Raw genomic sequence first — 144,179 nt, forward strand, 5'->3', positions numbered from 1 at the left:
CAAAAAATATAAAAAACAAATGTCTTCCTCAGTTTAGGCCAATATGTATTCTTCTACATATTTTTGGTAAAAAAAAAAAAATCGCAAATCTACAAAATAGGGGATAGATTTATGGCATTTTTATTATTTATTTATTTTTTTTACACGTAATGGCGGCTATCTGTGATTTTTAGCGGGACTTCAACATTTTGGCGGGCAGATTGGACACTTTTGACACTTTTTTGGGACCAGTGACATTTATACAGAGATCGGTGCAATAAAATTGCGTTGATTACTGTATAAATATCACTGGCAGGGAAGGGGTTAACACCAGGTGCGATCAAAGGGTTAAATGTGCTCCCTGGGAGGTGTTTCTAACTGTATGGGGGCTGGGCTGACTGGAGGAGGAGCAGGCGATCACTAAGAACAGGCGATCACTAGGAACAGGCGATCACTCTCAGCTCCCCTGTTGGAACAGGGATCCGCCGTGTTTACACTGGCAGATCCCTGTTCTGCCTGTGTGTGGAGCGATCGCGGGTGGCCAGCGGATATCGCATTCGCCGGGCACGTGCTCCGGGCCGCACCATGGGTGGGCGCACCTGCTACATCCATCACACGAAGCAACGTACAATGACGGCGGTTCGCATAATAGAGCCAACGTGCTGCAGTACAACTGCGGCGGCTGGTCTTTAAGTGGTTAAAGTGCTATTAAAGTCTTTTTTTAAAAATAATAAATATGTCATACTTACCTGCTCTGTGCAGTGCTTTTGCACAGAGCAGTCCCGATCCTCCTCTTCTTGGGTCCTCTGCCAGCGCTCCTGGTCCCTCCCCCCGCCTAGTGCCCCCAGATCAAACAGCTTGCAATGGGGGCAGCCGAGCTGGCTTGCTCCTGAGCCACAGCTCTACGTGTCCATTCACACATGGCGGCCCTGCCCCCTCTCTCTCTTCATTGGCTCACTGGCCGTGATTGACAGTGGTGGGAGCCAATGGCTCCCTTTGCTGTCTTACCCAAAGAGAAGATAGAGTCCTTTGAGAGCTGAGGCTCTTGTGCACATCACTGGAGGAATATCAGGCTCAGGTAAGGTGGGGGTGGGGGGGTGGCTGTTTCACAGAGAAAGTTTTTTCCTTCATACATAAAAGTAAACAACCTCCAACCTTTACAACCACTTTAAGAGGCTGATGCCATATAAAATTCAGGTACTTACACTGCTTTCATTTGAAATCTACTTCATCTTTCTGCTAGCAATCACACAGGGGTAGGTAGCAATGTTTTCATGCTTTAAAGCGGAATTCAGGGCATGTATAAAAGACTCAAATTAAAACAGCTTGGTATGCATTAATGCACCATCCAATTTTTTTTTTAATGCAATGTAAGCACCTGAGTTTGACTTCAAATCAGCCTCTTTGTGCTGACAAAGAGCATGCTGATAGGATGAGAGAGCATAGTGACAGAGAGATCAGCTCATCAGTTTGTTGCTTCTTCTTCTTCACTGTCCAGTCAGAGGCTGGGGTGAGGGAGACTACCTAGAAATGTTACATAAAGGGTATCCAAATACAAGAACAAAAACGTGATATGTTTCAGCTTCCTAGTCCATAGAGGGGTGGCTGCATTACATTTCTTTTTCTAGATTTTTATTTTACCTTTAGTCAATTAGTAAAAAGTTGTAGAAATTAGTAGGTCGATGAACTAGCATTTTCAGAAGCAGGTCCTTATATACATATACACAACTGTGCAAACGTTTCAGGTAGATGTGAAAAAAATGCTGTAAATGAAGAATGCTTTCAAAAATAGAAGTGTTAATAGTTTAGTTTTATCAACTAATGCCGTGTACACACGGCCGGACTTTTCGACCAAACTTATCCGACGGAACAAATCCATCAGACAATTCGACCGTGTGTGGGCCTCATCGGACCTTCAGCAGACCTTTTCTGTCGCAAATCAGACAGACTTTAGATTTAGAACATGTTTCAAATCTTTCCGATGGACTCGAGTCCGGTCGAAAAATCCGCTCGTCTGTATGTTAGTCCAACGGCTGAAAACCGACGCAAGGGCAGCTATTGGCTACTGGCTATGAACTTCCTTATTCTAGACCCTTCGTACGTCATCACGGTCAAATCCATCGGACTTTGGTGTGATTGTGTGTAGACAAGTCCGATTCAATGGAAGTCCGTTGAAAAGTCTGTCGAAAGTCTGTTGAAAAGTCCGACGTGATTCAGTCTGTCGAAAGTCCGGTTGTGTGTACACAGCATAACAAAACAAAAATGGACAGAAGAGAAATTTAAATCAAATTAATAACTGGTGTGTCCATCCTTTGCCTTCAAAACAGCATCAATTCTTTAATTCTTCTAGGTACACTTCCACAGTTTTTGAAGGAACTCTGCAGGTAGGTTGTTCAAAACTAATCACAGATCTTCTGTGGATGTAGGCTGCCTCAAATCCTTCTGTCTCTTAATTTAATCCCAGACAGACTCAATATTGTTGAGATCGGGGGGAGGGGGGGAACAAACCATCATTCCATCACTTCCTGTTCTTCTTTATGCTTAAGATAGTTTTTTGTGACATTATCTGTATGTTTGGAGTTGTTGTCCTGCTGTGGAATAAATTTGGGGCCAATTACCAGCCTCCCTGATGGTATGGCATGATGGATAATTATCTGCCTGCATTTCCCAGCATTGAGGACAACATTGATCCTGATCAAATCTCCAAATCCATTTGCAGAAACGCAGCCCCAAACTTGCAAGGGACCTCCACCGTGCTTCACTGTTGCCTGCGGACACTCATTATTATACCGCTCTCCAGCCCTTCGGCAAACTGCCTCCTGCTAAAGCCAAATATTTCAAATTTTGACTCATTGGTCCAGAACACCCACTGCCGTTTTTCTGCAACCCTGTTCCTACGTTTTCATGCATAGTTGAGTCACTTAGCCTTGTTTTCAAGTCAGAGGTATGGCTTTTTAGCCACAATTCTTCCATGAAGACCACTTCTGGCCAGACTTAAACAGTAGATGGGTGTACCTGGGTCCCTCTGGTTTCTGCCAGTTCTATGTTGATGACAGTGCTGAACATCTTCTGATAAGGGAAGTAAGCATGATGTGACTTTCATCTGGTGCACTAAGTTTCTTTGGCCGAACACTGTGTCTAATTTAATATGTTAATATTGTCTGATCAATGGTGTCCTCAGTGCTGAGAAATACAGGCAGATACTGTACTTATCCATCATTGCATACAATCAGGGAGGCGTGTGATTGGCCCCAAATTTATATTGCAACAGGGGAACAACCACAAATATACAGCCACAGTCATTAAGAATTATCTTCAGTGTAAAAAAACAACAAGAAGTCCTGGAAATGATGGTTTGGCCCCTACAGAGCCCTGACTTCATTGAGCCTGTTTGGGATTACATGAAGAGACAGAAGGATTTGAGGCAGCCTACATACTAGATATGTGCGCCGTCAATAAATTTGTTTTGTTTCGTTCCCTTCCGTTTCGTATTAGAATTAATTCAAATTTCGTAATCCATGTCCGAAATTCAATTTGGATTCGTATGAAGAACGAATTTTCGCTAGGTTCGTTAACTTTTTGTAACAATTACTAATGTTCGTTATGATGAATTTATCATTATGAGGGGCTCCACCATCCCTGTGCTGACTTCCTGGGGTTTTTAACTTCATCATAACGGGTAATCATAATTAACGAACATTCTTATTTTGTCCGATTCTGTTGTAACGGAATTAGGATCCAAAGTTCGTAAACCAAATTTCGTATTTCGTACAAAATTTGTATGCATAAAAATTTGTGTTTCAGATCCTCACGAATGTACGAATTTCCTGAAATTTGTACGAAACTAATCGCACATGTCTACTACATACACAGAAGATTTGTGGTTAGTTCTCCAAGATATAGAAATCAAAGTAAATCTGTGCTAGAACAAAAAAGTAATGACAAAATAAGCAGCCACTCAACAAGCTAAGATACTAGCTGTAAACAATATAAAATCAAATTAATATGTGCAGTGTAACAACCTTATACCATGCACGCAGAAACTGTTGCTGTGTGATTATCACAAATCAATTGTGCAATAAAAGTGGACCAGACAGTGAATCGCCTGAATTCACAAAATATGAAACCATCAAAAATACAATGTGATTATTGAAAAGCAAAAAAGTCCTTTCAAAGGTGAATAAAAGTGTCTATAGAATGAAAAAGGGTGTAGATAAATTTGACTGACATACTCCGTCACCGACCACCAACACTTAGCATATGCCTCTTACCAGATTGCGTGGACCACAAATGATAATGGTCATATAGGCACATGTTAAGCCGGCATCTATAGTGGGCGATGGTTGCTCAGCTGCAGCTCCAAATGGATCAGGAAAAAAAAAGAATAAGCAGGCATAGTAAAGCCTGTATGGATGTGAATCCCTAGTTCTCAAAGATGTTCGGAGCAACCTACCTGCCGATTTCCTTCAAAAACTGTGTGCAAGTATACCTAGAAGAATTGATGCTGATCTGAAGCCTAAGGGTGGTCACACCAAATATTGATTTGATTTAGATTTTTCTTCAATTCAAATATGTATATATGTGAAGGCATTCTTACTTTACAGCATTTCTTCTCACCTGCCTAAAACCTTTGCACAGTACTGGTACTGTGTGTGTGTGTACAGTATTATATATTCTTTTCATGTGACAACACTGAAGAAATGACACCTTGCTACAATGTAAAGTAGTGAGTGTATGGCAACAATTCTTTTTTTCAGATCCTCAGAGAGTTCTTTGCTATGAGGTGTCATGTTGAACATCCAGTGACCAGTATGAGAGAGTGAGAGCAATAACACCAAATTGAACACACCTGCTCCCTATTCACACCTGAGACATTCTAACACTAACGAGTCCCATGACACTGGGGAGGGAAAATGGCTAATTGGGCCCAATTTGGACATTTTCACTTAGGGGTGTACTCACTTTTGTTGCCAGCGGTTTAGACATTAATGGCTGTGTGTTGAGTTATTTTGAGCAAATTTATACTGTTATACAAGCTGTACACTCACTACTTTACATTGTAGCAAAGTGTCATTTCTTCAGTGTTGTCACATGAAAAGATAATAATAAAATAATAAAAAAAAATATATATATATATATATATATATATATATATATATATATATATATATATACTGTATATAGTAGGTCTAACTATATCTATTTATAAAAATGTTCTCGTCCCCTCCCCCTACCTTTCCTGCCTAAACTAGAAAAATCTGTATATTAACTTATCCGCTCTGGTATGGTCACGTGATCCTGCAGCTCTGGCTCCCCTGTGTCACTGAGCGGCTGCAGGGGAGAAGAGGGAGTACGGACAATGGCTAGGCTATGGGCGCCTATGGGTGACATTACAACTCACAGAATTCCCAGTCTTTGTCGGGCACTCCCTGACACAGGGCTACAGAATAGGTAGGAGAAAGGAGGATGGAACATTTTTAAGATAAATTATAGTAGTACATCAATGATGGATTAAGAATTAAAGCTGATAACTTATGAAACAAAAAAAATAAAATAATCAAAGCTGATAGGTAAAGAGGTACATGAAAGTAGTATAAATACCTACATTTGACTTGATATCAGTCTCTTATAATCCCCTGTACAGCAACACTCAGACTGGAAGAGGGAAGGAAAGCACTTGGGGACAATCACATAGCTCCCAACTGTCCCTGATTCCGGGGGACTGTCCGTGATTTGGAACAATGTCCCTCTGTCCCTCTTTCCTCCTCATTTGTCCCTCATTTTGGCCTGATCTATATAGTTGTATAGAAAATGCACTATTTATCTATACGAAAGTGTTTTACAGTGCCCAACTTTTCCTCCAATTTCTAAATTGCTGCATTTGTAAAATTCAAAAGCAAATATTAAGCAATAGTAGTGGTAAAAAAAAGCACTTATGAGTTTAATCAATCATTTTTTGTATAATTCTCCTTTTAAAGGGGGGCGTGGCAGGGGGTGTGTCTTATGCCTACATACTTTTGCGAACAGGTGTCCCTCATTCCCATCTCAGAAAGTTGGGAGGTATGCAATCGGGTCTCCTGCAGTCACATGTGGTGACATGGAACATGCTGACAGGAGGAGGGAGCAGAAAGATGACCTTATTAGTTTATTATTGCTCCTTTATTCTCCAATCACCTGGGTGGCAGAGCCGTGTAAATCTGAGAGCTTGCTGAACAGAAATACAAATCCTTTGGCCTGTAAAACAGCTACCATATTCCTTCAGTTTCCAAGATGTTTGTGGCTTTCCCTACACAAATTCCTCTTTTTAAACCCCACCATGGCATTTCAATGGAATACAAATCAAGGATTTCACTAGGGCAGTCCATAACCCTCCATTTTTTTTTTTCTGTGAGCCACTCCTTGGTGAATTCATGCTTCAGCTCACATATTTCAATATGTATATGTGTTTTAACCTTGTATTTCATTGTTTGTCTGCGGTTTAGCCTTAGGTGGAAAAATAATGTCAAAGAAAAGGTCAGAGAATTGTATGCAATGGAGCCTTATTTTTTGTGGGGTTTTTTTGCTTATATATATTCTGAAGTACCCATACTGTCTTCAAAAGGAAAAAAAAAATATGGAAATCATTCCTATAGGGCCATCACAAGGAATAAAAGGAGATCAACCTTGATAGTGATATGTTGTGTTAAAGCATATTATCAGCAGTGTTATCTTGTGTTCTTTCCTGTAGATAGATTGTACTATGCCGCTGACTCTGGCAGTAATCCACAATAAATAGTTCCGACATTCGCCCCTTTGCCATTTAAAGCCAAAAACGGCGGGCTTGCATCATTCATGGCGACTAACAAACCTGGATTGCTTCTCCTGCACAGCAAAGACAGTTGGAGACAAATCTTTTTCACAGACATATCTGCATATTAGACCAGTCCTGGGAGATTCCTACAAACTTATATTTCATTAGCTGTGCCAGGATTTACTTATCAGTGGAACATGAATCAAGATTGTCCCTTAGGAACAGATTGTGACTTGAAAATGCAAGAGTCTATAAAGATATAGTCTGTCAGGGATTAGAGAAAATAAGGACGGCTACCCCATTAATCCTCCTGTTCCGGGGATTTGTTTAAAAAAAAAAAATATGTTTTTCATGATTTGTGGATGATCTTTTAAGTGAGCGCTGTCTACTTATAACTTATAATCACGCAAGCACACAGACTCACACACAAAGGCTGTCTGCTTTTGCAACACATTAGAGAGTAGGAAGAATAAAATTGCAGCGATTGTTTATATAGCACATTGTCAGGAGCTATATAAAAGCACTGTGTCTCCTCTAGGTTTGGAGCTGATGACAATAGCTGCCTCTGGCTTTGCGGAGAAACAAAGGTGCTAAAAGTCATCTGAAAAATGGCTTCACCTTCCAGAGGACACATTACTGGAAATTTGTGACCAGTGGCTGCTTTACAAATGGCCACTAAATCTAAAAGCAAACAACAAGCATGAAATGTAGACACCTTCAAACTTTATCCTGCTGTCAGGCTGAAAATGTCAGGGGCTGCTCTCCATTTCAGCACCGGAGGGATTACACCGTCCTGGCAGGAGGCACATGGCGCACAGCACTTCCTTCCTGCAGGGTCCGATATTAGAAGGCAATCATAAATCCTTAAATTGTCAGCAAAAAATGGAGGTTGTTTGGATGCAATATTATTAAGCACCTGCCATATCAGTTTTTTTTTTTTTTTTAAATAAAAAAATCTGCAATGGATTAACTAAATGTAGGTTGCTGTTCTACAGGTACAGAATTCAATGTACAATTTGCACTGTAAAGGTTTGTTGGACATTAGCCTATCTGTATTTTACTACATTTTACCCCAATGGATTCACTATATGCATAAGCAGTTGGCTGATGGGCGAATATTGTTTTTTTTTTTTTTATGCGATTGACGCATCTTGTTTGCAATTGGAATCATTGGGGAGAATTAACAGAAATGGTGCAAGCACAATCTTGCACAACTCTTCTAAACATAAAAAATGGAGCAGATGCTGATCCTAATTAACAAAAGAGGTACAAGCCCCTTTGTGAATTAGCAGTGACCAGTTCTCTATTTTGCCATGTCTGTGACAGGCAGCACAGGGCGCATAAGAGCTGGAGATGCATCTCTCTGCACCCCCAGCTCAACTCTGAGCTAGAAGAAGCAGGAGGCTCTGCTCGTGTAGTGTATTTACTGAACAAGCAGAGAGAGGGTAGTTAACTTAGTAGGCTCTGCTCGTGTAGTATATTTACTAAATAAGCAGAGACAGGGTTGTTAACTTAGTAGGCTCTGCTCGTGTAGTATATTTACTGAACAAGCAGAGAGAGGGTTGTTAACTTAATAGGCTCTGCTCGTTTAGTATATTTACTGAACAAGCAGAGAGAGGGTTGTTAACTTAGTAGGCTCTGCTTGTGTAGTGTATTTACTGCAGAGAGAGGGGTGTAAGCTGTCTGCTCACAGCTCATATCCCCTATCACAGGTCACACCTGGTGGGAATCTATTTGGAAAACTGTCGCATTCCCTCTGATAATTAGGGGCACTAGTTTCTGTTTCACTTTGAAAAAACACACAGGCATGGGTGGCACAGATAGACCTGAAACTGTTTTATCTGCTTGGTTAAAGCAGAACTTCACTCTCTCAATTAGCATTGATTATTTTTAATATGAGCATTGTAAAAAGATAGGAAAGTATATCATATATCCTTGTTTTAAACTTTTTTCTTCAGTTACTTCCTGGTTTCCACTCCTAAGCTAGTGATATCATACATCCCTGAAGTCTTCAGAAGGTGAAGGAGGGGAGAAAGGTCTTTCTTAGCTAAGCACACTCTCCTGCCTGCATGCCTGGGCTAAGAGCAGATGGATTCCAGGAAGTAAATGCTAGCTGCCATAACCCTGGTATCCTCTTTTTCGTCCGGCGGTCTCTATGGCGGATTTGCTGCGTAATCACTTTTATCAGCGGTGGGAGAGGACCTCCCTCCCGTCGCGCTCCAGTGCCCTCCGCCGCTTACCGGAGCCATCGGCAGCGGCGGAGGTGATCGGATGTTGCCCCTTGCTGGGTATGGAGACGAGTGAGGGGAAGATGGCCCCCACCCGTCTCCATACCATTGCAGGGTGGAAACTACGTCAAAACGTTACTTCCGCCCATAACTCTTAAAGGGCCATTTATTTTTTATTTGTTCTTTAAATTACAACATTTATTTATTTATTTTTTATTGCATTTTAGTGTAAATATGAGATCTGAGGTCTTTTTGACCCCAGATCTCATATTTAAGAGGTCCTGTCATGCTTTTTTTCTATTACAAGGGATGTTTACATTCCTTGTAATAGGAATAAAAGTGACACATTTTTTTTTTAAAAAAAGGTAAAATAAATAAGAAAAAAAAAATTTTTTAAACACGCCCCACTCCACTAAGCTCACGCGCAGAAGCGAATGCATACGTGAGGAGGCCTTATTAGGACGAAACGTCGGGACGAGCTCTGCTGATGCCACTGCGTTGCTTTGATTTTATCCAAACGCTTTTAATGTCTTCTCAAATGTGAGTGACCATTTTAGCATTTTCAATAAATGTTTTACATCTAAACGAAATTACACTTTGTGGCCCAATTTTTTCACCTTTTGCCATATGTCACACTGAGAGGAACTGCTCATGAATTCCGGTCGCTATTCATATGGTGGATACTCACCGATGTCACAATCGTCACGGAACCACATCCAATTCGGTCTAGATTGGAAGTCGTGGTTGCTGTACCTCCTTGGGTGTGTTACACCAAAAGCTTGGTTGACTCATCAGGCCTACGCCTTGTTGGGTTCAACCTGTCTGGTAAGCCTTTTTTCCTTACGGTGGTAGATTATCTACAGACAACCAGTTCACATTCATTTATAATCACCATTTTTATGTCATACATGGACTATATGCACTTTATATACACTATCACTGTTGATCTACACTTCAACAATATTGTGGTTTAATAATATTATTGTATTTGCACTTATATACACTATACTATTTTATTTGCCATACATGAGTAGCGCCTGCATATGAAAACGGTGTTCAAAACACACATGTGAGTTATCGCTGCGATCGGTAGAGCGAGAGCAATAATTCTAGCCCTAGACCTCCTCTGTAACTCAAAACATGCAACCTGCTGAATTTTTTAAACGTCACCTATGGAGATTTTTAAGAGTAAAATTTGTCGCCATTCCACGAGCGGGCGCAATTTTGAAGCGTGACACGTTGGGTATCAATTTACTCGGCAGAACATTATCTTTCACAATATAAAAAATTGGGCTAACTGTACTGTTGTCTTATTTTTTAATTCAAAAATGTGTATTTTTTCCAAAAAAAAGTGCGCTTATAAGACCGCTGTGCAAATACGATGTGACAGAAAGTATTGCAACGACCGCCATTTTATTCTCTAGGGTGATAGGAAAAAAAAGGTATGTAAACAACAAATCTCAAAAAGAGGCTCGGTCCTTAAGTGGGTAAAAATTAATTAAACAGCATTTTTGATTTGTGGTGCTCAGATGTAGTATACTTCTGCTTTAATGTGGGGCACACCACTCCTGACAGTTTCTCGCCCCAATATACTGGTACAGGAAGCTTACTTTGTTACCCAGATTGTGTTGTATGGTGATATTGATAGGGAAATCTTATTTGAATTCAAATGCGACCAGTGAATCTTGTTTGCAACTGGAAGCTCTCTATTTTGTCTTATGCTGATTGGCGTATTTTGTTTGAATTTAAATATGACCAGCATTATATCATAGAGCAATCAGAGCAAGAGAATGTGACCAGGATCTGGTCACCAGGATCTCCAGTGAAAGTCCAAAGCTTTATTTAGCAATCATATCATTACAGCAGATTGAAATGTTTCGGAGCCACGCAGGACCCCTTCATTCATGCCTGATCTGCTGTAGCGATGTGATTGCTAAATAAAGCTTTGGACTTGTACTGGAGATCCTTGGTGTGCTGGTGATATTCTCTTGCAGCATTATATCATGACTCAGAATAGTTAGAAACCCCAAACCAAATCTTTTAAGTATTCTAAAATACCGTACTTATCATCATCAGCAGGAGTAATTTATATGAAGGAAAGGTGCCATCAAGAATATCAGTTTTCTTAATATTTGCTTGAAATAATGTGCAGCTTGTTTTCTGAGACTGCAGAGAAAATATGTCACAAGGTAAAATGATTGATCGTTGCTTGCTGGTGTATATATATATATAGATGTGTGCTAATAATTTTGTTTTCATGCTTATATACACATACATCAATTAGTCTCTAAGCAACTACCACCTACTTAAAGAATTACAATTGTAAGCTTTAAAAAATAGATCCTGTATTTGTTGATATTTGCCTTGATCTCTTGTAATAATACTTAAAGCGGTGTTCCAGCCGCAATTTTTTTTTTAAAGTCAGCAGCTACAAACACTCTAGCTGCTGACTTTTAATAAGGACACCTAAATGTCCAGAGAGCCCGCAATGTCGCCCCCCCCCCCCCCCCAGGCCGATCCATCCATCGGATTGGGTCCAGGAGCCACCATTCCAACTAAGGGAAACCAGCAGTGGAGCCTTCAGGCTTCACCGCCAGTTTCCTACTGCGCATGAGCGAGTCGCGCGGCACTTCCTGAATGGCCCCATTGTCTTCTGGGGGACACACAGGTCCCAGAAGGCATCGGGGGAGAAGAGGACGTGACGCACTGGGCCGCGGCGAGGCTGGGACAAAAGTACACAAGGTACTTCATAAAAGGTAACTAAGAAAAAAAATATCCAAAATCAAGTGGTGGAGGGGTTGTCTTTCCTTTAAGACAAAGTTGTAAAAGTGGGTGAAACTCCGCTTTAAATAAAAATAAAACTATATAATGCCATTAGAATTGTTTTACCAATGGACAGGTAGAATGAGACCTTGCCATTTTTCTAGCACCCATCCCCATCCACTACCTTTCAGACTATAGATACTATAGATAACTGTATCTATAGTCTGAAAGTGGATGGGGATGGGTGCTAGAAAAATGACAAGGTCTCATTCTACCTGTCCATTGGTAAAAAAGTAACAATAGGAATTGCAGAGCCAAAGAAAGCCATAGGCTCCTCTTTAGCTCTCACCTGTCATAGCCAAGGGGAAACCTAAGAGGACTTCCCTCACTCTGCCAGGTGTCATTGCATCTGATCTGTGAGTAAATTTCAGGAAGAAGAGGGAGAGGAGGAATATGTGCAGGGAGCAATTTTAGCTTAGGGGAGATGCACTTTGTGTTACACATTACGCCCCTTAGCATTCTGCATTACTTACTTACAACCTCTGTACTCTGTACACGCTACAGACCCCTGACCTCTGTGTTACTTATTCTAAACGTATTATTCGGTTACTTACTCTGACCTCTGAACTCTGCATTACACACTACAGACCCCTGCCACATGTGTTACTTATTCCTGACCTCTGAACTTTGCATTGTCCTCAGGGCTGGCACCAGAAGAGGGACCAAGGGGATGTGAGAGTGTCCCAAAACATGTACCCCTCATCCTTTCCTCCTGCACACGAGGAGGAACACAGAACAGTTAATCGGTGTTGAGACGCTACATAGTAGCAGGCTTTACCAACATCTCCCTTGTTCCAGAGGTGGGACTCCATCTGGCCAGCAGTGGTTCTGCTCATTGATCCACAGCTGGGACTGGTTCTCATCTTATGACATGCTCTTCCTGTGGGAGCTTTTTATTACTCTCTGTTATATACATTTAATGAAAGGTTTACTACAGTATATGGTCTCTTGGTTCCCTGCCCCCCCTTTAATTGTTCAGAGCTTGGTTCCCCATGCTTGGAAGTGGAGGCAGCCAATTGATCAGCCAGCTGTAGTTGCCTGTGTATAGTTTCAGCTATACCTCTGGCAGTTTTGTTTTGACAATTTTTTTTTTGTTTTTGGTGTATTGATACATTGTTATGTTCAGCCTTTCTTCCACTGCTACTTAAAGTGGTTGTAACCCTTAAAAAAAAAAAAAAATGATCCTGTTCCTTTGAAACCTGTTATACAGCATAATGCTTGTGCGGCGTCATTTGTCCCTTGCTATGCTGTAAAAAACCTGCTTAATCCTGCCTGTTCCTGTATCCCCCTGTCTGTGCTGACCACGGTAATCATGGCTGCTGAGTCATGATACCGTGGAAAGTTTACGTGCCTCTGTCAGCCCACAGTCTCTCCCTCTCCTCCTCTCCCCCTCCCTCCCTGCCTGTCATCTCCGGAGTCTGTGCTGATCTCCTCCCGCCCTTCCCCTCCTGCTGTTATTCTAAATGTAAAATGACTCTGTGTAATTAGTAGAACCCCCTTTGTTATATGCAGCTGCAGTATATTGCTCAAAATTTTATAAAAATGATGCAGCACAATACCTTATTGCAGTGCTCCGCTGTGATCGCCCGTCGCTCTCCTCCTCCCCTCCCGGCTGACGTTACGGGGGAATCTCAGGCTCAGCCCCTCCCATTGTTGTCCTCAGAACAGGGAAGGAGAGCGCCGGGACTTCACGTGACCGTACAGCAGTACTGTAAATTAAGGTATTGCGCTGCATAATTTTTGTAAAACAAAGGCAATATGCAACATAGCTGCATATAACAAAGGGGATTCTACTAATTACACAGAGTTACTTTACAATCACTTTAATTTCTTTTTGTATCCACTCAGTTATTGCGTGCTTATTCAATAGTGTTAGTTGGTCACATAACATCGTTCTCTAATAAAAGTTTTCACGCTACACACCTCACCTGCCCCTCACATGCCAGCTGACCATAGCCAGCCAGCGGGGAATGCTTTACTCCACCCCCTTATTACACATTGCCATTTAGTGGCAGTTCAGCATAGCTCAAATTTGCAATGCTGTGTGACGTAGCCGGCTGTAGACAGTGAGGGGATGTGGGGAATAAATAAACCTGCCTCCGTTCAGAAGCAGTTTGAATAAAACATATAATGCAGCATTATGTCCTTTATGCTGTACCCCATCACATAATGGGCTCAACGTGATGTGAAGGAGGTTTCACGTAGTGCGCCTGCCAGTAGCTAATGAGGGACGTGGGGAATGGATATCCCCACCCCGGATGACACATAACTGCAGGCCCAGAGTCATTTTGTCAATCGCCATATACCTGTCCTGGCTACCGAGCAAAAAGCTTAGTGCCATAAATTTTCTTCAAATTAATGAAATCTAAATGAATGACTATTTTTAGTGTTTTATTAAATTGTTTGCAGTTCAAACAAATAAACTAAAACCAGCCTAAACACTTTATGAAGCCCTCAGTTACACATTCATAAATACATTTAAAAAATGTGTTAATTTTTTTTTCGTGATGTGTGAATCAATGTACGAACATGGGCAATAGGGATGGTCAGAGCGGAGGACAAAGGATTGCATTCTGGAGGGAAGGGGGGTAGTGGAAGGATATTGGAGAGAGGGACAGAAAAATGACAGACAAAAATCTTGCACTGACCCTGATTGTCTTACTACTGTCCCCTGTACTCTACTTACTATTAACCCCTACACTCTGCATTACATATTATTGACCTCTGCACTATGCGTTACTTACTACTACTGATCCGTTCACTCTGCATTTCCTACTCAGAGTCCTGACCCTTGCACTCTGAATTACAAACTACTGATCACTGCACTTATCGCTACTTACTATTGACCCCTGCACTCTGCCTTACTTACTACCGACCACTGAACTCTGCATTATATACAACTGATTCTTGCATTTTGCACTACTTACACCTGTCCCCTGTGTAGCCAGGTGCTAGGCTACAGCAATACGGATAAGGAGTCTTTTATTCTTCTATCGTTCTACTGAGATACTGATGTTTTGCATATCTAGTCAGTCTAGGACTAGCATCACTGCCATAAATGTGCTCTGGCAGCATAGTTTACTGCTGCTCACTGCTGCACTTGAGGTTGCTTTGCTACTGTTTATGCTGATCAGGATGCCAAATGCCATCTTATACATGTGTTATTACCATTGTTAATCCATTTATGCACCAACCATATACTGTAGGGTGACAATATATTAGGTTTGCCTTTACTACCTGGTTTGGTGCCTGTTTTCTTTGATATAGCTCTACTATTGAGTACTAAGTATTATTTTTAGTGATTTCCTGTGATGTGTCAGAGGGGCTGAGGTTCTTGAGAAGGTTTAATAAAAAGAACCAAGGACCCATCCTATCAGAGGCTCCTACAGGGGTAGCGCTGCACTGGCACTCCGAGTTACATGCTATTAACCTCAGAACCCTGTGTTACTCCTGATCCCTGCACTCTGTTACTTACTACTAACCTCCAAACTCTGTATTACCTTCTACTAACTACCTACTACTACTTACCTGCTACTAACTACTGCACCCTGGTGATATTCGCTCTCTTTCATGTTGTTCAAGTAGGTCTCCACCTCTCAGCAGCCATGATTACTGTGGTCAGCACAGACAGGGGGATACACTGTATTACCTTCTACTAACTACCTACTACTACTTACCTGCTACTAACTACTGCACCCTGGTGATATTCGCTCTCTTTCATGTTGTTCAAGTAGGTCTCCACCTCTCCAAGGTTGCCAACTTCTGATTTAAACATTTGTGGTTAAGATAGTAGTAGACTCTCAGAGTTTTTTAGCTTACCACTTTGAGCACAATAAAATAAACAATCTTTCGAAAACTATTAGTTGAAATTCTTACCCCATCACTTGCAGTTTACAACTTTCAATACTTCTGGCTCCTACTCTCTCAGTGCTGCTTCTATGAACTTCTGGGCTTCACAGGAAAGGGTCAACAGTGGACAAACTGTTGGTTCGTAGAAGGGATCAGCAGGGGAGTGCCTTGCTATCCTGGGCTATGGATCTGTGTGTTTCTTTTGAAGAATATACCATAGGGAAACATAGCTCTAGTCCTTGCATTCAATGGTGGCTTCATAGAATGCTGCAAGATAAAGGAGCCACCTTGAAATAGGAAACCAGCGGCAGGAGCCATGGCACCAGTTTAAACTGAAACAGATACATATTGTTTTACCTTGTAAAACTTAATAAAAACATATTTGACTCTAAACTGAAACAGATGCAAGTACTAAAAAATAAAGAAGCTTCATAAGTGATCAAATCAGCTGCTGAAAGTCCTTAAAAAACTAAAGGTTTAATGTCACTTTAAGGATAGAGAACATTATGTTATTATCATTTTTTTTCCAGTTTGTCCATCTATTCTCAGTTTTCAAAGGACTATCACTGTTGCTTACTTGTATAACATTAAAATAATTATGTACACTACTATTGTTAAATCATGCTTGAAAAATGCTAGTTGCCTGTTTTTCTCTGTTCTCAATATTTTCTACAAGTCACAGACCTGGAACAAGTATGCAGCCAGCAAAGTCATAGCACATCACTTTCTCAAACTCAACCTATCCAAAACCGAGCTCATGATATTTCCTCCCTCAGGTGCCACTTCCCCTGATCTCCCTGTCAAGATCAACGGCTCAACTATCAACCCATCTCCCCACGCCAAGGTCCTAGGTGTAATCCTGGACTCTGAACTAACCTTTCGACCCCACATTCTATCACTATCCAAAGCTTGCCGCCTCTGTCTTCGCAACATCTCCAAGATACGCCCCTTCCTAACCAATGACACCACAAAGCTTCTAATCCACTCCCTGGTCATCTCCCGCCTTGACTACTGCAACTCCCTCCTCATTGGTTTACCTCTAAATAGGCTATCCCCACTTCAGTCCATCATGAACGCTGCGGCCAGGCTCATCCACCACACAAACCGCTCAGCGTCTGCTACACCCCTCTGCCAATCCCTCCATTGGCTGCCACTCAGTCACCGAATTAAATTCAAGATACTAACTATAACTTACAAAGCCATCCACAACCTGGCCCCTAGCTACATCTCTAACCTAGTCACAAAATACCAACCTAATCGTTCTCTTCGCTCCTCCCAAGACCTCCTGCTCTCAAACTCCCTTGTCACCTCATCCCATGCTCGCCTTCAGGACTTCTCCAGAGCCTCCCCCATCCTCTGGAATGCTCTTCCCCAATCCGTCCGATTTTCTCCTACCTTATCCACTTTCAGACGATCCCTGAAAACTCATCTCTTCAGAGAAGCCTATCTGGCCCCCACCTAACAACTGTACATTTATCTTCTCAATCAGCACATCACCCACAGCTATTACCTCTTGTATCTCTTAACCTTCCCTCTTAGATTGTAAGCTCTAAGTGAGCAGGGCCCTCTGATTCCTACTGTATCAAATTGTATTGTATTTGTACTGTCTACCCTCAAGTTGTAAAGCGCTACGTAAACTGTTGGCGCTATATAAATATTGTATAATAATAATAATATAATAATAGTCAAAACTTCAGATCTGCAGTCAGGTCTCAGAAGATATTGAAGCCATTTGACAAATATGATAGTCAATTAACTTGCACTTTTAGAAGTAGAGGTAAGCAGCAATGGCGACTTACATATTTCTTTTTACAGGTTTGCCTTAAATGTATGCTAAGTAGTCAAATTTACAATCATATAGTATCAATATCAATAGTATGTTACTAATTTAAGATCACATTATTGTTCGATCAAAATTAAATTGTCTTTTCTCCCCAGAGGAACAGCATCATCTTTGTTTATTCATCATCCAGGTTCAAACTCTACTGAGACAGAAGAAGCAAAGGGTGAAGCTAAGGATATATTGCCAGACCACTGCATGTAAAAAGACTCAACAGCCACCTAAAAGAGGACCTAATATACCCCAATTAGCCATAACATTATGATGACCCACTTAATATTGAGTAGTTCACCCTTTTACTGCCAAAACAGCCCCTTTTTGCACTAAAGCTCTGGAAGGTATGCTATAGCACCTGGCACCAAGCCGTCGGTAGCAGAATCCTTAAGTCCTGTTGTAAGTTGCCAGGTGGGGCCTCCATGGATCAGACTTGTTTTTCCAGCACATCTGACAGATGCTCAATGGATTCAGATCTGAAGAATTTGGAGGCCAAGTCAACACCTGAAACCCGTTGTTGTGTTCCTCAAACCATTCTTGACTTATTTTTTCAGTGTGGCAAGGCACATTATTCTGTTGAAAGAGGTCACTGCTTCATTGAACTTCTGGGCTTCATCAGGGAACACCGTTTCCATGAGGGGGTGTACTTGATCAGCAACAATGTTTAGGTAGGTGGTACTTGTCAAAGTAACATCCACATGAATGGGAGAACCCAAGTTTGCCCAAAGCATCACTGCCTCTGCTGGCTTGCCATCCTGCATCCTGGTGCCAAGTGATGCACATACACCTGTCATTCACATGATGTAAAAAGAAAACGTGATCAAACCAGGCCACCGTCTTCCATTGATCCTCCATTCTCAGTAGGCGACAGTTTTGTGGAAATATGTCCGATCAGAGAATCCTTGTAGCACCATTCAACTGGTTAGACGAATGACATTGTCACCAGAATACATTTTTCATGCTTGAATTTTCTGCCTTATTGTAAGTGTAACCTTTACAAGCATTTTCAATAAATTTATGCAGTTTTACACTATGAGGAATTTTCATACCTTATATATGATTTCATAAATCTTGGAATTCCATCCACATTTAAAAGGACGCAAAAGTTAATATATCATTGCACCTGAGAAGTTCATACTGGCTAATTGCTGTGATGTGGATGAGCTGAACGCCTATGCAAGTGGGTTAGTTGCTTTATCTTTGAATAACCTGAGTTTAATCTCTGGAGGTGTTTGGCTGTGAGAGAACCGAGGAGAGTGAAATCCACATAGGCGGTCATATTTCACAAGCAAGTCTGATCTCTGTAACAGGGATCCATCACATCTGGTAAGAGGCAAACTTTACTTTATGAAACATCATATTTCAAAGCATTGGAAATTACTCACAAGTCGAATCCATTAAGACTGTTACTTATGCCCTTATTTATTTAATATTAGTCTAGAGGGATTGAGGCTATTTAATTCACACAATGTTGTGTATATACTAGTCATTTTTAGTTTGTTCAACTTTTTGTGTCATACACTTTAACACAGGGAATAGCGCACCATTTATATTATTGCTTATTTTGATTCCTTCCTGGTCTTGAGTAGCTGCTGTTCCATCCTTTTCAGACCAGTGCAGACTTTTATATTTATACATACCTTCTTCCATTGCTTTGGGGTCCAGTTATGATGTTCACGTTCCCATTGTAGACCCTTTTGGCTGTGAACATGGGTCAGCATGGGCACATTGGCCAGTCTGTGACTACTCAGCCCCATACACAACAAACTGCGATGCCCATTTTTTATGCTTTCAACACATCAGCTTTAGGGACAACATGTTTGCTTGCTGCCTAATATATCACATATATATTTTCAGATGCCATTGTAAACATGATAATCAATGTTATTCACTTTAGCTGTCAGTGATCTTAATGTTATGGCTGAATGGTGTATACTGTATATACTGTGGATACACACACACATTGTTTTTATAAAGCATTCTAGTGACATCTCAAAACAAGATTTTATAGAGGAAAATTTTCAGTTTTGTTTGGCCAGAGTTAGTACAAATCTGCAGTCATAAGACATTGATGGACGACCCCTAAAGTGCACATTCATCTTTAATTAAACACTAGTATTTCTAAGGCAATGAACTGATCTTATAGAGATAAGTCAGAGGCCAAAACATCTGTCAGCATTTCTGGGAGAGTGATTACTCTGACTTCTATCTCCAAATGAGGTTATTAAATAGTGTGCATGTATTGAAAATCTGCACCCCATCATTCTGTGGCATGCTGACCCCAGCTGGCAGTGTGTTTTAAAGCTGCATTGTCACCAAGCAAGAAATGTGTATGAACGTATATATGCTGAACTTTATTTGTATATAGTTCTGTGAACTGGATTCCCTAAGGAACACCATAATGAATTTAAAATACATTCAGACAAAACACAACATTCAGGAGCATACATAAAAAATAAATGGATCTCTCTTCCTTTTGCATTTTGGATATACTATACAGAAGAAAAAATAATGATCTGTAAGGTTGTAGGATTGTAGCAAAAAATTAAGCCCACGGCATGTTCGTACTCCTGGGTCATTGGTTATTAAATGTAATTCAGTTCAATTCATTAGTGAATGTCTCCCTATACACCCCTACGTGCAAATCTCTGTAATTAGCACTCAGGAAGCTTTTGGGTCAGGTATTGTTGCATCTCACAATAAAAGAAAAAGAAACAGCAGGTGTGGTTAACCTGATTTGTTTGTCATTTTTTAATTTTTTTTATAGAGAGTAAAAAACATCCTCCCCACTATTAAGCAATAGCAAATACATAGTAACAAATAAGGATGAGCTACGGCATGTTCGCAAGTTGCACGTGCCGAGGCCGCCAGGAAGTCGGCAATGCGCTGCGCTAATCACAGGCAGTGAGACATTTCCCGATCTCTGCAGCTGCACATCGGGAAATGTCTCACTGCTTGGGATTAGTTCCTGGTGGGCAGCTTGCGAACATGCCGGAGCTCATCCTTAGTGACAAACATTAGAGTCCAATTGCAGCTTGGGACAATAACATACAAATGGATTCTCCAATTCCTCTTAGAAATAAAAAAGGCAGCTCTGCTTCCTATAATAACCCTATCTATTATGCTGTCCCCTGCAGACTCATCCCCTTATTGAACCATGGCTATTCCTCTTTCTGATTGAATGACGTAGGTGGGTTGATTTAGCAAAAATGGAAATGGAAGTGTCACACCACTAAGAGGTCCAGATAGAATTTTCCAAAAAGTAGCCAATGCTCCCTTCATGGGAATGCAGAAGTGCCACACCACTGCTAAGCTGCTAAGAGATCCAGATACAACTTGATTCAATAAAAGTCAGTGGAACAATCTAAAAATTAGCCAAAGCATTTTGGGGGTCCAAGAAACACAATAGAAAATGAGAGGAAATCTCACTAAAGTGAGTAGAGTTCCTCACTTAGTTGTCTGTAGAACGTTTTCCCCCATTAGATTTCCCTTCACCTCTTGCTTTGCTGAGAACCCTAAGATTTGGATCTCCCCTCACTCTCTGTTTGGGAGATTTTTACCAAGACAAAAAAAATGGTCATGCACCCCAGTGGTAACACAAACTGTACAAAAATGCTAATTTCAACATCTTTCAGAGAACCTGAAAAAACTTTATAGATTTGTTTTCTTGCCTCCTCCTAAAGCCTAACCCCATGTTAGTGAACATCAAATAATTTGATTGGACCAAGATGGTCCAAACAAATTTATTCTTTCATTAACAAGTGCAGTGACTGTGTTACCTGAGTCAGGCTGAGTGCTTTTCTACCCTTCACAGGAAACCTTGTATTTTATGAATGAATGCAAGACTTCCTCTGTTTGGCTGAGGTGGAGAGGTGGGCAGGAGATGTCACAATCTCCACCTCAGCCAATCAAAGGAAGCCTGGTATTCATTCATAGAGTACAAAGTCTTTGCTCTGCCCAACTCAAATTTGTTAAAGGAATGGCATGGGAAGTTCACATCCTGGTGCCAGAACACAGCGCTGTATACTGTATGTAGCTGATGCACTGACAGCCGTTGCATCTGAAAGTTAATTTAGACCAGTGTGGTCAAATATACTATTTAAACTTCACTATCTAAAGCCTAGAGTAATGCCGTGTACACCTGGGCGGACTTTTCGACCAGACTGGTCCGACGGGACGAATCCGTCAGACAATCTGACCGTGCGTGGGCTTCATCGGACCTACAGCGCACTTTTTCAGTCGAAAATCAGACGGACTTTAGATTTGGAACATGTTTCAAATCTTTCCGACGGACTCGAGTCCGGTTGAAAAATCAGCTCGTCTGTATGCCAGTCCAACGGACGAAAACCGACGCTAGGGCAGCTATTGGCTACTGGCTATCAACTTGCTTATTTTAGTCCGGTCGTACGTCATCGCGTACAAATCCGTCGGACTTTGGTGTGATCGTGTTTAGGCAAGTCCGTTCGTTCGAAAGTCCGTCGGAAGTCCCTCAAAAGTCTGTCGAAAGTCCGTCGGAAAGACCGTCGGACCTTTAATGTTGAAAAGTCCGCCTGTGTGTACATGGCATTAGACTTAAACCTCCAAATGCTGGCTGTTCATGTACTCTATATGTGGCAGCACAAACTGGGACTTATGCAGTGCAGTCACTTAAATGCATACCTGTATTTGTATTGAGAATACACTGAATTGTGTGCTCCCATTACAGTTACCGAGCTGTCACCAAGAGCTCCTGGTTGCAAAGTAACAATCGGAAGCCATTAGGAGGATCATACAATCACTGTTATTGCCATATACAGGGATCACATTTTTAGGAAGCATCCCCTGTACTCTTATGGCTCTTTCTCACTGAGCCATTTTTTGGAAGCCTCCCCTGTACCCTTATGGCTCTTTCACATGGAGCCAGTCTGCTCCAGTCAGCAGGGGATCGTTTACATCAGGCTACCTCTGATCCATCAGGTTTAGGTCTGGAAAAATGGAAAAGGACCTGGACAGGCCCAAAGGTAGATGGGTGTAAATGGACACAAGTCCATTTACATTCACCTGTCTACAGAGCTGCATAGAGCTTCCGATCAGGTCCTCCTGAAAAACTGACAGGCAGCCCTAATCGGAAATGCCTGTGTAAAAGAGCCCTTTCTCCACAGAATGTCCATGAGGAAAAAAGAGATACATTGTATCTTTGTGGAGGCTAGTTGAAAAAAGTAAATACAGTAGTAAAAATAAATAAATACATAAACATAAAAAGGGGGTCACTGCTAAAGAAAAGAAAAGAAATCGGCAGATTAAAAAAGGTAAATAAATATACAGCACCCAAACAAACCAACAAAGCAAAGAATGCAGGGCCTCCAAATATAGAATATTACAAGCTTAAAGCATGTGCCATCAAATATAGGATGAAAAGTGTGCTTATGGCACATGCTTTAAAGCGGAGTTCCACCCAAAAGTGGAACTTCCGCTTTAAGCACTCCTCGCCCCCTCACATGCCACATTTGGCATGTCATTTTTTTGGGGGGGGGGAGTGGGTGCTTAGTTTTGAGTGGGACTTCCTGTCCCACTTCCTGCTTCTGCCTAAGGGCCACCTACGCAATTCCTCCTCTTTCCCTAGGCGGCCCCTCCCTCTCGGCAATCTTCTGGGACATGTGACATGTCCCAGAAGATTGCCTGTCCACTGGGAGAGCGCAGCGAGACTCACGCATGCACAGTGCGCGCCCGGCCATGAAGCCACAAGCTGTCACGGCAGAGTGCCCACAGTTTCAATGGAGGCGTTAAAGAGAGTAGGGGGAAAGGAGCGAGGCTCCGTACGGCCACATTGCTGGACCGTGGGAAAGGTAAGTGTCTGTTTATCTGGTTGCCGAGCAGCCGCCACAGTTTTACTGCTGCAGAATGGCACGGCAGGGCGACACAGCGTTACCTGGTGTCACTTTGCCTTTTGACCACTAGGGGCGCACACAATATCGCAGTCCTGATAAAAATAGCAGATCGCCGCCATTACTAGTAAAAACAAAATAATAATAAGACTGCCATAAATCTATCCCATATTTTGTAGATGCTATAACTTTTGCTCAAACCAATCAATATACACTTGTTGCGATTTTTTTTTTTTTTCTTTACCAAAAATATGTAGAAGAATACATATCGGCCCAAACTGAGGAAAAATTGGGATTTTTTTATAGCAAAAAGTAAAAGATATTGTGTTTTTTTTTTTTTCAAAATTGTCGCTCTTCTTTATTTTATAGCGCAAAAAATAAAAACCGCAGAGGTGATCAAATGCCACCAAAAGAAAGCTCTGTTTGTGGGGAAAAAAGGACGCTAATTTTTTTTGGGTACAGCGTCGCACAACCACGCAATTGTCAGTTAAATCAATGCAGTGCCGTACTGCAAAAAATGGCCTGGTCATTGAGCAGCCAAATCTTGCTTGCTGAAGTGGTTATTAAAAGTCAGCAGCTAAACTTTTTGCAGCTGCTGGCTTTTAATAAACAAAAAAAACCTGGAACTCCGCTTTAAGCTTGTGTAATATTCTATATTTGGAGGTGCTGCATTATTTTCTTTGTTGATAAATAAAAAAATAAAATAACAAAGACAAATTACATTGATCAGCTGGATCAGAGTCAGGGGCGTGCCTACAGAGGTCGCAGGGGTCGCAATTGTGACACAGCCCCATGCTGCAGGGGGTCCATGTGGAGGAGGAGGAGCTGTGGGAGTGGCTGCATAAAGAGGAATTGATCTCTCCATTTTCCTCATGCAGCCTCTGAGGAGGAGAAGCAGGCATTCAGCAGTCTCTGTGATTCCTCCTATCCAGCTTCCTTCTGATGCCCCTCTTGTGCTCTCCAGGCCCCCTGTGCTCTTTCCCTGCTCCCCCTCCTCATCCCCCGCAGCTCTGCTGGGTTCCCCTCCCTCCCCTCCCTTCGGCTGCTGCGGGGGATATTTCAGGATGGAGAGAAGGGAAGGACCAGTACATGTGTAATTTACTGGCCCCTTCCTTTTCTGAATGGAAAGTCAGTGATCTGTACTGATCACTGACTCTGTCCATTCATAACTGAGGCATAGTAAACTGCTTCAGTTTGTGAATGAATGGGAAGCTCTGTACAGGGCTATTTCTGACTATTCATTCTGTGCAGTTGAGGCTGCAAAGAAGGAGATTGAGAGCTGCGTCTTCAATCTCTATTCTCTGTCTCAAAGGCGGAACATCAGAGGTCTGTTTTGACTTGGTTAAATCGATGATAGGCAACTCCTATCCTCATATTGATTAGTGGTTCCAAATTAATAATAACTACTGCAGTAGGGAACAGACACAAAATATACGCTCAGCATCTTTCCAAATAACTGTTCTGCTTTATTATGATGCAATTGAAGGTTTTTATACACATGATTACGTAGGTATCACATTAATATTACAATTGTAGGTTTATGGTAACAAGGGGCGTTACATAGGCAGGCTAATTCTAATCAGGACTCGAAAGAATGTAAACATGTACTGAAAACATTATTAGTGCTGTGTGCACAATGAGGGCAGAGTGCAATACATACAAAATACAATACAATTATATACAGAACTTACAAATTTCCATTACAGTTTGGACCCCTGATATCTCACCGAAGCCCCCCAGCAGGGCTCCTAAAAAATTGTAAAAAAAATATATTTTTTTAAATTGTAAAAAGAAAATGGTCAATAATAATAAAAGGAAAGGGTCCCGGATGGACGTCAGGGAGTCCCTTCATGGTTTCTTGCACAGGGGCCCTGAAGGTTCTATTATTGCCACTGATCAGAGTATGATCTAGGTTAGTGTTAGTGTCAGTGGGCTCAATTCACTAAAGAATATCTCATGAGATAATTAAATCACGTGACACATTAAGTGTCAAATCATTATCACCTTATGAGGTGATACCTCTTAAAAGAGCGTTAAAGCCAATTCACTAAAGGTAATAAATAAATGCATGAGTTAAATAAGTAGTGGTCCAGGCATGAGGTACAGAATTTAAGAAATGGAAAAATATAATAGCCAATTTAGAGGAGCCTCTACCTTTTTGGATCAGTTTCTCAACCAAAATGTATAGAAACCTAAATATGAAAAAACAGAATTATTGGGTTTGAGTTACTTAAAATATAACTAAAGGCAAAACTTTTTTAGTTATGGATAGAGTGGAGAGGGATTAGAACCCCTGTCAGGTTTTTATTGCTGTCTGTTCTGATTCACCCTCTCGCTTTGTCCTGTTTACTGTTATCATTGAAAGTGAAAGTAAGGCTGGCCATAGACCATTCCAGTTTTGGCCAGCTCAGCAGGATCCAAACTATGTATGGGCAGGCTGAATGTACCAAAGTTGATCGATCAACTTGGGTACAACCAGTCTACCAGATTTTGCATGCGATTATCACTAGCGACTGGAATAGCTGCTAGCAATAATCACTGTCTTCTCCCATGGATGGATTCCCCCTGCTGGGAGAATACAATGGCCCTGCGGGAGGGAGGGAGGGATTCCCCTGTCAACACTGTCTGTACTGATGGGGCAATCGAGGTGGTTTCAGGAAAGAAATTTGCTCCGCATATGGCCTGCCTAAAATAAAAGTCCCAAATTTTGTGTTGTCCCCAGAAAAGTAATAGAAAACTCTTCTTAATGGGGACACTAGTTCAAGTGACCTGGGGATCTCCAATGGATGTGCGGTTGTGCGACGCTGTACCCAAATAAAATTGATGTCCTTTTTTTCCCACAAATAGGGGGCATTTTGGGGGCATTGGAGCACCTCTGCAGTTTTTATTCTTTGAGCTATAAACAAAAAAAAAAGACGGACAATTTTGAATAAAACAATATTTTTTTACTTTCTGCCATAAAACATATCCAATAAAAAAATGTAAAAAATCTACTGTAATTTCTTTAAACACAATGTGTTTAGACACAATGTGTATTTGTTAAAAAAAATTCCAATAAGCGTATATTGATTGATTTGTGCAAACGTTTTAGCATCTACAAACTATGTGATATATTTAAGGAATTTTTATTTATTTATTTTACTAGTAATGGCGGCAATCAGCGACTTATAGGGATTGCAATATTGGGGCGGACAAATCAGACACTAACAGACACTTTTGACATTTTTTTGGGGACCAGTGACACTAATACAGTGATCAGTAGATGTGTGCATTCGTTTTCGTCCGAATGCTTTTTAGTCTGAATTTCGGGGATTTTCGTGTTCATTTTAACAAAACGATAGCGAACGTGCAGAATGCGAAATCCGAAAGATCGGAAATCAAAAAATGCTTTATTTTCGTATCGTTGCGACAACAGTTCGATATAGATGGATAGAAGATTCGACATGACGGTGACAATAGTGATCTGTGTCTATCGAACCTGCGGTCGAATGTGCCTAACCTAACTCTATTAGTCCAGGATTATTTGGCATAGAGAGAAAAGATTTAACATTATAGAGTCATGAAGATTCGACGAAGCAGCTAAAAACATACGATCTCTTCGAGCGGACTCCGGTCAAATGCTCCGCTCATAGGCTATAGAAGAATTCTTATGTTGTTTGACTAGTAATAATAATTAATAATTATAATTATTACTAGTCAAACAACATTAGAATTCTATTATAGCTTATGGGCAGAGCATTCGACCGGAAATGTACGATGGCGGCGTCGTACAGTTTAGCTGCTTTGTCTAATCTTCTTAGAACATCTGACAGACACCATAAGCCTTCAATTGACAAATTCGACCTTAATTCATTTGGATTTTCGTACAAATGCATTTTTTAACGAAACAAAATAAATAAAAACGAATTTCGGGAGTAACTAAATAAATGTATTTTTCGAACGAAACCAAAATTCAGAAACAAAATATTTCAGTGTGCACATGTCTAGTGATCAGTGCTAAAAATATGCACTGTCACTGTACTAATGACACTGGCTGGGAAGGGGTTAACATCAGGGGCGATCAAAGGGTTAACTGTGTGCCTAGCCAGTGCTTGTGTACTGTGTGGGAGGTGCTGTTACTAGGGAAAGTCATTGATCCATGTTCCTGCTTTGCAGGAACACAGGATCAATGCATTCCCTACTGTCAGAACGGCAATCTACCTTGTTCACATAGGCGGATCGCTATTATGGCTCTCTGCCTAATGATCGGCGGGTGCCGATCATTAGGCAGATTGAGTTGGGTCGCTCATGTATGCCCCAGACCCAGAAGTGCAGGATCACATACTAGGTACTATTATGGGACTGTTTTCCATTTATAATCAAAAATAATGTCTCCTGGCTAGTGTGAGTCGACATGATTAAGGCTCATTCCACACGAAACGAGAAACGAAAAACTGACAGGCGAACCCAATTGGACCCTCCATTCTCTTCTATCTCTTCTGAGTCAGTGGATCTCACCATCTCCTTTGCCTTCTACATAGACTCATCCCCATTCATTCCAGAAGAGGACAAAGCAGTAGTAGTTGGAACAATCATTTCCCGGCTCGACTACGCAAACTCCCTCTAAATACCAGATTGCACGCCTACAAGTCATCCAAAACACTTCAGCAAGACTAGTAACAGGGAAAAAAACCCTGGGAATCCATCTCCCCATCCCTGAGGAGCCTACATTGGCTAACCGTAAAGGAACGGATCACTTTCAAGACACTCTGCCTCACCCATAAATACACTCAAGGAAATGCTCCACAATACCTATGCGAGAAAATAAAACACTACACACCTAAGCGCAGTCTTCAATCAACCAACCAAAACCTCCTTCTCATTCCCAAGTCCCGTTACAAATCAAAGGGAGAACGAAGATTCGCAGTCCAAGGACCACGGTTATGGAACGCTCTACCCGCCAACATCCGCATGGAAGAAACTCATCGGGCCCATCTCTTCTAAGAAACAGGACTAACAGCATGGATCAAGCGCCTTGAGGAGATTCAGTTCGCATTTTCAGCGCTATACAAATCTTTCATTCATTCCTTCATTCATTCTATGGAATGGCAGGTGGAAACGGACATTTACACCCACTGACATCCAATCCACTAAAGGCCCCTTCCAGAAGGGACGGGTTCCATTAGAAGTCTGCTTGGTCAGCGGGGGATCTGTCCGCTGATCCTCGCTGAGCAGGCGAATGGCTGGTACGTGTCCACTGCACTTATCCAGAGTGGGCACAGACACAGCCCATTTTCTTCTGTGGGCGGTCGGTTGTAAACCGTCTGTCCATTTACACTTGACTTCCATCTGATCCGCTAGACAGAAGAGGAACAGATCCCCATGTCTCTTTTTTGATCAAATTGGGTGCTGGTAGGTGTAAATGGACACATGTCTGTTTACACCCGCTACTCCATAGACGAGAATGGAGGGTCTAAACAGGTCTGCCTGAAAAACTGAGAGGCAGATCTGATCGGTTCGCTTATGTGAAAGGAGCCAAAAACAGACTGATGGGGATCCCTTCCCCTTCTGTCTAGCGCATCACATCAGATGGCAGTCAGGTGTCAATGGACAGGTGATCTGTTTACATCTGACATAGAGAAGAGCGGGATGTGTCTGTGTTCACAGACCAGCCATCCTCTTGCTCAGCAGGCATCATCCATTTTGTGAAATGTATTTTATTTTTTGTAAATAAGCAAATATAAGTAAGGGGTACTATGTACCTCTTTTTTATGTAGGGGGGGAAGTATCTGGGGTCCTCCTTATTGTTAAAGGGAGCTTCCAAAATCTGACCCCTTGTACACAGACCCCAACAGCCACTATTTTTTTTCATAATTCAAGATTAACTCTAAACTGATAACCTGGCTTTTAAAGCTTCACCATGGACAGTTTAAAGCATTTGTTACCCTGGAATTTCATATTCCTGATATGTGTCTGCTGTACCATGTAATTGTATGAAAAAGTATTAGACGTGCGGTTCATTTTGTTTCGACTTGAAATTTGGGCGAATTTTATTTTTTCGGAAATCCGAATTTCTGAATTACAATAGTACCGAATTTAAACGAATCCGAAAGAACAAAAAAATTCGGATGAAATTCGAATTTGAATCGTTTTCGAATACTTTTCGAATACTTTTTGAGTTTGAATAGTTTTCCAGTTTCCAAAGAGAATAAAATAGAATAGAAAATAAAGGAATAGAATAGAAAAAAAATATAATAGAAAAGAAAAGAATATAACAAAAAATAAAAGGATAGAATATAATAGAGTAAAACAGAACAAAATAGAATAGAAAATAAAAGAACAGAATAGACTAGAATATAATAGAAATTATATTTATTCTATTCTGTTGTTTTTTTCTATATTCTGTTATGTTCTATTCTATTCTACTCTATTCTTTTCTATTCTATTCAAATTGGAATTGATTCTATTTAAATCTTGGAAAATTGTTATACTATTTCTATTCTATTGTTTTTTTTTAACTCTATTATTTTCTATTCTATTCGAAGTTCAGAAGATGGTTATAATCTTTCCATTTAATTATATTCTTTATATATTTTTTTTTTTTATCGTATTTTATTCCTTTCTCTTCTATTCTGTTTCATTCTATTCTGTTCTTGTATTTTCTATCCTATTTTGTTCTGTTTTACTATATTTTATTCTTTTATTTTGTGTTATATTCTTTTCTATTCTATAATATTTTTTCTATTCTATTTCTTTATTTTCTATTCTATTTTATTCTCTTTGGAAATTGAAGAACTACTCAAATTCGAAAACAATTTATGATATTAACGATTCAAATTGATTCGAAAACATTTTGAATTGATCCAAATTTGAATTTGAAAATTAGAATAGATTTGAATACGAATAAACAAAATGAATTCCGGAGACGAATTAAATGGATTCAATTTAATGAAACAATTTTATGTAAATAACGAAGAGAAACGAAACTAAACACATTTTTGGGTTCTGCACATGTCTAAAAAGTATCCTGTATGCTTTGTATTGCTTTCTTTGTGTGAAATCTCTGATGTTCCTGCCAGTGTCTCTGCTTTCCTATTAATAACTGACCAAACTAAGTAGGGAAACACAACATGATCAGTTCTCAATCTCTAGCTGTACTGAGAACTCAGCCTGCTCTCCTCCAATGATCAGACTTGTCCCAACACGCCCGCCCCTGCCATTCACTGGGAAGCTCAGAGTATTATTGCTTCTCCTTCACCCAGCTCTTATGCAACTGAGAACAGAGGGAGCAGAGGGAATGTGATCACTTATAGATAGGGGAAAAAAGGTATTTATAATGTTTTTTTTATATTTATACATAAATGGTTTGCCTTTTGTTTCAATTTTAAACTGAATGTGCTGTTTTACAAGGTGATCATTTACAATCACTTTAAGGTACTGTAGTTTGTCACCATTTCACGGGTGTGCCCAAATATTCCGATTTTAAAAGAGAAGTACGAAAAACATTTTTTCATACTTACCTAGGTGGATCGGTCAGTTCTCCAGCTCCGTGAGCAGAGAGCTAGTGATTGTCAATCATCGCTCTCTGCTATGCCCCCCCCACGCTCACAGGAGCGCTGGACTGTGGAGGGGGCGGGAGCAGCCACCTCAGGCTCTCAGCGGCTCAGTGAGAGGCTAAGCTGGGTGCCATCAGCTGACAGCGGGCTGTGTCTGCTGAAAACGAGTCACAGGAGTGCAGAACAAACAAGCTTTAGCTGTACTTATCCTTTAACATGTATGTGAAAAATTTGAAAACTGCCCTGGACAACTAGTGGTTAAATAATGTGGTTGTTTTTTGGTACAACCCAAATTCCAAAGAAATTGTGACCCTGTGTAAAACTGGGCACCAGGTCTAGGGTTCCGTTGAGTTTACCTCCGGACGATACAAGAACCAACACTCGAGTACGTTTTCAGTGCTTTATTGAACAATTAACGAATGAAGTAGCAGGAAAGAGGCAGAAGGGAAACTGCAGGGAAAGCTCAAATACCTTTCTGTAGGATTCTTGACAAATGTCCTTTAGAGTTGAATATTATAGTAGAATGCGCTCCCCTTGTGGGACACACTCTTTGCTCGCCTGGATAGGCCTCTCTCACTTGCCTAGTAGCCAGTACGTAGCACGAACAAAAGTCTCTGCCACAGACTTGCTTGGGATGAACTCGTACGATCCTCTGCCACAGGACTATGCTGTAAAGTTACTTTAGGATACGTCTTCCAACCGAGTCACCAGGCCCCTCTCCAGACCAACACTCTGCATGATCCTTCCATGATGGGTCCTCCCCGGGATCTCCTCGGTTGTCCAACTTCTTCACTCTGGATAGACAGCTCAGGACCATTCCTCGGCTGCTGTGGTAGGCCCCAGACAAGCTTCTGGGCCCACCCATGCGCCGCAGCGACGCGGGCCTCCGGAACGGAGGACCACGAGGTAGCACTCTAACGCATACCTGTCGGCCAGGAAGGCCAGCAGGCGGCTGTAAAACGACCCTAAAACATGGCGTCTGTCCCATAAATACCCTCTCCCAGAATCCCACTCGGAGGACCACCTCCACAGAGTTGTCTCCGGGACAGAAGAGCATCCATACGCTTCGACACGTTGCCTTTCCAACACCAGCCAGTAGTGACAACGACACCCACCGGCCCAGTATGGAAACACATGCAACGTCAGCAAAGCTGGAACAGAGGCAAATCTAACTTCCCCTAAGGAGCAATTTACTAAATTTACCTATCAGGTGGTAGATCGCAAATCTACCAGCGCTACATACTCCCCCCACTACAGTAGATGTTGTCCCCATGTTCTGTCAAAAAACAATGACAGTAACTCCCACGCCTGGGAGTAGGTATTTGAGCTTTTAAAATAACTTGGATAGTTAGAGAAGAAAGAAAGACAGTGGAAAGACATTATAAGACTTACATCTACAAACATTATGTTCACGTCCGTAAACAAACCTATCCTATGACTGTACATAACCTCACTATCTATCTAGCTGAAAAGCTCCCAGCTTGATAGGAGATCCAATATTTCCTGAAAAGGAAAACATATTAAACACACACATATACTGTACAATATCAGGAGCAAAGCCTCATCTCTTTTTTTTTTTTTTAAATGAGCCTCTCTTCCTTTTTACCTATATCAAAATAATCTTAAGGAGTCCATCCCTGTATAATAATTTCTTTAAATGGAGGAAATCCGGCTAGCAAAAAAGAAGTCCTTGGATTTGAAACACTGAACAGAATATGCAGATCTTGACCACGAAGATCTCTTTATACTGACACTAACTAACTATCTAACTTCAAAGTTCTTTTGTCCATAATCACCAATAAAACCGGGGATCTGGCAAGGTCAGTGTCTTTCCCGTTTTATCCACTGTGGTAATGAAATAGACAACGTCATCTTTTCCGGGCCTGCAGATGACCACTTTGTCAGCATAGATGTGCCGACCGAAGTTCCAGTGCATAAAACATCCACTAAAATGTTCATCCATTTTAACAGAACATCCAGTCTTTCGGAAAAGCTTAGGCACATAAAAATAGTCCCAAACAGCTTCACTGTACCAAAGTTCCCGGTTAAGTTCAATCACTTGCATTATGTCCTGGGGCACATAGGGGAATTCCAAACCATACTCTGCAGCCACACGCTTGTTTAGCATTCTCTGCAAACGTGCAAGTTTGGGCAAAGATCTGTCTTTCCCTATACCAGGAGGCACACATTAATCCAATGATTTGCTCACCATAGACCCAGCCGGTGTCTGTAGTGAACTAGTAACTTCCGGTAGAGTCTCGGTAACAGTACTGTGCGGCTCCACACAGGGTGACGTCTTCCCAGAACTCAGGGCTATCCATTCAGGGAAAGTCATAGCAGAGGCAACGTCTTCACCTTGTGACCACAACAGCTCTTGTGACATAGTCTCAAATAAGTCATCATCACCGCAAAAATCCGACATGGATTCTATTTCCGAATCTCCCAACTCTTCCGCTGGCAGATACTTATTTACAGTCCCAGATGCATTCCCCATCAGCAGGTTACCCGTTCCTGACGTGGACTTTGATAGCTCCGGTTCAGGTAACCTCTGAGGTAGGCCTCGACCACGGCCGCAGGAAGCCTTCACAAATCCCACCTTCCTCTGAAGTAGGAGTAGGTGTAGTGGATGCAGAAATCACAGTAATGTCCCCTGATGAGACGGCAATAGCAGTGTCTCTTTCCGGAACATTGTCAGTAACAACAGGCAAAGTGGTGGCCTGCCGTTCTCTCTCTGTAACAGTAGCAGCTTCTACTGTGGCGATACCTGTTGCCCAATCTATCCGATAAGCACGGGGCGACGTGGTAGGTTGCTCCACCACAAACAAGTACTCTCCACATTGCAAACATCGGCCAAACGGACGAAGATGCACGGCCAGTCCTTCACATCGATGACAGATCATGCCCAGTCCCTCAATATCTCCTGAGCTATACAGAACAAACCTCCCCTGCGGCTTCAAACGAACTCCAGTATCCGTAAGCAGGGTTCCGGTCAGCACAGTATTCAACACGGTGTTTGTAGGGAACATTCTCGGTCCCATAATTGGCTGCATCGCCGGAAAAGACATAACCACACTCTGATCTTCTCAGCACGAGGCTTCTCTTTTCCTCTGGCGCCAAACACATACACACGTCCCACGCGGTATCAAGTAGGGTAGGCTCCTCCCACTTGTTCCTCTGATCACGTAGCTCCCAGACTTTCACTGGCGCCCGCCGCCTATGCACTCAGGAATAAAGTCCTGCAGTTTTAACCCCTTCTCTTCCTGCAAAATTTTGACAAAGTCCAGCTCTCACCGTAAACTCACAGTGAAACACTTCTCTGGGTTGCGAGAATTGATGGTCAACAAATCCCCGACGACACGCCCACATGTAGCAATAACTCCCGGCGGAGCTGCTGGTTTAAAGCGGGCTTGTTACCTTCACTCTCCTTCCCTCTGTTTCACCGGCACCGGGTCTAGGGTTCCGTTGAGTTTAGCTCCGGACGATACAAGCACCAACACTTGAGTACGTTTTCAATGCTTTATTGAACAATTAACGAATGAAGTAGCAGGAAAGAGGCAGAAGGGAAACTGCAGGGAAAGCTCAAATACCTTTCTGTAGGATTCTTGACAAATGTCCTTTAGAGTTGAATATTATAGTAGAATGCGCTCCCCTCGTGGGACACACTCTTTGCTCGCCTGGATAGGCCTCTCTCACTTGCCTAGCAGCCAGTACGTAGCACGAACAAAAGTCTCTGCCACAGACTTGCTTGGGATGAACCTGTACGATCCTCTGCCACGGGATGTATTGGTTTTGTGGTGAAAGTCAGTCACAGTGCTTGAACCTTTAAGCCAAACCCGGCAACACTATGCTGTAAAGTTACTTTAGGATACGTCCTCCAACCGAGTCACCAGGCCCCTCTCCAGACCAGCACTCTGCATGATCCTTCCATGATGGGTCCTCCCCTGGGATCTCCGCGGTTGTCCAGCTTCTTCACTCTGGATAGACAGCTCAGGACCATTCCTCGGCTGCTGTGGTAGGCCCCAGACAAGCTTCTGGGCCCACCCATGCACCGCAGCGATGCGGGCCTCCGGAACGCGGGACCACGAGGTAGCACTCTAACGCATACCTGTCAGCCAGGAGGGCCAGCAGGCGGCTGTAAAACGACCCTAAAACATGGCGTCTGTTCCCTAAATACCCTCTCCCAGAATCCCACTCGGTGGACCACCTCCACCGAGTTGTCTCCGGGACAGAAGAGCATCCATACGCTTCGACGCGGGCCTCCGGAACGGAGGACCACGAGGTAGCACTCTAACGCATACCTGTCAGCCAGGAGGGCCAGCAGGCGGCTGTAAAATGACCCTAAAACATGGTGTCTGTCCCATAAATACCCTCTCCCAGAATCCCACTCGGTGGACCACCTCCACCGAGTTGTCTCCGGGACAGAAGAGCATCCATACGCTTCGACGCGGGCCTCCGGAACGGAGGACCACGAGGTAGCACTCTAACGCATACCTGTCAGCCAGGAGGGCCAGCAGGCGGCTGTAAAACGACCCTAAAACATGGCGTCTGTCCCATAAATACCCTCTCCCAGAATCCCACTCGGAGGACCACCTCCACCGAGTTGTCTCCGGGACAGAAGAGCATCCATACGCTTCGACGCGTTGCCTTTCCATCACCAGCCAGTAGTAACAACGACACCCACCGGCCCAGTATTGAAACACATGCAACGTCAGCCAAGCTGGAACAGAGGCAAATCTAACTTCCCCTAAGGAGCAATTTACTAAATTTACCTATCAGATGGTAGATCGGAAATCTACCAGCACTACACCTACATAAAAACAGAATGCAATGATTTGCAAATCTCATAAACTCATATACTTTATTCACAATAAAAAATAGAAAACGTCAAATGTTTAAACTGAAAAAATTATACATTTTAAGAAAAAAAAAGGTAATTTTGAAATTAATAGCAGCAACACATCTCGAAAGAGTTGAGACGGGGCAACAAAAAGCTGACAAAAAAGTTGGGACATGGCCTTGTTTACCACGGTGTAGCGCCCGCTCTCTTTTTAACAACACTCTGTAAATGTCTGTGAACTGAGGAAACCAGTTGCTGGAGTTTTGGGAGGGGAATGTTGTCCCATTCTTGCTTGAGAATATGTTGCTCTAAAACATGGATATATCTTTCAGCAGTGATGATGCCTTTCAAGATATGCAAGCTGCCCATGCCATACACACTAATGCACCCCCATATGATCAGAGATGCAGGCTTTTGAACCGAGCTCTATTAACAGAAGATTTTTTCTCTTTAGTCTGGAGGACACAGCGCCCATGGTTGCCAAAAAGAATGTCAACGTTCGATCTGTCTGACCACAGAACAGTTTTCCACTTTGCAACAGACCATTTTAAATGAGCTTTGGCCCAGAGAATATGACAGCATTTCTGTTCAGATATGGCTTTCTCTTTGTATGATAGAGCTTTACCTGGCATTTTTGGATGGCACAGCGAACTGTGTTCACAGCCAGTGATTATTGGAAGTATTCCTGAGCCCATGCAGTGATGTCCATCACAGAATCATTCCTGTTTTTAACCTCCCTGTCGGTATGATTATGTCAGATTTTTGATACTCGAAGCGGTACAGTGTTTTGCATGGATATTTGGCGTTTTATATTGTTGACCTGTAATTCTTAGAAATAACTCACTTAAATCTGTCCAAACAAGAGTCTGGTAGTCATCCTGGGTATGATAAAATTTGAAACAAAATCATAAATTATAATATAAATAATTATAACAAATAATATAATAATAATAAAATGTATTTAATAATGTAATCAAATCAAAAACACTGAAATGTGCTCAGTTGCAGAATTGTCGCTGTCGTCACTTTCAGTGTTGGATGACGAATTTCCCCACAAATCACTATCACTCAATTCTGCAGGTGATTCTAATTTACTATCACTGTTTTCTAGCTGGTCTAAAACCGCTTTTGACGTAAAAGTTGACGTAAAGAGACACTTTTTGGTTGCTATGGACAATATCAAGTTTCCAGGCAGCAAGAACAGTATGTACAGTATCTCACAAAAGTGAGTACACTCCTCACATTTTTGTAAATATTTTATTATGTCTTTTCATGTGACAACACTGAAGAAATTACACTTTGCCACAATGTAAAGTAGTGAGTGTACAGCTTGTATAACAGTGTAAATGTGCTGTCCCCTCAAAATAACTCAACACACAGCCATTAATGTCTAAACCGCTGGCGACAAAAATGAGTACATCCCTAAGTGAAAATATCCAAATTGGATCCAAAGTGTTAATATATTGTGTGGCCACCATTATTTTCCAGCACTGCCTTAACCCTCTTGGGCATGGAGTTTACCAGAGCTTCACAGGTTGCCACTGGAGTCCTCTTCCACTCCTCCATGACAACATCACGGAGCTGGTGGATGTTAGAGACCTTGCGCTCCTCCATCTTCCATTTGAGGATGCCCCACAGATGCTCAATAATGTTTAGGTCTGGAGACATGCTTGACCAGTCCATCAATCACCTTTTATCCTCAGTTTTTTTTAGCAAGGCAGTGGTCATCTTGGAGCTGTGTTTGGGGTCATTATCATGTTGGAATACTGCCCTGTGGTCCAGTCTTCGAAGGGAGGGGATCATGCTCTGCTTCCGTATGTCACAGTACATGTTGGCATTCATGGTTCCCTCAATGAACTGTAGCTCCCTAGTGCCGGCAGCACTCATGCAGCCCAAAACCATGACACTCCCACCACCATGCTTGACTGTAGGCAAGACACACTTGTCTTTGTACTCCTCACATGGTTGCCGCCACACACGCTTGACACCATCTGAACCAAACAAGTTTATCTTGGTCTCATCACACCACAGGACATGGTTCTGGTAATCCATGCCCTTTAGTCTTCTTGGTCTACACTTTGGGCCCAATTTGGAAATTTTCACTTAGGGGTGTACTCACTTTTGTTGCCAGCAGTTTAAACATTAATGGCTGTGTGTTGAGTTATTTTGAGGGGACAGCAAATCTACACTGTTATACAAGCTGTACACTCACTACTTTACATTGTAGCAAAGTGTCCTTTCTTCAGTGTTGTCACATGAAAAGTTATAATAAAATATTTACAAAAATGTGAGGGATGTACTCACTTTTGTGAGATACTGTGTGTGTGTGTATGTGTATATGTGTATATGTATATGTATATATATATATATATATATATATATATATATATATATATATATATATAACAGAAATACATTTTTTGGTTTGGGAGATTCATCAACCATTGTCTTTCACTGAAAAAAAAAATGAAAACACACTCTATTCTCAAGGATCTAAGTTACAAGTTCAAAGCAATTTTCAGTTTCCCAAAAAGATTGGCTAGTGACAAAAAACATACCGACAGAAAAAAGTTTCTAAACACTACGTAATTGTGCAGACTTCTTTAAATCCTTGACCAAGGGAGTTAGGGGTATGAACGTTTTTTTTTCTTCACTTACCCTATCTCTCTTATATATGTATACTGTATATACGTAAAAACAATGGACAGGCTGTAAACGTTTCAGATGGTATCATGCAAGTAATCAAGCAGTATGCTGTCACCAAAACATGCTTTAAAACCTCAAGATGGAGGGTGTAAGTTCTCCTTGCTTACAGAGCAGCTATTAATGTAGGCCCATTCTTCATATGATTGAAGGTATTGCTATTTTTATCAATTCAAACCTCTTGGGTGCTGACAAAGTACATTGGTGACACAGCAGCTGTTTTATCCCTTCTCGCATTAAAATACCTATTGGACTAATTAGTCCTTTGTGCACTAAACTTCCAGCCCTTGGTACACAATTGTGCTGTTTGTTTGTCCATTTTCCTACTCTTCGTTTGATATATACAGGCTTACTCAGCAGAGTAGTAGTGCATCAGGCCCTAACCTGGTGGTTTGGTGGCTCTAACCACCAAACAAAATATTTCAGTTTACCAGAGTCAGATGAATGATAAAAGAACACGTTGGTAGGGGCTACTTTATTTCACACTTTGCCTTACCTCCTTTGCCTTACCAAACAAAGGCTCATTCACATGGGTCTCTAAAACAGTGCGGTGAGATGCATACATTGTATAGTTTTGTCTGGATCTAAATGCAGCACAATAGGAATCAATAGGGCAATACTCACAAATTTACCTCACTAAGGACCCATGGCTCTTCTCACTATCGTTTTATTGAACGTTAGGAGGCTTAATGCTGGGATCAAACTTTCCTTGGTCTTTATATATCTTAAAAAGTATAATCCCCCTATTTGTATCTTACAGGAAATCCACCTAGTGGGTAGTAAAGTCCTTAGCCTTAAAAAAAAAATATGGGTGGGTCACTACTATCATGCCACCTAATTGAACCTTTGCTTGGGAAGTCAGCATATTGGCCCGGAAATCTCTGCCATTTTCCCTGCTAGATCTTAAACTGGACCCAGAGGGTAATTACTCTTATATGCACTTATTGATTCTCTGGACATGGTGATTTTGGGAGTTTACCTTCCTCCGCCAGTGCAATCCTCCCACTTGCATAAATTGTCTTCCTTACTTGCCATTTTTCCCACTTCTAAGCTGGTGGTGGCAGGGTTGATTTCAACATGGCACCCTGCCTGGCTGTGGTTAAACTCAATTCTGATAATTCTAGGGACAGTGCATTGTCCAAGTGGGCAGCTCTGTATGAGCTTCAGGATGCCTGGCCCTGGAAACATCCAGTTGATAGATGTTTTATGTTTTTCATCTACCTACAAATCCGTGTCTCGCATTGATTTGGTCTTTATCTCTGCCAACCTGCTGGGTAAGATACGAGAGGTGTCCTTACTTCCCAGGGGCATATGAGATCATATCCCTATGCTGATTCAGTTAGAGACCCATTGTGCCCCTGTGGATTGAGTGTAGAGGCTCTCTCAATTTTGGATTCATGATGAGACGATAGCACTGTTGGTCGCTGAGACAGTTCAGGCTTATTGACCACTTACGATCTCGCAAGTAGTGTGGGATGCTTTTAAGGGTCATATAAGGAGGCAATATTGTGAGAGCTGGGCTCAGCCCTTCCTTCTCTGAGCTGGCTGCTCAGCTGTCGGCTAATTGCCAGCTCCTATCTCTCCACAGTTACTCAGCCGTTGATGGTATCCTGCCCGTCAGTCCTGCCTACTTAAGCCGTCCAGTCCAGAGGAGCACTGCCTTCGCCTTGGTCACATCACAGAAACTATCTTCTGCGATCCTGTTCAAGACTTGCTTTGCTGACATCCCTTCTGGCTCCAGATCCTGCTTGCTGTTCCGCTACATTGATCCCTGACTTCTGGCTTCGCTGACTATCTGTTACTGAACTTTGGCTATGTTTTGACTACGTTTGTTCTTTTTACTTTTATTATTAAACAAGTGTGATTTAACTGTACTTCTGTCTCAGCCTGATTTCATGGTTTCTGACAAATACCAAACCATGATTTTGAAGGAGAGACTCTGCTCATGCATGGGAAGTTCTTGAGGGGAGGGCTCAGGATCTTGAACAGACATTTGTGGCTGCTAATTTGCTAGACATGCAGTTGATGCATAGAGAGGTAGGACTATTTTGTGTGGACTGTGCAAAGAAACAGTAGCTACACCAAATGCAGTGCATTTTTGAGCAGGGGGACAAGACCTGGAATCTTTTGGCATGGCTTTCTAAGGAGCATTCTCATATAGCCTCTATAGCTGTCATCAGGGATGAGGTGGGAGCTCTACTGACTGACCCAGTTGCTATTAATGATTGCTTTGCTAGGTTCTACCACATGTTATACTCATCTAGGGCTGACTACACTGAGGAAGACCTTTGCACTTATTTAGCAGCCATTGAATTCCCTACCCTCCAGTTGGAACTGCAAACTGAGCTTGATGCTCCTATTACGTTAGAGGAGGTTCAACAAGATATATATTCCCTGCAGTCTGGAAAGATCCCCCAGTGGTACATATTCCGCCACACACCAGTTCCTGTACCCAAATCATTTTTTAGAAGCCAGATCAAATGATTATCTCTTTTGTTTGAGTGAGTGGCAATCCTGGGGTGGCTGGGACCACTCTACAATTGCCCCTTAGGTTGGGAGGCCTGGCTCTTCCATGTTTCCAAAAATACTACTGGATGTCTGCACTTGTCACTGTTCGGTTGTGGTTTGCTCAGGTGCAGAATAGACTTGGAAGCGGCCCTACTAGGATCTTATGTGGAGCTCAGAAACTTGGTGTTCTGTGGATCTCGTTCTATCCTTAACGTGACCAGGCCCATGCAAACCACTTTACAGGTGTGGAAACAGGTGGAGTATCTGGTGGGAGTTGAGGGGGCAATGTCACCTCCCACTCCACTTTGGGGAAACCCTAAACTGCCCCACTTTGAGACAATACCAGACCCAGCCTTATGGATGTGACATGGCATTACAACACTGCAGGATATTATTTTCTGTAGCCAGCTGCTGACATTTGACAGCTTTAAGATCTGTTACTGTTTACCCAACAATGTGTTTTTTAGATACCTTTAGCTCCGACATGTGGCCCAATCTCAGTTCACTTTCCCATTGGTGCTGATATTCCATGCAATTGAGAGCTTATTGATAGCAGACTTGATAAGCCATTATCCTCTTTATACCAGTGCTTAGCCCAATTGGATACATCCAAAGTCACCCATCTGTATGATGTGTGGCAGCGCGACCTGTCCCCCTTGACAGATGGGGATTGGAAAGAAGGTATGCAAAAAATACTGCCCCATTATGATTTCTGCCAGGGATTGGTGGATACAACTTAAGTTTTTTCAAAGAGTGTATTATTCCCTCCAATGTCTCTCTACGATTTATCCACAGCTGGATTCCACTTGTCCCAAAAGCAGAATGGATGTTTGTATGTTCAAACACATGGTCTGGTCTTGCCCTACTATGCAATCATTTTGGAGTGAGGTGGTGTGCCTTAAGTGGGGTGGTGGTGCCTACAGACCCGTTGGTTCCTCTACTGGGTATCGGTGACACATTGAATACTACCCATCATAAACGTTTATTTTTGTTCTATGCATTTTATTATGCTGGGAAGTCTATTCTCCTTAATTGGAAGTTGCCCGCTCCCCCTACAATACAGCAGTGGCACTCTCTCATTAATCAGGTGTTGCCATTGTGTAAACTTACTTATCTTGGCCATAATTGCCTCAAAAATTCCTCTTAATATGGGAGGCTTGGATTAAAGCCAAAAACCTTACATTATGAGCCCTTGATATATCTGTGGGGTCAGTCCACTATCAGCCATTTAGCCACATCTGTCTATCCCTCTCCGCCCCCCTCATTCCTCCCCTCCCCTTTTTTTCCATCCTCTCTCCTCCATACCCCTCTCCCCTCCTCTCCTCCCCCCCACCCCATCCCCTTACTAACCACAAACTTGCCTTATATGTGGATCCTCCCTTTTCGTGTCCTATATGCCAGTGACCTACATTTACTGCTCTGTTGGAGTATTTGTATAAGCTATGTACTGAAGACCTTTTTTACCAGTCTGTCTGATTGCCACCATTGTCTTCCACTACTCGGTGTTGCTTTTGTTTGTGTCATAAACCAATGTTATTTTTTTTTTATATACGTTTTCCTTGGTTGTAGTCTTTATAAGCCATTCAATAAACTTTACTGTTAAAAAATAAATAACTATGTTTCTATTATTTATTTATGTATTCTCCATTTATATAACTCAGAAAAATCATGCAGTGCTTTAAAGAGTACATAGAACATTCACTGTCATTCTATACTTTTCTCTGCTCCTTCTTTTGTGCTTGTAATGTAAATTATGTTGTTGTTTTTTTGTTTGTTTGTTTTTTGCAAAAATGATAAATGAAAAGAATATACGTTGAAGTTAATAGTAATCATTAATAAGCTAAAGAAAATCTATAATAGCATTAGTCCTTATCTCCAAAGTAGTTAGGAATTCTACTAACACAATCATACAAGCAATGCATACTTCAGAACCATTTTGGTCAGAGCTTATTAACCTATCAGCATGTCTCAAGATTGTCCATGCCTTTACTTGAGGGTAAACTCAATGACATATTTATTATTGGCAGAGTAGGTGCAGGAGAATCATTATGACTTTCTTTCAGGAAAAGTAGCATATCCATATCCACAGTAAGCATTGAATAGGCTGTATTTATTTGCAAAAATTAGGTTTATTTTGGCAAAATATCTTGCTGTTTGGCATTCCTCTTGCTTTCCTCCCTCCCATGGTAGTCATCACTTCTGTGTGATGTCACTCCCAGCCATTTGACACCTGTGCAGCAGAAATCCTGAACTATAGTTCTGGATCTCCTGATAGAGTTTTTTGCTTTTGGGTATATGAGATTGCCTCTTATTCCGGTCCTGACATTTGACTTTGGTAACTCCTTACAATGATGTTTGGCTTTATTTACTCCTGGAAACGGCATTTGGTTACCCCTGGCAATGACTTTTGGCTACTTCTCCTGTCGATACTCTTGTCTAATCCACCCTTGCTGGAGTATAGTCTCTGTGTTAAAACCAGATAATCCAATGCTTAAGTCCTGGGGCACCCTGGGGCACCCAAGCAAAGTGCACACATATAAAATGTTCTGGGATGTTGACAGCTTTAGGTGAAGTACACAGCAGTGGTCTTCTGGCCTCAACAGAGACACGACCACCTCAAAGCAACCATCAACAAACAAGGATGAACTGGGTCTTGTCTGCAACTCTCATTTGTTTTTGGGGAGCCACCCCTTGAACCCAGCTGTAGATGTGATGCATAACATACCCACTCATAAATGGGAACATATAAGGCACCATAGGCAACAACAGCATCATGGATAAAGTCAGAGGCTACCCGCTTACATAAACATACATTCAATGTTTCTATATAAAATAAATTCACAAGGAAGGCCTAGGCAAGAATTATGCCACAATACTGACATGCTAGTAGAAGTGTGATTAAGATATGCCTTATTAGTAGACTAAGGGTTTCATAGAATCAGCACCTTTTAGTACACTGTGGGGGACTATTACTAAATCTTGAGTGTGCAAAATATGATGCAGCTGTACATAGAAACCAATCAGCTTCCAGGTTTTATTGTCAAAGCCCAACTGAACGAGCTGAAGTTAGAAGCTGATTGGCTACCATGCACAGCTGCACCAGATTCTAAGTGCTCCAGTTTTAGTAAATCTCCCCCTGTATTTTAAATTAAAAATGTCAAGTTATGTGACTAAAGCAGCAACAGATTCTTTCAAAACAAACCTGTATTTTTCCCAAGAAATACAACATTTACTATTTTTAATGTGGATATGGATAGTCCGCTTTTAGGACAAAAACTGCAAGGTATTTTGTCAAAATGGGTCTTTGGCTTTTAGCACAAAGAAATATGTTTTTAATTCACTGACTGTAGATAGAAATAGTATGCGCCTAGGACTAAAACATCAAGGCCTTTTGTAGAAATGGATCTGTATTTTTTTCCAAAAAATGTGTAGAATCAAGTACAGTACAGTGAGTTAATAAATAGTCAGTCCCTGGAACTAAAACAGCAAAGTATTTTTTTTAAATCAGTCCACTCATTTTTAAACAAAGAGCTTTGGTAATACTGTTTTTAAATAAATTGTCAGATTCTAGGGCTAAAACAGTAGACCTCTTTTTAAGCTACTTGGTCTAAAAGAGCAAAATATTTAGTAAGAACAAGGCTTTTGCTTTTCTACAAAAAAAAGTGTGGCTTTTAGCACACTGCATTTGGAAAACAGATTATCACCTTCTGTTTCTAAAACAACAACATAATCTGTCAAAACAAACCTTTAAATTTGGTCCAAAAAGTGCAGCTTTTACTACACTGAGCCTGGGAATACTTTAACTCATGAGACTTAAAGAGGAATGCATTTTGTCAAAGCAAACCTTTTTTTCTATATAAGTGCAGCTTTTAGTGTACTGAGTTTAAAAACGGATGGTCAGCTCAGGAGACTTAAACTACACTGTATTTTGTCAAAAGAAGGTTTAAAATTGTACTCACAATGCAATACTGAACAGTTTAATGCCTGGCTGTAAAAATAGTGGCAATAATAAATAAAAAAAAAAAGGTATTTAGAAAATGCTTTCAGAGTAACTGAACCTAACACTTCCCTAGCATTGTAAAAATATTAGCGTGTGTATATTTCTACAAAAGATAGTGTGGGTATCATTGCTAGTAACTGGCCACCTGCCTATCACATGGTACCCTACCCCACACTCTCACTCTACCCAGAACGCATAACAATTACAGTATTTCGCTCCTGTAGGAGGTGGGCAAACTATTTATGGGTTCAGAGGGGATGATGGGAATTATCGGGAGACCTGCTAATGATAAATGCACACAAAGTTCAAAAATGGGAAGAGTGAAGAAACTGTGGATTTTGGAAGTGGACATTACATCAAAAATGGAAGGTCCACTGCATTTGCAGCTCCTTCACCCCCAAATACAAATGGCTGAAAGAGCATACCAAAAATGCATTTTAACTTAAAGCAGGACTAAACCCTCCTATCCTTTATAGCCAAGGAAGCTGCCATCTTAGTCTTTATTTGATCTGCAGTTGCCATAGTGCTTCACGTGTGATTAGTTATGATACCAGCCATTTAATAGCATAACAATTTGGATGAAAGTACAAGCAATTTTGACAGTTATCATTTACAGCATGCCTTACATGTAACTGTTCTTGGAAATCATTCAATCAATAGGTTTAGTTCTACCTTAAAGAAAAAACGTACCTGCATCCAGGGAAAGCGAGACATTCACAATCACACAAGAATGTGCTCCAACCCATTGAAAGAATACATTCTAATAGGATTTGGTGACCTATTTGTGCCTTTCAGAAGCAGCAAAATATATTTATATTTTTTTATTTTTGTTAATACTTTATCTTTGTAATCCTTTTTTTTTTTTAAGCCATGGGTATTTACTGTAGAAAGTGAGGGGTGTAAGTACAGCAATTGGACCTTCCATTTGCATAATTATACATTATCATTCTGTTTGCTAATGCGAGCACATTAAAATGTTTTTCAATCAGAAGACTCTCTCTCTTCATAAAAACTAAGGTATCCATTCCCACAAGTAACACAGGATAAAGCTTGCTTCTCTTTGGTCTATTGCAGTTATCAGCCTTGGAAATTTCTGTAAAGCATATTACTTGTACAGTGCTCACAACCTCTCTTGTGAATGAAGCCAAGCTTTGTTTTGACTAAAGGGCACATCACATTTGAACAACAGATGCAATGTGCCCTGTTAGTTATTTCGCTGATATACCGGGTTCTATGAGCGTGCTTTCCATTATGTAGCCTTTGGCAAAAATGAACAGAAACTGGAGTGCAAAGTTCCTTATTATACATTCATTTATTTGTAACGCTACCTTAGCAGGAGAGCTTGGTAATTTGGGTTCTCTGTTCTGCACCTTGACTTCAAGAACAACCTCAGCCCCTTTAAATATCTGGTTGAATGAATGTATTACAAGCGTGTAAGAGTGTAAGAGTGTAGATACCGTTAACAGTGAATTAGCACCGGTAAATATCTAACACATATTGGTACGGGTTAGAATAAATGGTGGTAAGCACGATATCAGTAGGCACAGGGAACACACAGTCAAAAGAACACATACAATCCCTACTCTATCATTATAGATGCATATGGGACTTGGCATCTGCTAAATTAGGAATACCACCACACAATGACTACACACCACTTTGGCATAACAACAGACTGCAGGAATTCCATCGTATTCAGAACTCAGAGTTATGGGCTACAAGGGGCATATACTATTTGCATCACTTGATCGCTGATGGAACTCTCAAGACATTTGATGCACTTAAAGAGGAGTTTATAATTCCAAATTAAATGTTTTTTCATTTCCTCCAGGTCCGACATGTGACCCAGACACAGTTTCCACAATCCCTTCCACAACCCTCTCCCAACCCTATTATAGCAATAATCAAAAACACAGATCCAAAAAAGATTATATCTTGTTTCTACAACATGCTCTCCACTCCTGTATCCGCAAAACTAGCTTATGCTTTAAAACCAAGATGGGAGAGAGAGGTTGGGACGTTAGAAGATGAGGAATGGGAGGAAGCATTAGAAATCTGTAAGTTGGTATCGCCCAAGCTTTCAGACAGGCTGTCCCAAATTTACATACTCCACCGAGCATACCTTACCCCTATCAGGGTCGCCAGATACAGACAGAACCAGCCCACCACATGCCCATAGTGTGGTATTGAAACGGGTACATTCTTTCACCTTATATGGTCCTGTCTCAAACTACAAGAATATTGGAAACAAATCACCTTCCTGCATGATGTCATGGGGTCTCCCCTAACCCTTGACCCGAAGCAATGCCTTTTAGGGATAATCCCAAACCTACTAGATAAATTCATTCTAATATTCCTTCAGGAAACTCTATTCTCAGCTAGAAAAATCATTGCTAGAAAATGGATGAGACCTGAACCCCCCAATATTGTAGACTGGAAAAGGGACATAAACACGACCCTTCCATACAAAAAATTCCTCTATATTCATAGAGGGTGCCCAACTAAATACAGTAGAATATGGGATCGATGGCCACAGGAATCCACAACTTGCACATAACCGATTTACAATTTGCAATATTATATTTATGTACATGGAAATTGTGCTGATAGCAATCGCATCTAAACTAAATCATACTCTCACATAAGTGCCTACCGAATATACGACATTCCTTTATATGTAATGTAACCTTATTGCATGCAATACCTTATTTATGATGGAAAATATGTGTATAACTACTTTATCCATGTTATGTATGATTTTGCTAAATAAAAACTTTTGTTAAAATAGAATAAATGGTTTGAGCATAAAAGAACATACAGTTCAATACAGTACAATACAGAATAACCACTATGCCAAGGAAACCTAAAGTATAGTTTGGTACCACTGGACTGGGATTAACTCATGAATCAGCAAAGTTAGCAATAAACAGTGCATTTAAGCATTAACTGCATTGTGAATAATAATACAACAACTAGTCTAGAGTACACTCTAGGAGAATGGCTATAATATGGTGCAATGTCCCCTGAAAGGTACATCTTAGCATAAAAATAGATGAAGGTCTCTGCATAGCAGCTGTAAAGGGGTAGTCTTTATTTTTATCTCTTCAGCCAGCTAGAAGTGGGACCCAGTAGCCCCACTGTTGGTGCATATGAAAATAGCCCCAGTCATGCCTGCAGGCAGAAATAAGGCTCCTAGATGGCTGTATGGTCAGTTCCAAAATGGCTTAGTCTCTCTAGCAGCAGAAAATAAATTACCCAGCAGCATATCACCAGTCCCAGCGATACTGCAGCTCACCATCTGGTCACACACAGCGATTAGTCCAATCTCTGCTCTGTACCCAGGTAGTGCTGGCTGTCAGCAACCCTAGACCCAGCTTTCTGGATCCCACGCAGGTCATTGATATGCAGCAGTGGTGGTACACACAGGACAGCGATGTTCACTCTCTAATCTCCCTCATGGCAAGAGGAAGCTGTGTCCTGTACAGCCTGAGAAAATGCAGCTTTTTCTACTCCTCCTGGCAATCTTCTTTTGAGAAATGCAGTTCAAAAGCTCTTGATTACAGTAGAGTCTCTGTCCTATGCATAGGTGTGCGCAGCCTAATTGTATTAGGGTGTGCACCTCAAAGCTACAACACATATGCCTTTGTGACACATTAACCAGCCTCTTCCCCACTCGTCATCCAAAAAAAATGGGGGGGGGGGGGGCAGGTGAGCACACAGGGGGACCAGGGCAGCAGAAAGAAAAGGAAATGGGACAAGAAGGGTGGCATACATTGGTACCAATTCCCTGTATTTTCCTCCCATTGCAGCTGAACATCGGAGAGAGGAAGAGGAGGAGAAGCCTACTTCCAGCTTCTGCAGAAAAAAATACAGATCTGTCCCTTAATTTCCACTCCAGTCGCCTAGCCTGTCCAGCTTCTAAGGGTCGGCAAGTAAGGATCGTGGCCTACCTGTCACCTGCCCACAATTGATGGGTTGCCAACTCCAAGATTAGGGTGTGCCCAGGCACACCTGGCACACCCCTTGCGCACGCCTATGTTCCTCTGGACTACAGTTTCCACAGTGCAGTGTTGCTTGACTCAGTCTATTTACATCTTCCTGCTCAGCAGCTCCCTCCTTTTGTTGATATACGCAGTTCAGTACCGCAGGGCAGGAGCTACAGAGAGCAGCTGCAACCAGTGTTTCTCTCACTTTCCATTCTTAGCCAAGCACCTGGCTAGATTTTTAGAATCTCATCAGATGATAAATCTTTTTTTGTGCTGTTCTCCATATACCAGTGCACCCGGTATGGTTTAAAAAAATACTAAAATGAAAATGATCCAAAACCATATAGTCATTCCTAGCAAACTTACAAAACCCAACACTTGTTTACAGAAATGATCAACATAGGGGAAGCAGGGGCAAAGTCAAAGTTTAAATAAGAACTCTAAGCAAAACACTAATTCCGCAATAGAAATAAACTGCTTCTGTGTGTCTTTATTTTTATTATTATTTTTTTTGTATTGTTTGACAGAAGATGTTAAAGAGTTTCAGGTAGCAAGTAAAACTGATATGTGAAATGCTAATGTTATCTAGAAAACACTGCAGTTGGGCTAAAGTCAAGAAATCTTCTAATTTCACCCTAATTTTAGTTCTCTGTTCATCATTGCAGTGAGTTTTTACAAAGTTTCTCACACGTCGGAAGTGTGTGTTTCCTTACTGAAGCCCACATTGTGTAGCTTCCTGTCTTATATGTCACCAGGAAATTGATAATAATAAAATATTGGTGACACCTTTAAAACATGATTGTTGTGGTGGCTTCCAAGAATACTTTGTTCTATCCATAAGGCTTAGTGCTTTATTAAATGAAAAATCTCCTAAAATTACACAAATACAGTGGGCATCAAAGAGCACAAGTTAATTAAATTGGCAACAAACAAGTAGATCTAGATAAGACATAGATACAGATCAGTGAAACAAGAAAGGTAGTTTTAAATGAGTCCAGGCAATACAGCAAAGGTGTGAAATAAATACCTTTGATCATGACATTTTGTCCCTTTATCTTTTATCTGTGGAGGAGCAAAACTGTGAGCTAAAAAAAAAGATGAAAGCTCAGTTAAGGTCCTAGTGAAACTCTTCTTTCTATTTAGGCCACTATACAATGTATTAGATGTCTGCATGAATTTATGTCCCTGTTCTTTCCCCTCTCAATCTTAAAACTACCTATCAGAATGGTGACCTTTAGATCTTCAATACTCTTTTATTATGGGCATCCACTGACAAAGTGTTCACCCCATATCACTCATATAAAGCCTTACAGTGGCACACTGCAAGCACATAATCAGATACACCACAATGGAGGACCTTTGAGATAATATGCCCCTGGTTCTATGAACCAGCTAGAAATGTGGTGCAGGCAGTCAGCGGTGTACATTGTACTTTTTTGCAGGGAAGGATATATGTTACTCTCAGATGGGTTTTTTAAGGCACTTCAGATAGTGATCTATTTTAGACCAGGAGATTGCCTAAAAGACAGGAGCAGATGATTTGGTAATAGATGTAGCAGGGAGCTGGCTATCTTACCTGCAGTATCAAAAGACACTCTGCAACATAGTTGCATTGAGACTGTTTCCCTCTAGTGCCAGCTAAGACTCTGTGTCATCACATCCTGTCAGCAGAGTGATTACAATCAGGGAGCAAAGCATAAAGGGAATTGTAGTTCCAGGACTCAAGTTTCACATTAAGATTTAACTGTATGGAACTACAAAAAACCAGCATGCTCTGAGGGCAGGAAAGGAGAGACTCCATTTTGATTTCCTGAGGAGAATTCAGACAGGACGAGGTGGAGGAAGAGATCGGACCTGAGGGAGATTTAGATGCCATTTGGGCCATCGTCGCCGGTTGGGACATCTGGCCTGGGAGAGGGGGATCCCAGGTGCACGTTCAGGCGCAACTGCGCCGACGGTGAGGCTTTCGGTATAGGGTGAGCAGACAGGTCGCCGGGAGAGCCTGCTGTTCCTGGACATTCGCTTGAGCCTTGACCCCAGGGTTGGGTGAGAGGGCTTTTGCCAATTTGCAGAAAACAGGGACACTGCACCACAGAAGAAGTTAAATGGACACTGTATATAGACATCATTGCTGTTAGTCATCTTGCTGAAACTTGTAGTGCCACAAGGATAAGGCCATCCATTTCCAGGGACACTGTGTACAGACACCATTGTCCTTTCACCCTGCTAAGAAAGATCATGCCTTCTTCACTTGATAATCCGGGCAAGTTGTGTTGTTTGGCCCTGCTATTCAGCCACTTTCAATGGTGCACTTAAACTCCTGAATACGAGTTTAAGTGCACCATTGAAAGTGGCTAGCTGAAGACACAAAGTTTTATCTGTTCTTAAAAAGGATTGAAACTACTAGTGCCATACGGACCTGCACACACATATTCAGGGCTTTGTATATGCAGTGGGTGTGGGACATAGGTGTGCGAAGCCTATTGCTTTAGGGTGTGCACCTCAAAGCTCCAACACATATGCATTTGTGACATATTAACCAGCCTCTTCCCCGCGTGTCATCCTGAAACAATGGGGGGGGGGAGCACACGGAGGGCCTGGGCAGCAGAAAGAAGAGGAACAGGCATAGCTCCCAACTGTCCCTGATTTCGAGGGACTGTCCATGATTTGGAGCAATGCCCCTTTGTCCCTCATTCCTCCTGATTTGTCCCTCATTTTTGTCAGATCTATATAGTTGTATATAAAATGCACTTTTTATCTAACAAAAAGTGTTTTCCAGCACTAAATCTTTCATCTGATCTCTAAATTGCCGCATTTGTAAATTCCAAAAGCCAATATAAAGGAATAGTAGTGGTAAAAAAGCATTTGTGGGTTTAACCAATCTTATTTTTTTTTGTACATTTCTCCTTTAAGGAGGTGTGGCAGGGGTGTGTCTTATGCCTGCTTACTTTTGCTGATAGGTGTCCCTCATTCCCATCTCAAAAAGTTGGGAGGTATGGAACAGGGACAAGAAGGGTGGCATATATTGGTACTGACCCCCTGTATTTTCCTCCAGTGACAGCTGAATGTCAGCGAGAAGGAGAGGAGGAGAAGCCTACTTTCAGCTGCTGCAAAAGAAAATACAGATCGATTCCACTAATTTCCACCCCCGCCGCCAGGGTCTGGGGGTTGGCAAGTAAGGATTGCGGCTTACCTGCCACCTGCCCACAATTGACGGATTGCCAACTCCAGGATTAGGGTGTGCCCAGGCACACCTGGCACACCCCTTGCGCACGCCTATGGTGTGGGACAGTTTATCTAGGAAGTCAAGCCATTACATGTTGATTTGAATAGTAATAGAAAAGTGTTTAAAGTTGGGCCTGCTGTGTCAGGGGACAGAAGAGAGAGGCCTGACACAAAGAGGGTCATTCTTCTGCTCTCCTCCTGCCTGGACTCATAGAGCCAACCTGAGTAAAGGTAACCAATCTGATACGGATTGCCATATTGTGATTTATTTGACATGTAAGTGTGCCTCTGCTTTTGGGATTATGAGCTATATTGCTCATAACCTCAGTTATTGCTCTCCCATTGCATTCCTTGAACAAATGTATTGTTCCAGTTTGTTACTTTTCCACAGAAATATTGCAGTAAAGACAATTTCTGTGTTTTATCATAACATGTGTGTTTCTCATTGGTCATTGCACTTACACTATTGCCAGGTGTGCCAGAGGGGGCTGAGACTGTTATTGGGGTTGAGAGGCAGAGTAACAGACTGAACAAACTTAAGCGGCTCCTCCGGGGGTAGCGCTGCATATATCTTTATAGAATGTCATCTCGTGTACTGGTTGGAGCTCCCCTATGATTCTGCATAGGATCTGCAGCTGTGAGTAGTAAGTGACCACCAGAGGGACAAAGGTCTCTCCTTTGGGTGGTTGATATCCCTAGGAATGCAGACCAGAAAAGTTTTTCCTGTGAATGGAGACTGCCTTTTTGTTCAGATTATTTGCTGCCCGTGCACTGTGGCAGATAAACTCTTTTCTTAGGTCTGGCAGATGTTTACTCAATCCACAGTGGTAGAGCGGATACAATTGTAAAGTATTACTTAATTTCACACCCTTGATTGATTTGTATGTTTGGGGTAAAAGCTGTTATATCTCAGGTAGGTTGATCTGTCTGTGGTAAATATAAAGGTATTAGAAAATGTTATATACAACATACAGTGCTACTCAAAATTAAATATATAAAAAACTAATAATTCAGGCCATAATAAATACAAACAAAGGAGTAAATTTAGTCAATACATTAATGCATTAATAAATATATATTAACAACTTCCGAAAGACAGCTACAGCATGGGCTTACTTTGCCAGGTTTGTGATTGCGCTGCCTGCACGCCCCCTGAGCAACTGGCTATGATTCCTTGCGGCTTCACAGCTGGCTGCCCACTGTGCTAGTGCAAGCCGTGCTGCGCTCTATGAATGGTCCTGCAGCCTTTTGGGATCTGTGATGTGTCCCAGAAGGTTGTGAGTGGAGAGGGGAGAAGAACTCTCAGAGCAATCGTGACAGTTCCCCCTCCCCCCAACAAAAGAGCCAAAAATAGAAAAGGAAGGGTGAAAGAGGACATAAAGCAAACTTCTTCTTTAGGGCAAAGTTCCACTTTACAGAAGGTCCCATTTAATAAAATCTGATCTATCTGCAGACTTGTGGTATAACAGATGTAGATAAACCATTGCTTTTAACATATCAATTTGACCATAAAGAATATTTATTGGTATTAGTAAGAGAGTTTCAGGTTTATTGTAAGGAGAAAGTTATAATGAGACCTTGTGAAATTTACAAATGTACTCTTCATTTTCAGTCCAAATGATCAGAATATCATCACTAGAGTTAAAGTGGTTGTAGAGGCTGAAGGTTTCTTATCTTCATGCATTCTATGCATGAAGATAAAAAAACATTCTGTGTGCAACATCCCCCCAGCCCCTCCTAATACTTACCTGAGCAACATTTTGATCCACCAATGTGTATAAGAGCAGCGGCTCTTCTGGGTCTCCCCCTTACAGCCAGTGAGGTGGGACTGGTGGGTGGGGCCAAGCCACGCTCTGTGTATCTTATGGACACACAGAGGTGGCTCGGGAGCGAGAAAGCACAAATACCCCATAGTAAGAGGCCTGCTATGAGAGCACTCGGCAAGGGGGAGGAGCCAGGATGAGGAGGGTCTGGACTGCTCTGTACTAAACCATTGTACAGAGCAGGTAAGTATAACATGTTTATTATTTAAAAGAAAAACCCTTTAATATCACTTTAAGTTGTTGGCATAGTTTGGTGGTGAAGGTTGATGTTACCAATTGCTGCAGATAGATCATCTCCTTAAATTAAAATAGCTGTACATTGAAATTGAATGTATTACATGTGTGGCTAGTTCTGCAGCAATGGTATTCTCAAGTCTATGCAGCATGTTGCTTTCTATCCTTATATACAATTGGATAATACGGCGCACTCTGGATATAACAGCAGTGGCGGCCCGTCCATAGGGGATGCATGGGACCCAGTGCACTATGGGAAGCGCCACGTCTATGCATTCACTAGAGTAGCTTCCGCCCAGCGCTCATAGTATCTGTTACTACGGCCGGGTGGTTTGATTGACATCCAAGTTTGATGTCGCTTCCTGTTTTCTCTCTCCCATTGCGCCCGAGAAAGAGAAAAACGGAAGTATGAGGAGCGGATTCCTCCATCGCTGCTGCCAGTGCCCACACAGCAGAGGACACCACATAGTAAGGTAAGTACAGCACCAATCCTCCTCTCATCTCCCCTCCTGTCAGCTAGCAGTGTTTTTAACTATACTGTCAGGGGGGTGCTTTAACTCACTGCTCGGGTTCATCCCCGCCTTCAGTCTAGATCCTCCAGCGTCCCCTATGTGCAGAGACCAGGATCGGATCGGCTGTCCAGGTACAGAGAAGGAAGCTAGGGTGGTTTTGGCAGCGTGGAGAACAGATCCAGCAGTGGCAGTCACCTCACACACAGACATCAGAACTGTGTGGGATTTCTTCCACCTTCTCTGCTACTGTGAGCTTCCCCCTCTGCACTGTGACTGGGGCTGCTGTGTGTGTGTGTGTATGGCTCACAGGTAGCAGTCCCTAGGTAGCTCACTATCTTTAGACAGCACAGTGCAATTCAGGTCAGATTGCCCAAACACTCTCTGGCAGCAGAGGAACCTGGAACCAAGTGCATAGGCTACCAGCCACACTCTCCCTTACAGGAGCTGGACAGAGATCCTCCATCTCTCAGCTGCAGCACACAGTAACAATATGTCTTCAGCTACTGACTCCCCACATATGTCTCTTCCCCCATGGGCCCTTAAAGTGGTTGTATACCCTTTTTTTTACTTTTACCTACAGGTAAGCCTATAATAAGGCTTACCTCTAGGTTAAATTGATATCTCCTAAACCGGTTTAGGAGATATTTACTTTGCATGCAGCCGCTGATGTCAGCTGGGCATGCGCTGTGAAGGCCCGGCTGGAGGTTCGACAGAACTGCCAGACCTTGCCAGGAAAAAGACTCCCGCACGCATGCGTGGGAGTGACGTAATCGCAGCTTCAGCTACTCACAGCGCTGGAGCCACGATACCCGGAAGACACGCTGAGGCAACATGTCAGCTCCCTCGGCGTGGATCGGGATCAGATGTCGAGGCCTCGTTCTAAGGTGAGTATTTCATAATGAGCTAGTATGCGCTGCATACTAGCTCATTGTGCCTTTGCCTTGCAGGTTTTTTTGTTTTTTAAAAGAAAAAAGGGCGGGTATACAACACTTTAATACCATCTCTTCCTCTGCCTGCTCTCCCTTGCTTTCCTGGGATTTGATGTGACACAGGCTGCATTTAATGGGACACAGGCTGCATTTATTAGGTCACAGGCTGCATTTAATGGGACACAGGCTGCATTTGATGGGACACAGGCTGCATTTGATGGGACACAGGCTGCATTTGATGGGACACAGGCTGCATTTGATGGGTCACAGGCTGCATGTAAGGAGGGACTCCGCTGGGCCTGCTGTCCCTCCATCCCTCTCTCCCTCTCCCTCCATCCCTCGTTCATCTCAGACGCTAACCACACCACCTTAGAGCCACGCCCACTATTTTGCTAAAACCACGCACATTTTCACCAATTCGGAGGGATCAAAAAAGGAAGGGCAGGGTCTGGCGACCCCCCATCCTAAAACTTCACCGCCACTGTATAACTGTATCATTAGAACAGGTATGGGTAGGAAATAAGGGAATAAGGGAAGGATGTTTTTACATGCTCTTCTGAATATGTAATTTACTGTTTGACCTGCCCATGCGGTCTGCTGTATGTAGGCCGTACGATCAGAACTCTGCAGACGCGATTTGGAGAGCATCGAAATCTGGTAGAACAAGGCAAAGATAAACATAGTGTTCCTAGACACTTTTTAGAATTTCATGATCAATCATCTATAGGACTATGGGTTTGGATACTAGAATCCATCCCGAAGACTGTGCCCACTGCCGAACGTTACAAAAGATTATGCGAAAGAGAAAATTATTGGATTTATTCCCTGGTTATATCGCCTGGAGGCCTAAACGAAAGTATAGAAATCAATAACCTGTTATGATGACATGCCAATATTTTAATATATTCTACACTTCTTTTATCACTGTCGTAGAAAGATGGCTGTATGCTATGCACACAGCCATATCTCCTGTGCTACTAAGCACCCATTTTCGTCTTAATGATATAACGTACCTTTTGATCACATGTCTCACCTCTGGTTGCCCATTCCCCAGTAAACAGACATCAACACATTCTTACGTTCTTACGTTCTCATCTCAGCATCTCTGCCTCCCTCAGCCGTGAGTCTGCTTTTATTTACATATCAACAGATATTTACATATCTATTGCTGGCACCTCCCATTTTTTGGTGAATTTTTTCTCCAATGGATAAAGCATAGAAAACCTCTTAGGAGGAGAAAATAGTTTATCTGGGTATCCCGCCTTCTTCTATGTTTTTTGTTTTGATGTTGCTATGGAAATCCATCATGTGAGCAAGACTTGTGCAGGTATATAAGTCCCTAACCCAAGATGGCCACTACTGAAGCCTGAGGAAGGGGCAAGCATGCCCCGAACGCCAAGCACCGCCCGCTGACCCGATCCAGAAGTGACGTCCGATTGCAGTCCCCACCATCCGAAAGCATTGTGCACCAACAGTGTGGCCGGAGGAAAGACAGGATCGCGGACACATGTCTACAACAACAGCATTGGACTTTCCCCCTCACCCGGCAGTCAGAGCGGACGATACCACATTACATGCCTGTTTATACTACACCTCTGTGAGTGTATTTTAGATTCCTTTATTTCCATTAAAAATATTTTCATGCTACAGTTAGAGGGTGCTGTTCTCTTGTCCTTTCTGCTTTCTATCCTTGTGGGTAATCTAGGATTGTAAGGATTTGATATTTATTAGCCAGGCTTGTACTATTAGGTACTGGGCCCATAGTGTTTAGCTTATTAAAAAGATCTTTTGTACCCTGTATATGTCTGGGTGTCTCCCTGATTAGGAAATTTCCAACCACTGGATGTGCTGAGGGTCTGTGAGGGTCTTGAGGCTGGAAATGATAAGTTTAATTGGGTTCCCTGCTTTTTGGGAAGCAGAAATTAGTAGTTGTTCTGTTCTCAGATGCTGAATGGGCACCTTCAAATCAAAGTGGAACTAAAGTTAAAAAAAAAATGTGAGCAGGCAGCTTTTTATTGCACAAGAGACATGTTGTCTTTAGAGCACTATAACAAACTTACTAGCATGTTTGCAATCTTCTATTTAATGTAAACTGAGTAGCGCATGCACAGCTTAGCATACACTCTTGGCACGGTGCCTGTGTGAATGCCTCCTGTGCACATGCATGGGAGTCACATCATTCCTGCTGGCCAATCAAGAGGAAGAAGCCCAGGGTGTAAAAGTTAACAGAAAGTGAGATCTCCAACAATCGCATCACTGGAATGGATCTGAATATTCTGCAGACTTCTGGGGCTTCGACAGCACATAGTAATGGCAATAACACTAGCCCTACCTAGCACCAATTAATAATATTTTCATGAACGACACATAACAATGATAGCCTTAACCAGCAGTACATAATGGTAATATTGTTAATAATAGTCCACCCAACTGTACATTAAAATAATAATGAAAGTCCCAACAGTAGTACATAATAACATTAATAACTCCACCAAGAGCATATCATAATGGTATTAATAACCTTTGTAAGATAATAGCTTCCTCAAATACATAATGATATCCCCTGGATGTTTACAGATGACTTTGGAAACCCTCAAACCCTTTAAAGTCTATCGTAGCTGAATCTTGCAAAAAAAAAAAAAAAATTCTACCCTTTTTCAAGGCCATTTTGCAAGCTTTTGGTAAAAAGGGCATGGGCAACTGTGCACTGTCCTGAGGGACACGTATCAGAGCAAAAAGTTTTCTTTAAAAAATTACCATTAAGGCTCTTTCACACTTGTGCGACTTGTCCTGCAACTTGGGACTGCAAAGTGGCATGACAAGTCGTACCCCATGATTTCCAATGAGTACCATTCATATCTGTGCGACTTCAAGTCGCACATACTTCAAAGTAGTCCCTGTACTACTTTGGTCTGACTTTGATGTGAGTTGAGGTCCATAGACCTCAAGTTTACAAAGGCGTTCCCTGAAATTGTGGCAAAATCGCGGCTGAAAAATCGTGGTAAAATCGCTGCAAAATTGCACATCAAAAGGGGAACAATCGCCGTAAATGGCACAGTCCTAATCGGTGCGACGCCGCATCTGCGGCGCTGCACCGATTTAAAAAAGTAGTTTCTGTACTATTTTTTGCGTTTTTGAGCTGCGATTTACATTGACATCTGTGCAGAAACCTGCACAGATGTCTGTGAAATCGCGGGCGAAATCGGGACTGACATGCGGGAGTGAATTCGTGCGAGTTCAGCTAACCTTGCATGGCTTTATTCCTGCGGCTCAGTGTAAACCTGGGCTTAAAAAAAAAAAAAGACTTTTGATAAATAACAGTTCCGATATCTGGCCGGCTTCTTTTTTAATTTTTATTTTATTTTATACAAAGTGGCCACACACCCCTCCCTCTTTGCTTAGGCTCCCCCTCCCCCCTCTTTTCTTTTACCTTTTTCCTCTTCCTTCTCCTGCTCCTCTCCTCTTATTGAATGAATGTGTATTGTAATAGTTGGATGGTGGCTTGTTCTACTGATTTTCATGTGAAGTTGTCGAAAGCTTTATGTACGATGCTCATATGCCAGTTGGGGAAATTGTTTTGTAATTGAATTGTTTTTTTAAAAAAAAGTATTAAACAAAAAATAAATATATAAACAAAGTGGCCAGGTGATCCAGAATCACTTCATCTACAAAATATGGCCATGGAAAACCAAACCTGATAGATAACAGAAGAAGAATATATAAAAGTAAAAATAGGCACAATTATTTATATAGCACCCTTCTAGTTCAGAGAAGGCTGCTGGGTAATTTTAGTTAGCTCCTATGTAAGCAGGGATTGTTTGCTTAGGGCTGTTCAGTGTCTAACAGGCTTCTGTTCTGCTGCTTCCCCTTGTCTTCTAGAGATTTATGGAAGTATAGTGGGAAGGAGAGCAGAACATGCAGGCTGAATATTTATGGGTCTCTAGCCAATCCCTGGATAGGTGTGCTCAGTAGGTGAATGGAGATCCTATACATTTTCTAAGGCCTAGCAGCCAGGGTGCAGAGTTCCAGGCTCCAGCCTGCTGGAGGAGACCTCTGTGCTGAGGGCTCTATTGCTGGTGCAGAGACAGAGAGGAGAAGCAAAAGGAGTCCTGAGAAGACATCAATGTACCAGCTAGGCTTAGCTGGGGGCCCTACCAGAGAGAGAGAGAGAGAGCCTGGGTCAGAGTCTGGATAAGAGCCTGGAGGACAAGAGCGAGTACTTGATACTGCTAAGCAGTGGAGAAGTGACTGCCAGTGCTTGGTGCAGCCAGGAGTTGTGCAAGACAATAGACATGTGTAATTCGTTTCGGTCTGAATACAAATTCGGACAAATTTTTAGTTATTCGGAGATTTGGGTGTATCCAAATCTATGAATGAAACAGTAATGAATAGTAACGAATTCATTAAAATCCGTTAAAATTTGCTTCCTTTATTCATTCATTTATTAATTTGTTTATTCATTTTCTAACTAATTTTAACTTTTCAGAAGGTTTAGAATTCTGATCGGTCCAAAAACGATCGACTGATTAGAATTCTGTGTGCAGAAATAGCTGGTTGTTAAGAAGCGAGCAAGGACCATGAGTCATCATCTGTCAGCAGGCATCCCCACTGACAGTTGAATGTAAAGAAAACCAATTGCCCGGCAATAGAAGAATGTTAAAAAAAATAGCGTGGGGCCCCCCAAAATCCATACCAGACCCTTATCTGAGCGTGCAGCCCGGCAGGTCAGGAAAGGGGGAGATGTGCTAGTGCCCCCCCTCCTTAACCATACCAGGCTACATGCCCTTAACACGGGTGCTTTGGGACAAGGGGGCCGTTGATGGGGACAAGGGCCTCTTCACGACAACCCTGGGCTGTGGTTGTCATGGTCTGCAGACAGGGGGCTTATCGGAATCTGGAAGCCCCCTTTAACAAGGGGGCCCCCAGATCTTGCCCCCCCATGTGAATGGATATATCGGTAACATCGTACCCCTACCCATTCACCAAAAAAGTGTCAAAAAGTAATAACCACAAGAAACAGTTTTTGACAAGTCCTTTATTAAAAAATATAGTATCCCTCGATGTAAATCCATAATCAATCACGACTCCCAGCGGACCTAAAAAATAGAAAAAAATAAAAATGCTCTGCTTCCTAGGAGGCCTCCCGCCCACTCTGCTCTTTGACAGTTCTTATATAGGCAAGGGGAGAGGCCACCCAGCTACGTCACCCAGTGGCACCACTCCCTTCTGACGTCACGTGCCCCAAAGCACCCACCCCCCCATGTTAAGGTCATGTGGCCTGGTATGGTTCAGGAGGGGGTGGAGCACCCGCTCGTTCCCCCCACCCTTTCCTGACCTGCCGGGCTGCAGGCCCGCATAAGGGTCTGGTATGGATTTTGGGGGGTCCCCTCGCCATTTTTTTTTTTTTTTGGCATGGGGCTCCCCTAAAATCCATACCAGGCCCTATGCCATTTTGTTTAAAAAAAATTCTATTGCCGGCACTCTTTTCTTTACATCCATCTGTCAGTGGGGAAGCCCACTAACAGATGCTGACTCATGGATGTTAAGGACGGCCTGCACAGAGTACACAGAGATCCCTGGGGAGAGAGGTCAGGAACGCTCCTGGGTTAGCATCCTTTGGATAGTACCTTGGTGTCGCTGGCTAGCCTTCCTGTAAGGAAGCTGGAGGAACATCTACAGAGCTCCCTGCGGGACACTCTCTGAGGTCTACATTTCTCTACTGAGCCTGTTTTGACCCCCCTGAATAAGGGCGGTCGCAGGCTGTCTGGTAAGCCTCCAATACTATTCACTAGGTGGTGGGAAGTACCTGTGGTGGAATATTGATCCAGGATTCCATATTGGAACACCATTGTTTTTCTTTGGGACTTTAACTTTTTGGGACTTAATTTTTTTTTTTTTATCTTCACCCGTATATATTTATTGTTCTTCACTGTTATATAATTTACAATGCTTGATTAACCGTATACTGGTTGATATACTTTATTAGTTGTCACTTAATGTTGTCAATTTTTTTTGTATCGATACATTGATTCAACACATTCTTCACTTTGAGATATATATCCAGCGCTGCACTGTTCTCTTTACATCTAAATTCTTTGGTCGACCATGCCAAGGCCTGTTCTGAGTGGAACCTGTCCTGTTATACTGCTGTATAGTCTTGGCCACTGTGCTGAAGATCAGTTTCAGGGTCTTGGCAATCTTCTTATAGCCTAGGCCATCTTTATGTAGAGCAACAGTTTTTTTTCAGATTCTCAGAGAGTTCTTGAGGTGCCATGTTGAACTTCCAGTGACCAGTATGAGAGAGTGAGAGCGATAACACCAAATTTAACACACCTGCTCCCCAGTAACAATGGAGACCTTATAACGCTAAATAGTCACATGACACCGGGGAGGAAAAATGGCTAATTGGGTCCAATTTGGACATTTTCACTTAGGGATGTACTCACTTTTGTTGCCAGCAGTTTAGACATTAATGGTTGTGTGTTGAGTTATTTTGAGGGGACAGAAAATTTACACTGTTATATAAGCTGTACACTCACTACTTTACATTGTAGTAAAGTGTCATTTCTTCAGTGTTGTCACATGAAAAGATATAATAAAATATTTACATAAATGTAAATATTTTGTGAGATACCGTATTTATCCCAATTGGTTCTGGGATTTTTTTGTTGGCTTCCTCTGAATAAGACCATTAATTCTCAGCCCACACCTTGGAGAAACACATATACAAAGTTTTTCTAACAAAAAATAGATGCAACAGATATACACAGTGTTAAACTGAATTCTCCTTTAATAAATGAAACAGTTGTTACTCTTTATGAAATCCATGTCTGTTGTTGCATTTACTAAGTTATTGGCTTCTGCAAGTAATTTTCAAAGCACAATAGATGCTGAAATGATTTCATATATAATTTTTGCGTACTAATAGGCAGAACATTTGTTTAAACACTTTACATAATGTAAACAGTAAATCACTATGACTCCCAATACAGCACTTGGAAAGTCTCAGTTATGAAAGCTACATCATACGAGCAAAGTAACCAGTATTACTTGGTACCATGCACTTGTTATGAACTAAAAGCCGCACACCGATGATGTCTCCCCAGGCAAAACTTTAATCAGCAGACAAGCTTCAGCACATGGTCCTACCACCAGAACCAGTTTAAATATGTGGACAAGTGAACCGTGCTGTCTCTTTAAATAATGTGTTAGCAGCCGACACAGCAAAATATCCGTTTGCAAAAGTGAAAAAACTAAATATAAAGAAAGTGTAGCGTTAATGTGGTGTCAAAAGTGATAGACAACAAATAATATAACTTCTTGTGCACAAGAAGTTATATTATTTGTTGTCATATTAGCGCTACACTTTCTTTATATTTAGTTTCTACCACCAGAACCACCCCATTTAACATGTTTCACCCGATGGTCTTAATAATTAAAAAATGCTTTTGTTCTTAAAAAAAAAACCTGCCTGGGGATTCCCTAAACCTACCTGTGAAGTGGGACATCTCTAGAATATATATATAAGTACTACAGCATTAGTGACATTTACGGAAAAAAAAAAAAAACTATACCATTTAAATTTCTGGTAATTTACATTTCTCTACAAGCTTTCTTTTTAAAAAATTAAAAAATGGCATGGGGACCCCTGAAAATTTATACCAGACCCTCATCAAGGAGGGTGGAGATCATAACAGGTTACATGTCCTCAATCTGGGGAAAGGGGCCCATGTTGATGATGACAAGAACCTGCCGATCCCACCAACCTGTCCACACCCATCACGCGCCTTGCTATCAATGACAGGTCCCCAAGCTGTCATGTAGAATGTAAACAAATGTGGGTATGGTGACTGACAAGATGGTGGCTGATAAGATTTTTCTTACATCCCATGCAGTCCATGGGACAGGAAGTGCAAGAAAATATGAATTGATTTGGTACAGTTAATTAATGCCATTGGGGTGGCTAAAAAAATGCTTTGTTAGATTCAAGGATCAGCAATTTAAATTTCATTAGAATATATGATGATTTGTGCTGTCTGATCCTCCCAGATCATAAGTTCGGTATCCATACTGTAGTATAGCCAGATGTTTGGCTAAGAATGAAAAGTGAAAGAGACACTATCTGCAGCTGTTCTCTGTGACTGCTGCCCTGCAGTGCTGAACTCCTCAACAGCTACTTCAACAAGAGGAGGGAGTTGCTGAGCAGGAAAGGTTCAATAGACTAACTTGGGCAACACTGCACTGTGGGAACTGTAGTCCAGAGGAGAGAGACCCTAATGTAACCAAAAGCTTTGAACTGCATTTTTCAGAAGGAGAATGCCAGGTGGAGGGGAAAAACTTCTTTGTCTCAGGCTATACAGGGTACAGCTTCCTCTTGCCATGAAGGAGACTGGAGAGCGCACATCATTGTCCAGTGTGCACCACCATTGCTGAATTTTGGCAGCCTGAATGGGATCCAGAGAGCTGAGTCCAGGTGTGCTGACAGCCAGAATCACCTGAGTGCAGAGCAGAGATTGGACTAATCACTTTGTGTGATCAGATTGTAAGCTGCAATATTGCAGCAACTAGCGAGTTGCTATACTGGGGATTTACTATCTGCTTCTAGAGAAAAAGAGAGACTGAGCCATTTAGGAACTGACCATATAGCCATCTGATAGCCTGATTGCTGCTCACATGCCTGACTGGGACTATTCTCATGTGCACCAATGATACAACTGGGCCCCAATGCTAGCTGTTTGAAGATTTAGGACTAAAGATTGCCCCTTACGGCTGCTACACAGAGCTCTTTACCTATCACTTATGATAAGAGGTACCTCTCTGGGGACATTGCACCATATCATAGCCATTCTCCTAGAGTGCACTGTAGACTAGTTATAATTATTCTTATTCCTATTTTATGTGCACTGTTTATTACTGACTTTGCTAATGTATGTGTTGATTCCAGACTAGTGGTACAGAACTCTATTCTAAGTTACTTTGGTATAGTGATTATACTGTTTAGCAGACTGTGTCTGAACCTACCTTCTGTATGCTCATTCATGCTCAAACCACCATTAATCTAACCCCATAGTAATACATTGTGTTCATTTACCACTAGGGATGTGCTCGATGTTTGGGTTGAACATAAGTTAGACTCGAACATTGGGTGTTCACCCGTTCGCTGAACAGCAAACATTATGGGGCATTCCTGGAAAATTTGAGAGCTGCAAAACGCCCCATAATGCACTGCGAGATCACAGTGCATTGCTGTATGATGATTGGCCAAAGCATGCACCTGACCTGCATGCATTGGCCAATCACAGTGCGCTCTGCTAAGAGAGCCATAATTGGCCAAATGAGGGTGCCTTTGGCCAATCATGGCTCGGGGGGGACAAAGTCCACGCCCCACACTATATAAGGCTACTTACACAGCAGCCGTGTGTAGTGTTATTGGTGTGGACAGAGAGATAGCTTGATTTAGATTAAGCAGGGAGGTTATTCAGTTAGTGGCAGTGTATTTGATATCTATATACAATCAGTCTAGTATATATACAGTATCTCTGTTCTGCTGCGAACTGAACCGGGGGCGTGTTCGGCTCATCCCTATTTACCAGTAAGCGATCTTGGGTCTATTTCCTGATAGTAATTCACAGTCGAGTCAAAGGTATCCACACTTGTGTTTCAATAAGTGATTGCAGTAACTTTCATTTAACCAGGTGTGTCAGAGGGGCAGAGTTTGCTCTTGGAGTTGAGGCGCAGAACAGAAAACCCAAATTACCAAGTGGCTCCTGCAGAGGTAGTGCTACAATAGTATTGCAATTCAACTGATTTCCTTTCAGTCACTTGGGTACAAAATCTATTTTTGCTTTGTTTTACAAATAACCATTCAATAAATGGCAAAATTTGGGAGATTAAATTTTGGGAGAAATCAATATGAAATATTCATTTACAGTGTTTTTAAAAAGTGCATTTGACCTTAACCTGAGGGTTACAGAAGTTGCTTGGCATTTGGGGAAGAGGGGAGGGAAAGGGGGAATAGGAGGGGAGGGGAAAAAAGGGGGGGGACCCTGGTAACAGTGCTCTATCCCCCCCCCCTTTTTTATGCTTTGCTAAACAAACCTCTCACATTCTACAATATTTTGATTTATTGCTTAATATTCTATTGATCAATTACAGATATTCTCCTGATAAAGCAGCAATAAGGCCGCAAAACATGTTGAGAATTATGATATCCGTGAATACTCATCATAATGTGATCCTCCCTCTGGGGACCATAATGTTGGTGATACACATGGATTGCTACTATGCATTTTTATGATGTACATAAATAATATGCTTTTAACTGTGTGTATTATTAAAAATCATCTATTTGACTATTACAAATTGTGTGTGTCCCAAATTGGAAGCTTAGATAGTTTAGAGTTGGGGATCATACAATTTTTAGAGGTGACCTGATGAGGCGATGTGGCTTTACCTATATTTGCAAAAGTATGGAACAAAAAACAGTTTTTAACCCCTTTACGACTGCCAGACACATATGTGTGGCGGAAAGAGGGTGGGCTTTAATGCCCACACTCCGCACATATGAGATGCTGGGTGGCCACTGTTTATGTGCTGAAAGTGTGCTCGCTTCGTAATCACAGCACAAATACTGAACTGTTGAGGGCTGCTCAAGGGCTGGTTTGCACATTGGTAGTCAGTGGTACCAGCTTCTGATCATGTGACCAGTGTAATTGCGATCACATGAAGCTCGCTGTCGAAAGATCTCACTCAGCTGGTCCAGGCTCGGGAAAGATCCTGACTTTAAAGTGGGGATCCAATCAGATGGCTGGACTGCCATCTGGCTCTGCCTTTCAGCATGCCGCTGATGGCCTGAGCCTTCCCCTCCTGCCCCCTCAACAGCCCAGCACTCCAGTGAGCACTGGAGCGGCAAAGCAGAGAGTCAGGAACTGACAGTCACTGCTCTCTGCTCAGAGCAGAGGGGCAAACTGAGCAATCAGCGGTTTCGATCGCTCAGTTCTCATGGTTGAGCCAGCCAGCTGCAGCTGGGATCGGTGCTGCAGCCATTTAGGGAAGTATGATTTTACATTTTTCTGTATTCCTGCGCTTCTCTTTAAATAGTCCCCACATCAAGGGGTACAGGAACAGGCATTATTATTTATTCTATCCCTGAAGCTCCGATCTGTTGGTGGTTTCCCTGGTATCATCACGTACAATGTGGGACTATTAATCCTGCATTACATATGGTGGAGTGCAACCATGGCTGAGAGCAGCTTAGAGAGGAGGCTGTTGGGGACTCTTTCTTTGTTAGAAAAATTAACTTGACTTCCAATTTCTTAGAAAAAAACCATTGTAAATTACAATCTGTAGAATACTTGTCCTTTTTGATAGTTTACAGGTCTTTAACATTATGTTTTGCAAGTATTTTAGGCATTGTTTAATGTATGTTTGATAAATACAAAGTTTATGCACATTCTGATGTATTTTATTATTTTTATATTTGTGTATTATTATGCAAGTGGCAAAATCTATATATAGTTCAATGCCTGTCTCTTTCCTCACCTGCCATTTTTAAGCCACTGAACATGACCTAGATCAAACAGGGATGTGTCAGGTTTGCTATAATACTTGTAGAAGCACAAAATTCATTGCTAACAGGATATCTAAAAATACAGTATCTCACAAAAGTGAGTACCCACCTCACATTTTTGTAAATATTTTCTGTTCAAACTTTTTTATTGAAAAGAAGATATAATGTTTAACAGGCATTACATATGTCATACATAGTACTAGGTATTGTACATTTTTACCCCAGTGGGGGTTGTGGTATAATAATTTTCTGGAGTAAGATATAAAGACAAGTCCGGGGACAAACTTTTCGCAGAGATAGCTGTGTACATAGTATAACATTTTCCTATTACGGTTAGATAACAAAACAGGAGTTATAAAAAGAACAATAATGAAAGTTGAGTGTTAGAACTTTCACATGGAAAGTAGATCTGCGAGCATATGTAAAATTAAAGATTGGTAGTCTTTGGATAATCTACAATAAAGTTACCTGTAAAAAGAACGTAAGTGGAGAAAGAGAGTGAAAAGGAGGAAATCAGAAGGATGAAAGGTATAGGAAAGATAGAGAAAGATTGGGGGATGATAGGGGGGGGACGGGGTGGTCGGGGGGAGCGCAGGAACATCCAGTTCACCGACACGTCTGTCTGTATTTATGGTGGGCTGCTTAAGGTTTGAGGAGGGTCTTATCAAAATCTGGGGGTAAGAAGTGTTCAGTCCAGGGTTTCCAAATTTTGAGGTGTTGGGGGATCCTATCAAGTATTGTGGCTTCTATTTTGCTGTGAATCATAGCCTGGGTAACCCTATTTTTGACCTCAGCTAAGGAGAGTTTCGGGGTTTTCCAGGCCCTAGCTATTGTCTGTTAAGCTGCTGTTGTGAGCTGAAGGAAAAGGCGGGTCTGAGATCTGGTGAAATCTGATGGGATAAGATTCAATAGTGCTATAGCAGGATCCGGATCAATTTGTTGTTGAAAAAGTGTGGAGGCCATTTGGAATATCACTGCCCAAAGTTCCTGAGCTATTGAGCAGGTCCACCATATATGTGCATGGGTACCTAGCTCCTTACAGCCGCGGAAACAAGTCCCTGGATAATTTGGGAGAAATTTAGATATCCTGGCAGGAACTAGATACCACCTCATAAGTACTTTGTAGTTCGCCTCTTGTGCGATTACATTTTGGGAGGATAATTTTGTATTGGAACAAATGTCAGACCAGTCCTCTGCATCAAGGTCTAATGCGAGGTCTGTGGACCACTGCACAGCGTACGAGGGAAGGCTGATTGGGGGAGAGGTCAGATGAGCATATAGAAGAGAAATTAGACCAGGGGCGTGAGGGTCGGAGTTGCAAATCCCTTCAAAAATGGATTTATCATCTAATGAAGTATGTGTACCTATTGTTGTTTGGATAAAATGGGATATCTGTAGGTATCGAAAGACTTCTGTGGAGGGGATATCAGCTAGGTTTTGTAATGAGGCAAACGACTTTATATTGGATCCGGAAACAAAATCGGATATGCGATATAGTCCCGCCCTATGCCAGACTTGAAATGAGCTCGGATTAACTTGGGCTGGGTATAATTTTGGATGGTCTAGATAAGAAAGTAATGGAGAATGCGGGATTGTAGTTTAAAGGGGCCTCGGAGTTTGTCCCATAGCTTAAGAGAGTGTCTCGTTATGGGGTTACTAATTGAGCCACGAGTCGTGGGGGGCAACCATAGTAAGTTAGATATTTTGAGTGGGTGTAGGTCAATAGCTTCCAGACTGACCCAAAGTGGGATTTCAGTTTGTGCATGATACATTGTAATTTGGGCCAGCTGGGCGGCGTGGTAGTATCCCATAAAATTGGGAAGACCTATCCCCCCTTAAGTTTACTGCGAAGCAGAACTGTTTTGGACACTCTAGGTCTAATTGGGCCCCAAATATATTTGGACACTCGTGTTTGAATGATTCAATGATAGTACGAGGGAATTGGAATCGGAAGGACTCTATATAAATAAAGCAGCTTTGGAAGTAAGGACATCTTTACAGCCGCTATCCGGCCCAACCAAGAGGTACATATCGGACGCCATGCTTCTAATAGGGCTGTTAGGTGTTTTAACATGGGGAGATAGTTGGTTCTAAAAAGGTGAACCGGGTCGCTGGTTAGTTTAATACCAAGGTAAGGTATAGACGCTGGAGCCCAAGTAAATGGGAAGAATTCCTTTATATGGTCTAATTCAGACTGTGGCAAAGATACGTTGAGAGCCTTCGATTTAGTTTGGTTAACTTCCAGACCTGAGATTAGGGCAAATTTGTCTAGGATATGAATTAGGTTGGGGAGTGTAGTTCGAGGAGAAGTGACGAATAGTAGTGCGTCGTCTGCAAATAAGCATAACTTGTGTGAAGTAGAGGCTATATCAAGGCCTTTGATGTTTGGGTTTGCCCTTAGAAGGGCTGCTAGGGGTTCTATCGCCAGTGCGAATACAAGGGGGGAGAGGGGGCACTCGTAGGATTTGGAAACAGTCTGAGCGGTATCCTGAGTATTTAACATAAGCTTGTGGTTGGTTATATAAGGAATTAACCCATTGTAAAAAATTGGGACCAAACCCCCATCTCTGGAGTACATAGTTAAGATAGGGCCATGAGACTGTATCAAACGCCTTATGAATGTCAAGAGAGAGTAGATGCATGGGGATCCGGCGTGTTCGAGCTAGGTGTTGAAGCAAAATCACGCGTCGAATGTTGTCACTAGCTTGGCGTTTAGGAATGAATCCAACTTGGTCTTTATGTATAAGGCCACCTATGATTGGGTTGAGGCGTAACGCCATAATCTTGGCTAATATCTTTATGTCCAAATTAAGTAATGATATGGGCCTGTAGTTGGACCATAAGGAGTTGTCTGTGTTAGGCTTGGGTATCATAGAAATAATGGCTGTCAATGTATCTCGGCCAAAGGAGTGATCTTTGAGGAGAGAATTAAAGGTGTTAGTAAGAAGGGGGGCTAGAGTGGGAGCAAATTTTTTAAAGTAAGAGCTAGATAAACCATCGGGGCCAGGTCTTTTGTGAGGTTTAAGAGATTTTATGGCAAAAAGAACTTCATCAGACGTAATGGGGCATTCCATAGACTCTCTGTTAGCCTGTGATAATTTTGGCAGGGTGATGTTTCGGAACAATGATTCAGCTTGTGTCGCCGAGAATGTGCGTGTCGGAGTATATAATTGAGCTAACTTCCTACGGAATTCTGCAAGTACTTTAACAGGATTACTCGTGAAGTTATCCTTGGCCAGTTTGAGTCTGATAGGATTATGCACCCTTTCCGGTCGACGGAGTCTTAGTGCCAGGTAGGGATGAGCTTCGAGTTCGAGTCGAACTCATGTTCGACTCGAACATTGGCTGTTCGCAAGTTCACCGAACAGCGAACAATTTGGGGTGTTTGCGGCAAATTCGAATGCCGCGGAACACCCTTTAAAAGTCTATGGGAGAAATCAAAAGTGCTAATTTTAAAGGCTAATATGCAAGTTATTGTCATAAAAAGTGTTTGGGGACCTGGGTCCTGCCCCAGGGGACATGGATCAATGCAAAAAAAAGTTTTAAAAACGGCCGTTTTTTCAGGAGCAGTGATTTTAATAATGCTTAAAGTCAATCAATAAAAGTGTAATATCCCTTTAAATTTCGTACCTGGGGGGTGTCTATAGTGTGCCTGTAAAGGGGCGCATGTTTCCTGTGTTTAGAACAGTCTGACAGCAAAATGACATTTTGAAGGAAAAAACTCATTTAAAACTACCCGCGGCTATTGCATTGCCGACAATACACATAGAAGTTCATTGATAAAAACGGCATGGGAATTCCCCAAAGGGGAACCCCGAACCAAAATTTAAAAAAAAAAATGACGTGGGGGTCCCCCTAAATTCCATACCAGGCCCTTCAGGTCTGGTATGGATATTAAGGGGAACCCCGGCCAAAATTAAAAAAAAAAAATGACGTGGGGTTCCCCCTAAATTCCATACCAGACCCTTCAGGTCTGGTATGGATTTTAAGGGGAACCCCGCGCCAAAAAAAAAAAAAAAACGGCGTGGGGTCCCCCCAAAAATCCATACCAGACCCTTATCCGAGCATGCAACCTGGCAGGCCGCAGGAAAAGAGGGGGGGACGAGAGTGCGGCCCCCCCTCCCTCCTGAACCGTACCAGGCCACATGCCCTCAACATTGGGAGGGTGCTTTGGGGTAGCCCCCCAAAACACCTTGTCCCCATGTTGATGAGGACAAGGGCCTCATCCCCACAACCCTGGCCGGTGGTTGTGGGGGTCTGCGGGCGGGGGGCTTATCGGAATCTGGAAGCCCCCTTTAACAAGGTGACCCCCAGATCCCGGCCCCCCCCTGTGTGAAATGGTAAGGGGGTACTTATGTACCCCTACCATTTCACGAAAAAAGTGTCAAAAATGTTAAAAATGACAAGAGACAGTTTTTGACAATTCCTTTATTTAAATGCTTCTTCTATCTTCCTTCATCTTCTGGTTCTTCTGGCTCTTCTGGCTCTTCTGGCTCTTCTGGTTCTTCCTCCGGCGTTCTCGTCCAGCATCTCCTCCGCGGCGTCTTCTAACTTCTTCTCCTCGGGCCGCTCCGCACCCATGGCATGGGGGGGAGGCTCCCGCTCTTCTCTTCTTCTCTTCTTCTTTTCTTCTCTTCTTCTCTTCTTCATTTTCTTCTCCGGGCCGCTCCGCAATCCATGCTGGCATGGAGGGAGGCTCCCGCTGTGTGACGGCGCTCCTCGTCTGACAGTTCTTAAATAACGGGGGGGCGGGGCCACCCGGTGACCCCGCCCCCCTCTGACGCACGGTGACTTGACGGGACTTCCCTGTGACGTCACGGGGAATGCCACAGGGAAGTCCCGTCAAGTCACCGTGCGTCAGAGGGGGGCGGGGTCACCGGGTGGCCCCGCCCCCCGTTATTTAAGAACTGTCAGACGAGGAGCGCCGTCACACAGCGGGAGCCTCCCTCCATGCCAGCATGGATTGCGGAGCGGCCCGGAGAAGAAAATGAAGAAGAGAAGAAGAGAAGAAGAGAAGAAAAGAAGAAAAGAAGAAAAGAAGAAGAGAAGAAGAGAAGAGCGGGAGCCTCCCCCCCATGCCATGGGTGCGGAGCGGCCCGAGGAGAAGAAGACAGAAGACGCCGCGGAGGAGATGCTGGACGAGAACGCCGGAGGAAGAACCAGAAGAACCAGAAGAGCCAGAAGAACCAGAAGATGAAGGAAGATAGAAGAAAGAAGAAGCATTTAAATAAAGGAATTGTCAAAAACTGTCTCTTGTCATTTTTAACATTTTTGACACTTTTTTCGTGAAATGGTAGGGGTACTTATGTACCCCCTTACCATTTCACACAGGGGGGGGCCGGGATCTGGGGGTCACCTTGTTAAAGGGGGCTTCCAGATTCTGATAAGCCCCCCGCCCGCAGACCCCCACAACCACCGGCCAGGGTTGTGGGGATGAGGCCCTTGTCCTCATCAACATGGGGACAAGGTGTTTTGGGGGGCTACCCCAAAGCACCCTCCCAATGTTGAGGGCATGTGGCCTGGTACGGTTCAGGAGGGAGGGGGGGCCGCACTCTCGTCCCCCCCTCTTTTCCTGCAGCCTGCCAGGTTGCATGCTCGGATAAGGGTCTGGTATGGATTTTTGGGGGGACCCCACGCCGTTTTTTTTTTTTTTTTTGGCGCGGGGTTCCCCTTAAAATCCATACCAGACCTGAAGGGTCTGGTATGGAATTTAGGGGGAACCCCACGTCATTTTTTTTTTTAATTTTGGCCGGGGTTCCCCTTAATATCCACACCAGACCTGAAGGGCCTGGTATGGAATTTAGGAGGACTCCCACGTCATTTTTTTTTTTTAATTTTGGTTCGGGGTTCCCCTTTGGGGAATTCCCATGCCGTTTTTATCAATGAACTTCTATGTGTATTGTCGGCAATGCAATAGCCGCGGGTAGTTTTAAATGAGTTTTTTCCTTCAAAATGTCATTTTGCTGTCAGACTGTTCTAAACACAGGAAACATGCGCCCCTTTACAGGCATACTATAGACACCCCCCAGGTACGAAATTTAAAGGGATATTACACTTTTATTGTTTGACTTTAAGCATTATTAAAATCACTGCTCCTGAAAAAACAGCCGTTTTTAAAACTTTTTTTTGCATTGATCCATGTCCCCTGGGGCAGGACCCAGGTCCCCAAACACTTTTTATGACAATAACTTGCATATAAGCCTTTAAAATTAGCACTTTTGATTATTCATGTTCGTGTCCCATAGACTTTAACGGTGTTCGCATGTTCGAACGAACTTTTTTCCTGTTCGCATGTTCTGGTGCGAACCGAACAGGGGGGTGTTCGGCTCATCCCTAGTGCCAGGAAGGTATCGGGCTTGTTAGCTTTTGTGTAGATTGTGTGATTAAATCTCCGAATGGTTTTATCTGCTGATTCAGCTAAAATTAGATCTAATTCAGCTTTAGTTTTTTCTAGTGAGATCCTATGGGGTTCAGTAGGAGCAGATTGGAATTGGAGGAAGAGGCGATGATACTCAGCTTCTAATTGTTGGGTTTTAAGTTTTTTATCCCTTTTGAGTTGGGTGGATACGGATATACAGGTCCCTCTAATCACGGGTTTGTGGGCCTCCCATAATAGGACAGGCGAGATATCAGGTGTGGCATTATGTTGTAAATATTCCTTGAGGGCTAGTTGTATATCAAAGCAGTAGGATTGGTTGGTCAAATGTGCCTCATTTATACACCATGTGCGGTCTTTGGCTTGGGGGATCAGGGAGGAGACTGTTGTGACTACTGCGCAGTGGTCTGACCAAGTGATTGGGTGTATGTTTGAATGGAGCAGGGTTGGCAAGGATGAAATTGGTATAAAGATGTAATCAATCCTTGAGAAGGATTTATGTGGGTAGGAATAGAAAGTATAGTTTTTCTTAGCAGGGTTGCATTCTCTCCAAGTATCCAGTAGGGAGGCTTGTTGGAAGAGTTTGCGAATTGTCATAGAAGAGGAATAATGTTCAGGGGCATAGGGGGACTTATCTAGGTGTGGATGTAGTACTTGGTTGGAATCGCCACATAGAAAGAGGGTACCTTTGCAGTGTGCTCGTATCACTTGTAGGAGATGGGAGAAGAAGGGGTTGGGGTTAGTATTGGGAGCGTAATAGGAGACAACAGTGGTTGTCACATCTTGTACTTGCCCAACTAAGATAATGTAGCGACCTTCAGGGTCTTTAATTTCATTAGTTAAGATAAACGGAAGGGTGCAGTGGAATGCAACAAGAACACCCCGTTGCTTAGTGGCTGCAGAGGCAGTGAACACTTGGGGGTATTTGGAACTAAAGTATTTAGGTGTTGCTTGGGTAGAAAAGTGAGTTTCTTGCAGAGCTATTATGCCAGCCTTCAGGGATGCAAAAGTACGGAAGGCCTTAACCCTTTTGTTAGGAGAGTTAAGTCCCTTAACATTAAGGGAAAGTATATTCAATTGGGCCATTTAAGCACTTTGGGAGAAAGATTATTAGGAAGATATTTGTGGTTCAAGCTGTCCCCCCGACCTAGTGGGGACCAAGAGGAAAAGAAAAGCAGAGAGAGAAGTAAAGAGAGGAATGAAAAGAGGAAACAAGGAACAGTAGATAGGTTTTGCAGGAGAAGTGAGTAAGTGTAATAACACTTGGTGCGTTGGACTTTTTAGCCCAACAAGTAGATGCCCGCACCTCCAAACCAGCCGGCTGGGAAGGAAGCGCGTGCATCTTTCAGGGGGGAAGCAGTGACAGTTCCCCACCGCAGACTGAGACAAAAAATATAAACATTATAAATCTCAGACAGTCCAAACAGTTCGTGTTAAGGAATTACTAATGTACACAATTGTAACATATAAGTACTAGACCCACCTAGTGGGAAAACTCAGTGCCATAAAATCGGAAAAAAGATAAAGATATAAAAAAGGGGTAAGGAAAAAAGGGGAGGGAGAGGAGGAAAAGAAAAAAAAAAAAAAAGAAAAAGGGGGTGGGGGGAAGGAATGGGGTAAGAGAGGAAGGACAAACAAGAAGGGAGGGGAGAAAAGGAAAAAGGAGGGGGGGGGGATAAGGGTGGGGAGGCAGGGAAAGGGAGAAAAAAAAAAAAAGGGTGGAAAGTGGGGTTGGGAGGAGAGAGACAGATGGCACAGTAAAAATAAAGATTACCAGTGATTTTTCAAAAGTGTAAAGGAGGTCATCATAGCAATATTCTTTACATTCCGGTAACTAACACCTTCCGAATCCCAACTAGAGGTTAAGGGAGAAAACAAGTAATGAAAGAACTATAACATAACATTAGAGAGTTAGATTGCTGTTAAGGGCTTGTGTGGACCCAAAAAAATAGTAAAAGGAGAGAACAAGAGTGAGTGGAACCCATCAAAAAGGATGTATCCAAAATATTTGCCCCAAAAAAGAAAAAAAGAAAAGAATAAAAGAATAAGGGGGAGGTGTTCGGTGCATCTCATCTTGGGAGGAGTTCCTACAGGTGAAAAAACGCCTGTACACTGTAACAGTGTGAAATCACTTCAGTTTTTGGTCCATGTGATGATAATCACATGACCAAAAGATCTCTTGTGGTGTTAAAGATGATCCGTGATTAACCAAAATTCAGTCAGCGAGATGTGTGAGATTTTGGATCAAACAGACTTGCTTGGCGAGATGGGGTTCCCTTACGGATCGAAGAGGGGCCTTGCTGATACTGCTTTGGCATGGTGGTATAAGGGTGGTATGTTGAGCGTGCTGGTGTACGCGGCAGTGCAGTCTCAGGTTGGTGAAGAGGAGGGGACAGATGAAGCAATTCAAGAAGGCGTTGCAGCGATTCTGGAGAGGTGGAGGAATGTTGCTGCCCCTGATATGTAAATTGAAGGGAGAAAGGGAAGCGCCAGGTATATTTTATCTGATGCTGTATCAGAATTTGCAATTGCGGCTTCATGGCACGGCGTTTAGCTATGGTGAGGGGTGCCAAATCCGAAAAAAGTTGGTAATTGTGATCTTGGAACTGGAGAGCGTCTTTGTTACGGGCAGCTGTGAGAAGTTGCTCCTTTGTGCGGAAAAAATGTAGCTTGATTATTATATCGCGTGGGGGGCCGTCTTGCTGGCGACGGGTGAGCGCTCTGTGGATTCTATCAAATTCCAGGCGTTCAATAGGTATGGAGGGGCAGAGTTCTTGGAAGAGGGTTGTAGTAAAGGATTGTATGTCGTCAATCACTTCAGGGATACCTCTGAGGCGTAAATTGGACCTGCGTGAACGATTTTACGCGTCCTGCAGGCATGATAATAACGTGGCATTTTCCTCACAGAGGGCCGCCTGTTCCTGGACATACTCTTGAATAGTGAGCTCTATGTCATCTACCCTTGTTTCCAGGTCTGCTGTGCGCTGTCCTAGCTCCCTTATCTCACGTGATAGTCTATTGGTGATTTGATCAAATGTAACTTTTAGGGCCTTGTTAAGCATCTTTTCCATATGTTCAGGAAATCAGGCTGTGACATACCTGGTTGTGAAGGAGCAGGGGAGCCGCTGTATGTAGGATGTGTATCCTCATCTTCCTCGCTGTCCGCTCGGTCAGATCTGGCTGGAGATGCAGCGTGTTGTGCAGCGAGAGCTTTCGCCGCCATCTTGGACAAGGCGCGGGCCAGGGCCTCCTTAATCGGTTTGGGCTTGTTTTTACCCCTGTGTCCCGTTAAAACCATCCCGGTTGTAGCTCGGGATTTGCGGGAGGGGATCGCTTGATGTCTGGAACGTTGAGACGGTCTGAGGGCGGTGTAGTGTCTCGAGTCTGCGGCGGGGAGTGCGGAGCTCTAAGAGGAAGCGTCCTCCATGTTAAGCTTTGCGCATGCGCCCCCTTTTGTTAATATTTTATTCTATCTTTTCATGTGACAACACTGAAGAAATGACACTTTGCTACAATGTAAAGTAGTGAGTGTACAGCTTGTATAACAGTGTCAATTTGCTGTCCTCTCAAAATAACTCAACACACAGCCATTAATGTCTAAACTGCTGGCAACAAAAGTGAGTACACCCCTAAGTGAAAATGTTCAAATTGGGCCCAATTAGTCATTTTCCCTCCCCGGTGTCATGTGACTCGTTAGTGTTACAAGGTCTCAGGTGTGAATGGGGAGCAGGTGTGTTAAATTTGGTGTAATCACTCTCTCATACTGGTTACTGGAAGTTCAACATGGCACCTGATGGCAAAGAACTCTCTGAGGATCTGAAAAAAAGAATTGTTGCTCTACATAAAGATGGCCTAGGCTATACGAAGATTGCCAAGACCCTGAAACTGAGCTACAGCACGGTGGCCAAGACTATACAGCGGTTTAACAGGACAAGTTCTACTCAGAACAGGCCTCGCCATGGTCGACTAAAGAAGTTGAGTGCATGTGTTCAGCGTCATATCCAGAGGTTGTCTTTGGGAAATAGGCGTATGAGTGCTGCCAGCATTGCTGCAGAGGTTGAAGGGGTGGGGGTTAGCCTGTCAGTACTCAGACCATATGCCGCACACTGCATCAAATTGGTCTGCATGGCTGTTGTCCAAGAAGGAAGCCTCTTCTAAAGATGATGCAAACGAAAGCCCACAAACAGTTTGCTGAAGACAAGCAGACTAAGAACATGGATTACTGGAATCATGTCCTGTGAAGACCAAGATAAACTTATTTGGTTCAGATGGTGTCAAGCATGTGTGGTGGCAACCAGGTGAGGTGTACAAAGACAAGTGTGTCTTGCCTACAGTCAAGCATGGTGGTGGGAGTGTCATGGTTTGGGGCTGCATGAGTGCTGCCATCACTGGGGAGCTACAGTTTGTTGAGGGAACCATGAATGCCAACATGTACTGTGACATACTGAAGCAGAACATGATCCCCTCCCTTCGGAAACTGGGATGCTGGGCAGTTTTTCTACATGATAACAACCCCAAACACACCTCCAAGTCGACCACTGCATTGCTAAAGAAGCTGAGGGTGAAGGTGATTAACTGGCCAAGCATGTCTCCAGACCTAAACCCTATTGTGCATCTGTGGGGCATCCCCAAATGGTAGATGAGGAGCGCAAGGTCTCTAACATTCACCAGCTCTGTGATGTCTTCATGGAGGAGTGGAAGAGGAATTCAGTGGCAACCTGTGAAGTTCTGGTGAACTCCATGCCCAAGAGGATTAAGGCAGTGCTGGAAAATAATGGTGGCCACACAAAATATTGACACTTTGGGCTCAATTTGGACATTTTCACTTAGGGGTGTACTCACTTTTGTTGCCAGCGGTTTAGGGATTAATGGCTGTGTGTTGAGTTATTTTGAGGAGTCAGCAAATTTACACTGTTATACAAGCTGTACACTCACTACTTTACATTGTAGCAAAGTGTCATTTCTTCAGTGTTGTCACATGAAAAGATAGAATAAAATATTTACAAAAATGTGAGGGGTGTACTCACTTTTGTGCGATACTGTATAATAATGGCTTAATATTATGAATATTTTCCAACAACAACAAAAATAAATATAAAGACACCAATTCAAATCAATTAATTGTCATCTGCTAACCTTCCTGTAATTCTATTTTACACCAAGACTCCCAAGTGAGCTCTTGTGCCCTTTACACATAACCAAAGAAAGAGAGAAATAAGAAAATCACTAAGCTTACAATTAGGGAGTTGAAGCTGACAATACAATGAGATGGCCCATGCTTAATGAGGACCATCCAACATTACAGAAAATCTATTCCCCTAGCGTCTGTGTGTGTGGTTAGGGTAATATATACAGTATCAATCTAAATATAGACAAATTTCAGACAGGAAATAAAGAGGGATTGACAGTCATTGCTCCGGGGATTTATCAGAGAGGGATAGCAGGAAGTGCTGCAGGGCAGTATTACAATTCATTGACAGAATGTATAAGAAAGATGTGCACCTTATGACAAAAATAGCAGGGGTACGCATCTGGAAAGCATGGAGGACAAAGTTGGGCAGGTGATCATTATTGGAGTACCATGGACAAGTAACGCTGAGTATGATAAGCATTTTTTTAAAAAGAGAGCCTGCTGCCCTGGCTGCCATAAAATGGGTTAATAAGAGTTTTTTTTATCACATATATTTTTTTCTGCTTAAAGCCGCTGAAATAATATGCTACATGCTTCAAATTAAAGTCTGTGATGGAATATATACTGTACATCAACACATTACTTTATTATTGTTTCATTACTGCTTTATTAAGAGACATTAAGAAAACATTAAAGGAAATATAACTAGACATTTAACTAAATACACAGCTGAAATACATTTACCTGCCAAAGGATTTGTATTCCTATCCATTCATTTCTGAGGTTTACACAGCTCTGGCTCAAGGCACAACCCTGTTTGGTAGGGCAGGATACCTGATTTTAATCTGCTGCAGTTTGCTAACACTGGTCTATGGGAAAATGAAAGGAGAGCCAGCTGTCTGATGAGATTTTCTCTATGTCATTCTGCTCTCTCCTCCTATCAGCATGCTCCTCTCACTGCAGCACACCCAAATGACATCTTTTTATTAACTTTATTGGCCACTGAAGCACTCTTTTTGGACTGTGGAGTGGCAGCAAATAGAGTTTAGCCATGATGTCAGGGACAGTCAGGACAAAGAAAAATAAGGAAGGAGCACTGAAGAAGCTTCTCTGGCTTCCAAAGATAGCTGACACCATCCTTTTTTAGGTATGACTTTTTTTTTTTACAAATTTAAAATTTAAAATGATTACTTCAAACTGCACCCTTCCTTCCAAACACAAAGTCCCAATAAAAGATGTATCTATAATGAAGAATTATCCGGGTTTGTTGTATGATGCTTAAATTAATTAAGATGCATTAATGTAAAACTGCAAATACTCTTGACTATGTTATGAATCTGGATGGATTGTACTTGTTTTTCTTTTTCTCAGTTTTTTGGATTTTTTTTTTGTTTCTATATATATACTACATGTATTAAGGAGCTGGCTATATGTTAATTTTTACAAACATCATAGGTGTATATGTGAATCACATCGCTTTGGGCCACCAGGACCCTCACCGCTTTAGAGGATGTGTTTTTTTTTGTTTGGTGTATCCTCAGTTTACTTTTAACCTTCAGTATCTCCACTAGGAATACCTATTTTGGTTTCTGTTGTAATCCTTTGAAAAAAAAAAGATTCACAAACATATATTGAACTATTAAGAAGAAAGTAAATACTTACCTCTCCTGCAGCCTACACCACCAAACATTGCTCCATTAAAGAAAACAGGAATAGACAAATCTGTTCAGGTTGATCAATGTGGGGTTTGTCAAATCCTGCTTAAAATTCACGAAAACCTGAACGTAATAGGTAATCTTATTGAAAGCTATGAGGGATGAACCTTAATACCAAATGCTGGTAATTTTTAAGGCTAATAGGCAAGCTGTCATTTAAAAGGGGCTTTGGGAGCTGGGCATTACCATAGGGGACATTTGGGAAGGTATTTAGTAAATAAAAGAAACCACACATAATTAATCAATTTAAACATATTTATTTATTTGGAATTATAAGGCCAAGGTGTTATCCATGGGGGGCTAACATGAACATTATAAATTTAAATAAATATAAAGCCATCTTGGCTAAAATACATTTAAACAAAATTAAGCGGTGTCCATCCAGTCAATGCTGAATGACTACTCCTCCATTTGGACAACATCATGACTTGCTGAAGATAGGGAGGGCGGGTGGGCATTGCGGTCTGGTCAGAAACGATCAGTGACACCCCAGCTCCAGGTCCTTTTATTGGCTCCCTCCGCGCGGGCTTTCCAACTGCCAAATTTGACCAATCAGCTGCTGACCTTACCTACCAATCCCATGGCTGTTGCTGCCCAGGGATACTGCAGCAACCAATGGCAACCTGTAGAAATAAAACAGGGAAAGAGAATTGCAGATTCCCCTTTGAGCTATCCCATGGTGGTCCAGCATATTGCTATGACTTTTCATGGGCTAGCACAAAGGAATTTAGTAAATAAAAGAGACGACACATCATTAATCAATTTAAACATATTTATTTATTTGGAATTATAAGGCAACGGTGTTATCCATGGGGGGCTAACTTGAACATTATAAATTTAAATAAATATAAAGCCATCTTGGCTAAAATACATTTAAACAAAATTAAGCGGTGTCCATCCAGTCAATGCTGGACAACTACTCCCCACCGGCCGAGGCCAGCCACGGAGCTACTGCCTGAGGCCCCCCCACCACCGTGGTCAACTCAATTAGATTTTGCAAACCCATATTGAATATGTCCAAGCCTATCATTGATAGATGAACCATATCCTCTCGAAACAAACCTGGCACAAAACCTTCCAATTCAGAGCAGCAAAAGGATAATCCGCCAGACGAAATTAGAAATCTATGAATTGTCCTATTAAGTCGTCTCCTAATCCTATCCAAATAGAATAGATTACCAAAAGGCGACCACAAAAGCAACGGGATCATTTCAGAAAAAGCCAATATGGCGGAAGGGAACATAAGCTTTATCGCATACAAATCCCTCTTCATTTCACACAATAATTCCCATGTTCCCATCTTACCTAAATCATTTGCCCTGGCAATTGGTTTCTAATACTCCGCCACCTTAACCCCCTAACACCTGACAATAAAACCATAAATGACTTAGTGTCCAGACCTAAATTGGTGGAGTAGGTCCTAGTTCCGGCACGTTTAGCAGCCCAGAAAATGTAGGATTGCCCTACGTAGGATTGCCCTACTACTAGCTCCAGGTCCTTTTATTGGCTCCCTCCACGCAGGCTTTCCAACCGCCAAATTTGACGAATCAGCTGCTGGCCTTACCTACCAATCCCATGGCTGTTGCTGCCCAGGGATACTGCAGCAACCAATGGCAACCTGTAGAAATAAACAGGGAAAGAGAACTGCAGATTCCCTTTTGAGCTATCCCATGGTGGTCCAGCATATTGCTATGACCTTTCATACAGTGAAGGGAATGTTTTAGGGTAACATGGAAAAACAACAAATCCTTTGCTCACTTTCGTGTGACGCTGGACCCAAATAAAATGTATGCCCTTTTTTTCCTACAAATAGTGCTTTCTTTTGGTGGTATTTTATCACCTCTGCAGTTTTTATTTATTGTGCTATGAACAAAAAAAAAAACAATTTTGAAAAAAAACATTATTTATTACTTTCTGCTTTAAAACATATCTAATAAAAAAATTTAAAAAATCTAATTTCTTCATCAATTTAGGCCAATATGTATTTTGCTACATCTTTTTGGTAAAAAAAAAAAATCCCAATAAGGGTATATTGCTTGGTTTGCGCCAAAGTTATAGTGTCTACAAACTAGGGGATATTTTTATGGAATTTTTTTTTTTTTTTTACTAGTGATGGTGGTGATCAGTGACTTATAGCAATATTTCGGCAGACAGTCACGGCATTAACTGACACTTTTGACACATTTTGGGGACCAGTGACACCAATACAGTGATCAGTGCTAAAAAATATGCAGTGTCACTGCACTAATGACACTGGCTGGGAAGGGGTTAACAGGGACGATCAAAGGGTTAAATGTGTTCCTAGCCTGTGTTTTACTAAGCTGTGGGAGGTGTTTGTACTAGTGGAAGGCATAGATCCGTGTTCCTGTTTTGCAGGAACACAGGATCAATGCCTACCCTGCTGACAGAACAACCTTGTTTACATAGGCAGACTGCGGTTTTGTCTGTGTAACGAACAATCGGTGGGTGTCGGCGGACATGGAGTCCGCGGTGCCCGCTGATCGGCTCCCGTTTTGAATAATCACAGCGGGAGCAGGCCGCCAGTGGCACACCTGCGCGTACCCCAACTTGGCTAGCGGTTAAATGACATGCTTGGGATACGCATCAACGACACTGTCTTTTGCCATCACATATTTTGGATGTATAATTAACTTTTTAACTTTTACATTTATCTTGGATTTTTTAGAGGGTTTTGGCTGCAATGCCAGGTTTTTTGTTTTTTTAATAGGCATGAATTGACCAGTGCAAGTAGCAGTTGCAATCGATCTAAAAGCTTTTACAAAGTACCCTTAAAATTTGAAGATACAGCCTTAAACTGTGTATGAATTGGCCAGTTGCAAAACACTTTGTGAGCTTCTTTTTTCACAGTAATACACCACATTGTCTTTTAAGTGTAAAAAAATCTCAAAGCAGAGTGCACAAAAATACTTCAAAAACACAACCCCATAATACTTGAACCCTCTCCCACCCCTGAATACCCAGTTAAATATTTACAATTAAATATTTAGTCTGTAGCATTAGCAGCAGTAGTTTTGCAGTCTTTGGTAATCCAAAACTCGTTTATTTTAAAGAAAAAGAGCCAGTTTATACTGTCAGGGGATAGGCAACGCTGCCTGTGGGCGGGGCTTAGTGCGTGCAAATGGGGACTCAGAGAGAGTACTCGCTAAACCATAATAGTCAAAAACACTCAATACATTAAACCCCTGGGAAGCTCCTGCTTACATGCTTCTTCATAACAAAACCTTCTGCTGCATTGAAGATCCAGCCAAAAGCTCCTGCACATACTGTGCAAGCTATGGTGTATGCTGTGGCTGTATAGCATGGTCGGTGTGAGACTGAAAAGGCAGACATGCTCTGTAGTGCCATATCTATAAGGGGCAAAATGAGCTATTGCCCTGGGCCTCCTGCCAGAAGCAGACCCTCCATATGCTTAAATATATTAATTAAAAAATTAGGTTCTTTTATTAAAAGGTATGCTGAGATGCTTTAGCCTGCAACCATCTGAAAAGTCATACTCTGGTACATTGTATCAGTTTTAAACTTTGTGCGTGTATGTGCCGCTTCATAAGGACATTGTGCGACAGTCTTTGAGAAATATTTTTCATATGCCAAGTGTAGAAATAAAGACTATTTGTAGATATTGTAATGTGATGCATATACAGTGGGTATAGAAAAGAATCAACCCCCTTTAAAATAATCACGTTGTTGCTTGGCAGCCTGAAATGAAGACAGACACATTCATGCTTTACCCAGCTGTATTTACTCATTGCAACTTATAACATCCAAGTGAAAGATATACCTCAAACATACCTCAGAAAAAAAAATTTAAAAAATCAAAATCAGAATCACTGAGTTGGAAAAGGGATCACCCCATTGTGTCAGTATTTTGTTGACCCATATTTTGCTTTAATTACAGCCTTTAGTCTGGTGGGATATGAGATATACTAACTTTGCACATCTAGACTTTGCAATATTTGCCCACTCGTCTTTGCAGGAATGCTCAAGTTCAGTTAAATTTGATGGTGACCATTTGTGGACTGCAGTCTTCAAGTCATTCCACAGATTTTCAATGGGGTTTAAGTCTGGGCTCTGATTAAAACATGTGAAAAATTAAAGGTTACGGCTCCAATAACTAAATATCCCAGCGATGCACCTAAAATTAGTGGTATACTAATAATTCATGAAAAAGTGTGTATAAAGGGCACTATCTGGATAAAACTATATAAGTGAATGAATAATTCCTTATATAGATACAAAAGACCAAAAATACACAATTCATCACTTTACATCCAAGTCCATAAATGTCTATATAGACAATTCTTCAATATATGCTCCAACACCGTGCTTCTAAAATAATATGTGCTCCAAAACTTCAGACACAATACTGCTTTACCCGAACTGACTTTAAAATGCGCTCACCAGAATTCCTCAGCCAACAAGTGACCATAAAGTATGTAATGTGGGAACCTCCTCAGTTTATAGGTCTATCTCCACATCTATTTCACTCCTCCATGTGTGGGTACCATACCATCACAGTCGGAAATATGCAGTGTTATGTGGAAGAAACTCTTTCCAGTGTCAAATATCATCTGTCTCCCATCACGAGACTCTGTGGAATTGGCTCAGCCACATAGAGCCACATAAGGCAGGTATAGTGTAATATTGCTTTTTTATTTTAAAAGGTGCACTTATATTTGTCCATTCGGATGCAGAAAGGCACAAAAGCAGCTTGAGGGTCTGTAGAACCGGTCCCGCACCGCTGTGTGACTATCGGAGTGCGGCGTGCGTTCCAACTACCCAGCGGAAGTGGAGAGCTCCTTTCAATTTGCGTGTCAAGCCTCTCTTCTATGCAAAGGACAAACATGCAAGAAAATTCACCTTTTTCTCCTTCAACCACTGAGTATTCATTTTTGCTGTGTGCTTTGGGTCATTGTCATGTTGGAAGGTAAACCTTCTTCCCATTGACAACTTTCTGGCACAGGGCAACAGATTTTCCTCAAGAATTTGATGGTATTTTGCTCCCATCCGTTTTTCCTTCTATCCTGACAAGTGATCCAGTCTCTGCTGCAGATAAACACCCCCATAACAGGATATTACCACCTCCATGCTTTACTGTAGGAATGGCGTTATTTTAATGGTGAGCTGTATTGGATTTCCACCAGGAATATCGTTTGGTGTTGAGGTAGAATAAGAAAACCAATTGCTAGTGTGTTCAGGAGCAACAGTGTGTTGGCTGAAAAATGCTTGATGCGCCTAAACGCATTTAAACATCTAAATGCACGTTTAGCGCTTGAGCATTAATTTATTTCAATGGCCAGAATAAATTGTTATTCTAGCTAATCTAATGAATCAACGCCCAAGTGCCTGAACGCATCTAATTGCGCCTAAACATATTTACAAAAGAGAGCTTGGCAAACACCCAATGGGCATGAGGCCTTAAAATGTTTTACAGCACTAAACCTTTTATCTAACCTTTATTCGATTTGTTGTTTTGAAAAGTCAAAATAAAGGCAAAATGTTGATAAAAAGTTGGATCAAACTAATAATTTTTTGCGCATTAATCCTCATGGTCCATGTTACTAGAGGCATGGCAGGGTTGTGTCATTTATCGGTAGCTTCATGCTATAATGTGTCCCTCCTTTCCATCTCACAAAGTTGGGAGGTATGGGCTTAGTTACTGAGCCAGTAAATATCTGCTGATCACTAGCCATATACAATATACCGACTTAAGAATTTCTCAAAATTAAAAATTTTTATGTTAAGATTTTAAAACATATTTGTATTCCTAATGCCTAGTCTAGCAGATTTTCAGAGAGGAAGAAAAACATCTGCTCATTGAGATTTATATTTTTTTGCAATGTGCACCTAAGAGAATAAACAGCAATGAATTAACTCTTGATGGTGAAGTCTGTCACCGGAAAATATGTGGCTACAATGTAGGTGGCATACGGTTGATATAACCTGCCATACTTGTACATATTGGAGAGATGGTTCTTGTAAATAACACAATAGGACAATGTTATTATGGCTACATATGCTGTCTGCCTTTCTTGTTTTTTCCATGTCACAATGTACATTAAGGCAATATTCAGAATCTGTTTTCCATTTGCTAGCTAGTGTTCTATTATCACATGTTGCACTGTCATTAGAGGCCCAGCACTGTAGGAAACTTAACCACTGACATGAAATCATTAGGTTAGCAAATTATTGCACGGCACAGAAAAAGCCTAGCACCATTAATGTCATCTGACAACAGACACTATTCTATGTGAATGTTCTGCTCTCCTTTTATAAACAGCACAAATTGAAGATGTGTCTAACAACACCAGATTGCATTTCGTTGCGACTGACTTTTAGTGGAAACAAGCTATTGTCCCCTTACTGGCAGCGTAATATTGATCACATCAAACTAATGTGGTGACAAAACGAAAACCGCATCCAAAAACAACTTAGGCTGATCTTTAACATAGCCAGCATTATCCTCTTGTCAGTGGATGACATGTGTTGTTAAATGAATGCAATCTTTTAAACCAAATCTTATCCTTTTGCCCAAACTCTGGAGCTGATAACTGGTCTGATTTATTAAAACTGGATTACAACAAGGAAAAAGTAAAGTTGTATTCTCTCTTATATGTATATGTACCTGTAAATCTATAGCAATCCAACACAAATATACTTTTCCATACATAACATTTTCATCTTAAATTACCTCAGTAGATTGAAAGCATAGGAACTGCTCTGAATGGTTCTCTGACAAATATATTGGTGCTTTGTGAAGGAATAAAATTATATTCTTTCATGTGTTATCCCTTCAAGGGTAAGAAAATATGTGTGAATGTTTTCTTACCCTTCAAGCCAGGTACACATATACCTGGCTTAAAGGGTAATATATATATATATATATATATATATATATATATATATATATATATATATATATATATTATCTCACAAAAATGAGTACACCCCTCACATTTTTGTAAATATTTTATTATATCTTCTCATGTGACAACACTGAAGAAATTTTGCTACAATGTAAAGTAGTGAGTGTACAGCTTGTATAACAGTGTCAATTTGCTGTCCCCTCAAAATAACTCAACACACAGCAATTAATGTCTAAACCGCTGGCAACAAAAGTGAGTACACCCCTAAGTGAAAATGTCCAAATTGGGCCTGATTAGCCATTTTCCCTCCCCGGTGTCATGTGACTCCTTAGTGTTACAAGGTCTCAGGTGTGAATGGGGAGCGGGTGTGTTCAGTTTGGTGTTATCGCTCTCACTCTCTCATACTGGTCACTGGAAGTTCAACATGGCACCTCATGACAAAGAACTCTCTAAGGATCTGAAAAAAAGAATTGTTGCTGTACATAAAGATGGCTCTACATAAGAAGATTGCCAAGACCCTGACATTGAGCTGCAGCACAGTGGCCAAGACCATGCAGCGGTTTAACAGGACAGGTTCCACTCAGAACAGGCCTAGCCATGGTCGGCCAAAGAAGTTCAGTGCACGTGCTCAGCGTCATATCCAGAGGTTGCCTTTGGGAAATGTGAAGGAATAAACGGAATAGACGTATGAGTGCTGCCAGCATTGCTGCAGAAGTTTAAGGGGTGGGGGGTCAGCCTGTCAGTGCTCAGACCATACGCCACACACTGCATCTAATTAGGCTGCATGGCTGTCGTCCCAGAAGGAAGCCTCTTCTAAAGATGATGCACAAGAAAGCCCGGAAACAGTTTGCTGAAGACAAGCAGGCTAAGGACATGTATTACTGGAACCATGTCCTGTGGTCTGATGAGACCAAGATAAACTTATTTAGTTCAGATGGTGTCAAGTGTGTGTGGCGGCAACCAGGTAAGAAGTACAAAGACAAGTGTGTCTTGCCTACAGTCAAGCATGGTGGTGGGAGTGTCATGGTCTGGGGTTGCATGAGTGCTGCCAGCACTGGGGAGCTACAGTTCATTGAGGGAACCATGAATGCCAACATGTACTGTGACATACTGAAGCAGAGCACGATCCCCTCCCTTTGGAGACTGGGCCACAGGGCAATATTCCAACATGATAACGACCCCAAACACACCTCCAAGATGACCACTACCTTGCTAAAGCTGAGGGTAAAAGGTGATGGACTGGTCAAGCATGTCTCCAGACCTAAACCGTATTGAGCATCTGTGGGGCATCCTCAAATGTAGGTGTAGGAGTGAAAGGTCTCTAACATCCACCAGCTCCGTGATGTCGTCATGGAGGAGTGGAAGAGGACTCCAGTGGCAACTCCATGCCCAAGAGGATTAAGGCAGTGCTGGGAAATAATGGTGGCCACACAAAATATTGACACTTTGGGCCAATTTGGACATTTTCACTTAGGGGTGTACTCACTTTTGTTGCCAGAGGTTTAGACATTAATGGCTGTGTGTTGAGTTATTTTGAGGGGACAGCAAATTTACACTGTTATACAAGCTGTACAATCACTACTTTACATTGTAGCAAAGTGTCATTTCTTCAGTGTTGTCACATGAAAAGATATAATAAAATATTTACAAAAATGTGAGGGGTGATACTGTGTGTGCGTATATATATATATTCACACTTACTTTATTAGATGCACCTTGCTAGTACCAGGTTGGATCCCCTTTTGCCTTCAAAACTGCCTTCATTCTTCGTGGCATAGAATCAAAAAGGTGTTGTAAAAATTCCTCAGTGATTTTGGTCCATATTGACATGAAAGCATCACGCAGATTCTGCAGATTTGTCGGCTGCACATCCATGATGTGAATCTCCCTTTCCACCACATCCCAAAGGTGCTCTATTGGATTGAGATCTGGTGACTGTGGAGGCCATTGGAGTACAGTGAAATCATTGTCATGTTCAAAAAAACAGTGGAGAGATGATTTGAGCTTTGTGCATTATCCTGCTGGAAAAAGCCATCAGAAGATGGGTACACTGTAATCATGAATGTCCCAAAACGTGAAATGAAAAGTCCCAACAATAAAAATGTGACTATAAAATGCGTGTGTCAAAAAATGTCCATATAACCCCAAATAATGAACAAACAACTTGAATGGGTTGATGAATAAAGATGTGCAGTCTTCCACCACCAATAAGTGCCGAACACCGAATAAATTACGCGCTTACCGGGAGGCAAGCAACAAGAGCTTGCAGCTATACACCCAGCCAGGGCCTCTGTCCAAAGGAATCCGGGGCAGCAGCTCAAAAGGCGTCGGACACAGGAGAAAGGGGCAGCCAATTAGCCAATGATGTTGTACCAGAGAAAGCTCACGAACGGACATCAGGTATCACCCAAAAGTAAAAGAAAGAGTGCTTCCCATAGTGTAATACTGATATATACCTTTAATAAAAAAGTAGAAAACACACTTACAACAAACGGAATTTAAAACAGCATGGATAGCCGGCTGGCTTGCGAATGCCCGTTCGCTCAGAGGATCAAACGCGATGACGTCAGCATGTCCTGTCCACCCTGGCAGTGGACAGGACGTGCTGCCATTTTAGGACATTCATCATTTTCATTTCTTAGTTTTTTAATTGCCACATATGTGTTCACATGTGTACTTATCAATATTCCTATTCAGCACTGGTTTATCACTGGTTTCACAATTTTTTAACTCAACTTTTTTCCTATTTTTTCTTGATGCCATATGTGTGTGTCTCACGTTATTAGTTGCTGCTTCATTTTAGTTTATAAGTAATTTGTTTTGTTAGAGCGCGGTATTTTCTCTCTTGCTTCTATACACTTTAGTCATAAAGGGAGGGATATGGTCAGCAAAAATACTCAGGTAGGCCGTGGCGTTTAAACGATGCTCAATTGGTACTAAGGGGTCCAAAGTGTGGCAAAAAAATATCCCTTACACCATTACACCACCATCACCAGCCTGGACTGTTGATACAAGGCAGGGTGGATTCATGCTTTTATGTTGTTTATGTCAAATCCTGACCCTACCATCTGAATGTTGCAGCTGAAATTGAGATCAGGCAATGTTTTTCCAATCTTCTATTGTCCAATTTTGGTGACCCTATGCGAATTGTAGCCTCAGATGTTTGTTCTTACTGACAGAAGTGGAACTCAGTGTGGTCTTCTGCTGCTGTAGCCCATCTGCTTCAAGGTTCGATGTGTTGTGCATTCAGAGATCTGTGTTCTGCATACCTTGGTTGTAACGAGTGATTATTTGAGTTATTGTTGCCTTTCTATCATCTCAAACCAGTCTGCCCATTCTCCTCTGACCTCTGACATCAACAAGGCATTTTTGTCCACACAACTGCCACTCACTGGATATTTTTTCTTTTTCGGACCATTCTCTGTAAACCCTAGAGATGGTTGTCTGTGAAAATCCCAGTAGATCAGCAATTTTTGAATCACTCAGACCAGCCCATCTGGCACCAACAACCATGCCACATTCAAAGTCACTTAAGTTCTCCCTTCTTTCTTCTCCTTTCTTCCTCATTCTGATGCTTAGTTCAGCAAGTCGTCTTCACCACGTCTAGATGCCTAAATGCATTGTGCTGCTGCCATGTGATTGGCCGATTATCAATTTGTGTTACCAAGCAATTGAACAAGTGTACCTAATAAAATGGCCGGTAAGTGTATAAAAGCAATTAATTTTATTGTAACAGTCGACAAAAAACAAAACTCAAACAAACAACAAAATACTGAATTTGGGGTTTAAGTATTTGTTTAGATCCAATACAATCCACATGTAGACTCAACATGCTTTGATAGATCTTCTTCAGGAGTACATGTGAATGATCAGCATGATGAAACCCATAATTCTCATTGTATGAAAACCATAGATTCACTGGAATCCTACAGGTGTATGTCCTCTTTCTCCCATAGTCAATTCTTGTTTAGTAAGGTATTTACAAATGATGTTAAAGAGCACCCAATAGTCATCCATAATGCAAATAGATGGACACATCAATTAGAACATAAAGGTACATCACCATCTTTACGTCAAACAGGGTAAAGAGAGCTGGGGGTTTATCCACATCCTATTGTCAAACCATTCTATAGTGGCGTACACACGGTTGGACTTTTCGACCGGACTGGTCCGACGGACAATCTGATCATGTGTGGGCTTCATCAGACCTTCAGCTGACTTGTTCAGTTGAAAATCTGACTGACTTTAGGTATGGAACATGCTTCAAATCTTTACGTTGTAACTCTGCTGGACCCAGAAATCCGCTCATCTGTATGCTAGTCCGACGGACAAAAACCCACGCTAGGGCAGCTATTGGCTGCTGGCTATCAACTTCCTTATTTTAGTCCGGTGTATGTCATCACGTACGAATCCATCGGACTTTGGTGTGATCATGTGTAGGCAAGTGCTTTCGTTAAAAAGTCCGTCAGAAGTCCGTCAAAAGTCCATTGAAAGTCCGTCGGAAAGTTCGTCGGACCAGTCCGGTCGAAAAGTCTGACCGTGTGTACGCGGCATATGTGTCTGAAGGATGGACAACTAACAATTGGCAGAGGTCAATGGATAAGGAATTATTTCTAAAATATCTCACCACTGGAACCCTAGGTGTAAAGGAAAGGATAGAGATTTAGAGTCTGGCTGGGCAGCCCTCGGTGTGATACGACACCTCATCCCGGTAATTTGAAAATCAAGTCAGAGGGGGGAGAAGTATGGGGATTATGGCGGTGCCAAGAGAAACAATATACACAACTTGAAAGTTAAAATTGTATTTATTTAACAAAAGGTATTTTGATGCCCGACATGTTTCGCCAGTATTGGCTTCTTCAAGGATAGTTGTTTGATACCTAGAGCGCTACAGTACTCTCTATGAAGAGAAATATAACAATCAATGGATGTTGTAGAGCAATTGATACAATAAGGTACAGAAAAGATGTATATATACATATGTTTGCGAGCTGTCCGAGTAGACTGCCCCCCACCACCCAAAATAGCCCCAAGAACCCACCCACACCACAAGGTTCCAATAGCTGCCCCAACCAGGCTATCCAAGGATGGTAAAGGAAAGGATATTTTGGAAAAAATATCAATAAAATAAAATAAATAATGAATATCAATAAACTGTTTTAAATCGTCATACAAAAATTGCTTTTTTTTTTCATTTATTTTCACCTGATGATCCAGCCAGAAACACGCTTCCTGTCTTATGGTGTCTCCATTTTGGATGAAGGAGCAATGGAGTCATCTTTGGACAGCAACATTATCAGTCTGTGGAAAGAGCAGCGTTAGATCAGATTTAGATAAACATGACTAACAAATTGAAGCCATACTCCAACTAACACTTTCTAAGAATCAGTGAGATGCAATATAATACACTTTGGGGTTCAATAGCACTTCTATGTTTTTTGGTATTTCCTGAGTCCTCCCCTCCTGAGTCGGTTCAGGCCTCTCAATGCCCCATGTTGCAGTGATCTATAGGGTGGGTGGGGCTGGAGATCAGTGGGGCACACAGGAAGAAGTGACTATTGGAGAAGCTTGATGTAGTTGTGTTTTGGACTACACGTGTTTTCCCAGACTGGGTGAAGACAATTATAATCAAGGGGGGGGGGGGGGGGGGGGGTGAAGACAAAGACTTTGGACTCAAATGCTTTTCAGTTAAGTGATTGGTTCAAATAGCTAATGTTCATATTGCAACCTCCCCCTCTTCGGTACTTAAGTCTTGAGCTGTAATGTATGCCTTCATTTGCAGTAAAAGTTATGAACACTTAACGTTGCCTCATTATGGTGAAGATGGGTGACTGTGGGCCCTATTGGGCTGGGCACCACTGATGAAGAACTAAGGGGAAAAGGAAGGTGGAGCACCCAGCTTTGGATGGAAGCAGTGGTGGCCGGGTGATGGAAGGTCCAATGATTGGGTGGTCTGCGTCTGAATGAAGCTCTGCTGACTTCTATCATTCAAGTACTTGCAAGCAAATATGCTGTTTTTTTTTTTATTATTTTTTCCTTGCATGTGATTGGGTAGTCTATGCAAAGTGAAACTTCACCACAATTACTAAGCTCTGGAGCAAATTTCTTTGCACAACGTTTTTTTCAAATTGAAAAGCCTATTTGCCTTTAGTAAATCAATCCCAATGTTTCAATGGTATACAGACATTTACAGATCTACAAGCACAAATATCGTAGGTAGACTAGATGTTAGAGACAACAGGGTTGATTTACTGAAGGGAAATAAACTGTTCACTTTGCGAATGAAGTTACACTTTGCAAGGGAATTATATCCCAGAGCTTAGTGAATGTGGTGAACATCTGTTGACTTCCATCATCTAGTCATATACAAGCACAAATGCTGTTTTTAATTTTCCTTGTGTACGATTGCGTATTAACTTTAAGGTGAAATTTTGCCACATTCATTAAAAGGGAGTTCCAGCCACCTGTGGAAAAATTAAAAGTCAGTAGCTAAAAAAACTGTAGCTGTTGACTTTTAAAAAATAGCCACTCACCTGTTCCAGGATCCAGCAGTGTGCTCACCCCAATCGGTCTCACCTGCTGCCTCTTCACTATGCCATCTTCACTATGGGCACCCGGCTGTGATGGGATACCCACTTGACTTTAAAACATCTTCAGGGACAACTCCTAGTATACGAGTATACAGTCCTATATACAGCTCCTTTCCTTCCTCCAGCACTTAACTTGCTTGCAAAATCACCAGTGGTGTCACTGTGTAAAAGTCTGTAGCACTGGCCCATTACAGGCAGGGACTCACAGCCCCTATACTTGTAGAATGTAGTGACACCACTAACACATTTACTGCACTTCCTCCTGTGGTCACTGGTCTTCGGGCCCTGCCAGCCCTCCTGGGTGCAGTAGCCTCTTTCACTAGCCCTCCTGGCAACTTTTCCACAGTCCTACTGACTGACGTTCCCAGTCTTCCAGACTGGCATTCTCTAGTCCTCCAGACTGACACTCACCATTCCTCCAAGACTGACTCTCTGGAGATCTTCCGGAAGTGCTGACTCTTTCCTGCTGTCCTCACACCTGCTCCCGTGCATTCAGGCAAGGATTTCCTCTGTGTGTTGTAGACGGTCTCTCCAGCACCTGAGCCCCTGGCCTGAGGTCATCCCCCCCAGACTAGTGGGCACCCTCAAGGGCCACCAACAGCCTCCTCAGCACTCCATCTCCATCTTCCACCTGACTGCCCTTGCTGGTCTGACCCATGAGTATTTATGATGGGGATTACCTGGGGCCCTCATCAACACTCCAGGCAACTCCTCCTAAACTCCACCCTCTACTTCTGGAAGCTTGTCCAAGGTTCCAGAGAGAAGGGGAAGTTACTAGAGATGCTGCCTGAGTCATCCAGCCTCCCTGAGTCACTCAGCCCTGACCCAGATTCAACCCAGACTTGGCTGCCAGCCAAGCCAAATTTACCTACAATACAGCTTACAAAAAAAACTATCTACATCAGGCACACTAAGATAGAGGGTACACTACATATATATATATATATATATATATATATATATATATATATATATATATACACATCCATAATGAGCAATCTCACTGCACCTGTCTCTATATTCTGTATTCTGTATGTATAGATATATTTGTGTCATATGTTTGTCTGTCAACTTGAGAAAGGGCCCAGCAAGGCCCTGAAACATCATTTGAGTGGAATATGACTTTTTCCGTATACTTTTAATATAATCTCAATAAATCATAGAGGGTCTTGCATGGAGCGTTTATATTGCTTATAATGTAGAAAAAGCCATCAGAGATTTTACCTTCCGCTTTACTCTATGAAAAAATAAATAAAAGTTTGGGCTGTAGGTGCACAGTACACTCTCGCTTACTATTGTGAAACATTTTTAGCAGATGCTATGGATATCCTTTTAGTCTGAAGAACATGTTTCCAGATAATTCAGATGTATGTTTAAACTACAGGCTTAAAGTGTTACTAAACCCACAACAGTAAAATCAGTCTGTATATGCAGTAAATCATGCTTGTTATACTCACTGTGGAGTCTAAGGGGTTAATTCTCTGCATCGTGTAAAAATGCTGTTTGATCCTGTTTTTTTGGATCTTCCCTTTCTTCCAAAGTCCCCAAATATCTCCTGATAGTAAAGAGGCTGGTACAGTGCAGGTGATCAGCACAGGGCCAATCAGCACTGTCCAGAGAGAGAGTAAGGTGTCCTGCAGCCTTATAGAACAGTCAGAGCAGAATGAAAACTCCTCCTACAAGCTTTAACCAGACACAGATAGAAGTCACAAGACTGCTATATACTGCTGATGAGAAAAGGTATTTCACAGTTTGTATTTACTAAAACTATTGCACTTCCATGTTCTGTGTACTGTGGGAGACCAGATATAGTAAATGCAGGGTCCTGGGTTTAGTAACACTTTAAATCAGCACGTATCCTCACATTTGTGCTTTTGGACTTGACACGCTCCTTGGAAATGACTATGTTGTCAATGTTACCAATGCCAACCTTTAAGGTGAAGAAGTGTCCTAGAAATGCAGTGTAAAATTTGAAGTTTGGAGTCATTATGTCATCTAATTCAGTTTAGAGAAATTTAGATTTAAGAAAAATTGCAAAATCTGTTGCAGTTGTGCATGGTAGCCAATCAGCTTCTAACTTTAGCTTATTCAATTAAGCTTTGACAATAAAACCTTGAAGCTGATTGGTTTCTATGAAGAGCTGCACTAGATTTTGTACTCTCAAGTTTTAGTAAAATAACCCTACGTGATGGGAAATTTCCTCAATGAAGTCATATACATCTGTAAACAACAAACACAATGTCTCAATCTTCTCTACTCTATGTAAAACTTAAAAAGAAATAATTGTGACCAGAGCTGGACTTTAACTATAGCTGTATATACCATAAATTATTGCATGTACTGTACTTATGTCCTTTACTGGGAATATACTGTATATTATTCATTAGGGATGAGTAGGGATGAGCCGAACACCCCCCTGTTCGGTTCGCATCAGAACATGCGAACAGGAAAAAAGTTCGTTCGAACATGCGAACACCGTTAAAGTCTATGGGACACGAACATGAATAATCAAAAGTGCTAATTTTAAAGGCTTATATGCAAGTTATTGTCATAAAAAGTGTTTGGGGACCTGGGTCCTGCCCCAGGGGACATGGATCAATGCAAAAAAAAGTTTTAAAAACGGCCGTTTTTTCAGGAGCAGTGATTTTAATAATGCTTAAAGTCAAACAATAAAAGTGTCTGACAGCAAAATGACATTTTGAAGGAAAAAACTCATTTAAAACTACCCGCGGCTATTGCATTGCCGACAATACACATAGAAGTTCATTGATAAAAACGGCATGGGAATTCCCCAAAGGGGAACCCCGAACCAAAATTAAAAAAAAAAAATGACGTGGGAGTCCTCCTAAATTCCATACCAGGCCCTTCAGGTCTGGTATGGATATTAAGGGGAACCCCGGCCAAAATTTAAAAAAAAAAAATGACGTGGGGTTCCCCCTAAATTCCATACCAGACCCTTCAGGTCTGGTATGGATTTTAAGGGGAACGCCGCGCCAAAAAAAAAAAAAAAACGGCGTGGGGTCCCCCCAAAAATCCATACCAGACCCTTATCCGAGCACGCAACCTGGCAGGCCGCAGGAAAAGAGGGGGGGACGAGAGTGCGGCCCCCCCTCCCTCCTGAACCGTACCAGGCCACATGCCCTCAACATTGGGAGGGTGCTTTGGGGTAGCCCCCCAAAACACCTTGTCCCCATGTTGATGAGGACAAGGGCCTCATCCCCACAACCCTGGCCGGTGGTTGTGGGGGTCTGCGGGCGGGGGGCTTATCGGAATCTGGAAGCCCCCTTTAACAAGGTGACCCCCAGATCCCGGCCCCCCCTGTGTGAAATGGTAAGGGGGTACATAAGTACCCCTACCATTTCACGAAAAAAGTGTCAAAAATGTTAAAAATGACAAGAGACAGTTTTTGACAATTCCTTTATTTAAATGCTTCTTCTTTCTTCTATCTTCCTTCATCTTCTGGTTCTTCTGGCTCTTCTGGTTCTTCTGGTTCTTCCTCCGGCGTTCTCGTCCAGCATCTCCTCCGCGGCGTCTTCTGTTTTCTTCTCCTCGGGCCGCTCCGCACCCATGGCATGGGGGGGAGGCTCCCGCTCTTCTCTTCTTCTCTTCTTCTCTTCTTCTCTTCTTCTCTTCTTCTCTTCTTCTCTTCTTCATTTTCTTCTCCGGGCCGCTCCGCAATCCATGCTGGCATGGAGGGAGGCTCCCGCTGTGTGACTTCCCTGTGGCATTCCCCGTGACGTCACAGGGAAGTCCCGTCAAGTCACCGTGCGTCAGAGGGGGGCGGGGTCACCGGGTGGCCCCGCCCCCCGTTATTTAAGAACTGTCAGACGAGGAGCGCCGTCACACAGCGGGAGCCTCCCTCCATGCCAGCATGGATTGCGGAGCGGCCCGGAGAAGAAAATGAAGAAGAGAAGAAGAGAAGAAGAGAAGAAAAGAAGAAAAGAAGAAAAGAAGAAGAGAAGAAGAGAAGAGCGGGAGCCTCCCCCCCATGCCATGGGTGCGGAGCGGCCCGAGGAGAAGAAGATAGAAGACGCCGCGGAGGAGATGCTGGACGAGAACGCCGGAGGAAGAACCAGAAGAGCCAGAAGAGCCAGAAGAACCAGAAGAACCAGAAGATGAAGGAAGATAGAAGAAGCATTTAAATAAAGGAATTGTCAAAAACTGTCTCTTGTCATTTTTAACATTTTTGACACTTTTTTCGTGAAATGGTAGGGGTACATTACCATTTCACACAGGGGGGGGGCCGGGATCTGGGGGTCACCTTGTTAAAGGGGGCTTCCAGATTCCGATAAGCCCCCCGCCCGCAGACCCCCACAACCACCGGCCAGGGTTGTGGGGATGAGGCCCTTGTCCTCATCAACATGGGGACAAGGTGTTTTGGGGGGCTACCCCAAAGCACCCTCCCAATGTTGAGGGCATGTGGCCTGGTACGGTTCAGGAGGGAGGGGGGGCCCGCACTCTCATCCCCCCCTCTTTTCCTGCGGCCTGCCAGGTTGCGTGCTCGGATAAGGGTCTGGTATGGATTTTTGGGGGGACCCCACGCCGTTTTTTTTTTTTTTTTTGGCGTGGGGTTCCCCTTAAAATCCATACCAGACCTGAAGGGTCTGGTATGGAATTTAGGGGGAACCCCACGTCATTTTTTTTTTTTTTTTAATTTTGGCCGGGGTTCCCCTTAATATCCATACCAGACCTGAAGGGCCTGGTATGGAATTTAGGGGGACCCCCACGTCATTTTTTTTTTTTAATTTTGGTTCGGGGTTCCCCTTTGGGGAATTCCCATGCCGTTTTTATCAATGAACTTCTATGTGTATTGTCGGCAATGCAATAGCCGCGGGTAGTTTTAAATGAGTTTTTTCCTTCAAAATGTCATTTTGCTGTCAGACTGTTCTAAACACAGGAAACATGCGCCCCTTTACAGGCACACTATAGACACCCCCCAGGTACGAAATTTAAAGGGATATTACACTTTTATTGATTGACTTTAAGCATTATTAAAATCACTGCTCCTGAAAAAACGGCCGTTTTTAAAACTTTTTTTTGCATTGATCCATGTCCCCTGGGGCAGGACCCAGGTCCCCAAACACTTTTTATGACAATAACTTGCATATTAGCCTTTAAAATTAGCACTTTTGATTTCTCCCATAGACTTTTAAAGGGTGTTCCGCGGCAAATTGTTCGCTGTTCGGTGAACTTGCGAACAGCCAATGTTCGAGTCGAACATGAGTTCGACTCGAACTCGAAGCTCATTCATATTTTATCATGACTAATTCTTTTCATTGCTTTTCATTGATTTCCTCAATGCACTAGTTGGAGTTTTAAAGCTTTGGCAAAAATAGGAGATTTCAGCAAATTTGCAATGTAGCCAATGAGGAATGTGAAGCTAAGGTGGTTTTTGGTAGATTTAAAGGTGCGATGGGAATCAAATGGCTCCTGATAGTTATGGAAGCTTATTTTACTGCTTCAGCCCCGGAAGATTTTACCCCCTTCCTGACCAGAGCACTTTTTGCGATTCGGCACTGCGTTGCTTTAATTGCATGGTCGTGCAATGTTGCACCCAAACAAAATTAATGTCCTTTTTTTCCCACACAGAGCTTTCTTTTGGTGGTATTTGATCACCTCTGCGGTTTTTATTTTTTGCGCTATAAAAAAAATGAACGACATAAAAAATAACGCAATATTTTTACATTTTTGCCATTATAAATATCCTCCAAAAATATATAAAAAAATTATTTTTTTCCTCAGTTTAGGCCAATATGTACTCTTCTACATATTTTTCGTTAAAAAAAAACGCAATAAGCGTATATTGATTGGTTTGCGCAAAAGTTATAGCGTCTACAAAATAGGGGATAGTTTTATGGCATTTTTATTATAATTTTTTTTTTACTAGTAATGGTGGCGATCTGCGATTTTTATTGGGACTGCGACATTATGGCGGACACATCGGACAATTTTGACCCTTTTTTGGCACCATTGGCATTTTTACAGTGATCAGTGCTATAAAAATGCATTGATTACTGTAAAAATGTCACTGGCAGGGAAGGGGTTAACACTAGGGGGCGATCAAGGGGTCAATGTGTTCCCTATTGTGTGTTCTAACTGAAGGGGGGAGTGGATTGTGTAGGGGAAGAGGTAGATTGCTGTTCATACTCTGTATGAACAGATGATCTGTCACTTCTCCCCTCAGAGAACCGGAAACTGTGTGTTTACACACACAGATGCCGGTTCTCCTTGTGCCCCGAGGGATCGCGAGAGCACGTCGGTGATCACGACCGCCGGGCACTCGCATCAGCTCCATGGGTGTTTACATAACGTCGCTTCACCCAGCTGAGCCATTCTGCTGCAGTACACCTGCAGTGGCTGGTCGGCAAGTGGTTAAACTATTTTTGAATTTTTAACTGTTTTTGTATAAACCAAATACCCCTTCAATAGCCCCGTTATTTTATACTTCTGTACACAAAAAAGAAAACATAGACAGCAAAAGTAATATAAAAATAAAAGCAACGGTATATAATGATCAAGAACAAACAGACTAAACTACCTTAAATACACACACACACACACACAAATCCCTACAAACCTCTAAATAAAGCAAAAAAGACATAGACCTACAGGCAGTCCTTAGGTTATGAGGGGACTGCAGGTTTGTTTTTACAGGTTCTGCACATAGGTGTGCGCAGGGGGTGTGCCAGGTGTGCCTGGGCACACCCTAATCACTGTGTGTGGTTGATTACCCCTATTACCTGGGATTCTGCCCGAATTGGGCCCCCCACAGTGCTTCTGGCACAGAGTACTATCCCATTCATTCACTGTCCATGGCAGCTGAGGCTGCAGAGAAAAATATGTGTGTTGGAGCTTTGGGGTGCACACCTTAATGCAATAGGCTGCGCACACCTATGGTTCTGCAGGTTTGTTTTTAACCACTTCAGCCCCGGAAGGATTTACCCCCTTCCTGACCAGAGCACTTTTTACAATTTGGCACTGCGTCGTTTTAATTGCTAATTGCGCGGTCATGCAATGCTGTACCCAAACGAAATTTGTGTCCTTTTCTTCCCACAAATAGAGCTTTCTTTTGATGGTATTTGATCACCTCTGCGGTTTTTATTTTTGTGCGCTATAAACAGGGCCGTCTTTAATTTTGATTGGGCCCTGGGCAAACATTTTCTTGGGGCCCCACCCCTCCATTCTGAGACATACAAAAAATAGCAGGTAGACTCAAAATCAGTTTACTGCAGCAGATCACGCAGCAATTGCAATTGTTTGCCAGAGGTTACATATCCTTACTGCTCACTGGCTGGTTTCTAGAGGTTACAACACATAATTTCTGCTTGCCGATTGGTTGCTAGAGGTTAATGTACATTATTAGCCCTCACTTGGTTGCTAGGGGTTACAGCACATCATTATCACTTACTGATTGGTTGCTAGAGATTAAAGCAGATCACTACTGTTCGCTGATTGGTTGCTAGAGGTTAATGCACATCATTACCTCTCACTGAGCAGTGGAGCAATCCCAAATAATTGATCAAGTAAAGGGGCACATTAATACACATATTACAGGAGAGTGTCAGAGAGTGCAGACATACTGCAGGAGACAATCAGAGACTATGGACATACTGCAGGAGACAATCAGAGACTGCGGACATACTGCAGGAGATTACCAGAGACTGCGGACTTACTGCAGGAGATTACCAGATACTGCGGACATACTGCAGGAGACAATCAGAGACTGTGGACATACTGCAGGAGACAATCAGAGACTGCGGACATACTGCAGGAGACACTCAGAGACTGTGGACATACTGCAGGAGACAATCAGAGACTGTGGACATACTGCAGGTGATTACCAGAGACTGCGGACATACTGCAGGAGATTACCAGAGACTGCGGACATACTGCAGGAGACAATCAGAGACTGCGGACATACTGCAGGAGATTACCAGAGACTGCGGACATACTGCAGGAGATTACCAGAGACTGCGGACATACTGCAGGAGATTACCAGAAACTGCGGACATACTGCAGGAGATTACCAGAGACTGCAGACATACTGCAGGAGACAATCAGAGACTGCGGACATACTGCAGGAGATTACCAGAGACTGCGAACATACTGCAGGAGATTACCAGAGACTGCGGACATACTGCAGGAGACAATCAGAGACTGTGGACATACTGCAGGAGACAATCAGAGACTGCGGACATACTGCAGGAGATTACCAGAGACTGCGGACTTACTGCAGGAGATTACCAGATACTGCAGACATACTGCAGGAGATTACCTGATACTGCGGACATACTGCAGGAGACAATCAGAGACTGTGGACATACTGCAGGAGACAATCAGAGACTGCGGACATACTGAAGGAGACAATCAGAGACTGTGGACATACTGCAGGAGACAATCAGAGACTGCGAACATACTGCAGGAGATTACCAGAGACTGCGGACATACTGCAGGAGATTACCAGAGACTGCGGACATACTGCAGGAGACTACCAGAAACTGCGGACATACTGCAGGAGATTACCAGAGACTGCGGACATACTGCAGGAGATTACCAGAGACTGCAGACATACTGCAGGAGACAATCAGAGACTGCGGACATACTGCAGGAGACAATCAGAGACTGTGGACATACTGCAGGAGACAATCAGAGACTGCGGACATACTGCAGGAGACAATCAGAGACTGCGGACATACTGCAGGAGACAATCAGAGACTGCGGACATACTGCAGGAGACAATCAGAGACTGCAGACATTATACAGGGGATGGTCAAAGAACTTTCAGCAATGCACAGCTTTACAGTTGAATAACACAGCTCAGGGTTTCAGCAGTCAGGCATTTTATGGGTGTAAAGACATACCTGGCCAGCCAAACTCACTACATACATTCAGGTGTGTGGGCGGGGCTTCCACTCTCTGCTCTCACTACAACAGTTCCAGTGACGCTTTGCGTTGGGGGACGCATCACCTATGAATTGGGGCCCCCGATGACAGCTTTGCAGAGCGCACAGAGGATACAGGAGGATGTATTCCCGCGTTAGTCAGCTGAGAGGGGCGGGGCTGAGAGCTCCACTGACGCTCTGACCCCGCCCACGTGCAGCCTGTGTACTCGGAATAGAGCGTCTGTAGTGAGAGCCAGTGATTGGAGTGGGAGTGTCATTGGAGCTCCCGGCCTCGCCCCCGGACCTCTGTATTCACCAGCCAGTATAGAGGAGGCGGGGCCGGGAGCTCCAATGACACTCCCACTCCGATCACTGGCTCTCACTACAAGCCGTCACGTAGGCGGGGTCAGAGCGTCAGTGGAGCTCCCGGCCCCACCCCCTCTCAGCTGGTTAGCACGGAATACATCCTCCCGTGTCCTCTGCGCACTCTGCAAAGCTGTCATCGGGGCCCCAATTCACGGCTAGCGCGGGCCCCCCAACAAAGATTGGGCCCAGGGCAAGTGCCCCGTTTGCCCTGCGCTAAAGACGGCCCTGGCTATAAACGGAAAAAGACCGAAAATTTTGAAAAAAAAATGATATTTTCTACTTTTTGTTAAAAATCCAATAAACTCAATTTTAGTCATACATTTAGGCCAAAATGTATTCGGCCACATGTCTTTTGGTAAAAAAAATGTCAATAAGCGTATATTTATTGGTTTGCGCAAAAGTTATAGCGTCTACAAACTAGGGTACATTTTCTGGAATTTACACAGCTTTTAGTTTATGACTGCCTATCTCATTTCTTGAGGTGATAAAATGGCAGGGCAGTACAAACCCCCCCAAATGACCCTATTTTGGAAAGTAGACACCCCAAGGAAATTGCTGAGAGGCATGTTGAGCCCATTGAATATTCATTTTTTTTGTCCCAAGTGATTGAATAATGACAAAAAAAAAAAAATTTACAAAAAGTTGTCACTAAATGATATATTGCTCACACAGGCCATGGGCATATGTGGAATTGCACCCCAAAATACATTCAGCTGCTTCTCCTGAGTACGGGGATACCACATGTGTGGGACTTTTTGGGAGCCTTACCGCGCACGGGGACACGAAACCAAGCACCGCCTTCAGGATTTCTAAGGGGGTAATTTTTTTTTTTTTTCACTCCTCACTGCCTATCACAGTTTCGGAGGCCATAAAATGCCAAGATGGCACAACCCCCCCCCCCCCCCAAATGACCCCATTTTGGAAAGTAGACACCCCAAGCTATTTGCTGAGAGGCATGGTGAGTATTTTGCAGCTCTCATTTGTTTTTGAAAATGAAGAAAGACAAGAAAAAACTTTTTTTTTTCTTTTTCAATTTTCAAAACTTTGTGACAAAAAGTGAGGTGTGCAAAATACTCACTATACCTCTCAGCAAATAGCTTGGGGTGTCTACTTTCCAAAATGGGGTCATTTGGGGGGGTTTTGTGCCACCTGGGCATTCCATGGCCTCCGAAACTGTGATAGGCAGTGAAGAGTGAAATCAAAAATTTACGCCCTTAGAAAGCCTGAAGGCGGTGATTGGTTTTCGGGGTCCCGTACGCGGCTAGGCTCCCAAAAAGTCTCACACATGTGATATCCCCATACTCAAGAGAAGCAACAGAATGTATTTTGGGGTGTAATTTCACATATTCCCATGGCATGTTTGAGCGATATATCATTTAGTGACAACTTTGTGCAAAAAAAAAAAAAAAATTGTCTTTTTCCCGCAACTTCTGTCACAATATAAAATATTCCATGGACTCGACATGCCTCTCAGCAAATAGCTTGGGGTGTCTACTTTCCAAAATGGGGTCATTTGGGGAGGTTTTGAACTGTCCTGGCATTTTATGCACAACATTTAGAAGCTTATGTCACACATCACACACTCTTCTAACCACTTGAAGACAAAGCCCTTTCTGACACTTTTTGTTTACATGAAAAAAATATTTTTTTTTGCAAGAAAATTACTTTGAACCCCCAAACATTATATATTTTTTTAAAACAAATGCCCTACAGATTAAAATGGTGGGTGTTTCATTTTTTTTTTTCACACAGTATTTGTGCAGCGATTTTTCAAACGCATTTTTTTGGGAAAAAACACACTTTTTAAAATGTTAATGCACTAAAACACACTATATTGCCCAAATGTTTGATGAAATAAAAAAGATGATCTTAGGCCGAGTACATGGATACCAAACATGACATGCTTTAAAGTTGCGCACAAACGTGCAGTGGCGACAAACTAAATACATTTTTAAAAGCCTTTAAAAGCCTTTACAGGTTACCACTTTAGATTTACAGAGGAGGTCTACTGCTAAAATTACTGCCCTCGATCTGGCCTTCGTGGTGATATCTCACATGCATGGTGTAATTGCTGTTTACATTTGACGCCAGACCGACGCTTGCGTTCGCCTTTGCACGAGAGCAGGGGGGGACAGGAGTGCTTTTTTTTTTTTTTTTTTCTTTTTTATCTTATTTTTAAACTGTTCCTTTCATTCTTTTTTTTTAATCATTTTTATTTTTATCTCAGGGAATGTAAATATCCCCTATGATAGCAATAGGTAGTGACAGGTACTCTTTTTTGAAAAAATTGCGGTCTATTAGACCCTAGATCTCTCCTCTGCCCTCAAAGCATCTGACCACACCAAGATCGGTGTGATAAAATGCTTTCCCAATTTCCCAATGGCGCTGTTTACATCCGGCGAAATCTAAGTCATGAAATGCTCGTAGCTTCCAGTTTATTAGGCCATAGAGATGTTTGGAGCCACTCTGGTCTCTGATCAGCTCTATGATCAGCTGGCTGAATCACCGGCTGCATTCTCAGGTTCCCTGTTGGGACAGGAGAGCCAGAGAAAAACATGGAAGACGGTGGGGGGGGGGCATTCCCTCCCACTGCTTGTAAAAGCAGTCTAGAGACTAATTAGCCGCTAGGATTGCTTTTACATGAAAGTCGACCGCTGGCTGAAAAGAATGATACCAAGATGATACCTAAACCTGCAGGCATCATTCTGGTATAACCACTCAAAGTCCAGCAACATACCAGTACGTTGCTGGTCCTTGTTGGGCATATATTGCAATCTTTTTTTTTCATGCAGCCCATGGGCTGAACGAAAAAAAGAGATCGATCGGTGGGTATGCCCACCATTAGAATACCTCCCTTCATCCACCCACTTCTAATGATGGGCATACATGCACCATTTATATATGCCGAAGCATGGGGGCATCCTCCCGCAAAAGGTAGGAGCAAAACGCTCCTCCGCCCCTGCTGCCTCCACGCTTCGGCATATATTACCTCCGGTGGAGTCACAGCTTTATATATCGTGGGAGCAAATGCTGTTGCTGTCAAGATAAATAAATCCGCTCTGCAGCTGAATGGCGTACCTGAAGACAAAAAAATGGTTAACAATAAAACACAGTAAACAGTAAAGTATAAAAAATTGCATACCTGGAAAGCAAATATGATAAAACATAATAACAATAAAACATTGCAGAATAGAATACAGTAAAAAAGAGCAGAACAATAGAGAGAGAATAGAGAGAGAGAGAACAATAAAACGACAACTATTTTTTTTTATTTTATATTTTTTTTGTGTTTTTTTTTTTTTTACACTTTTTTTTGTAACTGTAACTTTTATAACTGTAACCGGTTCCAGGTTCGGGTCTCTCAAAATGCGATGGCATCCTGGGTACACTCTGTGAAAGTGTGCCTAGTCTGTGCAATGCTGTACCCTACGCTAATACTCAACTAGTGTATGGTAGCGTTCAAAACATTCACCAATGCAAAGACCAGGATTGTCAGGACAGGAGGGACAATAATAGCGGGTGTCACGCCTATATCCGCTCTTGCTGCAGACACGACATGTTTTTTGGGGGAGTTCGTTGGGTAGGGGTACTCAGGAGGACATAAAGAAAATGCCTCTCATGCAGCCGACTGCATTTGGTTGGGGATGTGAATGTGGGAAGTACGGGCACTGCAGAAGTGGTGGGTTCCCAATTAGGATTGGCGAATGCAGCAGGAAGGGCACTATGTGCACGACGGGCCTGTGTTTGTCTTCTTCTTGGTGGCAGCGGGACACTACTTGTGCTTGCCACCTTACCAGCTTGAACTGCATTTATGGGACTCGCCACATCACCAAGTGTAACTGCAGTGCTGGTTTGACTACGACCGGGGTGTACTAGGCCACTGGTGCTTGCCAGTTCACCAAAACGCTACCAAAAAACTGTTAGCGATTGCAGGGATCAGGCCTGACTCTGCGAACGCTGCAGTTATGTGTTTAGTGTTATGTAAGTGACAGTGATCGATCGATACTGCACTTGGGTGGGCTGGGCTGGGCTGGGCGGAGGGGCAAAACGCAGGTGCTAGCAGGTATCTGGGCTGATCCCGCTAACACTGCATTTTTGGGAACCCTAAACTGCTGGGGACGCTAGTATAGATCTGATCAGATCAGATATTGATCCGTTCAGATACTATACCACTAAGTTAGGTCTATGCTGCGTGCGTGGGTGTTAGCGCTACTGGCACTAACCTGACGCTGCCTGGGGCGACACAGACCCTATCTGACCCTAAAACCTAAGTTATATCACCGCCGGGTGATCAGGGGGTTAAACCTTTATTCGGTAATAAACGGCGGGTGCCCTGACACTATAAAAAATAAACTAACTAACCAGCGTCACCCATAACAGTTATACGGTGATCACTGGTGAAAGGGTTAACTAGGGGGCAATCAAGGGGTTAAAACCTTTATTAGGTAGTATATGGGGGTCCCTGACGCTATAAAACGTTGACGGCAAACCTATATATTTACCTCCCTAACTAGCGTCACCAGTGACACTAATACAGCGATCAGAAAAACGATCACTTAGTGACACTGGTGATGGGGGGTGATCAAGGGGTTAAAATTTTATTAGGGTGGGTTAGTGGGGTATCCTAGACCTAAAGGGGGCTAACACTAACTGCCCTACCACACAAACTGTCACAAATTGACACCAATGCAGTAATCAGAAAAAAAAAAACTGCTTGGTGTCACTGTGATGGGGGAGTGATTAGGGGGTGATCGGGGGGTGATGGGGGGGTAAAGTGTGCCTGGTGTGTTTTACTGTGTGTGTAGTGTTTGTGCACTCACATCGCTGTCTTCTCTCCTCTGCGCCGGAACGGAAAATACCGAGCCGAGGAACGATGACATCACTTCCTCTGCCGCTGTTTACTATACAGCAGCAGAGGAAGATTTTCATTTGTTGGGAGCAATTGCGAGGGGGTGGCCACGAATGAGTGGTCTCCCCCTCAGCCTGGATCGCTCCTCTAATGAAGCTGACCGCCTCGGGCAGGGGGGGGGGGGGCGTTAGGCGGTCGGCAAGTGGTTATACAAGCCGTACACTCACTACTTTACATTGTAGCATAGTGTCATTTCTTTAGTGTTGTCACATGAAAAGATATAATAAAATATTTACAAAAATGTGAGGGGTGTACTCACTTTTGTGAGATACTGTAGATAATTTATTATTATTAAATTAAATGTAATACTTTAACTCTCCATATGGCTGTCAAGATTGAGAGATCCCTTGTGGAGGGAAGATGGATCAATTAGTAACTTAACTTGTCACTAAAACAACTGTGTTTTAGCAGGGAAAACAATAATGAGAAGAAAAGTGCTTTCTCACTTTAATCCATAGAGGTTTTTTTGTTTAAGGTCCATTTGCGTTCTATTGGAAGGACTTGAAAGACTTGTTTATTTAAAGTGGAACTAAACCCATTGAAAAATCTCATTGGCTGGGAGCGATCGCAAGGGGGTGGCCACGAATGGATGGCCTCTCCCCCACCTCTGATCGCTCCGGGACAGAAACCGACCGCCTAGGGCACCGGGGGGGTCCAAACGGACCCCCCCGCCCGCGGGAGGCAAGTAGCGTACCCATACGTTACTTTGCCTGCCAGTGCCATTCTACCGCAGTATATCTGCGTGAGGTGGTCGGCAAGTGGTTAAGTTGAATTTGTATGTAAGTTGGAACAGGTAAATTGTGTAACTCCAGCCAAACATTTTTTCTCATTCTGGATAGCAAAGGGAAGGGTTAACTGGCCGTGCAGTGATGTGGGATTGCTGACAGGTCCGTCGGACAGTAGGTAGCAGCATGCGGTGAGCAGCAAGTTGGCCAGCAGTTTCCAGGACCAGCGTCACATGGCGCTACCTTGGTTCTTAAGTATGAGTCATATGCAAGTCAGATGTTTGGAACTCAAGACTTTCTTTTTTAAGAGATTTTAAGAGATTTAGAATTTACACTTCCGCTGAATTTCAAGATGGCAAATCAGTAATTTTCGCTGCACAATTAATTTTGCCAAAATCCTTCCGCTTATCGCTGATATTTAATATGGGCATTATAATGAATGTCATTGTCTTTGTATTGAATCTTTTCATAGCATATTATTTACTTTTTTAATGCCAGTAAAGGTGGGCAAAAAAGTATTTAGTCAGCCACCAATTGTGCAAGTTCTCCCACTTAAAAGGTGAGAGAGGCCTGCAATTGTCATCATAGGTATATACCTCAACCACGAGAGAGAAAATGTGGAAACAAATCCAGACAATCGCATTGTCTGATTTTTGAAATAATTTATTTGTAAATTATGGTGGAAAATAAGTATTTTGTCAATATCAAAAGTTCATCTCAATACTTTGTTATATATCCTTTGTTGGCAATGACAGAGGTCAAACGTTTTCTGTAAGTCTTCACAAGGTTGTCACACACTGTTGCTGGTATGTTGGCCCATTCCTCCATGCAGATCTCCTCTAGAGCAGTAATGTTTTGGGGTTGTCGCTGGGCAACACAGAATTTCAACTCCCTCCAAAGGTTTTCTATGGGGTTGAGATCTGGAGACTGGCTAGGCCACTCCAGGGCCTTGAAATGCTTCTTACGAAGCCACTCCTTCGTTGCCCGGGCGGTGTGTTTGGGATCATTGTCATGCTGAAAAACCCAGCCACGTTTCATCTTCCGTGCCCTTGCTGATGGGAGGAGGTTTGCACTCATAATCTCACGATACATGGCCCCATTCATTCTTTCATGTACATGAATCAGTCGTCCTGTTCCCTTTGCAGAGAAACAGCCCCAAAGCATGATGTTGCCACCCCCATGCTTTACAGTAGGTATAATGTTCTTTGGTTGCAACTCAGCATTCTCTCTCCTCCAAACACGAGTTGTGTTTCTACCAAACAGTTCTACTTTGGTTTCATCTGACCATATGACATTCTCCCAATCCTCTTCTGGATGATCCAAATGCTCTCTAGCAAACCTCAGACAGGCCTGGACATGTACTGGCTTAAGCAGGGGGACACGTCTGGCACTGCAGGATCTGAGTCCCTGGCGCATAGTTGCCAACATTGTAAAAAAAAAAATGTGGGACACTTTTGTGGCTGTAGGCAGAGCTGTCCAATAATTAGGGGGCGGGGCATTCGTCAGCAGGCGTGGCCTAGCAAAAATAGACAAGTGCGGCGCGCGAAGCGAGCCGCGGCGAAAAACGGGCGTGGTTCACGCGACATGGGGCGTGGGTGTGGCTTAAATGGGCGTGGCTCTAGAGGGTGTGGTTAGAGTCTGAAATGAATGAGGGATGGAGAGGGGGAGAGAGGGGGAGAGAGAGGGAAATGACGGGACAGCAGCCCCAGATCCTACACAATAGAAATATGTGTATTCTAGAAAGTTTAACAATCAGCAGATAAAGATACTCCAAACACCTGGTGTTAGCACTTTAATCATCCCGGCACCATGGTTGTTATGGTGTCAGGATGATTGAAGTGCATTATTTCTATTATTACATTGTAATATAAAATGAAATCATTCAACTCACCATAATGCAGAATCAGTGGGATCCCTGAGCGTGTCACCAGCCACGTCGCCTGCCACCAGCCGTCCGTCCTTGCTTCAGATGTCCGAGCAGAGTCCGTCCTTGCATCAGATGTCCCCAGCCGAGCCCCCCTCACACCAGGAGTCCCCGGTCGGACCCCCCCTCACACCAGGAGTCCCCGGGGGAGCCCCCCCTCACACCAGGAGTCCCCGGCGGAGCCCCCCCCACACCAGGAGTCCCCGGCGGAGCCCCCCTCACATCAGGAGTCCCCGGCGGAGCCCCCCCTCACATCAGGAGTCCCCGGCAGAGCTCCCCCTCACACCAGGAGTCCCCGGCGGAGCCCCCCCTCACATCAGGAGTCCCCGGCGGAGCCCTCCTCACATCAGGAGTCCCCGGCGGAGCCCCCCCTCACATCAGGTGTCCCCGGCGGAGCTCCCCCTCACATCAGGAGTCCCCGGCGGAGCCCCCCCTCACATCAGGAGTCCCCGGCGGAGCCCCCCCTCACATCAGGAGTCCCCGGCGGAGCCCCCCCTCACATCAGGAGTCCCCGGCGGAGCTCCCCCTCACATCAGGAGTCCCCGGCGGAGCCCCCCCTCACATCAGGAGTCCCCGGCGGAGCCCCCCCTCACATCAGGAGTCCCCGGTGGAGCTCCCCCTCACATCAGGGGACCCCGGCGGAGCCCTCCCTCACAATCAGGAGTCCCCCCTCACATCAGGAGTCCCCGGCGGAGCCCCCCTCACATCCGGAGTCCCCGGCGGAGCCCCCCTCACATTTGGTGTCCCCGGCAGAGCTCCCCCTCACATCAGGTGTCCCCGGCGGAGCTCCCCCTCACATTAGGAGTCCCCTGTGCCCCCCCTCACATCAGGTGTCCCCAGTGCCCCCCCCCTCACATCAGGTGTCCCCAGTGCCCCCCCTCACATCAGGTGTCCCCAGTGCCCCCCCCACTCACATCAGGTGTCCCCAGTGCCCCCCCCCACTCACATCAGGTGTCCCCAGTGCCCCCCCTCACATCAAGTGTCCCCAGTGCCCCCCCCACTCACATCAGGTGTCCCCAGTGCCCCCCCCACTCACATCAGGTGTCCCCAGTGCCCCCCCCACTCACATCAGGTGTCCCCAGTGATCCCCCCCACTCACATCAGGTGTCCCCAGTGCCCCCCCCTACTCACATCAGGTGTCCCCAGTGCCCCCCCACTCACATCAGGTGTCCCCAGTGCCCCCCCCACTCACATCAGGTGTCCCCAATGCCCCCCCCCACTCACATCAGGTGTCCCCAGTGCCCCCCCACTCACATCAGGGGTCCCCAGTGCCCCCCCCACTCACATCAGGTGTCCCCAGTGCCCCTCCCACTCACATCAGGTGTCCCACAGCGGTGCGCGCGCTCCCCCCCACCTCAGAGGTGTGTCCGCAGCATGGCTAGAACCCCCGCCCCTTTCCATATCAGACTGGCAGCGGGGCGGGGGGTAGGCGGGCTGAGGCGGAGCGGGGCGAGGCGGAGCGGGGCGGGCCGAGGCGGAGCGGGGCAGGGGGTGGGCGGCGACGCAGAAGCTTCGTCTAGCCCCCCCAGCCGTCTTCCTGAACTTCCACAAAATGGCGGCCGGCAGGGACAATGTCTCCGCCGGCCGCCGACCTCTAGCGGCGGCGGAGGCGGCGGAGGCGGCGGAGGCGGCGGCGGCGGTTTCGCAAACGGGAACCGGATTTTTCGGGACATTTCCCGGGACACCACAAATTCGGGAATGAAGTCCAAGTCCCGGGAATGTCCCGGGAAATCCGGGACAGTTGGCAGCTATGCTGGCGGCGTAGTGTGTTACTGATGGTAGCCTTTGTTACGTTGGTCCCAGCTCTCTGCAGGTCATTCGCTAGGTCCCCCGTGTGGTTCTGGGATTTTTGCTCACCGTACCTGTGATCATTTTGACCCCACAGGGTAAAATCTTGCGTGGAGGCCCAGATCGAGGAAGATCAGTGGTCTTGTATGTCTTCCATCTTCTAATTATTGCTCCCACAGTTGATTTCTTCACACCAAGCTGCTTGCCTATTGCAGATTTAGTCTTCCCAGCCTGGTGCAGGTCTACAATTTTGTTTCTGGTGTCCTTCGACAGCTCTTTGGTTTTCACCATAGTGGAGTTTGGAGTGTGACTGTTTGAGGTTGTGGACAGGTGTCTTTTATACTGATAACAAGTTCAAACAGGTGCCATTAATACAGGTAATGAGTGGAAGACAGAGGAGCCTCTTAAAGAAGAAGATACAGGTCTGTGAGAGCCAGAAATCTTGCTTGTTTGTAGGTGAACAAATACTTATTTTCCACCATAATTTGCAAATAAATTCTTTCAAAAATCAGACAATGTGATTGTCTGGATTTGTTTCCACATTTTGTCTCTCATAGATGAGGTATACCTATGATGACAATTACAGGCCTCTCTCATCTTTTTAAGTGGGAGTAGTTGCACAATTGGTGGCTGACTAAATACTTTTTTGCCCCACTTTATGTAATAAGATGTAGCACTATTAGCATCCCTAAAGTCATTATTGTCTCTCTCCTCTCCCCTGAAAATTGGGTGATGAAAATAAGCCTTAGTTGAGAGCCTAATGCAGCTCTCAAATGGTCCAAACTATAGTAGCCAGGGAATGCTGATGATGCATTTTATGCTCTGTTTCATTAATTTCCCTGCACCACAGCTCATTGTGATGTGGTGTAGTGCATTACAACATGCTGAGATGAGTAAAAATGCAGCATGTTCTATGTTTTTGTTTTTTTAGTACACAACAATGCAATGCATATCGGTGAACTGAACTGATAGGACATAAGGCAAAACGCTTAGTCTATGCTTTGGGACTGCAATGGGCAGCTTTGCTTTGGGCAGCCCAACATATATGATGTGACTTGACTATTACTGTCCACTCTACAACAAGACTGTGTGAATATGGCTATAAGGAGAATGTTTTTTTTTCTCTTACTGTTTAATTAAATCCCAACAATGTCAGGTCAATTTCAAAAACAACTGCAAAAACATTTCTGAATCCTCTACTTTAGAAAAAGAGCAAGACACAACAAAGTGCAAAGGATTACACTGTATTAGCTGCTCAGTTTAAAGGTGACATGAGCTAAATCAGTTAATATCAGCTAAAATACAATACTGAATTGGGTCTTGCTCTCTACCGGCTTGGAAGAGACCTTGATCGAGATGAGTCACAGATGTTTCTTCTTTTGATATCAAAGGTCAGGGTACATCTTTAATGAAGTGTTTCGCTGGAATCTTGTGATATGTTTTGTTTTTCTCACGTTCACAAGGACATGTGTGTTAGTGAAGTAATGTAAAAAGGATCCAAACATACTGATGAAAAATGTTGCCCATTCCCAACGTTCCACTTTTCTTGTACATTAAAAATTGTAATATCCTAATAGTTGTAACACTCATTAGGTTTTCATCCGTTAGGATGTTATGGTCATATAACAAGCAATATAGGAATAAGGATGTCTAAATTACATTCAGCAATAATAGATGAATAAAATATATATATAAATCCCAATCACTAAAATGTCATGTAAGCTGCTGATTCTTCTGACTACAGTGGGTCCCTGGTTCCTCCATCTTGGATTTGGGAGCAGGCTGTGACTTCCTGATAAATCACAGCTGGCTACCCACTGCAAATGGTGCAAGATTGTATGCCAAATGAGGCTGGTTCTGCAACCTTCTGTGGTGTGTATTGTGTCCCAGGAGGCTGTGGGCAGGGGGCAGTTCAGGCCCAAGTGGGCCCATTCTTGCCTAGGTGAGAATTGAGGAAGTGGAAGTGGGTACCTGTCAAAAAAGCTACCCGTTACCCCGAAAAAAAAAAAAGTCTAATTTAAAAAAATCTAATTTCAGAAGTCATTCTAAATATTTCCGAACCTAAAGTTTTCCCCTGGTGATCCCACCATGAAGGTCCTTGTGCAGGCACTTCATAGATGGTGGAAATGCTCTGTCCTTATCTCCCTTGTCACCTGTGACATGGGTCTCAAAAAGAGATTTCAAGTAGCTGTTTCAACACATCTTACACAGTTGTAGTTCACAATTCATCAGCAAATCCACCTGTAGACAGGAAGTGACTGCAAAGAGTGTACTGGTGATTTTTGGAAATCCCCAAGTTTAAAGGTATACCTTTAATTGTTGTTCTAGTGAATTTTTGATCCGCCCTCCCCTAGCGACAATAGTCCTAATGACAATTAGTGGAGTTAGATATCCCTAAATGGCACATAGACGGAGCTTAAAAGTTCTAAACTTTCTCTACATTATTTAAAATCGGGAAAGGATTTGGCTGGAGTTAAACAACCAATGAAAGTTGACTTACTAAAACTGAAGAGTAACTATAATGTAGGCCTCAAAAGGTTAACACAAATAATTCCATGTAGGGGGGCACCATCAGCCTTACAATTGGAATTCGAGAAAATGCTAGGAGCATCCCTCTTGTGCCCCTAACAAAGGAATAAATGGACCATCTCGGTACCCAAGGATTGCAATAACATCATGAAAATATATACATTTTTATTTATCCATAGTTAAAAACAGAGACACATGTCTGTAAAGATAAAGAACAGCAATTAAAGAAACATTACAAAAACTCTTAATATTCCAAGCTGATGTTTGCTAATAAGGTGCAGTTACTCTTTGGACATATGCTGAGTCCTCGACATGTTTCGCAGTGGAAAACCGCTTCTTCTGGAGGAATTATAGACAGTTCATCTATAAAAATTACAATGAAATATCAAAGCAATGTAATAATGGATAAACAAATTGATACATAAGGGAGGGGGGGAAGGATTTGGCTGGAGTTAAACAACCAATGAAAGTCCTTGGGGTTGATTTACTAAAACTGAAGAGTGCAAAGTCTGATGCAGCTCTGCAAAGAAACCAATCAGCTTCCAGTTTTTTATTTGTCAAGGCTTAATTGAACAAGCTGATTGGCCATCATGCACAGGTGCACTTGGTTCTGCACTCTCCAGTTGATGAAAGTTAAAGTCTGATTTGTTGTCATGGAGAACAGGCTTATTTGTTCAATAATCAGCCATTCTAAGTGGGAAATAAGAAGTAGAAAAATATGTATTGTATTTATTGGTACATACTGATATATTTCACACAGAATCTTTATAAACAAAAGCTTTAAAAATTGGATTTATTTTAACCCTTTGATCTAAATTATAAGTCATCTCTTTGAATTGAATTCATCTTACTCAATTCCACTCACTTGATTCACTGGCTACATTACAGCTCTGGCAAATTAGTAGGATAGACGGGCAGAATGATTGAAGTGTGAATGGATGATGCTCCTCATATCAAGCTGTGTATATTATCTTCCCATTAAACTGCTGTCAAATCATTTTCCTCTTTCCTTCTCCGATGGAGTTCATTCAAAGCAGCAGAATTACAACACCCGAGCCAACTTATTAGTGGTACCAGCTCTTTCCATGACTGATGCCAGTTTTCATTCGGTACCAAGGCACCTTTCAACTGGAAAACTCATTGCCATATTCGACTGGCACTCAACAGCTGCTAACATTGCAGCCAGTTTGTCAGCACAAAGATGCTTGGGGGAGAGGAAACATCTGCGTCTAGGTCAAAATCTATTATATAGACGGACTCTGAACTGCGGATCTGTTCATGGCAACATGTAAAATAATTTTGCTCTGCTTGTATGGAAAAATGTTCTGCAGACTCAAGTGGGATTTTTGCATCCGTCGATGGCTTCGATGGAAGGCAGATGCCTGAGTTCTAAGGTTGAGTTCAGCTCACACAAATTCTTGCAGGAAATGAGAGACGAGTGGACAGAAATCAGCACTATTCAAGAATGAAGGCTTTTACTCATTCCGTGTACTGCAGGTATCTGCCGATAGCAAGTTAATATAGGATACTTGACATCATAAAAAAATTTTGGTCAGAAAAAAAGAAAAAGAAAAAAAGGTAGATGGTGTCCATAAAGACTCTCTTTCAATTCTGCACTTAACCGCTTCAGTGACAGAGATTCAAAAATACATTTTTGCTCTTACAGTAATATAGTTTGCTAAGGATATGTGGAAAAACACTGAATCTGTCAGCTACTCTGCAGGCTGCGGAATATTAAGCGTACAACTTTAGTGCCACCTCGCATAAATTCTGCAGCAGCTGTGGCAATGACAATGAACTGGAGTAGAATTTATTAGTGGAGACATCAAAAGGGTTAAATTCTCATACAATACATGTATCATGTAATACTTTTCAGGAAACAAAGTTTGTTGTTACTTTTTTTTTGGAAAGATTCAGCCTTATATTCTGTGCAATTGACTTTTTCACTATTGACTTACAATGTACAGTACTTTTAAAGTAGATATAAACCTTAGCCGGGTGACATTTAGTTTGCTAAAGTTCTGTGTATGGTAAACAATGTTTGATATAATACTGTTTTTATCTGCTTTTTAATGTTTTGTACTTCTTAGGGCTGCTGATCTCCTCCAGCCTCTCTCAGCCAGTTCCTGTTGACATGCATACACTCCATCGGCAGCTGCATATCTTTGCTCTAGACCCCTCTCCTGATAGAGACGACAGTGGACCATGTCTGTGCAATGTCTGTCAGTATGGCCGCTCATAGTTTCCATCTAGGCCATATGTGACAGGCTAACAATAAAGGAATACAAGGGGTAAGTGGCTTTCAACCTATTACAAGAAGTGTCTAATAAGGACTTTTAAGGCAGGATCACAGATATTATTTCAATGAAAGCTGTCACTATAAAAGATTGAAAAAAAAAAAGCTTTGAAAGGTCATTAACACGGTAAAGCCAAATTTCAACCAGTGGAAAAAAACTAAAACATACAGGCCCCATCAGCTCTTAAAAATAAAAATGCAGCTCTGTCTATTATAATCAATCACACTTTCCCTTCCTCTGTCCCCCATACACTCTCCCACTCACTGGTTTTCTTCTTGGTTGCATGACACCGACACCCAGAGTCATTGAACCCAATTCATGTGAGCCCAGGGTGTCATGGCTCTAACCTAGCCCAGGATAATGCTGCAGAGTGAAGCACAACCTTATGGCAAGACTCATTGGGGTTTATTTACTAAAGGCAAATCCACTTTGCACTACAAGTGAACTGCAAGTGCACTTGGACATGCAATTGGAAGTGCAGTTGCTGTAGATCTGAGGGGGACATGCAAGGAATATAAAAAACAGCATTTTTGCTTGTACATGATTGAATGATAAAATCAGCAGCGCTTCCCTTCATTTCAGATATTCCCCGTAGATCTACAGTGACTGCAATTCCAAGTGCACTTGTAGTGCAAAGTGGATTTGCCTTTAGTAAGTTTCCCCTCTGTGCTATTTAGGATGCAATAAAACAACAGAAAGCAGCACCAATCAAAGTGTGGCAATTAAAAAGGCAAAATGTATTCATAATTGATGGCACTCATTAGATAGTGGTGGTAAATGGGCACATAGAAATCAGCAACCAGGGTGCTCCAGAGGTCCAAAACGGCTTCAATACAGCGTGGTCTCATCACACTCGGGGGCGCCGGTGGCTTCCAGTGTCTCAGGCTAGATGTGGAGAGCGCAGGAAGAAATCGTCAGCAGGACATCTCTGGTCAGGTAGTTGTTGGTGGGCGACTGCAGAACCATGCAGGCATTCTGAGCATGCGTGCTCCTTCCTCAGGCAATGCCGTCGGCCATCTTTAGTGTGGTTAAATAGAGCTGGCAGTGCCTAGCGTGACAAATATTGTTATTATTTAGGATTTGCCCATTGTCAAAGTAACAGGTGGATGAAGCAGACCTATGACATTAATGAACCGCCTGCAAAAAAAAGATATATAATTCAAAAATTGTCCAGAATTTTCCAATAAAGGATCAGGGGTACTCCAATGGGGAGAGAAAACCAGGCAGGATCCCAGACCTGAAGTTGGGTTTTTAGTAATTTGGTTTAGATTTACTTTCAGATTTCCCATTTGTTGTAGGTATAGATAGGAAATGATTTTGATTGGTTGCTATTGCTTAATTGCTGCACTTTGGGCATGATTGCCACCCTTTTCACTGTATTATTGGAAAAAAAGCCTCAGCATTTATGTTGTAGCTTGGCACTGAATTATTTGTGATATGCGTCCATAGGAAGATATTAAAAGCATTAACATTAGTGATGGCTATTGACTACTAGCCTCTGCTGTGATGTGTAGGAGTATTTCCAGAATTTTATGTATGCGTGATCTATGTTTGACACATATATTCCTCATCCTTAGATGTATACTAATTAGAATTCTGGAACAAAATACGTAAATTCATGCTTGGCATTTGAGTCCCTGAGCAGTTTGAAATGTTTTAGATAATACCTATTTACAAAAACTGGAGAAGTTAAAATACGAAAAAAAACATACAGGCTGACCACAGAGATCAATATTATTCCTTGTTGCATTTTTCCAAAGAATAAAGGGTGAAATCTGATTTTTTACTCTGGGCAATGACTACAATTCTGCCATTTTCTCTTCTCCTTTTTTTTATTTGTACCTACCTCAGGGATAATTGCTATGCTACTTATTTTGTTGCCATACAGCAAAGTGTTTACTTTGCAAAAGAAACATATTCATCTGTTATGTGGCAGAATTGTTTATCATTCCACACAGTGTTTTCTGCCACTAGAGACCACTGTGTTCCTAACAGCTTGCCAACAATGGATTTTGGACTATCCCAAAATAACGGCCACAATATACCACTATGGGATAGCCACAGAAATAAGGGATACATGTGCCAGACTAGAGAGTGTGTGACATCAGAGGGAAGCATGTTCTGCAACACAGTCTGGTAGGAATGAGATTGGTGAGAGACATTTTTGAAAGAGGGTAGCTGAAAGATACTTTGGGGAGACGTCCTGTAGGAACCAGACAGATTTCTGTTTGTTTTATATTTAGAGGACAGCACAGTGAAGTTGGAGTGGATTCTGTTTGTTTCTTCTGTCTGCCTAAGAGGACCGAGGAGAGCTGACTGCTAAATTGTAAGTGCCACATGGTCTCTGCAAAGAAGCTTCTTGTGCTCCAGTGACTGTTGAGTCCAGTGACGTTACTCTGCTACAACACAAAACTGCCATATCACCATTTGTTTATCCAGGGATCTCCAAGCTGCAGCTCATGGGCCGGATGTGGCCCTTTGCTTGCCTTTATCCAGCCCTTGGGGCACTATTGCTTCCACTGATACGAGACACTATTTCTCCCACTGACACCTGAGATGGGAAACGAATTCTGCAACTTGACACCAATTATGAGGCACTATTCCTCCCACTGACACCAATCATGTAATTTGTTTACTTCCACTGACCACCAAGCCTAAGACATTATCTGCTCCAACTGACGTTGGGGCATTTTCTCCTCCCACTGGCCACAGTCCGCCCCCCCTAAAGTTTGAAGGGCAGTAAAGTCAACCTTTGTTGTGAATGTTTGGAGACCCCTGGTTTATCTCATAAGGAGCTCATGTGATAGACTGTTTTGCATAGTCAAGGAAAAACTGTCAGCTAACTACAGAAGATAAATACATACAATTGCTTTATTGCAGTATCTGAGAAGATATTATTTTAAGTTGAAACATCTTCAAGGGACCACACACATCCCATAACCTTACAATTTCCTAAGAGCATGAGAGACCTTGGGTTTATATCCTTTCTTCCCAGTTGCAACACTTGGCTGGCTGCACTGAGGTTAATACAGGCATACCCCACTTTTAAGTACACAATGGGGTTTATTTACTAAAGCTGGAAAGTGAAAAATCAGGCTCACTTCTGCATAGAAACCAATGAGCTTCTAACCCCAGCTTGTTCAATTAAGCTTTGGTAATAAAACCTGGAAGCTTGTTGGTTTCCATGCAGAAGTGAGCCTGATTTTGCACTTTCCAGCTTTAGTAAATAAACCCCATTGTGTACTTAAAAGTGGGGTATGCCTGTAGTTCAACCTCCTTCTATAATACAGTTTTCACTATCTGCTGTGTTTAAATCTATTGGAAAGCAACAGCTATGTCAAAGCATATGTTAGTTGCCCTACTTTAAAACTATAAACACACTCCCTATGGCATAATGGCATAATGACTCCCTCCTAGGACTGTTTAAGCTTGGGGTCTTCCCTCAATGGCAACAAGCTAAGGTTGGCATGGTCTCTAAGCTATTTGAAAATGGTTTCCTGAATTAATTTCACTAAATATAATCAGAGTTTGAACAAATCAGGATATTTCAAATCTTCCTTGGCATTGTGTAGGGAATGGTTAAAACCATTATCAGTTTTTTTGTTGTTGTTGCTATCTGTGCCCCATTAGTGAGATTTGCTATTATGAACAAACAACAAGAAGAGAAAATACCCTCTTAGACAACTGTCATCAGAAAAAGTGTGCCCATTTGAAGATTTTTGGAAGAAAAACTTAAAAGTGGTTATAATCCTTCCACGCTTATAAAAAAAAAAAGTTTTTAGTTTTTGATACACCTAACGGGTTGAAACATACTGTAGCTGCAGTACGCCTATATAATTATAAAACCAAAGTGTTCCCTCTAAGTTAATGTAAAGCACTCAGGACTTTCAGATAAAATAGCAGATAAATGCTGTCCAAAGCCTGTGCTCTCTACAAAGGTTCATTTGTCTACTTGACCTTTTCAATGTTCCATCTAGATCAATAGCCACCACCCCACATCAGTGCTGTCTGTAAGTAAATTAATAGATTTATTTGTAAAGAAATGTCTGTGTGACCATGTACTATATATATGGTATTGTATAGCTTACAATGCCCTTTCAGTTATATTACCTATTGAGATTAACAGAAGCAGCCTAGCAGCCGCTCATACTTCAAATGATTCACTAGGACATGGCATGGCCATGCAAGGGTTATAGTTTCCTTATTATCTTTCCGTGCAGTCTTTCTCTAATGAAAGGTAAATCAGCAATTATTCTGTTCCAGGGCCAATTTTTTTTGACTAGAGCCAATAATTCTATTCAAATGATTAGATGTGTATGATGTGATTCTGATTTAACAATTCCTTGATTTTATAGTTAATAAAACCTTTGATTAATCAAAAATCTGAACACTCCATATGGATCCAAATAAAATGTGCAGCTTGGATGAAAGAAAGGTAGTGCTGGCTCCTGTCCCATGTGGAGTGATACCAACTGCACTTCACCTCTTATCCCAGCTAGCGGTCCCCAGAGTGTTTTTTTGTTTGCAGCACCTCACAGCCCCCCCACGCCCGCTGTCTGCCGGTTGGTCCACTTACCCCATCTAGGTGGTGGGCATTGGGCACCGGCGGGGATCAGAGCATCAGCGGACTTCAGGTAGCGACTCCTGTGTCTTCTCCTCCCTCCTCATTTCTGCCATGCGTCTCCTCCCCTCCTCCTAGGCATCTAATAGGATCGCCTGTCCTTTAAGCCAATCGGGTGACGGGTATCAGACCCGCTTCCCGATTGGCTGGGAGAAAGATCAGTGTTGCAATAGCGAATATTCATTCAATTTTGTAACACCTGGGTGGGTTCATAGCGTAATGCTCTGCGCCTCGAGCCCACCCTATCAGAGCCTCTTGCTCTAATCAGGTGCTTAAAAAAAACACCCCCGCCACTGTAATTCAGGCATTGGGGTCCTGAAAGGGGCCAGAAGCATGAACAGGGGGTGGCGGCGGCGATGGATAGAGCATCGCATCGCCGCATTGCTAGAAGGTGGAGGGAATGGCGGCCATGGATAGAGGGGGGCGCTCGGGTGCCCAACTGGTGGTGAGGAGGCGATATGTTACCTTCTCACCACCTGATTTAAACCAATACAAAAAGAATATGCAGCGCTCTTAATGTAAAAAAAATATGTGACAATGTGCCAAGTCCATGAATATTAACCCTGGAAATAAAGCATTTATAAATCAATAGTCCACTGGTGTCAACTCTGTGGTAAATACTTCAAAGGTAAATGGTGAAAAGTCCCAGAAGGACTACTAAAAATGATGTGAGTCCATAGGTGGGAAACTGCATCAAGGGTGTATGGTATGGATCTGTAGGTGGAAAACAACATCAGTAGTGATTGGCATCAATGAATGAATGGGCGGTCCCCCGTCTCTCCATGCTGCTTTTGTCTTGTTTTTAAGTGATCACTATTTTTATACTCATTTGGCTTTTTTAGCAATAAAAAATCCTTTTTTACCTGCACTATGCGGAAGCTTTGTACTTTTCTCTTGCTTATCATCTTGAGAGAAATTGCCTAATCTTTGGCTATTGGAAATATATGTCCTTGGAATTCCCGGTTCGATGACCCATTCTAGTGACTATCGGAGGCTCGTTGGTCGAAGTGCACCCCATGAGTTCCAGTTCCTTGGACATCCTTCCATTGCCCATGTGAGGCTTACTGCTTGATTGACTCCATGTTATAAGACATTGGAGTCCACCCAATCTGGTAAGAGTACCCATCCTCTTTCATTTATTGATGCCAATCACTACTGATGTTATTTTCCACCTACGGATCCATACCATACACCCTTGATGCAGTTTCCCACTTATGGACTCACATCATTTTTGGTAGTCCTTCTGGGACTTTTCACCATTTACCTTTGAAGTATTTACCACAGAGTTGACACCAGTGGACTATTGATTTATATATGCTTTATTTCCAGGGTTAATATTCATGGACTTGACACATTGTCACATATTTTTTTTACTTTAAGAGCGCTGCATTTTCTCTTTGTTTTAGTATATTGTTTGTCACAATGTATGTGGCTGCCGTTCTATTTTAGTTCACAATTTAAAGCGCAGTGTTTTGTATATCACATTTTGATTTAAACCAATGATTGCTGTGCAATGCACGCATTTGCGACACAGTAGTCCTGCAATTAGACATTTAAGTCAGGTGTGAGGAGGCGACACTGTGCCTGGTGATCTCTGACTTCTCCCATGTTGTTCAGGTAGATCTCCACCTCTCTAAGGTTGCCTACCACTGCACTACAGTATACCTCATATTTAAAGTGGACCCATTGAAAATCTTGTTTTATTTAAAATGACATTATTTGTTATTGCTTTTATAATTTGTAGTGTTGGAAATAAAATTCTGTCACATTTAATTGCCTTTTATTCTTTATAAAATGTTTGTGCCAGAAATAACAGAAATAAAGCTGACCAGAGCTCTGCGTAAGCTTACATTCAGGTTGTGAGAGAGCCATTTTCCAATGCATACATTGACAGCAGGTCTGTGCTTTTCTCTGAGCTTTGAAGAAACTCCAGATGCCAGGAGCTCATCACTGAAGAGTTCATTGAAAAATAATTCAGCGTAAAGAACACCAAATGTTTCCTAGAACCAGTGTAGTTAATTATAGCTAAACTCTATAAAAATAAAAATGAATGCAGCTCTGTAATCTATAGTACATGAAATGCATTTTGTAAATGCAAGCAGTCTAAGTACTTTAATTTGCCCTGATTTCAGTCTCTTGCAGTCCCTGTACAGGAATGCAAGAGTGTGAGAGGAAAAAGCAGCACAAGGAGCCAATCAGGTTTGTGTGCTAAAAGAAGCATGCTGATAGGAAAAGATAGCATAGTGACAGAGAGATGAGCTCATCTTTGTGCTGGTTCTCCTTGCACTGTCCAGTCACAGGCTGTGGTGAACTTCTATCAAACATATTGGTAAGTAGAATAAACAGGATAGTTGAATTGACAAAGGGTATTGGTGTGAAAGTAAACATGGTGTGATGGTGCAAGTAATAATAGTTAGGTCCAGGTTTAAAGTGATACTAAACACACACTGTTTAATTTACAGTATCCCGTCTCTTTCTGCAAATGGATGATGGCACTGTAATTATTTTTTATTAAAAAAAAACCCCAAAAAACTAACTATCTTTTTTCCCTGGTAGCTGTACAGCTGTTATGTGGCCCAGTTTTCCCCAGCCTGTCTGAAAGGAAACAGTGGCAGGAAGAGCTCCTAGTTTTCTGCTGCTGGTCACCTTTTTGAAAAAAAAAATCATAATAAATAATAATAATTATAAAATAAATAATTATCATCAATAAACTGTTAAACCACTTGCCTACAGGGCACTTTCACCCCCTTCCTGCCCAGACCAATTTTCAGACCAACAGTGCTTTCGCATTTTTAATGACAATTGCGCGGTCATGCAACCAAATTAATTTTTATCATTTTCTTTACACAAATAGAGCTTTCTTTTGGTGGTAGTTAATCACTGCTGTTTTTTTTTTTTTTTACAAAAAAAAGAACGGAATTTTTGAAATAAAACAAAAATGTCTTAGTTTCTGTCAGTAAATTCTGTAAATAAGTCATTTTTCTCCTTCACTGATGGGTGCTGATAAGGCTGAACTGATGGGCACTGATAGGCTGCACTGATAGACACTGATGAGGTGGCACTTATGGGCACTGATTAAAATGGCACTGATGAGGAGGCACTAATATGCCGCACTGATGCGTGCTGGTAGGTGGCACTGATATGCTGCACTGATGGGCAGCACTGGTGGGCACTGATAGGCGGCACTGATGGACTGCACTGATGGGCATTGATGGGCGGCACTGATAGAAGGCACTGATGGTCATTGATGGGCAACACTGATGAGCAGGCACTGATGGACACTGAAGGCAGCAGTGACTGGCATCACTAATGGGCACTTATGAGCACTGATTGGTGTCATTGATGGGCACTGATTGGTGGCACTGATTGGTGGCACTGGAGACCTTTACTCTAATCAGGACACTGATGATCTGGGGGTTCCCTGCGAGAGGATGCCACTGTTCGGCTCTCCTCACCACATACTCTGTCAGTGGGAGGCGATGAGATCCGATCACAGGCACTTCCGTGTTTACATGTGCAACAAAACAAAACAAAAACTCTTGCACATAAATGTATAAGCCCGACAGTTCAAAGTTCTCGATGGATGGTAGCTTTCAGCCTTGCTGCCCTCAAGGATAGGGAAATCCTAACATACAGACAAAAAACAGAAAAGAGAGGGCGCACCGGCCTTCTGCATTATCTTTAAAAAGGTTTATTAAAACAGAAAATGTAAAAGTACTACTCACAAGGGTAGATAAAAACCACGCATAATAGTCAAATGATGGTAGCAGTCTCCAGACCTATGGACAAGACGTGCAGACCGCTGCTGGCTGACGCGTTTCGAAGGAAGCACCTTCTTCTTCAGAGCCTAACAGTATCCATCTCTTACGGTACCTTAAATAATGTGCTCATCAAGAGAGCACAGACCAAACTGACCTAGGAGCCACTCCCATAAAGTGGGCAGTCAAGAGGTGGGCCCTGACACAGCACCATAGTAACCATTTGTATACACATATAAAAAAAAAAAAAAACGCACAAAAAAAACGCACGCTAAAAAAAACGCACAAAAAAAAAACGCATACAAAAAATGCACACAAAAATGTATATGTGTGTGCGGAGAGCACAAGTGCACGGATCTATAGTGTGATGAGTGTCATAAAGAGGGGGGGGGAAGAGAAGGGGTATTTGTAATGTGCGCATAGTGTGCGATACAGTACACCAGACAACCAGGCAATCTTCAATTCTAAATCTTACAAATGCGGCCACCTGCGCAAACAAAGAAACCCAGCTATCAAATTAAATACAAGATCAAATACAATAATCTGCACCATGAACAGCGCACAATAGACTTCACATGAGACTATGATATATAAATAAATAAATAAATGAATCACCAGGACCCATCCACACTTGTCCTCCAAGGAGATGAATGATTTAATCTCCATAGTGTGTAAAAATATCACAGATCTTACCTCAAAGACGCTGTGTAGCTGCAAGCGGTGGTTGGAACGCACGCCATATTCATTACATGTAGTGCGGTCCAGGGGGCGGAAGTAGAAGCTCCGTATCGCTTCCTGTGCGCCCGCTGTTGCTCTAGGCTGTGTCAGCAGTAAAGATACCAGCAGCCATATAAGGGAAGACCAACTATAGAGGCTGAAGGCAGACACATATTGGGTGGCTAAATGAAATACCATATCAAGGGGATAGAAAAACATGGGACAAAAACAAATGTCTAATTTCCAATACCATCCGTGCACTTGTATAACCCGCAACTCCACACAACTAATGCGTGTCTACATGTATACAAAGGGAGCGTGTTGGTCAGTATTGTAGTTAAATAAAAGAATATGGCCAAATAGTCAACAGGGCATGCACACTCACACGCAAGCACCCATAGACATACACACGTACGCCCATGTGCGTGTGCGTATAAACGCATGCACGCCGCGCGACACATATGAGTAAGAGATGAAAACCTGCACTCCAATTACAAAGGTATATAAATATTACATATATATGATACATATAAATGAGCGCAGGTTGTCATTAAAAATGGTATACAATAGCATACCAGTAAGTAAATGAAACAGATTAAAAACAAATAAATAAATAGATAAATAAAAAGGTTCCCAGATCGAATGAATATTTGCCAATGAATACATTTTAAACACTCTATTATTATCGTTATAGAGACCTTTTAACAGCAAAAAGGAGAAAACAGAGGGGGGGGGGGATCACAATAAATGTCTATGGAAAATTAGCCAAATATATGTCCATATACACATACACCCATGCGCATACACTCCCATATATACATACGCACACGTGCGAGTGCACACATGCTCACATGCGCAGTGTACCGGACCAAAATCATTTTTAGAACAGAAGTATGAAACCATACATATACCCGCACAGCCTGTGCGTATTATCGTAACTAGAATATACATACACATAATCATATATATACACACCTATAGACCTCTTGAAGGCTAAATAAACATAAAGGCCATATGTGTAGAATGAATACTGAAGGTCACATGCATATATGTATGCGCATGTGTAGAGAGAAAGAAATGGAATCAGGAGGGGGGGAAAATGGGGGAAAGGGTGAAAGGAAGAGGGATAACAAATTGCAAAAGAAGAAGATGGATATGAAAATAAATTAATGAATGAAATGCGTGCGTTTTTTTTGTGCGTTTTTTTGTGCGTTTTTTTGCGTGCTTTTTTTTTTTTTTTTATATGTGTATACAAATGGTTACTATGGTGCTGTGTCAGGGCCCGCCTCTTGACTGCCCACTTTATGGGAGTGGCTCCTAGGTCAGTTTGGTCTGTGCTTTCTTGATGAGCACATTATTTAAGGTACCGTAAGAGATGGATACTGTTAGGCTCTGAAGAAGAAGGTGCTTCCTTCGAAACGCGTCAGCCAGCAGCGGTCTGCAAGTCTTGTCCAGAGGTCTGGAGACTGCTACCATCATTTGACTATTATGCGTGGTTTTTATCTACCCTTGTGAGTAGTACTTTTACGTTTTCTGTTTTAATAAACCTTTTTAAAGATAATGCACAAGGCCAGTGCGCCCTCTCTTTTCTGTTTTTTGTCCGTGTTTACATGTGACCGGCTGTGTTTGGACACAGCCGATCACATGGGTAGAGAGCCACATGATCGGCTCTTTACAGAGATCGGGTTGCGCCATGTCCTAGCAATACAGCGTGGGCACGATCACCACGATAACCCCCCTCCATGGGCGCGCGAGAGCGGCCGTTCTGGGTGCTGTCATATGACATTCACTCAGAATGAGAGTCGCACCGTCCCTCCATCATTTGATGGGGGGGGCGGGCGGCAAGCGGTTAAATTGTCATACAAATATATATTTGAAATCAAATATTTTTTTTTTTTTGGGCACTAACATGGTGTGAGTGAAATTCTACCTATCACAGGCTGTGTCACGACACTTCAGCCTGTGTCTATTGTGTGAATGTGCTTAGAATAAGTGGGAGGTGAAGCCAACATCAACCAAGATATAATATCTCATCCCCATTATGTTTAGCTGTTTAGTTGACATGAAGGAGGGAGGGAGTGAGCTGTCATTTACCACGTGTGTACACCCACATGTGTGACTCTATAGTCACATGGGCTGCTCAGATGTTATCAAAGAGGAAATGCTCAGCATAGAAACATACTGAAAACTGAGCATGTGTACTAGCTTCCAATAGCTGCTCTGCAGAATGCAGTGGAGACATGGACAGGAGGGAGGGATAGAGAACAGCAGGATCAACCAGATTTTTTGAAGAATAGAGAAAATGAATCTCATAGTGACTGAGTATGATCAGCATGTAATACACCATTTATTGATCATAAACAAATCCTGTGGGTTTAATTACACTTTGAAGAGGAACTTTATCTTACCCCCCTCTTCCTTTTTTCTATACCCCTGCTTACCTAGTGGCGTTGTAGGCACAGTATGGATACTTATTCAGCCACCGTATCCAGCATTATTCTGCTGACAATCATCTGTGACCAGACACAGCTCGGTCCTGCGCCACCATCTTACTAGTGATGTCATCGGGAGGCCCACTAGCTCTTCCGGGTTCAGTGAACGAGACCTCACGATAGCACACCACTAGGCTGGCCCCCTGTGTACTGGCTGAACTCAATGCCTCCTGGGGTATGTGGCATGTATTTTCCAAGTGGCCCAGCGAGCGCTATGCACATCATACGTCTAGGCGAATGATGTGAATGGAGAAGTGCCACACTTTTATGAAGAAAAAAGTAACAAAAAAATTAAAAAAACACTGCCCTATTTGTGTAGAGTTGTGGAGGAGGAGTTGAGAGGAGGGAAATTTACATGGAGGGTGAAGGTTCGCTTTAAGGTTTAAATCTAGGGTTAGGTCAAGTGTTAGTTTAGCATTCGTTTTTGGGGTGTGCTGTCCTCTTCTCCATCACATCACACTGCGATGTGGTCTGTAGGCATACCCCCGGCCATTGTTCTCTATAGCCAGAACTTGATGTATACTAGAATGCACACAGTGAGAAGACTGGAACCTCTGAAATGAAAATGCTACCCTGTCCTAATTTACACTTAATAATTTGGAAGGCAAGAGGGTTGGATATGGAACGTCAATAATTTCAGTAATCTTTTAAGAGATTAGTTTTAATTGATTGCTGTTGATTGTATACTTAGGACATAACCACCTTATTAACCTGCCTGGTGGTATGATTATTTCAGATTTTTGATGCTTAAAGTGGTAAAATAATTTTGCATGGAAATTTGGTGTTTTCTATTATAGGCCTGTAATTCTTAGGAATAACTCACTTAAATCTGTCCAAACAAGAGTGTAGTAGACATCCCGGGTATGATAAAGTTTGAAAATTAAATCATAAATTATAATATAATAAATAACTATAAATAATTATAACAATAATAATAATATAAAAATAACAATTATTCAATAATGTAATCAAATCAAAAACAATTAAATTTGCTCAGTTGCAGAATTGTCGCTGTCGTTACTTTCAGTGTTAGATGACGGATTTCCCCACAAATCACTATCGCTCAATTCTGCAAGTGATTCTAATTTATTATTGCTGTTTTCTAGCTGGTCTAAAAGCACTTTTGACGTAAACGGACATTTTTTGGTTGCTATGGACAATCTCCAGTTTCCTGGCACAAAGAAAAGTATTTATTATATAAAACTGCATGCAGGACACTGGACAGACCACTAGGGACAAAGGGGATGTGTAATTATTAGATACAGTACTGTAATCTGTACGATTACAGTATACTGTATCTATACCGTGTTTTTTACTATTTGAATTTGGCGCCGAACTCTGCCCCCGTGCGTCGCAACGCTCGTCGGGAACGAAGCTCTGCACTGTGAATCGAGCGAGACACGGCGGCTTGCAGATCACAGCAGGGAGACATCGTAGGATCCAGGGGACAAGGTAAGTAACCTCTACATGGATCCTGCGATGCGATCCCGAGTCTGGCTCGGGGTTACCACTTTTGGTTCTAAAATTCCACCCCGAGCCAGACTCAGGAATACCGCCAGGGAGGTTAAGTAAGCCCTATTGTATAGGATCCACTGTGAATTTTAAAATCCCCAGAAGTTGTGGGGAGCTACAAAATTAGAAAATGTTTGTGCTAGAATATTCTTTCTAATTATATGGGAAGTAAGAGGAGTGTACAGTGTTTCTTTATTAAAGTAGAAAAAAATGTATTTAGTAACCCAGAGGAACTATTTATAAATCCAATTTCAGAAGCTTAGATCTGCAGAATAACTAAAGCTGATTTAAAATCAGGTGTATTGTACTAATAGCTTTGTATTGTGCTACAATAAAATGTACTCACATAAGAAAGAAGTCTACTGAAAATAAACTGTAGCAAATGTCAAAGATGGATGTTTGTCTCTTAAGCCATGTACACACGATCGGATTTTCTGACAGGAATTGTGTGATGACAGGCTGTTGGCAGAAAATCCGACCATTTGTATGCTCCATGGGACAATTGTTGTCGGATTTTCCGCGGACAAATGTTGGATCGCAAGCTTTAAAATTTTCCACGGACAAATGTCTGTTGTCAGATTTTACGAACGTGTGTACACAAGTCCGTCGGACAAAAGTCCAAAGTACAAACACGCATGCTCGGAAGCAAGGATGAGCCAGAAGCTGTCGGCCTTGTAAACTAGCATTCATAATGCAGAATTAAAATTCGTGATGTGGCAAATTATGAAATCTCGAAATGCAGCGCACAATTCTCTTCTTCTTTAATGGGATAATAATGAAGCTGCTTTGCTGGTGATACTGATGGAGTTATTGCAAACAAATTTTCAAAGGCTTTTTTTTTTCTAGTGATATCAAGAATAATATTATTATGCTTGTTATTTTTTTTTGGTGCAAGTTACCACAACACCATTATCCTGTGTTTTTTAAGATCAAAGATACAACTATGTTGGTGTCCCTTGTCAATTTTACATTGTATTTTTTAAAATGTAACTGCCTACTCCCAAAATGTCATTTGAAGTAAAACAAGTAAAACACATAGCCAAGTGTTATTCTCTACATTATTTTTAATTGTGCATTAAAAAAGAATACAAATACAATTAGACATGCTATCTGCCAATAGAACTCAACCAAAAAGTGCATTCTATGCATCCAAAAATATAGAAAATATACCAAATCAAATCATTATTCAACCAAAAAATAAAATAAAAGCCTCATGCATGTGTCCTGCTTCTTAGGGTCAACAATGCCAAGAGTTGGGGAAAGCAGGGGTCCATCATCCGGAGATAATTCTGAAAATCATCCGGATTATTCTCCTGGAGCTCCCGCAGCAAAGGCATATGACATAATTGGTCACGATTAATAAAGCAACCAATTTTTTGTCCAAGAAATCCTCCTTCTCCTGTTCCTGGACTGGACTTGGGTCAAAGCAATAACTCCAAGGCCAATAATAAATAACACGTTATCTCCTCCGATTCCGCAGCATGGTTGGTTGAGGAACGGCCGTTCAGAAACGAACTGAAAAGTATGAAATGAAAAGTGCGAAATGAAAAGCGTGAATCAGCACTCACCAAACTTCTACTAACACGAAATTAGCATAAGAAGCCCAAAGGGTGAACCTGACAATTGAACTTCCTCTTTTTTGGCTCATAGTTCATCTAGTACGTCACTACATTCGTGTTTGTTGGCTGACAATTGTGTACCATTTGTATGCAAGACCAGATCCAGGCACATGCCTTCAGACAAAACTCTGAGGTTTTGTCTGTGGAAAATCTGATCATGTGTACGAGGCTTTAGAATGATTGCTGTTCAAGCAAGACCTGAACTGACAAATATTTGGCCGGCATACCAGAAGCAAGACCAATAGACTGTTGATTTCCATTGTATTTATTATGGGCAAAAGATACTTACTACCCACAATATATTCAATTTACAAGGCAATTTCACTTTCATGATTTTCAGGATACATCCGCAGGACACTAGTTTTGCCTTGGATGAGTAAGTAATAGTAATGCTAAGAATTATTGGTATCAAATTATTATTGTAAATGCTACATAGTGGGAAGGCATCTAATTTTGTAGGTAAAAGACCTTGATAAATGATCTCCATAGACTCTAGGGATAAATTCATTGATGCATTTGTAAAATAAAAACCCAGATATTTATCACAGAATGCAGTGCTTTGCAATTCTGGTGACAGTGCACTCCAAAGAGATGCCAGTGAATAACCCCAGGGTGTTCTTAGACTGTCACTGCTAATCTGGGACCAATTAGTTACCTGTTGTAAGTGGCATTGTAAGAAGCATTCAAAAAAGCCTATTTATCAAAGTCACTTGCCCATAATACAGCCGGTAAAAGTAGAACAGCACAGCACCATATTTATTGAAGTCAAAACGTCCCAGGGGAGTTGCCTTGGTTAGATTCTCCCTTTTAGACATAGAGACAAAAACATATTATGGCAAGCATGGTTTCTTTCTGGTGGGTGGTTTCCTTAAAGGAGAACTCTGACAAATGTAGAATACATTAACTTAGAATATTATTAGGGAATTATTGCTAACTACTGTATATTTTATTTTAAATTTCTCTTTGTAATTTATTCTAGCTTTTCTTTATATTGCTTTTTTTCCTTTTTCTCTGCACACCATTTGAAATTTCCAATTAAGATGTGTTAGTACCCAAAATGGGTGCCAAAATGTATGTAAACTATAACAATGAACTTCTCTTATATCATCACGTTTTGATCAGTTATAAATAGTATTGAAAGTGTTTTGCTATATCTGTTCCATAGGTTAAAAAAAATACCTGTTGACCCTGCCAGAAACCCAGTGAGCTGCTAACACTTGTGGTTTCTGCTTGCAATACACTGTTATTAGTTATCATTGTTCTCTCACAGTTATGTGAACTACAACCCCCCCTCCCCCCCTGGTGTTATGGAGATGAGAAGGGGGTTCTGTAGTCCAAATATGGAGTGAGTGGCGTGGGGCCAAAACCCTTTTCCTCAACAGGTGCAGTATAGTGAGTAGGCATTGTCACCCTAGGACAGAGAGTGTGTTACTGGCAGGATCACCAGGTGAAAGTAAAGGAAAAAAAACATAAAAAAAAAACAGTAATGCAGCTCTCACATCTAAAAGCTGATAAGCTGTAAAATATTTAGGTTTAGATACACAATAAAGGCTAAGTTCACCTTTTTAAAAAAAAAATAAAAAAAAAAATAAAATCTTTTTGCAGGTAAAAAAAATGTGAAAAAAGATGCATTCATTATTATTTTACATAGTATCCTGTAAAGTGTTGCATTCGCAGTCGGCAGAATTCGGGTGCAATGCCTGGATCCTGCAGACTCTCGTACACTATCTTCCTGTACCTCTAATATGCGCAGACAGTTACTGAAAGGCAGGAAGGATCAAAGAACTATGAAGATGCTCACCAACGCTCTCACAGTTCATTGGGAACTACAAGCTGTCCGCTGCAATGGTTGACGATACTTGTAGTTTATTCATTCACAGGAAGCTGTGAATGAATGACGCAGCCATATTTTAGTTTAGTATAAAAAAAAAAAAAAAAAACAAAGATATGCAGAAGGGAATAGTGAATGAAAGGATACTTTCAGTCAAAATAAAATATTTCAATTTCTTTACATCCATCAATGTTCCTTTATGCACATTTTAAATCCTTGATCTGATATAGAAAAAATAATTAATACTGTTTTTTTTTTTTTAATCTGAAGAGTGATTGTTATGCTGCAATATACATAACACATACTAGTGATTATTTTAGGAGCTGTGAGTATTTTACAGTTATTCTAAAAACACTAGAAAAACATATTGAAACCTCCAGTTAAAATGTTAAGGCATTCATGCTGGAGAAAACTTTTGCCAACCATAGAGAAATAAATGTCTATGGAAGACATGTGACGATCCTTGGGCAATTTGTCTGCCTCCAAAATCCATTGCAATTGTCTTCTCAAACTGGTCAATAGATGCATGTGGCACATGGCATAGTAGGAGGCCTTACCCCAATATAACATCCATACACTACCGGCGTCCTTAACCTCTGATGAGGAGGAGCAAAATGCATTAGACGGAACTTCCGGTGACATTACATTCGGCGCTTGGAACGCAAACCACAGAAGTTGTGCTTCCAGCCAGCGTTATTCATTGTGTGTGTTTGCACTGACATAACACATCATTAAAAAATGACCCCCATCCACACATTTGAGGAGAATGGGGGGAATCCTCCCCACTGAGCTATTGTATTCTGACAAAGGGGAGACTTCCCCAACATCCGAATACACTGATAAGTTCTGCTGACTATAGTTGGCAGTGCTGATCAAGCGCCAAAAATCTGACATGGCGGTTGTACAGAAGTTGATCGATAGGCTTGATGCTGAACTGATTAAATACCTGCTGAACCAGATGAATTTCGAACCATGTATGACTCTTTCTCCATAAAGGAGTGATGTAGTACTAACTCTGAAAGAGATATCACAACATACTGCAACACCTATTCCTGCAGTGATGTGCTCATTCATGCACATCTACATGGCCCAGATTGTTAAACAATGCTTGAACTCTTTGCATTGCTTACTTCAAATGGGCTGCAATTAGTACATACTAAACTGCTGCTTATAGCACTCATTTAACAAGATCAAGTTAACACTTAAAGCAAACCTAGAACCAACAGGAACTGCTATCAAACTATGAAATGTTAAAAAACATGGGTGGGAAGGTATTGGTGAACTCCAATTCACTGATCTGCTTTGTGAATCCAGAAGTCATTAGTAGTTACTAGTTCAGCATTTTAAAGAAGATACAGCAGCCACCAGGTAAGCTGCAGGTCACAAACTCTGGGGATTCTAACCGGCATTGCCTGGGACCCTGGCTGTCATGCTGCCTAAAATAGTTGTGCTGACCTTTTTAAGTATATTTTGGCATTAGGCAGATTTCTGGCTCACAATATTTGGATCCTGGGTTTAATGCCTGCCAAGGACAAGATCTGAATGGCATCTCCATGCTCTACATGAGCTTTTGTGGCCTCTGTTGCTTACCACAATGTAAAAATATTCTTTCTATCCAATATTGTCCTTACCATATGTGGGTAATGATTTTGGTAGAAACACTGGAGTGCAAGCTTCTTTTGGGGACATAAATTGATGTGCAAAAGTCAATGTGCTCTAAAGCCTTGCAGAAAAAAATGACACTATATAAATGAGTTACTCCAGGCAAGCAGTTAAATAATCTTTTAAAATGCATATATGTCAACTGTCTACCAAGGGATTTGTAAATCTCTATATCCAATCTAATGGTTTACAATGATCTGCAATCTGTGTAGCCAGTAAAATTACTCTAATGCCCCGTACACACGGTCGGATTTTCCGACGGAAAATGTGTGATAGGACCTTGTTGTCGGAAATTCCGACCGTGTGTGGGCTCCATCACACATTTTCCATCGGAATTTCCGACACACAAAGTTTAAGAGCAGGATATAAAATTTTCCGACAACAAAATCCGTTGTCGGAAATTACGAACGTGTGTACACAAATCCGACGCACAAAGTGCCACGCATGCTCAGAATAAATAAAGATTATTTATAAAAGTTTATAGTCCTGACGTACTTGTTTTATGTCACCGTGTTTAGAACGATCTGATTTTCCGACAACTTTGTGTGACCGTGTGTATGCAAGACAAGTTTGAGCCAACAAACGTAGGAAAAAATCCATGGATTTTGTTGTTGGAATGTCCGAACAAAGTCCGACCGTGTGTGCGGGGCATTATACTTTCTGGTTCTGCTTTATAACTTATTTTAATTACCTTCCTTATCTGACTAACATAATGATGCTGACTCGTTGTATAATGAGCATGTTGGAGGCATAGAGCTGCTGATTCATTGTCCAATGAGCAGGTTGGAGGCATAGAGCTGCTGATTAATTGTCCAATGAGCAGGTTGGAGGCATAGAGCTGCTGATTCATTGTCCAATGAGAAGATTGGAGGCAGAGAGCTGACACGCCTGGCTTTAAAGTGTGGCAGATATACAGTATGTAAATTGCAAAACTGAATGTACAGAATTGTAAATCGTAAGGCAAGTGAAACAGTAAATGTACTTCAACTGTATATTTACCTGTTTTTTGCTGTTTTGCTTCATATAAGCCAATTATCAAATTGACCAGTAACAAATACACATGACATTATTTTTGACCAAACCATATGGTTTACAAATGCAAGTACTTTTTCCTAGTGTTGTAAAGCAATTTAACACATTTTATTACTTAGCCAATTTCTGAATGAGGCTAAAATAATTTTATTAGGCTGCAATCTCTGCTGCACCACTATGGTGCTGTGTTATAAACTTTACTGCCTGTGTTGCTCGGCCCCTCTAAGGGTCCTTGTTCTCCCCTAGGGGTATTGGCAGTTATTACCACACAGCAGCATTGCCTGGGTCTCCACTTTGAGTGCAAAAGCGTTTATCATTCCTGCAAAACGCTTCCCCCTTTCATCTGGAGGAATAATAATATTTTCTTAAGTCTTGCACCCATCCTGACCTCTCTGCATCAGCCATACGTGTTTCCCACACTTGGCCATACCAATTGTGGCAGTTCTTCTCTTTTTTGTATTCTTTCTATTTTGACTGAGTATCAATATAGCAGCATTACTTCGTACAAAATGCCCCTGAAGAAAGGACTCTACATAGGTCCAGAAACACGTTGGGCTCAGTATTGAATGATCTGCTTTTTTATATCTGTTAAATGATTTTGTCTATGCTGTATATGGTAATCCTGTTTGGTGTTATCCGCACCACGTATATTTATATACTTTTATATTAATACATTTCTACGTCTTTTTCATCAATTATTGATCAGTTGCCTTAAAAGTCCCTTAGTATTCCTTGGGGGGTACTTTTTCTTATTACATTGTTCAAATTGGGATGTTGGCAACATATGGGTCTTCTCGGTTGGATTTCTATAAACTATCATTTTATTAGCTTTTGAGAAACTAGAAAAAACAAATGATTTTTATAGCTGAAGATAATACATTGTCACACCACTGAACTGCTGGAAAAGTGTGATGACTCCTCTAGTAATTTTAGCTTATGTCATTGTTACCCTCATCTGCAGGAAGTAAATTGTAAAAAGATTTCACTGTGTTAGGCTTTTAGTGAACAATTACTTACCCTCTGCAGTACCAAGATATGTGTTACCATATCAAACAGCATGGTGCCATCTGTAATAACATTATAGAGACATTCTTGCTAACAAATACCTGTATTCCAGTAGTTATAATAGTTATTATCTTTCTGAATTCTGTATACAATATGGCTGAGTTTTGGGTAAGTCTAATGCCTCGTACACACGATCGGACTTTCCGACAACAAAACCGTGGATTTTTGTTTGACGGTTGTTGGCTCCAACTTGTCCTGCATACACACGGTCACACAAATGTTGGCCAACCATTACGAATGTAGTGACATACAAGACGTTTGTGATATCTCCATTACCGAGAGCTTCCGGCTTGTTCTTGATTCCAAGCATGTGTGAACTTTTGCGCAACAGACTTGTGTACACACGATCGGAAAGTCCGACAACAAAGTTCTGTTGGTGGAAAATTTGGGAACCTGCTAGCCAAAATTTGTTGGCGGGAAGTCCGACAACAAATGTTCGTTGGAGCATACACACGGTCGAACTTTCAGCCAACAAGTTCACATCCAATATTTCCCGTCGGAAAATTCGATCGTGTGTATGCGGCATAAGAATACATTTTTTGAGACTAGAAATAGTAATTTAGGGTATCCCATCTTCACCCCGGACACTTGCCTGAACTATGTATTACCTCATATATTAGGAAAAGAAAAACTGTATCAGGGAGGTGCTTTTCAAAAAGTGTTTAAAGAACATGTTCACCCTAAACTTATGTGATTGGTTGGGTTGGAATCAAGCATCTGCTGGCTTCTAAAAATATTTAAGATTGCTGGAGGACAGGTCTTCCTGCTGACACAATTTCTGAGCCCCATCCGCTTCCCCACTGTAAGAAATGACCTCATTTGTCTGTTGCTGCTCTTTTACTGTCCGATCAGGGGTGAAAATAGGGGGGTGTCACAGCTGTGTGGCCTCACTGCAGCAGAGAAAAATCAGGTCAACAGGCTGACGAGGTTGCGTAAATCTCAGGACTGGATGGACAGAAAAACAAAACCTTTGGTAGGTAAAGCAGCTTCAATATACCTTTTTGTTACCTGTGTATTTAGCTGTTTGCCTGGAGGTCCGTTCTAAAGTGATTAGTACCTTTTCCAGATTCTTATTGCCATCTGTGTCCCTGGGAAGAGATTCTCCCTCACATTCTATCAGAAAGTGAAGGGATGGTATAATAGTACACTGAGCAAAGTTATAAACGCAACACTTTTGTGTTTGCCCCTATTTATCATGAGCTAAACACAAAGATCTATGACTTTTTCTATGTACACAAAAGGCCTATTTCTCTCACATATTGTTCACAAATCTGTCTAAATCTGTGTTAGTGAGCACTTCTCCTTTGTCGAGATAATCCATCCACCTCACAGGTATGGCATATCAAGATGCTGATTAGACAGCATGATTATTTGACAGGTGTGCCTTAGGCTGGCCACAATAAAAGGCCACTGTAAAATGTGCAGTTTTATCACACGGCACAATCCCACAGATATTGCAAGTTTTGAGGGAGCGTGCTATTAGCATGCTGGCTGCCAGAATGTCCACCAGGGCTGTTGCCCTTGAATTGAATGTTCATTTCTCTACCATAAACCATCTCCAAAGGTGTTTCAGAGAATTTGGCAGTACATCCAACCGACCTCACAACCGCAGACCGCGTGTAACCACACAAGCCCAGGACCTCCACATTCAGCATCTAAATAAGCCTTCTGTGTACATAGAAAAAGTTGTAGATCTTCCCGTTCAGTTCACTGATATAGTTCAGTCATGCTAGAAACAGAGTTGTAAACTGTCTTGAAAGGGTTGGCAAACATTTGGTGAAATGTTATAAAATACATTAGATAAAAATATATTGCACCATTTTTTATTCAGTTGAATAGTGCAGGAAATTATAGTAGGTATTCATCATTCAGCTTTATAAATAGGTCAAAGGGGGTAATCAAAAAAGCAGAGCTCTAGTGGTGAAAAATCGAATGAATATTTAAAAGTAGATTACCAAGAAGAGGTGACGCCTCTGACCTTCTCCCTTTAGATTTGGATAAATAATAATATCTCCCTAATGTGTGGCTTCCTTGACCTTATTTAGGAAGATACAAATGAGAAATATGCTGTATTGTCAATTACTGTATGTATGTAACTTGCACTGTTTCTTCTATACTAATTTCTGAATTGAAGTAAAATATTGCAATTAATGCTTTTTTTTAATACATGTTTCTTTTATTGGGATATCCATTTCTAGTTTGATATTGTTAGCTAGTGTTCTACTTTTACCTTGTAAACTAAGCTATATTGTGAATTGTGACTTGAAAGGCTATATTGTGTATTGTAACCTGAGAAATGTAAAGAATTCATTGTTTTCAATTGGTAAATGTTGTTTGTAACAAATCAAACCAAAAAAACCCTGCGTTTGCTCAGTGATTTAGCAGCTAACACAACAAATAGAAATTTTACTCAAAACAACAGGTGTAACAAAGTGTAGCGCTATAATACTAGATTAGATAACCATAATAAAAAGTGCGATACAATGAAACTTATATACAAAATATATAAAAAATTTGAAAAATTAAAGTCTATAATAGTCTCTAAATATCAATCATACATACTGGTCAATCACAGTCCATTTTGAAATGAAGCAGTTCTGATCACCATGTGAGTAATCAATACAGTAGATGATAAGTGAAAGTGTCGATGTGAGAATCCCGCCACCGAGTTGAAATGGAGGCTTACCAAAAAGTTCAAACCTGAAAGAGCATATGCTATATGGGTCTAACCAGCTTATATTGCCCACCGGCAATGGAGGAAGAGTCTTGGGAGCCGACAATAATTGGGGTCCTGAGAGCATTCACAGGGGGATCTGAACCTTATCTTTCTCATGCCGGGGATGAGCACACCCGGGTAGCTGCCACTTCAGCGCTAGCCTATTACTGAAATGATCTTCAAAACACATGTAGGACAGATTAGGGCAAAGAAAAATGCTGGGCAAAGCCTAAATATGCATTTTTATTGCCTGAGTTTGGATCCTGGGTTTAATGCCTGCCAAGGACAAGATCTGAATGGCATTTACATGCTCTCTGAATGGCATTTACATGCTCTACATGAGCTTGTGTGGCCTCTGTTGCTTACCACAATGTAAAAACATTCTTTCTATCCAATATTGTCCTTACCTCGTGTGGGTAATGATTCTTTTGGGGACATAAATTGATGTACAAAAGTCAATGTGCTCGAAAGCCTTGCAGAAAAAAATGACACTATATAAATGAGTTACTCCAGGCAAGCAGTTAAATAATCTTTTAAAATGCATATATGTCAACTGTCTACCAAGGGATTTGTAAATCTCTATATCCAATAGAATGGTTTACAATGATCTGCCATCTGTGTAGCCAGTACAAATACTCTAATGCTGCGTACACACGAGCGGATTGTACGGCAGACTTTGTCCGGCGTACTTTTCGACGGACTTTACGACGGACTTTCCGAATGAACGGACTTGCCTACACACAATCAACCAAAGTCCGACGGATTCGTACATGATGACGTACGACCGGACTAAAACAAGGAAGTTCATAGCCAGTAGCCAATAGCTGCCCTAGCGTTGGTTTTTGTCTGTCGGACTAGCATACAGACGAGCAGACTTTTCGACCGGACTGGAGTCCATCAGACAGATTTGAAACATGTTTCAAATCTAAGTCCGTCAAACTTTTGAGAAAACAAAGTCCGCTGGAGCCCACACATGATCGAATTGTCCGACGAAATCCGGTACGCCGGACCAAGTATGCTGTAAAGTCCGCTCGCGTATGCGGCATAATACTTTCTAGTTCTGCTTTATAACTTATTTTAATTACCTTCCTGCTTATCTGCCGGACATAATGATCCTGACTCGTTGTCCAATGAGCAGGTTGGAGGCATAGAGCTGCTGATTCATTTTCCAATGAGCAGGTTCGAGGCATAGAACTGCTGATTCATTGTCCAATGAGCAGGTTAGAGGCATAGAGCTGCTGATTCATTGTCCAATGAGCAGGTTAGAGGCATAGAGCTGCTGATTCATTGTCCAGTGAGCAGGTGAGAGGCATAGAGCTGCTGATTCATTGTCCAATGAGCAGGTTTGAGGCATAGCGCTGCTGATTCATTGTCCAATGAGCAGGTTAGAGGCATAGAGCTGCTGATTCATTGTCCAATGAGCAGGTTAGAGGCATAGAGCTGCTGATTCATTGTCCAGTGAGAACATTGGAGGCAGAGAGCTGACACGCCTGGCTTTAAAGTGTGGCAGATATACAGTATGTAAATTGCAAAACTGAATGTACAGAATTGTAAATCGTAAGGCAAGTGAAACAGTAAATGTACTTCAACTGTATATTTACCTGTTGTTTTGCTGTTTTGCTTCATATAAGCCAATTATCAAATTGAAAACCAGTAACAAATACAAATGACATTATTTTTGACCAAACCATATGGTTTACAAATGCAAGTACCTTTTCCTAGTGTTGTAAAGCAATTTTAATACCTTTTATTACTTAACCAATTTCTGAATGAGGCTAAAAAAATAGTTAAACTATAACTGTGTATCATTTTATTAGGCTGCCATCTCTGTTGCACCTCTATGGTGCTGTGTTATAAACTTTACTGCCTGTGTTGCTCAGCCCCTTTCCTTGTTCTCCCCTAGGGATATTAGCAGTTATTACCACAAAGCAGCATTGCCTGGGTCTCCATTTTGGGTGCAATAGTGTTTTTTCCGCTTATCATTCCTGCAAAACACTTCCCCCTTTCATCTGGAGGAATAATAATATTTTCTTAAGTCTTGCACCCATCCTGACCTCTCTGCATCAGCCATACGTGTTTTCCACACTTGGCCATACCAATTGTGGCAGTTCTTCTCTTTTTTGTATTCTTTCTATTTTGACTGAGTGTCAATATAGCAGCACTACTTCGTACGAAATGCCCCTGAAGAAAGGACTTTACATAGGTCCAGAAACGTGTTGGGCTCAGTATTGAATGAGCTGCTTTTTTATATTTGTTAAATGATTTTGTCTATGCTGTATATGCTAATCCTGTTTGGTGTTATCCGCACCACGTATATTTATATACGTATATATTAATATATTTCTACATCTTTTTCATCAATTGTTGATCAGTTGCCTTAAAAGTCCCTTAGTATTCCTTGGGGGGTACTTTTTCTTATTACATTGTTCAAATTGGGATGTTGGCAACATATGGGTCTTCTCAGTTGGATTTCTATAAACTATCATTTTATTCGCTTTGAGAAACTAGAAAAAACAAATGATTTTTATAGCTGAAGATAATACATTGTCACACCACTGAACTGCTGGAAAAGTGTGATGACTCCTCTAGTCATTTTAGCTTATGTCATTGTTACCCACATCTGCAGGAAGTAAATTGTAAAAAGATTTCACTGTGTTAGGCTTTTGATGAACAATTACTTACCCTCTGCAGTACCAAGATATGTGTTACCATATCAAACAGCATGGTGCCATCTGTAATAACATTATAGAGACATTCTTGCTAACAAATACCTGTATTCCAGTAGTTATAATAGTTATTATCTTTCTGAATTCTGTATACAATAATGCCTCGTACATGCGATCGTACTTTCCGACAACAAAACCGTGGATTTTTGTTCGAAGTTTGTTGGCTCCAACTTGTCTTGCATACACACAGTCACACAAATGTTGGCCAACAATTACGAACGTAGTGACATAAAAGACATTTGTGAAATCTTCATTACAAACGCTAGTTTTACAAGACCGAGCGCTTCAGGTTCGTACTTGATTCCAAGCATGCGTGAACTTGTGTGCGACGGACCTGTGTACACAGGATCAGAAAATCCGACAACAAAGTTCTGTTGGTGGAAAATTTGAGAACCTGCTAGCCAACATTTGTTGGCGGAAAGTCCGCCAACAAATGTCCGATGGAGCATGCACACGGTCGGACTTTCAGCCAACAAGCTCACATCCAACATTTCCTGTCGGAAAATACGATCGTGTGTATGCGGCATAAGAAAACATTTTTTGGGACTAGAAATAGTAATTTAGGGTATCTCATCTTCACCCCGGACACTTGCCTGAACTATGTATTACCTCATATCTTAAGAAAAGAGAAACTGTATCAGGGATGTGCTTTTCAAAAAGTGTTTAAAGAACAGGTTCACCCTAAACTTATGTGATTGGTTGGGTTGGAATCAAGCATCTGCTGGCTTCTAAAAATATTTAGAAACGCGTAGGGAGGAGCGGCATGCTTACGTCACCGTGTGCTGCGCTAGTCCCGGAAGTAACGGGCTGCTGTCGAGAGCCGGCCAGCTCGATCGTTCTCTGTTTGCTGATTTTAACCAACTATTTTGTAAGTGTCCATTCATCTTTTTAGTTAATAAATTTTGTAAGGTTTAACACTATGCAAGCCTTCTTTTATCTATGGGGATTCAACCATCTGGCTGTATTGAGATGATGATTACTGTTGCTGGGATTGAGGAGTTTTGTGCCTGCCATTGAGACTCCAGGCTGGGTTATAAGCCACTTGCACTCCTTGGTCCCCTGTCATAAAGGACCATATCGTTCT

Source organism: Aquarana catesbeiana, linkage group LG02 (assembly GCF_042186555.1).
Source record: "Aquarana catesbeiana isolate 2022-GZ linkage group LG02, ASM4218655v1, whole genome shotgun sequence".
Lineage (NCBI taxonomy): Eukaryota > Metazoa > Chordata > Amphibia > Anura > Ranidae > Aquarana > Aquarana catesbeiana.